At 39.9% G+C, this 144,179-nt stretch overlaps 1 protein-coding gene across 1 annotated transcript; it reads left to right on the forward strand.

Moving 5' to 3' along the window:
* The first annotated feature begins 22,663 nt into the window (after nt 1–22,663).
* On the forward strand, nt 22,664–105,344 carry LOC127634948 (A disintegrin and metalloproteinase with thrombospondin motifs 18-like). Its single transcript, XM_052114756.1, has 23 exons — nt 22,664–22,765; nt 22,872–22,950; nt 23,676–23,995; nt 50,133–50,400; nt 53,408–53,607; nt 54,463–54,546; nt 54,728–54,887; nt 56,352–56,457; nt 57,282–57,419; nt 58,211–58,364; nt 59,662–59,757; nt 61,021–61,169; nt 73,662–73,834; nt 76,884–77,014; nt 77,165–77,288; nt 79,113–79,360; nt 89,336–89,456; nt 90,107–90,233; nt 95,920–96,124; nt 98,061–98,255; nt 100,325–100,570; nt 100,739–100,904; nt 102,352–105,344. The coding sequence occupies exons 1-23, from the start codon at nt 22,664–22,666 to the stop codon at nt 102,468–102,470; spliced, it is 3,711 nt and encodes a 1,236-aa protein (XP_051970716.1). The 3' UTR covers nt 102,471–105,344.
* Nucleotides 105,345–144,179: the final 38,835 nt, after the last annotated feature.

Below are 144,179 nucleotides of genomic sequence, written 5' to 3' on the forward strand. Positions count from 1 at the left end.
AGGACAGACTCAATGACTGCTGAGTAGAACTGTATCAGCAGCGCCTCTGGCAGGTTGAACTTCCTCAGCTTGCGAAGGAAGTACAACCTTTGTTGGGCCTTTTTCACAATGGAGTCAATGTGGGTCTCCCACTTCAGGTCCTGTGAGATGGTAGAGCCCAGGATCCTGAATTACTCCACTGCTGCCAAAGTGCGGTTCAGAATGGTGAGTGGGGTCAATACTGGGGTGTTCCTCATAAAGTCCACTGCCATCTTTTTTTGAGCGTGTTCGGCTCCAGATTGTTTTGACTGCACCAGTGAGCCAGCTGTTCAACCTCCCTTAAGTTTGCAGACTCATCATCATCTTGGATGAGGCCGATGACAGTAGTGTCATCTGCAAACTTCAGGAGCTTGACAGAGGGGTCATTTGCAGTGCAGTTGTTGTTATAGAGGGAGAAGAGTAGTGTGGAAAGCACACATCCCTGGGGGCATCAGTGCTGATTGTACAGGTGATGGAAGTGAATTCCCTAGACTCACTAGCTGCTGCCTGTGCGTCAGATAGCTGGTGATCCACTGACAGATAGATGTGGGAACAGAGAATTTATGTAATTTAGTCCGGAGAATAGCTGGGATGATGGTGTTGAAAGCCTAACTGAAGTCCATAAAAAGGATCCTTGCATATGTCCCTGGTCTGTCCAGATATTGCAGGATATGATGCAATCCCATGTTTACTGCGTCATCCACAGACCTGTTTCCTCAATAAACAAATTGAAGGGGCCAACACCAGTCTCCCAAATGACTTCATGACCACAGATGTCAGAGCAATGGGTGTGCAGTCATTAGGTCCTGTGATTTTTTTTTTTTTTGTTTGAGACAGGAATTATTGAGGAGAGTTTTAAGCAGCAGGTAACTTCACACTGCTCCTGTGATCTGTTGAAGATCTGCGTGAAGATGGGGGCCATCTGGTCAGCACAGGATTTTAGCAAGTGGGATTTTAGCAAAAATATAATCTGGGTCCTGTGCTTTCCATGTTTTTTGTTTCTGGAAGACATGGCACACCTCCTCTTCACAAATAATAAGTGCAGATTGAGTAGCATGAGGGGGGAGGAGGGATGTTCCAGGAGGTGTTGATTTTTGTATTAAGTGAAGGTCAGAGCGGGTGTGGGGTGTGAAACTGGGCCTTTCAAATCTGCAGTAAAACACATTCAAGTCATCAGTCAGTTGTTGGTTCCCTACAGTGTTGGGGAATGGTGTCTTGTTGTTAGAAATGTCTTTCAGGCCTCTCCAAATGTTGGCACCCATTCACTTCCATTGTGAGGACCTACAGAGCTGACATATTCTTTTACAAACTTTTAATTTGTGTTCTGCAGAAGAAATTCATACATGGCTGGGATGTCATGAGGGTGAGTAAATCATGAGAGAATTTTCATTTTTGGGTGAACTGTCCCTTTAACTTGTACCGAAACATTCCAATAATACCCTTTTCCGTTTTTAAGGCACAGCAAACGTGCCTTCCATTTAATATTGGGCTCATCAGTTTGTAAACTATAACTAATGTGCTAAAAATATAGATCACTAAAACATTCTGTAAATCTCCATTTCACAGCCACTGTCTTAGTACAAGTCTTTGTAATATCTTAAGCAACCATGTATTAATTATAATGGGGTTTTTTTGGTTGAGAAAATGCTTAACATGAAATAGTGTAGGCTATTTCTCCTTAGATCACAGTGTTGTAGGTTTGGCAGTATAGTGTTTATCAAAAAGGAAATGTAAGAAAATCACACGAAGTGTTTTTACTAAACATGTTCTGTACTTTTGAATTAAAAGTGCATAATTTGTTCTCACGGTCATTTAGCAGAGTCTCTCTTTCTTGCAGTACAAGCACTTACATAAACAATGCAATGTAATGTCATATCATGAATGTCATGACTTTTTGGAATCACAATGGTGGGAAACAATTATCATGCACTCAAATGCTATTACAGTCAGGACCACTTCCATCAGACTTGAATTCAATGAAGCATCTGTTGGTGTTGGCGGTATGGTTCCGTTCTGCATGGCTGGAGCATGGACAGCAGCAAATAAAACACCCCAGGGGTAACAGAACTGAACCAGTGGAATTTGTACAAAATTGTACCATTTTTCTTCCACATTCTGATAGAGCAACATGGTATGATTGATCATTTGCATAACACAGATTAGATTGACATTTGATAGAATTCCAAATATAAAAAAACTGGTAAATCAAGAACAAGCAGCAAACACATTCAAGATAAGACTTAAAATGGTCAGACTTAAATTACAAAGAGCAACGAATAATAAAACAGATGTTGAGATAACTAAATACAAATCTCTTTTACAAGAAGTGGAGCTGGGGATGGAGCTTAAGAGTGGACTTAAAAAGTCTACTTTCACACATTTAATATACCAAAAACATTCAAAAGGAGATATTTGAGTCAGATAATGCAAAAAAGGTTTTATTCTGGGTTACAGATCGCAAAATTATACTGAACCAATCAGCTATGTGTAAAGTGACATCTCTGATGCAATTATGTCACTCCCCTTTTCAAATTAAAATTAAAGTGAACTTCATAAGGAAATATATATCCATCCATCCATCCATCCATCGTCAACCGCTTATCCTGTGTACAGGGTCACGGGGGGCTGGAGCCTATCCCAGCTAACATTGGGCGAAAGGCGGGGGACACCCTGGACAGGTCGCCAGTCCATCGCAGGGCCACACATAGACAGACACACACTCACACTCACCTCCACATCCACATCCACACCTAGGGCAATTTTTTGGAGACACCAATTAACCTAGCCTGCATGTCTTTTGGATGGTGGGAGGAAGCCGGAGTACCCGGAGAGAACCCACGCAGACACAGGGAGAACATGCAAACTCCACACAGAAAGGCCAGGGCAACCAGGGTTTGAACCCACAACCTTCTTGCTGTGAGGCAACAGTGCTAAACGCTGCACCACCGTGCCGCCCTGGAAATATATATATTAAATGACAGATATTAAGATATTATATTATATTGTAGACTATCACACAGTGACATGGCTTTTATATAAAAGCCTTTACATTTTTACACATTTATTACTGTGCTCTCTGGAATGCTCAATTCTGATTGGTCAATGGTGCCATCCAGCATTCAGATATTGCTATGTAACAACCACACATCTGGGGATTAAGACATATCAGACCGCTCATCCGGGTTCTGCTAGCCATCTCCCCTGTTTCTCGGCTCACTGTGCAATCTATACATAAAATAATTCAACTCAAATCAATGTTTCATGTGCATTTATTTATTTATTAGGCAAGTAATAGGCTGTATTTGTAATAGGCTGAATTTTGAGGAATCAAAATTCCATTTTTACAAAAGTAAACACCAACAGATCTATTTCAATAACTAGCGTTTTCAATATTTTCTGTCCATGTATTTATTTATTTGCTTTAGTAGCTGTGCAATAAGTGGGATAATGGTCAGTCAGCCAGATGTTATTGCAAAATAAACCCCTTCAGGGTGATACAAGATTCATCCTGATCACCCTGTCAGGGTTTATTGGGCGATATAATTAATTTATACATTATTTTCAGTTTTTTCTTTTGCAACAGCAGCTGTGTTTCTTGTGTGAATTTTCAAGTTCTTCATATTTTCATAATGCTCTCTTAAACTTCAGCAGAGACTTAACCACACTGAATTTTCATGAGAAGTAAATCACACCAACTCTCTCCAAGCTTCACATTTACATTTACGCATTTGGCAGACGCTTTTATCCAAAGCGACTTACAGTGCACTTATTACAGGGACAATCCCCCCGGAGCAACCTGGAGTTAAGTGCCTTGCTCAAGGACACAATGGTGGTGGCTGTGGGGATCAAACCAGCAACCTTCTGATTAACAGTTATGTGCTTTAGCCCACTACACCACCACCACTCCTACCACTTCACCACTTCACGCATTGGCTGTTCATGGCAAACATCACTCATTCATGTGTACAAGCTACAGGGTTAACCACGAACTCAGTATCAAACTCAGAGTTGACAGAGAACATTTATAGCAAGCATCTTGAGATTGCCGAACCTGATCTAAACCGGTTTGGCTCTATCTGGTTTTGTCAACCTGATACTTGCTTGGAAATTCTGAATAAGTTCAACTAGCTTTGTGCAATAGGCCACAGGAGGTGGCTGATATAAATGAGATGTTCTTTGTTTCCATCCAGCGTGTCCATGGTGAGAAACAAAAAATTACATTGTGCAAAAGTGGTATTGTTATGTCAATTAACATAAGTGAGGTGTTAAGTGAGGTGTTGATCTTGACACACGTAACATGCCTGAATTGATGCTACACTTAATATTTTTTACCAAATTGTGCTGCTTTTTATGGAAAGAATGACAGAAGACTACCACTGATTATCATTGATCTTACTTGATCCGTCCCCGAGCCACTTCTGTCAAGTGTAGTATCCGCATAAAGCAACAGCTGATATCTCACACAACTCACGCGTACGATGTGTGTATGTGTGAAATGTTCCCAGCAGTATGGGTGTGAGAAAGGGGCAGACTGGCCATAGGGAGAACCGGGACTATTCCTGGTGGGCCAAACACCCAACCCCCCCACCCTCCCACCCAGCTCAAACACTTTTGGGAAACTACCAAACCAAACCCCCTTCCCCCACTTAAATCTTGGGCTGATTTCTCTTCCCAGTCCACCCCTGGTATGAGAGACCAAAATAAAGGACAAAGGAATCCCACGTGGACACAATTTTGTTTGCTTAAATACAGGACGATTCCATATTAAACAGTAAGGTTGGCAACCCTAGTCATGATGGAGGGCAGAACTGGAGGCTGTGTGAGCTGGAGGAACAAGCTCAACTGCTGAGAGAGGCATTACCAACAGTTAATTCTGAATCAGAATGATAATTTTGTGGGGGTAAGTGTCCCATTGTTTATTTGTCCTGTAATTTTAATGGCTAGCTCAGCTCACCTCTCTTAATCTTAAACTCCAGAATGGCTCCCTCAGCAGCCTGCTCAGGCCTGAGATTGGACCAGCCTCCTGGAGTGATCAAAGGCTAGCTTTATCCTCTAGTGTGGTGTAGGTTACAGTGCCATTGACTTTATGGGTGGTCAAAGGGTCAGATGTACATGCAGCCACATAGTAGATAAATCCTTAAGAGCAGCAGGCCCAGAGTCAGCAGATAGGCCGTGATGAATGAGGCGAGTGGGGACGATATCACGTCCACTGCTCTCATGGACCACCATGACTCAGCCACTCAATCCAATGTCTACTTATCTAAACTGAGCATGTGGTGTCCTGAAATTAGAGCTCAGTGATAGAACCCAAAACAAAGTATACAGAAGGTGTAAAGACCCATATACCAGAAGTCAGAAACTGTAGCCACATCCACAATAATGTTTTCGGTAAAAACCATTCATTTGGTATGTTTACAAATCTCGGAATCCATCTTGTTTTTCTCCTCCTAAAATGGAGAAATTTGTAAATGCTCTCAGGTATCGCACACTTTGAAAAACAATGACGTTAAAGGTACACTATGTAATTTTTGGTCCTCTAGCAGTTAAAAAATAAAACTCCATGCATCTTGCGGAAGCACATTATTTTGGTAGTGCCTTGGTGTGGCAGGGTGGAGGGCGGGGCCTGGTCGTGATCCTACGCACCCGGTCCCGTATTAGGCTAATCAAGCCTCCGAGGTATAAAGGTCGAATCCAGGGTGTCGTGAGGGAGAGAGAGATTGTTTACGGACATGTCCGTCATGTGTGTTTATGTTGTCTTTTAAGTTTACCATTAAACTATTATTTATATCGTCAAGCCGGTTCTCACCTCCTCCTTGCCCATCCTTTACACTCGGATTGGATCCTCTGCGTGGATGAATGTGGTTCGATAAACCGGTGTGTTTTTAAATCCTTTCAGATCTCTGAGTTGTCGCCACCTCTGAAAAGCCAAGCCAGTGTTGATTCTGGTTGTATTACAAACTCTGTGACTTTTCCTTTTTGCTTGTAAACTCTGCTCTGTTCAGGGTTTCTTTGTCTTTACAAAGTGATTCCCTGGATGTATGCCATTTGAATGAACCATGGTCAATTTTTCTTGTTCGTTGTGACAACAAACTTTCAGCATTAGCTACTCACACCATACATGCACAACAGCAGCCGGATCTTATTTTCTCTGTGAATGGATATGACAACATGCATGGGCAAATGACATATGTATGAAATTTCCCATGAAATCCGTCCCGACAGCTCTAAAATATTTACAATATAATATCATTATTATAGGCTTATCAAAGTGTATTTGGGTAAAGTAAATACATGGTTTGGAAGATAATTTTTTTGCACTCTCTCATTAATAACATTTTTGTTATTTTTTAACAAAAAAAAAGTTACATAGTGCAGCTTTAAGAAAGCAAAAACGTATTACTGTGGAGTGTGGACTTGGCCTCAATGAGCGTGTTTACATGCACGATCTTACACTGATTATGATTAATAAGTAAATGTAAATGCTTGAAATTGTTTTCTTTAATCAGGGTAAGGTCATGCGTAAATACATCATAAATTTATCAGCAAAAAACAATAGGCATGAGTATATTTTTAGACAGGTAAACAGGTAGAAGATTAAAATCACAATATTGCCCATGCTGAGCAGCACAGCAATATTAGATGTTTTACTATTTAAATCCTCCTGCCTCGTCTTGCCAGACAGCAAAATTATTCCTTACATGTAAGAATCTGTATCAGACTGTACATTACTGTATGTGTGTAGACAAATGCTGATTATTTTCATATTAATATGGACTTTCTCGTGTCTCACCAGGCTGTACAATTACAGTAATTGGAGATCTACGCAACATGTATATATGCTCTGTATGCTGTTCGACACTGGGTAAAATGAGCCGCAGGCACTTTATCTTTATCTAGATTATTGTATTTTGAGTGTCGTGTTGCCACTCCTTAGCCCCAGGCTCTCTCTGCTCATTGTGGTAAGTCAAGGAAGAGGCTTCCGAACAAATTATGGCCTGTTCCTCCAACCTCTCCATTCTTGCAATATTTATATATCTGCACATGGGGGAAAATAACCAAAACAACAATATTTAGGCTGCAATTACGGGAGAGCAAAATTCTATGTCTGACAGTGGATGAAGGATGATTTCATTTGGTCAGACACACCACTCAGATGATTATTCATCCACAGACCACCACACTAAAAATAAAGTGAGCCCGGTCTGTTTGCTCACTGCAAACAAGGACACAATGGAAGCTCACTGTGAGGTCTAGGCTAATGCTCTTAAACTTGCATAAATCAGACGTTAATAGGACGTGAAGTGTTTACTGCTTCAAGAAATTTGAGAGCTTTTTTACAATAAATAAACATTGACTTTTAAAGGAGTGAGTACAGTAACAAAATAAAAAAGAGCTTATAATGTAGATATGCTCAGTAATTCTGTGTTACAGTTTGTTTGTGTGTGTGTGTGTGTGTGTGTGTGTGTGTGTGTGTGTGTGTGTGTGATCAGAGTCAGACTTCCAGGTGCCTCCTCTCTCACAAATGATCTTCCTCTTACTTAAAGCCTGAAGGGCTAAAGCCCACCTGTGGTGATACCTTACACAGGTTCTTTTTTTCAGACAGAAACAGCATGGCATCAAAGTCCTTGTCTCTACATCAAAAACCACAAGATTTCCGTTCTCTCTACATACATTTATCTTTTTCTGTTAATATATTGCATCGTGAATTGGAAGAGAATGGGGGGTTCGCCGATAGAGCCATATACTGTATTTGGAAAAAAAATAAAATAATCAAAACACAAAACAAAGAAAAAACAAGAAACAAAAACAAACAAGCACAAAACAAAACAGGTTATTGCCTCATTAATTGTTCAGACAGGACTAGTTTTACATCAGGACGTACGTGAATTTGGTGTTTCATAGACATAAGCCCTATTCGGACGCAAGTTATTTTACATTGGAACGTGAGGTAATTCAGCATTTACAGGGGGTAGTTAGTGATTTTATTACCATCCGTACCCGTAAAGTCTGTGTTTTTATCCCACCTTCTGCGAGAAAATCCCCGGCCAAACTTACTACTGTTTTTTTTACAAACACCAAGGTAATGTGGTAATTTAATTAGTGTCCGAATCTACATCTCTGAGTTTATAATCCAAAAGCCATTTTGGAAATCTTTTTTGATCACTGCTAAGTGCTGTATGTTCGCTCTGCATGTGGTAACAGCTCTGGCAGTAATGGACAGTTGTAAATAAAATGACGTCTCCGCTCCAAAACAGTGAGTGGGAACTCTTAAGTAGAAGGGAAAGAAAAACGAGAGTCAGATCATGTTAAGTTTTGAAATGGTCCATTATTATGGGAGCAATGTAATAACATTTTTATATATATCACATTTTAATGTAGAAACATTTACATGATCATTTATGCATTTGGCAGACACTTTTATCTAAAGCGACTTTCAGTGCACTTATTACAGGGACAATCCCCCCAGAGCAACCTGGAGTTAAGTGCCTTAACCAAGGACACAATAGTGGTGGCTGTGGGGATCAAACCAGCAACATTCTGCTTACCAGTTCTGTGCTTTAGACCACTACGCCACCACCACTCCTTATGTTTACGAAATACATTTATACATAGGGTTTGCATGACTAATTGTTTATACAGGTTGAGTAGTCCCAGAAAAGTTGCCGGGTTAATGTCTATCTTATTTAATTTAGTTTAATTTCCACCTCCACTTTTTAAACACTGACAGATAATTCCAAATGATGTCTGACATTTTGATAGAAAAAACATGAGATATCTATTTTTACCAAATCTTTACTGTTCTTGATAAGTGTGGCTTCTATCTCTCCTCGCGTGCATTTAGGAGAGAGTGCACAAGCGGCACAACTAAGGTGATGTGGGTGATGAAACATGTGTACCCCCATTGACAGATTTATTTGGCTGCAATGGTGAAAGTCTTGTCCCTACAGATTCTTGATTCGTTTAATTGCTCTTCGCAAGAATTTTGGCTTGCTCCATATGTGAAAATGTTCACTGTAAATGTTTGCAGCATTTTCCAGCACAGTTCCCTCATGCTTTAAAAAGGCTATTTTCACTTTAGCGTAATTCCAAAATTATTTAAATGCAAATACAGAGGGTAGATTTTGGATTGATGAATTTTCCATATAACAAGCGCAACTGAAATCATGTGAAAATTCCAGAGCAAATTACCTACTGTTTTTCCATTAACTCAAGGGTACTCTGAGAAATCTAAACCCTGCATGCGAGTGTCTCGTGTATTTTGACCTACATGATACACAGACTGTGATGACGTGTTTCTGCCTTATTTAGCAGCATAAATCTAGCAATTCTTTTTTTTACATTTTTAGTGTAAGTTGATAACATTATGCTTTGTGTTATATTACCCTGGAATTAGTTTAAAAAAAAAATATTACCACAGCTGTGATGGGGTGTCAATTACAGCTGCTGAGAGAGTGACCGTAAATGTATTAATCTTCTCCCATCTGTCTTAATCCACCGCTCTCAATTATTATTTTTGTTTTCCGGAAAGTCATCCAAATGTAATTTTTCTATTGCTCTTTGCACAAATGGTTAAGTGAAAATAATATTTGCTGTGGTCTCCCATTCACCACTGTTTACCCTGCAATCTTTTTTGCAAAGATTTTTTGCCATCTGTCGAAAAAATAAGACAATAAAATAATTAAGGAGAGTCAAATCACGGAAACTGCTAAGACTGACCACTGTAATATCAGCATCAGGTTGGATACTCACCATAATATCTCATCTTAATTATATATAATTATAAAATCACAAATAAATGTTGTTTTATATCAGTGGGTTTACTTCTATAAAGTTTATTTTAATAGGCTTTTTTTTTAATTAGTCATTTATAATGTATAATTAATACATTCAAATTAATATTTACATAATCATTTAAATGTATTTTAAAAATGATAAGTAATTTTAAATGTAAACAATTAAAAGTTTAAAAGATGCATGAATTTTATTTCCTAAATTAATTCAGTGTGTTCAACCTTCTGTAACACCCACAAATAGAAAACAGACACTTCCTCCCCTGTAATAAACACAGATATTTTAGTCCCGTCTGAATCGGTACATGAAATCACAGATGTAGGGTTATAACTATTGTAACTCAGACATCATTTAGAAAACTAATCCTGTCCGAATAGGGGTTTTGTTGTAAATATTATAATAATGCAAAGCCTGCTTGCTGTCTTTTAGACCACTTTACTGGATGTATTCAGTAAAGCCCATCATGGAAATTAGGCACTTAAGGTATAGGGTCAGGCTTTTAAGAGGGGAGGGAAGAGGGGGTTCAATCCCAGATTAAACAGTCACTAGCAAGTCTTATCTGATGTTGGGGCATTGTTTAATACACACAGTATATGAGTCTTTTTTTCTCATGTCTCTTTGCTAAGTAAACCCTTTGCATCTGCACAGACATACAACTGCACATGCATGCAAGCTTACACTCAGTACACAAAAAAATATGCAAACAGATTACAAAACAGAGTTAGAAATATATAAAAGCACTCATACCAAAACACCGTCTCTATAAACATGTATCAATTATTTGTATTTACATTAATGTATTGAGATGATCATTGCTGATAATATTTGAGATATTCATTTTCTTTGCCCTGAATGTCATGGAGCTTCACTGACAATGTCAAGTAGTTTTTCTAAAACTGGGATGCATTTCAATGTTACCACTATGAAATATGATTAGACAGTTAAATACATTTTGGGTGCAACTGTCACTCAAAGGTGTACTGATTTACTGTACATCATGGATTATGACCTCTCCAGTCAACATCCTTGTCTGGATTCCAAATTAACTGAGTTTGTAAATCAACACACAACGAGCCTGTAACCCGCACACACACACACACACACACACAAGTAGAGACAGTCACAATGACGGATGAAAATTGCTTTATTAAATTAAAGCAGTCCGGGCAAAAGTACAAACAAGGGGTAAATCCGGGAGAGTAGTCGAGGGGAACGAGGGTCAATGTCGGGGTAAACAGGATGAAACAAACACGTAGCAAGAGGGGACTAGAGGGATGGGGAGTTGGCAAGCTAAGAGGTAACAAGTAGGGAGGTCAAAACTAGACGAGACTAGCAGGGGCAAAACTAGACGAGACTAGCAGGGGCATAAACACGGAATCTAAATACATACAATAACCAACACCCGTGAAACGGAAGTGCTGGGTATTTATAGGGGAAGGTGCAGGTGTGAACAATGAAGGTGACGAGAGGAGTGCAGGTGAATCTAATGTGTGGGGATAGGAAGCGCGTGAGTGCAAGTGGTCATAATGTTCAGGCTGGTGCTGCGTGAGAAGCGAGCATGAGTCAGAGGGGAGAGAGTTTACGAGCGAGAGCTCAGTAATAGCAAAAGGAGCGTGAGTGCTCGAGGGAGGAAAAGAGCGCACGCGCTCAAGGGGCGGAGCGAGGGAGCCGGAAGCGAGCATGCTCATGGAGTGTATGGGTGCGTGCTCGAGGAAGCGGAGATGGGGCAGAGGAAAGGGGTTCGTGACAGTACTCCCCTCTGAATAGGACGGCTCCTGACGGCCGCCGGCCGCTGCAGGAGCGCTGAGGGAACAGAACGAGCGTGTGAGCTCGTGGGGACAGAACGAGCGTGAGAGCTCGAGGGGACAGAACGAGCGTGAGAGCTCGAGGGGACAGAACGAGCGTGAGAGCTCGAGGGGAGCAGAACGAGCGTGAGAGCTCGAGGGGGCAGAAGGCACAAAAGGGAGATGAAACAGTCCATGGGGGTCAATGGGCAGTTCAAGGCAAGGTCAAGGGGAACATAGTGGACAGGCGGGTTGTCGGGAGGTCTAGGGGGCAGCCATAGGGCAGAGACTGGGTCAGGAGGTCTGGAAGGCGACTGGAGGACAGGGACTGGGTCCGGGGGTCTGGAAGGTGACCACCGGACAGGAATAGGGTCCGGAGGCCAGGGAAGAGGCCACAGGACAGGTAGAGGAACGGTAACAAGGGGAGCAGGCAAGACCCAGTGAGGAAAGGTTTCAGGGGGCGGAGCCGTGAAAGGCGGAGTCGTGGAGGACTTGGGAGACTGAGCCTTGGAAGGCGGAGCCGCGAGAGACTCGGCAGGCGGGGAATTGAGAGACAGAAGAGGCGGCGCCGAGGGAGGCTCGGGGGGCTCCGGAGGCAGAGCCGAGGAAGGCTCAGGAGATGGAGCCGAGGGAGGTGGAGTCGCAGGAGGCCCCAGGGGCGAGGCCCTGGTGGGCTCTGGAGGTGGAGCCGAAGGAGGCTTTAGGGGCGAAGGCCTGGAAGGCTCAGGAAGTGGAGCCCATGGAGGTGGCGCCGTAGGAGGCTCCAGAGGTGAAGCCCTGGAAGGCTCTGGAGGCAGAGCCGAGGGAGGTGACGCCGTGGGTGGTGGCGCCGTAGAAGGCTCCAGGAGTGAAGCCCTGGTAGGCTCTGGAGGTGGAGTCAAGGGAGGCTTTAGAGGCGGAGCCACAGGAGGCTCCAGAGGCGAATCTCTAGAAGGCTCTGGAGTCTCAGGGAGCAGAGCCGTAGGAGGCTCGGGTGGTGGAGCCGTGGAAGGCTCGAGAGGCGGAGCCCTAGGAAGCTCTGGAGTCTTTGGGAGCAGAGCTGTAGGAGGCTCGGGAGGTGGAGCCGTAGGAGGCTCTGGAGGGGGAGCCGTAGGAGGCTCGGGAGGCAGAGCCATAGGAGCCTCTAGTGGGCCTGGAGTCCTGGGAGGCCTCGGGAGAGGAGGCTTGAGGGGGGAGCCTTGAAGAGACTCGGGAGAGACTGAAGCCCTGAGAGGCTTGAGAGGAGGAGGAGCCCTGAAAGACTCGAGAGGGGGAGCCCTGAGAGGCTTGAGAGGGGAGGAGCCCTGAGAGACTCGAGGGGCGGAGCCCTGAGAGGCGGAGGAGCCCTGAGAGACTCGAGAGGCGAAGCCGTGAGAGGCTTGAGGGGTGGAGCCATGAAAGACTCGAGAGGGGACGCCCTGAGAGGCGGAGGAGCCCTGAGAGACTCGAGAGGCGAAGCCGTGAGAGGCTTGAGGGGTGGAGCCATGAAAGACTCGAGAGGCGAAGCCGTAAGAGGCTTGAGGAGTGGAGCCATGAAAGACTCGAGAGGCGAAGCCGTGAGAGGCTTGAGGGGTGGAGCCATGAAAGACTCGAGGGATGGAGCCATGAAAGACTCGAGAGGCGAAGCCGTGAGAGGCTTGAGGGGTGGAGCCATGAAAGACTCGAGGGATGGAGCCCTGAAAGACTCGAAAGGCGAAGCCGTGAGAGGCTTGAGGGGTGGAGCCATGAAAGACTCGAGGGATGGAGCCCTGAAAGACTCGAGAGGCGAAGCCGTGAGAGGCTTGAAGGGTGGAGCCCTGAGGGACTTGAGGGGTAGAGCTCTGGGAGGCTCGTGAGGAGGAGCCCTAGGAGGCTCGTGAGGGGCCCTTGGAGACTCGTGAGGCGGAGCCCAGGAGGGCTCAGAGGGGCGAGCAGAACCCGGCAGAGCCGTGGGAGACTCTGAGGGCGGAGCAGAGGTCTTGAGCACAAGACGAGACTGGGGAGAAGGGGCCCTCTTCCTTCTCTTACGTCTTCGGCCAACAGGGGACGTGGCCATGGGGACGGTCGAGGCTACAGGCGCTGGCTCAGGGGGGGGGTCGAGGCTACAGGCGCTGGCTCGCTGACCGTGGCAGACATGGGCGCTGGCTCACCGGCCGTGGCAGGCAGGGGCGCTGGCTCGTTAGCCGTGGCGGGCATGGGCGCCGCTCGTTGGCCGTGGCGGGCATGGCGCCGCTCGCTGGTCGTGGCGGGCATGGGCGCCGCTCGTGGCCGTGCGGCATGGGCGCCGGCTCGCTGGCGTGGCGGGCATGGGCGCCGGCTCGCTGGCCGTGGCGGGCATGGGCGCTGGCTCGCTGGCGGGCATGGGCGCTGGCCGTGGCGGCATGGGCTGGCTCGTTGGCGTGGTAGGCTTAGGGACTGGGGCCGTGGTAGGCTTCGAGACGGGGTCTTGGTGTGGAGCGCTGGTTCAGTGTCTGCCTCCCCACAGTGAACGAGGAACCAGAGTACAGTAGGGCGAGGTCAATAAACTGAGCCAGGTTAAGGGGCAGCGACCACCAGGCGTTAATGATGAGGTTGGCTCATTCAGACCACATTGAAAAATGGTCTTCAGAGCCACCTCATTAAAATTCACCTGGTACGCCAGGACACAAAAATCCATAATATAAGCCTCCACGGTTTGGCTCCCTGACGCAAACCCACGAGTTGGGCCGCTGGGTCCATAATGCCGAGGGCGGGGTTATGGGTTACACCACCGCTGCCTCGCGATAAAAACCCCTTGGTCAGCGTCTGAAGAGCCGTGAAACCTCTCGGGGTGGAGAGCTTACGGCGTCAAAAACGCATGGGAAGCATAAACGGGCTTAGGGGCAGACACAGGTGACGCAGGGTGACAAAAATCAAAAATCGCACGTACCTGCTGGCCCTGGCCTGTGAGCGCGCGATCATGCTTCCACACCGTCGCTCCTTGCGCTGAATGTGACGAGTTCCTCCGCTCTAGTGAGCCGCGCGAATCCTCAGCGCGACGCATTGTGACTGTCTTCGGTGATGTTGGTTATTCTGTAACCCGACACACACACACACAAGTAGAGACAGTCACAATGACGGATGAAAACTGCTTTATTAAATTAAAGCAGTCCGGGCAAAAGTACAAACAAGGGGCAAATCCGGAGAGTAGTCGAGGGAACGAGGGTCAATGTCGGGGTAAACAGGATGAAACAAACACGTAGCAAGAGGGGACTAGAGGGATGGGGAGTTGGCAAGCTAAGAGGTAACAAGTAGGGAGGTCAAATCTAGACGAGACTAGCAGGGGCAAAACTAGACGAGACTAGCGGGGGCATAAACACGGGAATCTAAATACATACAATAACCAACACCCGTGAAACGGAAGTGCTGGGTATTTATAGGGGAAGGTGCAGGTGTGAACAATGAAGGTGACGAGAGGAGTGCAGGTGAATCTAATGTGTGGGGATAGGAAGCGCGTGAGTGCAAGTGGCCATAATGTTCAGGCTGGTGCGCGTGAGAAGCGAGCATGAGTCAGAGGGGGGAGAGAGTTTACGAGCGAGAGCTCGTAATAGCAAAAGGAGCGTGAGTGCTCGAGGGAGGAAAAAGAGCGTACGCGCTCAAGGGGGCGGAGCGAGGGAGCGGGAAGCGAGCATGCTCGCGGAGTGTATGGGTGCGTGCTCGAGGAAGCGGAGATGGGGCAGAGGAAAGGGGTTCGTGACAGAGCCATGTTTGTTGCGGAGCAGAATGGAAACATTATGTTGTAAACAGGTCACAAGTTTTATTTTAATTTATCTAAAGATATATACAGTATATACACACACACACACACACACACACACACACTTGAAGACAGAAGTTTACATACACTTAGGTTGAAGTCATTAACACTAATTTTCTAACCAATCCACATATTTCATATTAGAAAACTATAGTTTTGACAAGTCGTTTAGGACATCTACTTTGTGCATGACACAATTTTTCCAACAATTCTTTACAGACAGATTGTTTCACTTTTAATTGACAATATCACAATTCCAGTGGGTCAGAAGTTTATGTACATACACAAGTTACCTGGGCCTTTAAGCAGCTTGGAAAATTCCAGAAAATGATGTCACGCCTTTAGTCAATTAGCCAACAAGGCTAATTGGAGTCAATTGGAGGTGTACCCGTGGATGTATTTTAAGCCTTACCTTAAAACTCTATGACCCTTTGCTTGACATCATGGGAAAATCAAAAGAAATCAGCAAAGACCTCAGAAAATAAATTGTGGACCTCCACAAGTCTGGTTCATCCTTGGGAGCAATTTCCAAATGCCTGAAGGTACCACGTTCGTCTGTACAACACTATGGGACCACGTAGCCATCATACCGCTCAGGATGGAGACGCATTCTGTCTCCTAGAGATGAACATAGTTTGGTGCAAATAGTGCAAATCAATCCCAGAACAACAGCAAAGGACCGTGTGAAGATGCTGGACGAAACAGGTAGACAAGAATCTATATCCACAGTAAATCAAGTCTTATATCCACATAACATGAAAAGCTGCTCAGCAAGGAAGAAGCCACTGCTCCAAAACCTCCATAAAAAAGCCCATGGGGACAAAGATCTTACTTTCTGGAGAAATGTCCTTTGGTCTGATTAAACAGTACTTGAACTGTTTGGCCATAATGACCATCATTATGTTTGGAGGAAAAAGGGTGAGCCTTGCAAGCCAAAGAACACCATCCCAACCATGAAGTATGGGGGTGGCAGCATCATGTTGTGGGGGTGCTTTGCTGCAGGAGGTGCTGGTACACTTCACAAATAGAATGGGCCAAAATTCCAGCAACTTATTGTAAGAAGCTTGTGGAAATATACCCAAAATGTTTGACCCAAGTCAATTTGAAGGCAATGCTACCAAATACTAACAAAGTATGTGTAAACTTCTGACCCACTGGGAATGTCATGAAAGAAAGAAATGCTGAAATAAATAATTCTCTCTTCTATTATTCTGACATTTCACATTCTTAAAATAGTGATCCTAACTGACCCAAGACAGGGAATGTTTTCTATGATTAAATGTCAGAAATTGTGGAAAGACTGAGTTTAAATGTATTTGGCTAAGGTGTTTGTAAACTTCAACTGTATGCACACACACACACAGAGTACATTGCAGATACCCTATTTTATCTGCGATGGCCATTCAGAAAGGAATAACTGGTGGTGTGGCTGGCTCTGTACCTCTGCCACCTTCAGAATGCTGATATTAAGTTGGTTGTGTGCATACACACCCTGATGTTTGTAGAGGCATACTATAGCCATGCATATAAGTAAACCTCTAGACTTTGTTGGTTTTTCTGTTTTTTTCCATTCTCAATTTAGCATACCATATATAAAAACATGTCAGCAAGGTATGCCTTCACGATATGGTGTTGAACTACATGCACACTTCATGAAATGTAGTTAGGCAGTTTTAGCACAGTAGTTTTTGAACCAGAGAGAGAGAGAGATAGCGAGAGCGAGAGAGAGAGAGAGAGAGAAAACTAAAACTCGCAAAAACTAAAATAATGATTTTTCAAAATAGATCCAGGTGTAGGGAAAATAAATACATCTTTAGAGCAGGAAACCAAGTCCTCCAACACACCCACGAATACACATATCTGGGGCTAAAACTGAGTTCGACAGGGAACTTTGAATGAACTGAATGCAAAAGTAATGAGGGTCTTCTACATGATCAAAAATACTATTCGACATGAAATTCCAATTCAAACCTGACTAAAAATCCTACAAGCAATAATTGAACCCATTGCTCTGTATGGCAGCGAGATATGGGGACCTCTAAAAACCCAAGATTTTTCAAAATGGGAAAAAGAGGAAATCGAAACTCTGCATACCCAAATTTGTAAAAGCATCCTAAAAGTAAACAGAGCGACACCAAACATCTCTTGCAGAGCTGAATTAGGACAATACCCCCTATTGATCAATATCCAAAAAAGAGCTGTGAAATTCTACCAGCACCTGAAGCGCAGTGACCCGAGCTCTTACCAGGCCGAAGTCCTGCGGTGTCAGGAGCAGAACCGCCCCGAGCGCACTCTCACAGCTGATGCTCAAACTACAGCCAGACCAGCACAGCACTATCTGGCCCAACCAAATTATAAAATTACAAAAACTAAATTACATTACCTACTGGAAAGATGCTACTAAATCACAAAAAAAGATGGAACTCTATTTAAACCTGAAAAGAGATTATAAACCAGCAGAATACCTGAGCTGTGTAAAAGAGCATAAAGTGAGAAAGACCCTGACCAGATACAGGCTGAGTGCCCACTGTCTGGCTGTAGAGAGAGGACGGCACCGGAAGAGGTGGCAGCCGAGAGAGCAGAGACTGTGTTCTCTGTGCTCTCAGAGAGAGGTGGAGACAGAAGAACACTTCCTCATACACTGTGATCACTATCACAGCATTAGATCGGACTATTTCACTAGATTCCAACAACTAGAACCAAAGTTTATGGCATTACCAAATTCAGATAAATTAAATTATATTTTGGGAGAAAACTCCAGCTTAATCATAACAGCAGCAAAGCATGTAACAGCCTGCCACAAACTACGAGAGTCAGCCAGTGGACAAAACTAAGGTCTGAATGTTGGTTCAAAAGTTTTTTTTTTTATTTATTTTTTTATATATATAAATGTATTCATGCATTTGTTCACTGATTAATTTTATTGATTATTTGTTCATTGCCTATGTAATGGCCAATGCTTTGGCAATACTGTACAAGTCATGCCAATAAAGCTCATTTGAATTTAATTGAATTGAGAGAGAGAGAGAGAGAGAGAGAGAGAGAGAGAGAGAGAGAGAGAGAGAGAGAGAGAGAGAGAAACTGGCACACAAACAAACAGAAAATAACAGCATTGTAGTCAAAGTAAAACCAAGTTGCCCATCTTCCAATTGTGCAAAGGTCGCTGGCACAGTAGGGGTTTGCTTTGGTTGGCTTTGACATGCTGATCCTCCAGCCAACATTGACTAAAACACTCTTTCTGAAGACTTGTTTTTAAATGAGGCTAGAAACTAATGGATTGCAAAGGCACAATTAAACACACTGAATGATTCTATTCACATGGAGACTTTCTTTGACAAAGCAGAGAGGATGGAAAACTTGGCCTCCACTTTTTTTCGATAAACAACAAACAACTGAAAATGAAAAATAAACCAAAAAAACGAAATACATTTTAAATTGCTTTTAATCCACTACAAAAAGCTCTTATGACATCTTGAATTCATGTTTTATGATTTTAACCCTGAATTTTGTGTGTTCAAAAACATTTTAGTCTGAAAGATCAGGTAGTTTTATGAGATAAATAAACCAGCATGCAGGGAAAAGCAGACAAAAAATAATGCTCAAACTGAGTGTTTACATGTACTTTAAAAATTATATTTTAGTCAGACTGAAGCAACAATCCGTATTTAAAAAATGAAATTGTAGGCCTACCAGCAAGTTTTTAGCAAAATCGAACTAACTAACCTAGATAATGCAGTTGTGGCTCAGCTCAGTTCGGAAAGTATACACATCAATCAAACCACAATGGGCCTCAACGTTATGCACATACTCCAAAAAACAGAGGGGCTGTGCAATGTGTATTTGACCTGGAAGTTGAATGCAATACAAAGCAGAGAACAACATCAACAGAGTGGGTGCGTTTCATTCAGAAGTGATAGTTATGTGTAAATTCAGTTAAGCAATGTTAAGCTTGGCTATCATGAATGTTATCCCTTCTAAGTGCCCTATTTATCCTATTTATGTTGAGTTATCCTGTTTATAACTCCGATTCACATAGCAAATGCTTGAAATGTTTATTTTTAGACAGATAACAGCCAGAAACACATTCACACCTGTGACACATTGATGTGCCTCTATTAATTTTTTGTTTGTATTCTGCCCATTGACTAATCCTCTTATATCTCTGGCTTAGTAACACTCATTTCACCCAACACCCATCTTTGCAGTAGCACCAATTGTCTTTCTTTATAAAAACAAGTTAAAAAAAAACGTATGATCTTAAGAGGACTATTATCACAACGCACTACTATGATGCAAAAGGTCAACCGGAAAATGTCTCAACAGTTCCTCAGATATTATCCTTTCTTCAGCTACTCGATTATGCATGGTGTCATGTATACTTGGACAAAGAGATAAAGACTGCAGATCACAACACAAAAACCTGTGGAAGCTCAAATATAACTGCCCATTTAAACGTACACACCTAACAAACAGTAGATAGAGGTCTTCTCTGAATAAATCTTTGGCGTATGGTCACTAACAGCTGTCCTCTCTCTGGTTATCTCATCTGATGGAGGGAGGTCAGGATCTCTTGCCGAGATGGTTTTGAAACAAAAGAGTTAAATGTGTTTGGCTTCTAAATAAATGGAGTAGATAAGCAATTGCATGTTATTTATTAGACACCCTAATAAACAAACTTTTGCACATTTATTATATTGGTGTTTTTTTCAACTTCAGGCAGTTTTAGCACTGTGCACTTCTTGAAAGTAAAGTCTTGTTAAAATATTTTATCCTGCTCTCACTAATTTAATGAATCTGTCTACTAACAATCAACAACAGTGTGTTCATGCATCACAGGAGATTTATGCCTCATTTGCGGTGTTGGGTAAAGGGGTGCCATCACCCCTGTACCCAAAGTAGTATTGCCAATTTGTTTTTCCTTTTTTTGCAAGCAACATAAAATCTTTGAGGGGATTTTTGAAGGGATTATAAAAGTGAATTTGTTTTCACTGTCTGCTGCATTTTGTTTTAAGATGTTTTTAGATTTAATGATTCTATAATCACTTATCTTACTCGTTTTGGACATTTACTTAACTGGTCAAACTCACTGCTGGTTGATTAGATACCAGATGTCTCCTTTTGCTGCTCATATCTGTTTACAAATACACCAGCTACTCATATATGTTACCATCATGGACCCAACATGTTCACTCACTAGATTTAATGATTCTATTATCACTTAACTTACTTGTTTTAGACATTTACTTTCTTACTAAACTGTTTACTAACTTGATGAAACTCTCACTGCTGGTTGGCGAGATACCAGATGTCTCCTTTCCCTGCTCATATCCGTTTACAAAAATACCATTTACTAATTTGGACCACATTTAAATGAAAAATAATGCACAACCAACTAACGGTGGCTACAAATGCACATTCCCTAACAAATGCCAGCACTTTGCATCACCGCGATAGCAAGGATTTGTATATCGATGTAATCGGTATATCGATCATCTCAAGTCACTTAAAATTGTTTCTTCACATTATCTTTTAGCCTCCCACATCCCTTGACAGATCTTTTGAAGAAATAAACTATGCTCTTTTGAGCTGCACGTGCACACTTCATGGCAGCTTTGGAAATGGCTCTCAAAAACCTAGCTAGCTATCATCATCCACTCCTGCATACAAAAAATTGCCAAGCAAACAAACAAATTAAACATACAAGCAATTTACATAACGCTAAATAAGACAATCCACATTTGGTTTATTACAGTTAGCTACTACACTAAGCCATGCTATACACATGTACAGTTAAATGGTAGTCTTTATTTGTTGAAAAATACAATGTTCAAAATGAAATGCTAAAAGTCTAAATCTATGCTATAAACAAATAATGAATATGTTTTACAGATAGCAATTTTATCCTCTCACATTTGTTGCTCACGCTTCTCATCTTGTCGGTGCAGGAAACATGGCTGCTCTGAAGCAGCACATTTGGTTAGCAGGGCAACCAATTGATTTTGACCAATCATAACAATTACAATTACAACCTGAGAGGTAAAGTCAGGACTGGATCAAATATGTGGATTCTATTTTGAACTACCAGAGCTAAAAATGCAGGTTAATGAAGCCGATGGAGAAAATTAGTATTGCAGGGCAAAATGGTTGGGTAAATTATGGAAAACAATGATCTGCTACAAATCACTAATTACATTTCTAAAATTGCAGTAAAATCAGTTTACTTAACTGATTACTTCACTGAAAGATTAATCACATTACTAATCAGGCTAACCTTTACTTTAGAAAGTTGATTCTATAACACTTTCCACAGATTTGAGCTTTTTCCCTCTCAACAAATTTCAATTAATGTCGATATTTCCTAATGTTTTATTGTCGTACCCCAGCTATTACAGACACACAAACAAATCTAAATATTTATTGAAATTTGTATGTGTTCTACATAAATATTTGGAACCCAAGTATTGCATTTGAAAGTCATTTTATTTGATTTAAATCATTTTCACACAATAAATAACTATTTAGTTCACTCGTTGTCTAGATAATAGTTTTAAACATAAAAACAAACAAAAACAAAAATTAAAAAAAACTCTTTTTATAATGGATTTACATAGTTTAATATTGAAAGCCTGGGTCTGGGACAGGGGGGGAAAAACAGTTTAATATTTACCTTAAAGGCATTTAAAAAGTTGAAGAAGCACCCTTCTATGCGTTACTGAACATCTCTTTGCAGAATCAGCTGAGCACATGCTTGAAGATATACTAAGGACAGTAGAGTTTTTACAAGTCCTGACGTGAGAACGCTTATTATACAGTACAGAATACAGTCTCATAAATCATCCCGTTCACAACTCTCCAGTTTCAGACAGAACCGATAAAAAGTTTCGACGGCGTGTGTTTATTGCTCTGATCATTCATTTCGAGAGTGCTGTGAACATGTTTCTCATTTCAATGAACCTTGAAATCTGCGTGCGCTCATTTGTTTGTGGAGCGTCGGACAGTGAGCGCTAATACACTATAAACCGCCCGCAGATACTCGTCACTGATTGGTGAAAATTTGCCCCCCACCCTTTGCCCATCAGCCGGTGCCACTATCCCCGTACAGTGTACACAAACGCACTCGCCGCCTGTCATTGCTCAGCATTCAGCTAGTGCTCTGTGTCGAGACCTTTATTCGCAAACAGAGGCAGCGCGCTTTACCCAAATGGACCTGGTGGACTTTACCTGAGTGGCAGAAACAGGGCGATTTAAGCAATTAGCAATGTCTATCTATTGCATTGCATGGATTTGTGGACTGTTACTTTCCCGGTTTTTGAAGAGGTAACCGTAAAGTGCATGCATGGATTGCCTTTTCCTATTGCTTTGGACTTTACAAGTCCCTCTTGTGAACAGCACATCAGTGAGATTGCTGGCGAGTGTGTCGTTTGGAAACTTTATTAAGGCAGGTGACATGCTGAAAATTCTTCATTTCTTATAGTGGTTTTTACTTAGTCTCATTTGACTATTATTCACAAGTAAATTTTGTTGTTTATATGCGCTTTTTGCAGGCTCTTCAGTTCTGTTGCTTCCACTCTGTGACATCAGCGTCAGTCTCATTTACCGGTGACTCCGGCGGCCTCTATCACGGTCTGTGCCTTTACATACTGCGATGATGGCAGTATTTCTTTTGAATGATGACAAGCCAGTGAATGATGATGATAGTCACATGCGCTCGCGCTCTTAAACCAAATAATGTACTTTAATTTGACAAACTGTGACCATACATGTCCTCCTTTGGGAATACATGCACACAGCCTTAATATATAAATAGCATACGCTTTAGCATTCCACATGTGTACTGTGAATTAAGTGTTTATGTCAGTCTCGTGCACCCTTGGTTGCGCGCTGGCACGCTTACTGTATGTGCGTGCGCATTAAAGGGATTCCCTTAAAATCGCGGTTGCCGCGTGCTACGAAAGCTAGTCAGAGAAAATGTATTCTCTTTTTTAAATTACCATGGTCCTTGGGGTCGAATGTCTGAGAATACTAGTGAATTTTGTTTTACGAATTATTTCCATGTTTAAATGTGAAAACCTCATATAATTAGTGTGGTCTCAGACTTCTGAACCTCAGTGTACATGAACACATGCTCAGTGAGACTTCCACATAACAAGGTGATACAGTTAGTTTTAACATGACCTCACTGACCTAATTCTTGTTTGTGCATTTGAGACAACATCCTGTTACTAAATCTCTACCATTGACTCACATTACATTATGTGAGACTAATGCAGTAATTAACAGAAACCCACTCATGTCAAATATATTTGTGTTAAGTTAGGTGATTTAAACTGTGTTTGTCTACCTCTCAGATTACGTTTTTGCTACACCAGTGGAAGTGGACTCACTCGGAGGCTACATTTCCCACAACGTTTCAAGGCATAGACGGAGTAGGAGGTCACTCTCAGAAACTGGTGGTCTTGTGCACTATCATGTCACTGCATTTGGCAAGGAATTACACCTGGATCTACAGCCGTCCAATGTGCTGGCAGAGGGTTTTACCATACAAACACTGGGTGCAAAAGGCATCAACACAGCAGCCCTTGACCCTGTCATTCATAACTGTCTCTACCAGGGTTCCATACGCAACCATTCTAAATCTTCTGTGGCTATATCCATATGCACTGGTCTGGTAAGTGTCTCCTCTTACACTCTAGCTAAAGGAACTTCATGTACTCACTAAGTAAATTGACATGTTTGAAGAAGCTCTAAATGTTGCCATTATCAGCTAAAGTTATGGAAAATATAATGTGCCTGAAGAGTATGGAAAAGACAGGTTTACTGGAGCACTGAAGTGAACTAAAGTGGAGACATAGCAGAGGGACATGGCTCATGTGGGGTGGAACATTGAGCTTTGCTTGACAAATCTTGGCCTCTCTGTTTTCCTTCAGAGAGGATCACATGTCACACCTTGGATGCTGGATTACTGTAAAACCATATCCAGCATTCTGCAGAGAGTCTCTCCTTTGGCTCCAGGCTCTTTTGTTCCTTGTTTGCCCTGCTTTCCTGTCTCCCTTGTTCTCAACAATTAAAGCCATATTGATGTTTTAAGCGCTTGGCTGCCAGCACTTATCTATGCATTGTCATTTTAATTAGCACTTGCTTCTCCACAATAAAACAGCAGTGATCCATTCTTTTAAAACTGTGTGATACACAATGTGATTTGGGAGCAATTGCTTTTGTATAGACTTTGAGAACTCTTTGATCTACAACCCTACCTCTTTGAAGTTCTATTTTTGCAGCAGTCTATAAAGGTGCCCCTATTTCAGATTTAGAGGGCACCAAACAAGACCTTTGTGTCCCTTCAGATTTTGTGCTTAAATGTAAAGAAGAAAAAGGAAATGTCCAAGTGAACAAGGGGTCTCTCTGTCACTCTCTCTCTTTCACTCTCACTTTCTCTCGCCATTTCTTTGTTGGAATGAGAAAGAATGAGTCACAGAGGACTTTAACCCTTCCATGTCATCTCCTCTTGATGAGGAGCTTTGGATTAAGTACAAATGAGAAACCATTCATCCCTCTGCTGATCCGCAGCAACCCCTTGTGCCCTGAAAGGCTGAGGAGGCAGTTGCTTAGAGAGATAGAGAGAGAGAGGTTTTGTGTGTTGAGAATGCCAGAGCAGAAGTGAAATAACTGCTTCTATGGATGAGAACTCCCACAGCTAGTACATTCAAAGATACAATAGTTCTGTCCATTGGGTTACTGAGTTAATGAAAGCCAGATTTGCTTGTACTAGTCCTCTTGCTCTCTGTTAAACAGTGCATAACATACCAGATGGAGAGGGTATACTGTTGTTAAATGAAGAACATACAGTCTTGGCCTTTAAATCAGGAACAGGGGGATTTAGACTCTCTAAATTCTGTTTCATTTTAAGTTTTAATTACTGTGCACTCTGTGCTCTTAAGTTGCTGCTATCACTTGCTTTAGATGGTTTGTCTAGACTCAGATTTAAGTGCTCGATCAAACAAGGACTTTGTTCCTATTTAATATACAGAGCAGTATTTTTTTGTTGTAGAGCATCTTCTATCCAACCCTGAAACAACACACCTGAAAGTAAAAATATGGGGTGGACTGATATGTTTTTTCAGGGTTGATACTGATTAGGGCTGAAATGATTAGTCAGTGTTATCGACAACAAAAAATATTGACAAAAAGTTTTGTTGTCGAATTCGTTTGATCTAATTTAATGTAACATGAGATCGGTTTAAACTCTAATGATGAGAGCACACTGCAGCTCATACCTGAATTAGGAGAGGAATAATTACATAACTCACAGTGCAGATGCACTCTAAACGTTCCAAAAAGCTTGATGTAGATTGCAAATTATGAGGGAATTGTAATGCAAAAATACAAAGTAAGTAAATACAGAAGCACTATCGTTGTGGAATAAGTGGAGCTGGAGCTGCAGCTCCGCTGAAGCAAAACTTGCATGTAGAGCGCCATTAAAGGAAACACCCCAAAGTTACATTAAAGCTTTATTAAAGTTCAAATAATATGGAAACAAACCAAGTAAATAACTACAAACTCTGAAACTGGCATTTTTCTGTGCAGAGGAAGTGGGAGGCGCTCCTAGCAGCAATTATTTTGAATAATCGACAAGAGCCATACTATTTGCAAAATTATGCCATGCCAAAATCAAATACGTACACAACAAATCTGAGAGCAAACTTAACAAGGCACCATTCTGATGTACATCTAACGGAACAGCAAATGGCTGATGAGTGGATAACTCTCAACTCTCTCTGGTACAAGATCACACACCAAAGTTACCACCAATCTTAACTAATGCAATCAAAATAACCCAGTCAGTATTTATTTCATTTGCAAACATATGCGCCCTCAGTGTTGTAGAGAATGAAGACTTCCGTAATATTGTGAATACAGTTGAGCCTCATTATACAATACTCTCCCGACAAAACATCACTGACATCACTGTGCCCAAGTTGTACAAGGAGTTAAAAATTAAGTTGCTGGAATCTCTCAGTTCAGCTAAGAGTATCGCTTTGACATGCGACACTTGGACATCGAGGGCCACTGAATCATATGTAACCATAACAGCTCATCACATAATGTATGAGTGGAATCTGGGCTCGTATGTTCTACAAACAAGAGTGATGCAGGTCAGCCACACAGGGGAGAACATTGCAGGTTTACTAAAGGTTGCCGTTACTAAATGTAATGAAAGCACTTTTATTTTTTTTCTTTACTGATATCGTCAAATGTTCATTCCTTTACTCAGATTGCACAAAAAGTAGTGCTATGATGTTGGATGTTACAAAGACTGATAAATGCAAATGCAGATCCCACTGTTTTGATTAGATTAAAAAAGTACACTTTTCTTTATACTATGACAGTTTTCCTAAAATTAGATTTAAGAAATCGCAATATATCGCCTTGCTTACAGTATCACAATATACTGAATCTAGACCCCTGTATCGTGATATATATCGTATTGCCAGATTCTTGCCAATACACATCCCTACTAAATAACAGACCAATCATAACAGAATGTTATGTATAAACATGTGATAACAGACAAGAATCAACGTTATTGGAGTTGACACTCTTCATGTAGCTTGCTGGCTAGCCCATTTAGTCAAGTGCTAAAAGGGCAATGGGATTTTATTCACAATTGAGGTGAAAGATTTAACACTAGCTAAGTTGATGTTACGTTCACTAAACCTTTTAACGTTGATTAGCTAGCTACTGCTATCAATGCCATCACCAGCTATAACATGTAAAAACATAAACTTATATGGGCGAGTACTATGTTAAATCAGTCCTTTTGTCTGCCACCCATCTATATTACTGCTCACTGTATTTCTCCGAAATGGTCTACTGTCGTCTGCGATGGACTGGCGACCTATCCAGGTTGTCCCCCGCCTTTCGCCCAATGTTAGCTGGGATAGGCTCCAGCCCCCCGCGACCCTGTACACAGGATAAGCGGTTGACGATGGATGGATGGATGGTCTACTGTCGTTGAATTAACCTCATCTGCAGTTCTACTATACGGCACCTCATGTTGCAGGCCAAGGGAGAGAGGCAATGCCTGCAGAGCTCGAAAGGGCATTAATGAAGCATGTTAATTTGGTGCTACAGAAAAATATTCAAAGACATAGCATGAAATGAGTTTGAATCCAGGGCGTACTGAGTGACTACAGCCAAGTCTCCTAAGCAAACAAATTGGCCCGGTTGCCAGGGAGGGTGAAGTCACATGGGGTAACCCGTGGACTGTGGATCGCGGAGAGTATCATGAGCTTCCAAATACTGTGAGTGTCCGTGGTGTCATGTACAGCGAGCCACGTGTTAAGATGTGCAGATTGACAGAAGCAACTGAGACTTGTCCTCCGTCACCCAGATTGTGGTGAGTAACTGCGCCACCATGAGGACCTACTAAGTAATGGGAATTGGGAATTCCAAATTTGGAGAAAAGTGGATAAAAAAAAACAAAAAAAAACATAGCATTAAAGATCAATGCTATCTACGCCCTGGAGCACTTGCAGTGTACACAGCTCCTTTGTTATGTCACGCTGCTAAACAAAAATTTAGTAACGGTGAGATGGGACAACCATTGTCATGATGTCTCGTGGTCCGGATGGAACAAATCTGGGGTCCGTACCCCTGGACTGATGTTTATTGTAACTTCAGTATCTGCATTCATACTTTTGAAAACAACTTTTCTTTTCAGTGTTTCATCTTTCTCTCACTGCTTTCCTCTTTCCCACCTCTCCCCCACGAATATGGAGTACAGTGTTGATTGGCCATTTACTTGAGACCTATAACCAATCCTATAATACTGTGGGCGGGACATTGAGCCAGACGACAAGAAAAAAACCTTTCAGAGAGAGGCAGTCACAACAGAGCCAATGGAGTGCATTTTAAAATTTATCAGCAGTAAGATCAGACAAAATAATGATTCCGATAATTAGAAAAATTATGTGTATTGGATCCGATTATCATCCAGGCCCCTAGTAGAAATCAGTGCTAGTTGATTTGTTTATTAGTTGAGTTATGTATATTATTTATGTGTTGTTTTAAAAATCTTATAGATGGGATAAATCTAGGATTAATGTGTAATTACCAAGGCCACAGCACAAGCTGTTTAAAAAAAGGATTGAAAGGTTGAGCTTACAAAGACATGCTCTGCTTTTTCCTGTTAAGAAGTCAGAATGGTGGAAATTTTACTGGATCGAAATGCTGGTTTACATGTAGGCATAGAAAAATCCACACCCTCAGGCCTTCCCTGGGTCACCGTTCCATGAGACTGTCAACAGGTTCAAGCAAACCCCCCTTCGAATGGGCCAATCCGGCAACCGTATATTTCAGAACTGCAATGAAAGACTTTTAAGATATTTCATAATACAACATAGGTTATTGATGAATTAGGCTTTTACAACAACCCATCATGTTGCTTCGAAGATTTGTTTGATACATGACAGTGCTGGGCACTCTCTCATGGCTTATTGACTAGCTTTAACTTATTCACAGTCCTGACAGCACATCAAGTAGGAAGTTAAGTAGTAGAATTGGCTTGTTTGTGAATTTAACAGACACCATTATTTGTTTACAATCAGCATGTTAGAAAATGCTGCTAGGTAGGCTTACAAAAGTTTGACTAAATTGCCTTATTATAGGCAATAACTGGTTATAATTGTTGAGATTCTGAGCCAATTGAATTATCTCCGTCAAGCCATGTTGATCTTATTTATTTTTTTTTTTGATGCTCTATGAAGGTGTTTTGCTAGCTCTTTGGTATTCCAAATGGGGAAAAATAAAATAAAATCCCCAGCTTGTTCTTACTGGATGTCAGCAGAGAATTATCAGATTTTCCATCACTCAGTTTATCTAAGTATAATTACTGATCCTTCTAATCTTTTGATTGTTTTTTGAGCATAGATTTGTAGGGTAGAGTGTCCATTAATTAAAATTTCCCTCCACTAAATTTCAGCTTTTCCAAACATGTCCAATCATGCTGAACTCAGACATGACCTTTCCCCAAGTCCTCCAAATGGGCTCTTCTGTTCACGGTCAGATTATAACTTAAATTTTCACCTAGTTACTATTTACATGACAGGACACAGGAAATAAATTCTTATATTCTTATCTTCAAATTCACACCTAAGCACACCTATTTATATGGATCCATTGCTCATATCAAATTAATCGAATGAATGTCAAGCCTAGTGATTGATTAGATTATGTGAGATCATTTTAAAGACATAAATATTGTAAATTCATGTAAACACACACCTTAAGATTCATTATGTAAGCTGTGTAAACAGAGAAAAAAACCTTAATTAAATCAATTATGTACTACACACAGATGTTATGAGGTGTTAGGTGCTTTTGCTGAGCAGGTTTCCCACAGACTTTCTTTGTCTGGCAGAGGCTTTAGGGTTGGGGGAGTGGTTTGGTTCTTTTTGGATGGCAAAGTGCTCTTTTATCTTTTATGGACTTTCATAGTCCAGCCTTATGGGTGCTAGACAGTCTGTGAATGTGTGAGGTGCAGTTAGAGGTGTGTATGTGAATGTGTGTGTGAATTGCCGCTGAAGCACTTCAGCTGTGTTTATTCAGCACCAGCCCTGCTGGTTCAGGCTGATGCGCTAACGTGTGGGATTGCATTTAGGGACAGTAGTGATGCTAATTCACTCTGACTGGAAAGGAGGAACGCTGTCAGTGCACTCAAAGCTTGTCTGGATAAACTGCAGTGAGTGTAGCGCACCAGGCCTTTCAATCGGAATTTACCATATACCTACTTCAAGAACAAATTATGTGGCTTTGGAAATTGCGATAAAAAGGCTTTGGGGTTTCCATCAGGCATGTTTTTTGTTATGATAGCAATCAAACATTGTGATACATTGCAATGTATTGAATAGTAGTTTGTGGCATATGCATTGTGTTGTGTATCGTATTATGATTTATTTAATGAGTAACGATACCAAGTACTACAGGAACATGCGTGATGTGGCGGATATTTATACTTATCTGAGTTTCGGAAGAGCAGACAGACAATTTTAACCAGAGTGAATATAGACTGGGCTCCTTTGAAGTTACAAATGTTCCCCTCTGCCCAGTTCATAATTCACAGGGTGTTATGCCATGTTACCTATTCCCTGGTGGTCTCCGTGGTGACAGTGATATAGAGACTGCTTGGGGATGCCAGAGAAAGAGGTCCGGTGAGAGAGTGAGAGAGAGAAAGCGAGGAGCAAAGGCAGGCTGCTCCCTCGCTGTTCCTGTAATAGTCATTGTCCTCACTCTCTTCAAGACTAATAACTATATAATAACATATAGTGGTGTAGTGGCTGTCACACTTGGGTTGAGAAGCCATACGTATTATAAGTAATCACAGATCTAGTGCCTAGAATGATTTGGTACTGATATTTTAAAATGCTAATTTTCCTTATGGGCCAGTCCTTATGCTCATGCATCTCTGTGATAGTAACAGGGTTATAAAATTACACCCTTTTGACTTAAAAAATAAGCTGTGTGATATCTGAGGCTTGTGCAGCAGCTTCATCTTTTAAACTAATTTCTTGTTTAGTTTTTTAAGAATTAATTAGTTTACTAATTCTGGTCTGAAGTAATGGAGAAATTCTATTTATTTTCTGAAGGGTGATTAATGATAGAAAAACCTAACGATTCACCTTGGTGAATCGTTTATTTTAACTAATTCATGTGCACGAACTGCTCCAGCAACCCAATTCACTTATATGTTTTGGTCTTCTCTGGTCGAATCCAAATAAACTGGTGAATCATTTATTTGAACCAGTTTGTTTACAAGAACTGAAAAGTAAATTTTACATTTCAGTGCAACCTAAGTAAATTAGTGAATCGTTTATTGTAACTGGTTCATTTATATGAACCGCTCCACCGAACCGATTCACTTGAATACTTTGGACTTCTCACTGCCATATATAAGAGAGATGTTGGTTTAGGTGAGTGCATTTGTTTACTATCTCAGCTGTATTGCTTTGTGCAATGTAATATAAGAAAATAAATAAATAAATAAATAAAATAAACAAGCGATGTTTTGTAATGCTACACACTTGTTGGAAAAAGTACTGTAGCATGTTAAAAGTTAAAAGGTGGTGTAAGTGATTTTTTTAATGTATTTATTTTATCAATTGACATGAAGGAGATGTTCCTATTACCCATCAGATAGCCTATCACTGAAGTAGGTGCCATGAAATGTCACACCTGTCTATGTAACAGCCCTTGGCTAGGCAAGCAGCGGCTGAAGAAATATCCGCGGGACGTGGTCAGATCCTTTGTTTAGCCAATCAGAAGATGTTCTGCATGTCAGTCATTTAACGTGTTGACAGAGAAGCCCATAAATGCTTGTATTAGTGCCTGTACTAGGTCCTGCTCCCATTAAATGCTCAAGGGGACACATTACCCTCTATCTGCTCCAACACAACAGTCTCTAATGCGTTATTTGCTCATGTCTTTGGCGTGCAGGATAGTTGGAGGCTTAAAAAAGCACTTATAGTTTACACAAAGAAATGCTAATTATGTCTCATAGATTCACAGAAGCAGGTATTAAATGATTTCCATTACTTGCACTGAAGACATTCGAGTGATGTAGTCACAGAAAGATCATATGGAACCCACATAAAATAGAGTAGTGCTTTTAGAGCCATGGTTTATTAGTTCATTCCGAACATCTGATATTCCTTTGAAAATGTGACGGTACTTTAAATCTCACAGTATCACTGAGGGGAGTATGAGTTAAAAGACCTCTAGTGGTTTTTGCGTTTGCTGTGAAAATGAAACATGTTTATCTGGCTGACGGTGGCCCTCTAATCAACATCTCTTACAAGTGTTTCTTGAAGGAGATAACTGGAAGTCTGACACATGAATGTGAAACCAGAAGAAGAGACTGTGGTTGAATTATTCCCATCTTTCCTTGAATGTAACTGAATTAAATTGTAATTGTAATTAAATTAACTTTTAAGTCAACATTTGGTTTTTGAAGAAGAGGGTATTTGTGTCATTATGTGATGACCTATCATATATTGTTACATAAAAACTGGCTTTCCACTGACAGCATATTTAATCAGTGTGCTGTTGTGCCTGAATTTTGTTTCCTTTTGTAGAATGAAGTTTTGAAATTGTGCTACTTAAAAGCAACACTATTTAGTGGCCCTCTTGCCTATGTCAAATACACAAATTGATGTAGAGATAATAGGATCTCCTGAGTCCAGCAAAAGTTTGTTCTTGTCAGTTAGTTTCCGCTTTCATGTCTGCAGCCAGCTCCTTTCTGTCCTCATCTCCTCAGACATGCTGCAAGAAAAAAAAAAAAGTGGACCTTGGTCCAGATGGAATCCATTTACTCCCATTAACAAAGCAAGGCACCTCCATCTGCTAACTGCTGAGCAAAGTTGTTAGATATTTGACAGTAAAGTTTGGTATGTCTATAAAACAAATTGAGTACATGTGTTATGATTGTGCGAAGTGGACTGCGGACCACTTGCAGTGGCCCTCCAGGATGTTGGTTAAACACAAGCTTGATGGGTGGCTTGTATGGGAAGGGCTTCACTACAGGAAGCTCATCTCGGGTAATGTGCTAACAGGTTTCATTCAGGAAAGGGCCAGTCAGTCAGCCTTATTAATCAGCTGAGGTTGCATTTTGTCTTGCATCCCCACACTTTGATGACACTTTGGATTTGTCACAGTCATGTCAAGGGTTTTTGTCTGTGCACTCCTAAGGAGTAATTAAGTTTTTTCTTCAGGCAACAATAAATATAACAATATAAGCATTGTTATATAACAATATAAGGCAGCAGTAAATCGAACAATAACTTAATGACTAATAGGTAAAGTATTGACAATACTGTATGTACAGTCCACAGGCAATATGTTTACAGTATATATACAGTTGAGACATAAAACAAATGATGAAATATCCCAACATACTTTTACAACAATACAGTGTACTATAGGATATAAGATTGATCATGTTTACCTGAGGGAAAAAGTGGATTATAATGAAGAGAAATGGTTCATTTTATCTGTCAGTGTGTGGTTTCAAATGTAAAGATGTGCACCCACATCACAGTGGTGGGAGTTGTCAAGTTATTTTTGAAAGTAGTGTTTCATCATTTTTGCAGAGCATGCATCAATGCCACTGGTTTTCTGGTTGTAAGTAAAGTCTTAATGCAAAACTACACTGTAATTCCAACATGCTAATAGTAGGGCGATACAGCGCTATTATCATCAAAAAAGAAAGTTAACCCTGTTATTTATAAGTAAATTACATACTACCCTTCTTTGGTAGATTTGTATGTGGCAGACATTAGAATGTGTATAATCTGTAAACATGTGTGTGTTTGTGTGTGTGTGTGTGTGTGTGTGTGTGTGTGTGTGTGTGTGTGTGTGTGTGTGTGTGTGTGTGTGTGTGTGTTTGCTTGTGTGTTCTATGTTCTAAATGCTTCAATGTAGATATATATATATTTTACAGTGGAACACACTATGACTGCTGAATGATTCACAGGGGTGGAAAGAGTACTGAAAAATAATACTCAAGTAAAAGTACTGTTACTTCTTAAAAAATTTAGTTTGAGTAGAGAAAAAGTACCTGTCCTAAAATCTAGACAAGTAAGAGTAAAAGAGTAGCTCAATTAAAAGTACTCATGAGTAGTGAGTATTGAGTACTGAGTTGTGAAAGCTACTCAATGCTCGATGCAAATACCGTAATTTACATTCCCCTTTATGGCTGTGTCCCAGAAAGAATACAAAATATTGGTATTTTATAGGAGTTTGTGACTGACAATTGTAAAAATACATAATTTATCTATGATACTTTATACACTACATGAATCTATGGAAAAAAGAATAATAAAAGGGCAACATGAAAAAATCTAAAAGTTATTTTCAATACAATGATCCCCATTTTATATAATAATATATGAAACAATTACATTAAAATCAGTGTAATGATTTATATGTAATGTCTAAATTTCCTTTAATGCTGACAGAGAGTTACTTTTGAGCATAAAACATGTTCAAAACAGAAAAGAAACACTAAAAGCAGGGTCACTTGGTGCGTCATGTCCTGCACAATAGATGGGGTAGAGTAGTTGTTTGGTAGAGGGGCCACGTCGGGTTTCCAAGGTATAATTCACACAAAAATGAAAATTCTCTCATCATTTAGTCACCCATATGCCATTCTGGATGGGTATGGCTTTCTTTCTTCAGCAGAACACACATTTTCACAAGATTTTGAGAAGAATATTTCAGCTTTGTAGGTCCATGCTATACAAGTGAATGGGTGCCAAAATTTTGAAGCTCCACAAATCACATACGTCAGCATAAAAGTAGCCTAATCTATGTGACTCCAGTGGTTGACTCCAGTGGTTAAATCCATGTCTTCTGAAGAGATATGATAGGTTGGGTGTGAAACAGATCAATATTTAAGTAAATTTTTACTATAAATTCTTCTCCCTGCTCAGTCAATCTCCACTTTAACTTTCACATTCTTCTTCTTTTTGTTTGGTGATTCACATTCTTCATACATATCGACATCTATTGGGCAGGGAGAAGAATTTATAGCAAAGATTTACTTAAATATTGATCTTTATCTCACCCATACCTATCATATTGCATCTGAAGACATGGTTCCCTTTACAAAAAGCTTCACTACGATGTTGCGCTGCTAAGCGCTACGCGGAACAGCTCTAGCTGTGAGCCGAGCTGAATAATGTGTGGAACACGTCAATGAACATTGACCGGAATTTATAGCCTCGGCTGATGTAATCATTAGATGCACCTGAGGCCAGGCTATAAATGGATACGTCACCAGGTGTCGGTAGAAAACTCTTTTTCAGAACGATTCTGTTTCTGTGTGTTTCACACACCCTGTCAAAACTTTCTTTCCTCTGTTAGGAGATAGAATCAGTTAGGCAGTGTGCAGTGAACGTTGTTCTATTTTTCTCTTCTGTTTAGAAAATATTATTTATATATATATTTCTAAAAAAAAAAAAAAAAAAAAGAGAGAATGATTGAAAGCCGCAAACGGTGCGTGTTCCCCTCTTCTCGCTCTATAGCTGAAGACGGCACACATCAGTTTTTGCTGTTTCTTTGGGGGTAAGAGCACGCTGCTCTCGCGTTGCAGAAGGGCGGGTGTGAGCACTGCGATTTGCTTTAACAGGCAGAGTGCTTCGTGCTCGCCTCGCTTGCTTCCGGGAGTCAGCACTCACGAAAAGATCGTTCGTGGGGCTCGTGCATGGATTTGGCTGAGGAGCAAGAGACGGGTTGACCCCTTCTCTCACTCTCTCCCCAAACCCAGCTGGTCCTTCACATGATCTCGGCGCGTTCCGACGCTTCTTCGGATCATGAGGTGGATCGCGATTCTCTTCCCGCCTCCGAGCTTTCCGTCCGCGATAAAAAATCTACGGAGGAATTGCTCAATGTTGTTACTCGTGCGGTTGCCAGATTGGACTGGCCACGCGAAAAAGAGACCCCCAAACGCTCCAAATTAGGGGATAGATTTTATCTTCCAGTCTAAGAAAGGGAGTGCCTCATGGGTCCCTTCCCTTTCTTTGATAAACTCCATGAAGAGCTTTTTCGCTCATGGAGAACCCCTAAAAAAACAAAAAAAACAAATATATATAAAAAATATATATATATTTTCTTCCCGTGTTCACATACCCTCGACGTCATTATATTCGACTATCATTATATTCGACTATCGTGGGTGCTGAGGCACGGGGGTATTCAGTGATGCCGCCGGTCGAAGAGACGCTTGCGGGCTATCTCTCGCCGGGCTCGGCATCGTCACTTAAGAAGCCCTCTCTCCCTCAAAGCCTTGTAGGACAACCTCCACTTTAGTGGGAAGGGCTTATCAAGCAGCAGGTCAGGCTGGTGCTGCTCTGCACACTATGCTGTTTTTCAGGCGTACCAGGCTGACCTCCTGGACGACCTGAGTGTGGGTTCTGCGCTTGACGAGCAAGCCTCAGACCCACCTCGGTCCTGACTGAAGGGAGGCTCAAAAGCAAAGCGTGGCGAGTCGTGCTCCTCCTCCCAGGGATTGGGGACAGTCTCGCCGCCCTCGCCAGCCCCGAAGCAAGACCTCAGGACTATAAATTCTAGTAAGAGAAAACCCTGACGGTCTTGCACCTAGATTAGGGGTAGCTCCCTCGGGACGGGCGCATGCTTCACTTCACCCCTCCCGGTAGCCCCTCGAAGCCCCTCCATTCCCGCCACCTCTTGGTGTTTCGGGTTGCAGAGGCTTCCATCAAAATTGGGTGTTTTCAGCTGTTCCTGCATTTTATTCAGGACGCGAAACACCGACAACCCTCAACAGGAAGTTTTAAAATATAATACCCATCTCAGAGATCCTGGCAGCGTGGAAACTTCTGCCGGATATATTCTTTTCTGTGGGTCTTATAAGGGCGTCAGGATTTAATTCTCTCGCCGCTTTTCCGTGTTTCAACAGCGTGTTCTCACTACCGTAAACCGGATTTCTTTTTTTATAAAAAAAAAACAAAAACAAAACAAAAAACTCAATCTCCTGGTTAAAGGGGCCATGGTATGTGTTCCCCTTCCAGAGAGAGAGTTAGGTTATTACACTAAATACTTCCCGTTTCCCATGGAGGGTGAGGGGTGGCGTCTGGCTTAGATCTTAAAGCTTGAACTACCCGTGGGTGTTCAAGTCCAAGATGATGCCTGTCAAGACGGTCGTGTCTCAAGCCCTACAACTCGTTTGGCTGGTCACCATCGATCTTATGACGCACTTCTATACTTCATTTAGAAGTTCTGCCACAACATGGAAAGTTCCTGAGGTTCACTTCGGGGCTGAAGTCTTCCAGGGTCAGGTTCTTTCACTCAGCCTAGCCCTTTTTACCCGCACATTCACAATGCATGATGTAGCGCTGGCTCCTTGCGACTCCGGGGCATCTGCATTCTGACTTACGTAGACGACTGGCTGATCCTAGTGCAGTTCCAGGAACTGGCAGTTCAGCACAGGGACATCGTCTTAGCTCATCTGTTTCTCTGGGGTTGAGGCTCAATGCCAAGAAAAGCGTCCTCTCTCCCACTCAAAACACTGTCTATCGGGGCATCGTATGGAGTTCAATCACAATGCGGGCACAACTTTCTCCCGCTAGGATTGAGTCCATTCAGATCACCCTGAGCAAAGTCAGGCTAGGTCAAGGTTGCACTGTTATCAGTATCAACGATTTCCAGGTCTCAGAGCGAACGCGTCCACGGTGATCCCTCTGGACCTTCTGCTCATGAGACCGTGTTTGTTGTGGCCAAAAGCCAGGGGATTTCTTCCAAGGGCCAAAACCCCTGGGCTAAATAGGGTTACGCGCCTCAGGCTTCATTCCCTTTCTATGTGGTTCAGACCCCGGTTTTCTGCCTTGGGTCCCACTCTAGGTGCATCTTGTTGTCGCAGACTGCTAACGACAGACGCCTCCCTGGCGGGCGGGGTAGCGGCCTTAAGTGGTCATCCAGCTTAAGGGGATAGGAGGGTCGTCAGCTCGGTTGTCACAGTCACTGTCTCGGGTTGATGGCTATATTTCTGGCCCTGAAATACCTCCTCCTGAGGCTGCCATGTCTTGGTGCGGGTGGACAATACAGCGGTAGCCTCTTACATAAATCTTCAAGGAGACCCACGTTCTTGTCAGCTGTATTTCTGACACGTCGGATTCTCCTTAGGTCCCAGGGTAAGCTCCTGTCACTCAGGTCAGTTATATCCCTGGATACCCGTATACGGGAGCAGATTTATGGTCCAGACAGGAAATACCAACGGGGAGTTAAGAACTCCACCCTAAGGTAGTAGTTGCCCAGAGTTCGCCAGCAAGGGTTTTTGCCTCTTACTGATAGCACCGCGCTGGCCGAACAGGGCTTGGTTCTCGGAGCTAATCTCTTCCCTCGACGACTCGCCTTGGGCGATTCCGAACAGGAAGGATCTTCTATCTCAGGCACAGGGCAATATTTCATCCCTGCCCCGAATTGTGGAATCTTTCATGTTTGGCCCCTAAGGGTACCAACTGAGGGACACAGGGCTTTCTCCTGAGGTTATCGAGACCTTTTTAAATGCCAGGCTTTTTCCACTTGGAACAAGTTTGGGTGAAATCTTAGGGCTCTTCGCCTCTATGGATAGCGCAATGTCTCCTCTACTTCTCCCTGAAATCACCCAGCCCCCTTGGGTCTGGACGTTAAGACACATACATGACCCAGAATGCGTCTGTATGCATTTCTTTCCCCAGTTTCTCTGCTCCCGGGAGTCTTGGCGATGTTCACCAGCAAGGGTCTTGCCTCGTATTAATGGCGCCACGCTGGCCGAACAGGATATGTTTCTCAGAGCTAATTCCTCTCCTCGACGGCTCGCCTTGGGCGATTCTGAACAGGGAGGACCTTCTCATCCTTGGCCCGAATTGTGAAACCTTTCATTCTGGCCCCTAAGGGTACCAAATTGGGTTCACAGGGTTTTCTCTTGGGGTTATCAAGACCATTTCTAGTGCTAGGGCTCCCTCCACTTGGAACTGATCTGGATAGATTTTACAGGGCAGAAGAGGACCTCTTCGCCTCTGTTGATAGCGCAATGTCTCCTCTACTTCTCCCCGAGTCGCCCAGTCCCCCTCGGGAGGGGCTTAACGTAGTAACGCAAATGCGCCTGCATGCGTTTCCATCTACTAAAGTTCTTATTACAGAACCAGCTAACTGCCAGTTTGCTTCAGTTCTGGATTTTCTGTAGAAAGAACTGTCAGCGGGCACTTGCCTCGCCACTGCCAGGTTCTATGTGGCCACTGCGGTTTGCCACGGCTTGGTGGGCGGGGTGCCCTCAAAGAGGCATCCTCATTATTGCCCGGGCCTACGAGGCGCGCGGTCAAGCTTCGCCAGTAGGGTTCAGGGCGCACTCTACCAGAGGGCTCTCCACCTCTAAAACCTTGGCTAGAGGTCTCCCTCTGCAGCAAGTTTGTGATGCGGCAGGTTGTCCTCTCCGCACACATTCGTTAGATTTTTATAGTTTGGATGTTTTGCCACTCCGGCTCTTATGCCCTTGAGTCGACATCTCAAGCTCATGTTTGGACAAGTTTGTGATGCGGCAGGCTGGTCCTCTCCGCTCACATTCATCAGTTTTTATGACAAGTTTGTGTTGCGATAGGGTTCTCTTCGCACACATTAATCGAACTTTATGGGCTAGATGCTTTGCTACTCCGGACTCTTATATCCTTGAGTCGACATCTCAGCCCATGCCTAAACAAGTTTTTGATGCGGCAGGTTATCCTCTCCGCACACATTCATTGGGACTTTTTTAGTTTGGATGTTCTGCACTCCGGGCTCTTATGCCCTTGAGTCGACATCTCAGCTCATACCTGAACAAGTTTGTGATGCGGCAGGCTGGTCCTCTCCGCTCACATTCATCAGTTTTTATGACAAGTTTGTGGTGCGATAGGGTTCTCTTCGCACACATTCATCGAGCTTTATGGGTTAGATGCTTTGCTACTCCGGGCTCTTATGCCCTTGAGTCGACATCTCAGCTCATGCCTGAACAAGTTTGTGATGCGACAGGCTTGTCCTCTCCGCTCACATTCATCAGTTTTTATGACAAGTTTGTGTTGCGATAGGGTTCTCTTCGCACACATTCATCGAACTTTATGGGCTAGATGCTTTGCTACTCCGGGCTCTTATGCCCTTGAGTCGACATCTCAGCTCATGCCTGAACAAGTTTGCGATGCGGCAGGCTGGTCCTCTCCGCACACATTCATCAAAATTGAATGGTTTAGATGTTTATGCTACTCCGGGCTCTTTTGCCCTTGAGTCGACATCTGAAGCTCATGTCTGAGACCTCTCGCGTTTTTGTGAGTACACTGCACAACCGTAGGGGTCCGGACAGCCCCAAGTGCGGCGGCGTGGGTATTGCGTTCCCGGAACGAGATGTTACGCTGCTTTGCTGCACTGCTCTTCAAAAAGAAGTATCTGACGACACCTGGTGACGTATCCATTTATAGCCTGGCCTCAGGTGCATCTAATGATTACATCAGCCGAGGCTATAAATTCCGGTCAATGTTCATTGACGTGTTCCACACATTATTCAGCTCGGCTCACAGCTAGAGCTGTTCCCCGTAGCGCTTAGCAGCGCAACATCTCGTTCCGCTTTTTTTAGGGAACAAGGGTTACACATGTAACCCGAGACGATTTCACTTTTGTGCTGCCATTATGTGCTTTTTGGGGCGTCACAATTTTGGCATCCATTCACTTGTATTGTATGGACCTACAGAGCTGAAATATTCTTCTAAAAATCTTAATTTGCGTTCTGCTGAAGAAAGAAAGTCATAGACCGATGGCATGAGGGTGAGTAAATGATAGTAGCACATGGGGAGCCACATTGTCCTCCTTTTGAGATTCTATATTGATTTCATTCTTGTATCTTTTAAGCCCAGAAATAGTTGTGTCATTGTAATACATGATGCACAATTTTCGGAAGTTTGTGACTGGTGGAATATTCTGCCTGAAGTATTGCTCTACAAAGGTTGATAATATTCTATCAGGCATTAGAAAAAACTTGATAAAGGCTAATAATAATTATAAATAATTTTATCATCTCTACTTTCCTGGTAATTTATTATGCAAATTAACACACTCTCTACATCAGGGGTTGGAATTATAAAAAAAAACAATATTATTAAAAAAATGTCACTGTTTTATTCTATTACATTAATACTTTTAAAGCTGCTCAAGTTATTCAGCCAAAAGTAGAGCGTGGTTTTCTCGTTTCCTTGTTATTGTAGCTTGATTAATAGCCTTTACTGTATATGACATGATATGACCTACAGTACTAGACAGTGCTAAATTAGTTTACATGTTCACTTCAGCTCCATAATTTTGATGCAAAACACTTTTGTCCCACTGTTTAGGTTCACTCTAGACCAAACCGACTGCATTTACATTAATGCCTCATCAAGATGGGCATGGCGGAATTATAAATTGTATTTGATAATTTAGCCGTTTACCTGCGTTAGCGCACAAACATTAGCCTCCTGTCAATCTAATGGCATGCAGCTGCAGATGTCAGGAAATAAAAAGTCAATCTTTTATATTTTATCTAGACCATCCAACCAGTGGTGCTCTTGCTATAACAATTGCTGTGATGCACATTCTGTTCTAGATGTAGAACATAGGTTAAGTATAGAAAATTACTCAAAAGTTTATCATCGATCTCTTCTTCTTTTTTTTTCCCAGATAAACATCAAGATTGTTTTATCACCCAGCCCTATTGATACCATTGTCTTAATCTCTCACATCAACCCAATAATCTCAATAATGATAGCTAATTTTCAGGCAACATTATAGACACACAGAATATGAAATTTACCTTGATATATTTCTTAAAATTAGAGGCAGGTTTAATGCAGATATCTGGCTTGAGCAAGCTAAACTCACTTGTCACAATCAAGCAATCACCCTTTCAGGTGCAGCTGTGATGTTCAGGTGTTGAAATGTGTTTGAGGCATCCTCCACATCCATAACAGTTGGTGCCGATCTGCAACTGCCCTTCAAGTTTTTTACATGTGATTTGATTTGACGGGAGTCACGAGACTCTCCCTAGCCAATCCCGTTGATAGATAAAAATAAAACCAGAACAGGGAAGTAGCGAACACAGACGGTGGGAAAAAATTGCATTAAAAGTACAGTTAAAGCACTTGAAATGTATTCAAGTAAAAGTATAAAAATTTTAACTACTTTAAAGTACAATTCCTGGTAAAAACTACTTAATTACAGTAACACGAGTATTTGTAATTCTTCACTGTACACCCCTGATGAATCACATACACACACAAGCTACACACATACTGTACACACATATAGTGAATGAAAAAAAATGTCCTGAGACAGTCAAATGCATTTTTACATCCAGTATGTTTATGTTTTACTGTGTGTTGCATTTTTCAAATAGTGGTAGCAGGGAGTGGTAGAGAGTTGTACACTGCTTGTGTGTTTGTGCAATTGTGTGCCTTTATTAGGGCTGGGAAATTTAACATGTTAATTTCTTAACGTTTAAAAAAAATAACATAATTAATGCAGTATTCTTAAACTTCCTAAAACTTCACACGATAGGAGAAAGGTGTCCCGAGTTGTTCCTGGCAAGCTACTTATTCTCTCCGACTCTGATTAGGGTGGGGCAAGGATTAGGGCATCTGCTGCCTTCCAGGAACAAACCCAGTCACCCTTGTTCAATGGGCAAAACTTCACTAATGTTTTCCCCAACTCTCTGTGGCTAAAATTGGCATATAAATTATAAGAAGGTACATGCTCAACTCAACTGCATATTCTAGCACAGAAACTGATTGTGTGGAGCAGTGCACGCTTACACACGATGCATGTCCCGGGCATAATAAACACGCAAGCAGATTTACTGTACAGAGAATGGAGACTTTACCCGCAAGTGGTGATCCAGGCATGCGAGAGATACCGTCCGACTGCCGTATCTCTTCACATCGCCTGTAAATGCACAAATACTGTCATCTGAACCAGTGTCAAAAGTGAAATCTTGAAAGAGAGACCCAGTGTGTCCTCGATGGAGAATGAGAAGGACCTGGCCGTTCAGTAAGCTGCAGCCAGGTATACTTGTAGAGACTGAATGGCAACCAGAGGAAATAATTTTGATATTTTAAACTTCAGCAAATTAAACTTCAACATTCAATATGTTTTATATCTGTATGTACAGTGTCTAAAAATCCATTGGCAATGAACACTTAAGTTTCTTAAGTTTCCATTAAAATTTGATATGAATAGAATCTGCCCAAAACTTTACACAGCACAAAGAGCACTACAGAGCACTGGTGCTTCGAGACACATTTTCAAGTTCAAGTTTCAAGTTCTTTTTAACATGTTCTACGTGAACAGCCCCTAATTTTCACATGACTTGCGATACAAAACAGAATTGCAAAAATAACGACTGTTTCCAAAAAGATTTCTCAAACATTCCCATTGCCCCGTGTCTGCTTAATCACAATTGACCTCTCCCTCTTACCTGTGATCAGGGTTGTATGTGCTGGCAAATTATAACATCGTAGCTCAGTTCTCTCAATTTTTCTTTTGACTTCAGTTAGTGGAAAGAAATGCAAGAAAACTGTCTCTTGTTATGATTGTATTACTCAGACTTAGCCCGCTGGATCTTTGAATCAATCAAAGGCAAACATTCTCTTCATTGTCCCCATCCAATTTGAATCAGCAATGTTTGTAACAATAGGCTTTTCTGGAACTTCAAGATCTCCTGGCTTGGGACACTTTTATGCCATAAGAGGAGAGGCCAGCATTGGTCTGGAGAGGCACGAGTGGCCCTGTTGACCTGTGCCTAATGGTGGGAGCAGATGCCCCAGATCATTGTGGCAGCCTGGCATGGTCTACCACAGTTTTCACAGCATGTGCTTTTGTGGGCACCGCCTCAGCCCTGGGAGTGCCCCATGTTTACTTTACCACCTGCGAGGTGGGAGGGGTTGGGGCAGGCAGGATCAAACAGACAGGGGTGTAAAGAACAGAAGGGGGCTACATCAATGACTGAATATACAACTATTCTACAAGGATTTGCCTGTATGTTGAGGATGGGATTAGACAGAAATTCCAAACCCAGACAGAATGTAGGAGGTTCAACAGTCTGGCAGACAGAGGTTAAAGATCTGGTCTTAAAGGGAGAAGATGACCTCAGCTCGGGAAGGAGAGGCCAAGACAGCAGCTCAAGCTAATCAGGAAGGTGCACTGTACCATAACACTCTCAAGTATGGTTTCAAACACCAGAGTTCTCTAAATATTATGTTCAAATTTGTCATGTTGCCAATATTTATGAAAACATAATATTTCTTAATATCAATATTCCACTTCCATGCCAGATTGAAGAGGGGATCAAATGTTTTATTATAATTTGGGGGTCATGCAGGTACTGTAATATATTCCCTTCATTTTAACATCACAATAACCTAGAATGCTAATGTCTACTCATTACAGGGATAGTTTAGACTTGCATTCACTTTCATAGCATCTTTTTTCCTTACTGACTGAGGCTAACATTCTGCATAATATTTCCTTTTGGGATCCACATATGGGGTGAGTAAATTTGTAAAATTTTTAGAACAGAACTTTCATTTTTGCTTGAAATATATTTTTAATATATGCATATCTTTGGCAATAATGGCTCTGCTAAGGTCAGTGTTGTCCTGGCACTGTTGGTTGGTTAATATGACATGTTTTACAGGAAACTGTGCAACACATCCCACTTAGCAAAGCCAGGTCTGTCAGGAGTTACTGATTGTAATCATTGTTGCTAAATTAATGACATTCTTGCATCAACAGTCAGTTAATAAAGCAGTAGTAGGTTTGCAAACATTGAACAGGAAAGAGACAAAAGTCAATCAATCAATAAAGCAGCGCCTATTTTATAATTTACTACACTATAAAACTGTCAGGAAGAGCAGTAAAGCAGCCTGTCTTTGATTCTTTTTAAATAGGTCAATAAACACCTCAATAAACAGGTTTGTGCTCTGTATGCTTATCATGTAAACCTAAAGAACATAATTAACCTAATGTACAATGCAAATAATCATAATGTAAACCTGAAAGACCTAATAGAACTCTAACCTAATGGATAATGCAAATAATCAAAATGTAAAATTAGCAAATGTAAATATAACCTAATATACATTGTAAAAAATAATATTGAAAACCTAAAGAACCTTATGTAAATCTAACCAAATATAGTGTAATTCAAACAATCATAATGCAACTGTAATAAAACAAATGTTAATCTAACCTAAAGTACAATGCAAATAATTACAGTATAATGTAATCCTAAAGAACCTTGTCCAATTCTAACCAATTGTATAATGCTGTCTTAATATAAACCTAAAGGACCTTATGTGAATGTAACCTTATATACATTTCAAACAATTACATTGATAACCTACAAAACATTGTACAATTCTAACATAATGTATAATGCAAAGACTCTTAATACAAACCTTAAGATCCTCATATAAATCTAACCTAGTGTATAATGCAATCAAAAAGAATCTCAATGAAAAAACCTAATGTACAATCCAAAGACTCATCATGTACCCTAAGGAAAGGGCATAACTTGAATGCATGTTTGTCTAACCATGCCAACAACATATTGCTTTTGAATTATAAGACTCAGAATTGCCAGTAAAGTTTGTCCTTAAAATGGGTTAATGCTGAAATGTTGTTACATTTGCTGGAAATGGGGCCCTATTTCTGTTTCTTTCTGTACTTGCAAATTTGAGACTGCATCGTAGAAACACAGACCCAAACCAAATAAATGTGGAAACACATCTGTATGAATTATAATGAAGCTATTAAGGTCTGACAAGTTTTATTAGTAATGGCTAAATGTGCGCATGTGTTGGCTTGCTGCAGATTTTTCCCACGGCACCAATGCTTGTCACTATCATAGAAGACGATAAGGTTTGGGCTCGCCTTTGACCCAGCACCTCATTAATCAACTTCTCATGAATATCTGACCTCCTCTGCTTACCTATCAAACATGCCATCTAATTCTAATTCACACACACACACACACACACACACACACGTTGTGTTTCCATGTTTTATGGGGATGTGGCAGGGCGGGGGGGCGGGGCCGGTCGTGATCCTACACACCCGGTCCCATATTAGGCTAATTAAGCCTCCGTGAGGGATAAAGGGTACGGGAGTGGTAGTGCCGCTGCCAGGGGCGGAGGAACACTTCCCTCCTCCCCTTGCGGACGACGGTCTTGCTCTGACCCCTCCGCGTTCCCATGTTTCGGCACCAGTGTAAAGTGATTAATGGAAAGGAGGAGGCGAGAACCGGCTTGTCAATATAAATAATAGTTTAATATAAAACTTAAACAAAAGACAAACACACATATGACGGACATGTCTGTAAACTATCTCTCTCTCCCGCACGATCCTCTGCTGTCGACCTTTATCCCTCACGGAGGCTTAATTAGCCTAATATGGAACAGGGTGTGTAGGATCACGACCCGGCCCCGCCCTCTGCCCTGCCACAGGGGACTTTCCATAGACATAATGGTTTTTATACTGTACAAACTATATATTCTATCCCCTAACCCTACCCCCAAACCTAACCCTCACAGAAAACATAAATATGTTTCAAATAACATAATTTTGTATGATTTATAAGATGTTTCCCTCATGGGGTCCAACACAATGTCCCCACAAGGTCAAAATTTCAGGTTTTACTATCCTTATGGGTACATTTGGTCCCCACAAATGATAAATACACGCTCGCCACACACACACACACACACACACACACACACACACACATACACATACACACACACGGTACAAACAGAGCAGAGAGCTAGTCAATCATAAGGGACCATAAAATGGACAAGCATACATTACACAACTAATGCTGCTTTTCAGCAGGGTGATATAACTGAATATAAAATGTACAAACGGCTTTTGGAAAGCTGATATAGGGTCCCTCGTTGTTTATCCTCAAAGATAGGGAGTATCCTGCTCAGTTAGGGAGTTAATTAGAGAGTGTTGTTAAGAGTGGATGCAGATATGAGAAGTTCTCCTCACAAGAGTCTCAGAGTCAGTCATACCTGTCATGCCTGGCTTGTCACTATGCCAGGGCTCTACAGTGCGAGTATTTCGAATTTGCCCCTAAAAATAGATATGTGCGAACCGGAAAAATAATTTAGGAGCACAGTGTGCGATTAAAGATTACAAACGTTTTTTGTTTTTTTTTAAGATAATTGTTTAAAAATTACAAGACACACATTCCACAAGCAGCTTGAGCCAACCACAGTAGAGTTTTCTGTGATGACGTGGTCCAGTCAGAGAGAGAAAGGTGAACAATGGAAAAAGTATCGGTATAGGCGACATCGCATTTTATTTTAAGCGAAAATGGAAGAGAATGAGGAATTTGGTGAGGGGGATTCACAAGGTTCAACTAATGAAGTCTCTTCACAAGGTTTACCTGAGACGGCTAACGTTAGGGATGCTGAGAACAACATTAGCGAAGCTACCGTGACCACAGCTGTCACTTCAACATCCACTGTAGCCGGTGAAGGGAGAACACATAGATTCAATGCAAATTGTCTCAAAATGTTCCCATGGCTAGAGTTTGAAAACAACGTCATGTTCTGGGCAGAAACAGGTGGGCATCTCGTCCTTCGTGTCAGGAAACCCGCATCTGAAATAGTGATGGTCATTTGCGAACGAGTCGGCTCTTGTGAACGTTGGGAGCCGGCTCACATATCAGAATCTATTTATACAAATATTTAAAAACAAATTAAGATACGAATAATCAAAAGATTTAAAAATAACGAAAAAACAAATAAAATAATACAGGCCTCAATGCTCAAGCGCACACAATAGTTCTGACTGTCCGCTCAGACTAAAAGCCTCACCTGTTGTTCCTGTCAATCAGACACGCAGTGTCAACAAATGAACCAAAGATGCGTGAGGGAGGGCGTAGCCAATTTATGTTGTTCAGATTGTATTTGAATTGTTACTTTGTTTATAGATTGTATTTTGAAATGCACTTTGTTTATATACAGTGAAAAGTTATACTTTAAATGCACACGTGAAATAACATCCTTTTTTACATGTATTTCAATTTGTGGGATGCTGCAGTTTTGCAAATTATTTATTTTTCTTTGATATGGTGCATTATTCTATTATCAGTACCGCCGCTACCTACATGCATACTACGCAGTTTGCGTAGGGCATCAACTCCCTAGGGGGGCACCATCTTACCCTAGGGTGGCACCAGAAAGTCCACCGGCTGCATTATACGTTATTCAAGGACCCGAAAGCAGTTGTGAAACACAGATGTTCGCTTCACGCTCATATCACGCGTAGGGCATCAATTTGGCCAGCGGTGGCCCTGTCTATATGCTGTTCAGACTGTAATCGTTTTGAATGGTTAGATTTATATGCACTTTGTTTATATACAATAAGTTAGACTTTAAATGCAAATGTTTAATAGCATTATTTTTCATAACAAATCAATGCATTTTTATATACATTGGGGTTAAGGTAGAGTATAATTACATTTAATAATTTAATTCGAATTGTTTTAACACCAATTATGAAAAGAGCCAGAATGCCAGTCGCTGATCTGAAAAGAGATAGTGTAGCGAAACATCTCACAGCGGAGAAACCATCAAGCTCGGTGTCAGCAGCCTTGAGGAGGCAAGTGCTGCAGTATGAGGAGGAGAAGAGGAAGCAGCTGAAAATAAAGATAAACATTGCATACTTCATTGTGAAAGAACAAACTTTCGTCAAATTTGGGCCGCTTATCAGACTCCACCACAAAAACTGAGTTTACATTAATCCCACATACGACAATGTGCGGAGATGATCGGTCAAATTGCTGACATAATGAGAGATCGCTGGCTGACCTCTAAGTATGCCAGACGGTCAACATACAAAAGCAGCTGGACAATTGATATCCTTCGATTTTAGTAGGCATGGGTTCAATGTGTGATTTGGGAGGTATGTGCTGTTCCACAGATGTGTGTCCCTTAGTACACACACACACACACTCATACACGCAGTATAAATATGTATTTAATAAATAGTTTGTTAATAAACTCTGTATTTAATTTTCACTGTGCTCCTAATTTTCTTTGTGTGCTCCTAAATTTTTTCATTTACGAGCACATGTACTCCTTGGGAAAAAAGTTAGCGTAGAGCCCTGTATGCTAGTCGTCACTGTAAAACATGATGATGAAAGCTTATGTAGCATATGACATATTCTCTGCTTTCAGTACTACAACATTTGATAAATGTGGAGCTCCTAAAGAGGCCTTTAGAAGCCCTAGGCTGCTGTACATCCCTGCCATGCCATCATTTGTTTATTGTGTAGTGACAGCTTTAACTATGGTGAGGCCCATTTTTTGTGATTCAGGAACAGCTGTTTTTTAGATGCTGAAGTTTCAGCTGCTGAAGTTTCAGCTGGAGGGACTTCAAATCCCCCACCACTTGGAATTTTAAATAGCTTTGTCTCTGCTCTGATGGTCTTCTGGGGCCTTGTATCCTATGACATCAAACACACCTAAATGCCTGTTTTACTTTTAGAGGGCCATTTCTTGGATTTGATGTATTTTTAGTCCCACATCTGCACACTGGGACTATCTCTAGTCAAGGCTAATGTGTACATTTGATATAGGAATATGCCAGGTAAAATTCTATCAATAGCATTTTGCAGTTTCAGCAATTGCCCCATAATCAACAGTTAAACAACAGTTCACAAAAAAAAAAAATTCTGTCATAATATACTCACTCTTATGTTGTTCTGAACTCATATGCCTTTCTTATGTGGAGCACAAAAGGAGAAGCTTACTGAATATTGCAAGTCAACTTTCAATAAAATGACAGTGGATATTACCTGACTTTAAAGTTTTAAAAAGGACCCAAATGCATAATAAAAGTGTGACTTGTACATCATATCAAATCTCTTGAAGTTATATGATAGGTTTTGGTTAGAAACAACCTGAAATTTGAGTTATTTTTCAGCAATGTCTTTTGCACATTTGTGAGTGCTATGAGAGGAGCTCATTCACAGTGGCTTGCATATTTGTAAACTTGCACTGATTTTAGCGCTAAACAATGGCATTTCTTCCATGACCACTTGAGCCATGATAAACATTTATTTAACATATATTGTAATTTGGCAATATTTCTTTAATCTTTTATATTCAGAATGCATAGTGAATATTTGACTTTCATTTCAACCCCATTTACCCTGTTAAATTACTGATAGTCACCTCTTTCTCTGTACTCTACAGACAGGCCTGATACGGTTTTCCGGAGAGGAGCTTTTCATCACTCCATTACCACAGCATTTGGCTTTAAGACACAACTACAGTGCCCCCTCTGAACATCACCCACATGTCATCTACAAGCGATCAGCTGAACGCAGTGTCCATACAGAGAGTGACTGGACCAGCAGCTTTTCTTCAAACAGCCCCTATGAGGACCATCGTCATCACCGCCACCATGACTACCAGCATGGAAAGCTTCAGAGACAACATTTCTGCGGACGCCGCAAGCAATGTATGTAAGGGAATTACTTTTTAGCTATTTGTAGATGGAAAGTACATTAAGTGCACAGACAGTGAGGCTTCAAATTGAATAAAATCCCTTAAGCAAATTATTGTATAGTTTTTGTATACATACATATATATTCTTATATATTCTACATTCTATAGTTCTGTAATAAATTAGTTGTGTCTCTCAGCTGTGATGAGCCTTAATCCTGAAGTTGTCCGTTTAAAGCTGTTCAAATCTATTTCCTAGTTCTGTTCTATGTAAACAATGACTAACGGATTCACTTTATGTCATTAACTGGATCATATTACAACAAAAAGGATCTTTTGCCACCACCTGCTGGCTAACATATGTAATTTCAAAAATAAAGACAATAACTCCTAACAGATCTACACTGATCTTACGCTTTAGTTTAGAACAGCACGAACACAAGCGGAGTGATACACTCTAAGGATGTGCATCTCCATAACTGAGGCCGATGCGATACGCATCTCGATGCATAGCCAACGATACGATACATTAAAGATACATATGAAGCAGCTACCGATGCGATGCAATACGATTCAAACCTATTATGATGCAGTGCAATCCAATTCTGATTCGATTCAACACCATGCGATTCAATGCAATACGATGCAATGAAAAAAAATATGATGCTATGGAATTCAATGTGGTACATATAGTTCACTTTTATTTATTTGGTTCAGACAGACAGCAAATCAGAAATTAACTTAAGTACCTTCTGACTTCTAATGCTTAGCCCTTTCACAGGCCTTTGCAGTGCAAAAAAATTTTGTTTAAACAAAAACAAGTTATTTCCCTGTTTTGTCTCCAGTTACACATTTAACAGTGAAACAATTTAAGGATGCTCAGGTATAAACAATGAAGACATTTTCTGTAACTTGCCAGGGATAGAGGAGGTATTAGAAGCCCTTGTTCGCTGAATATCTTTACAAATAAAAAAGGAGATTGTGTCGGTTATTGCGTTGGAATGAGCAGAGCTATTAGCCAGCGGGGAGTGAAAAAAGTGTAATCGTTTGCTCACCCTGCGTCCTGCTAGTGGTACCGCAGCGACTAGTAGCTGACTCAGAGTGCGAGGGTGAGCGCGAGGTGTGGGAGGCAGATGTCTATGCACTCACATTGTGTTGGCGCTTTAAGTTTGTTGTTAAATTAGTCGTACTGCCTGTATATTTTATAGCGGCACGACATATTTGACAAATTGCATGGGTTTCATAAAAATTTTCATCTATCTTATAAACCTAAAGTGTTTCCAAACAATGGATATTTTTTATTATTTGGTGGAAGATGCAGCTCTACCTCTGCCATGTTAATCTATATTCAATGTGACTCACAGGACACATCTCGGTCTCCGTAGTGTTGTGATACGTCATATTCACGTTGCAGCAGTGGTGATGAGAGAACATGCTTGAGAAACAGTTTAGAGAGGAGAAATCAGTCTACATATAAAATATTGGTCACAAATATTTGGTCACTTTCTAAATAATAAAAGTATAGCGCATTGTGGCAGGGCAATGCGTGATCATACACACCCGGTCCCTTTATTAGGCTAATTAAGCCTCCGAGAGGGATAAAGGCCGATGACAGACGGTGGTGCGACGAGAGAGAGATAGTTTACAGACATGTCCGTCGTGTGTGTTTGTCTTCTGTTTTAGTTTATTATTAAACTGTTATTTATATTGAAATGCCGGTTCTCGCCTCCTCCTTCCCATTGAACCATCTTTACACGCATCTACTAATAATTATATATAAATAAATAGTTTTTTACCGATGCAAATATGTTGCATCGCAATACAAATGCCAACTTGCATCTGATGCACACTTTTTTAAATCAATATATCGCATCGCTAACTTTTATGCATATGCACTGATGCGAATCGCACACACAGTGAATACACACACAGTGAAGCGTCCGATTGCTGATGGTGTCAGACCATCAGTACTCATGGAATGTCTCTCGTCCAATCAGATAACAGTGGTATATACTGTATATATATATATATATATATATATATATATATATATATATATATATATATATATATATATATTACGGATGATGTTTATTGATGATAATTTTTTTTGAAATAATGAAAACAAATATCGGCAACTATCGATATAGATTTTTGCAGAAAATCGATAGTTCTAAAAAGCAACTATCGGCACAGATTAATCAGGTAAAACCAATATATCTGTCTACCTCTAGTAGTACACTTAGTGGCTGTTCAGACCAAATGCTTTCTTGTTATAAATAAGCAGGACAACACGCAACAAATAGAAAATAACACAGGTGTCTCAGGATTTTTAAAGTTAAATTTTTTTTACTTGACACGGCTTCTAAAAAACGTGTTCCTCCTGCATGAGATGCTGAAAATAACTGAGATATTTCACAGAGGTCAAAGTCGCTTACATAGATAAATGTAACACAGTTAACGATGGGCAAGGAGGAGGCGAGAACCGGCTTGTCAACATAAATCATAATTTAATGAAAACTTAAACCAAAAGTACAAACATAAACACACATGACGGACATGCCCGTAATTCTCTCTCTCTCGAACCATCGTCACCGGCCGCCTTTATCCCTCATGCGCCTCATCAGGCCGATTGGGGACCGGGCGATGATATTCCGACCCGGCCCCGCCCCCCCACGCTCCACAATAAACAATAAAAAAAAGCCAAAATACTGGGGGAAAAATTTCTTCAGTCTTCTTTACTGTAACAGCCAAGCCCTCTGAGATTTAAACTAATTTCAAAAGCAAAACTACAATGTAATTTTCATCTGTTATATTGAATGAGCTGAATGAATACTCGGAAACAGAAAGTGACTGCGAATTTCCTGGTATGTCGACACCTCTCTGGCACTTTTATCAGGGAGCTGGCTTGGAAAAAGGAAAAGCAGTTATTTGAGGCATTTTCCAGTGTGTGTTTCTTTTTCTGACTCTCTTTCATGATCATCCATTCTTTTTTTCTTTCTCTTCCCACCTCCTAACTACAGATACTCCCAAGTATCCTACAGAGGATCACTTTGTTATGCCTGATGAGTTTGAACTGCAAAACCGGGTGAAACGTTCACAGATTACATCTAAAAAAGAGGGGGGCCTGAATGTGGAAACTCTGGTGGTGGCAGACAGGAAGATGATGGAGAAACATGGCAGAGAGAATATCACTACCTATGTCCTTACTGTCATGAACATGGTGAGCAGAGCTTTCAGCAACAGAGGCATAGAGAGGACAATAAATATTTTATTAAAACAAAATTGGAGTTTTGTGGCTTTTAGTCTATTTCTAAAGATCTCAACAGTGCCCATCCACTTTTTCAGCAATCTCGGTTCTGGAAGCATTTTTCTAAAATATTGCCAAAAAATATTCAAATAGTTCGAGAGTGTAGGGAGACTGACTTGATTGCATCATTCACTGTGTGTCATAAAAAGGGCAGTCAGTGCAGAGCTTGTTTGGTGCGTTTTGTTCGCTGCGATTTTCTTATTGGTCATTTGATCATTTCACGTCAGGATCATGGGTAGTGTCTTCACCAGAAGTTCCACTGTTAAACACAATTTGTTTATAAATTGATGATTAAATAACATAAACCGATGGCTTTAATCGAAGCATATGGAGCTATGGAGAAAATGTATGGGATTTTTACTTCCGGAGACAGACTGCTGTGCTCTATTAACTTTGAAGACAGTTAAATGCTTGTGTGCTGCTAAAAGCTGAATAAGCAAACTTTTAACAGATAAGCACTTTTGAAATGTACTGTTTTTGTCTTCAGAGAACACAGACCAAAATGATTGATGACTCATCTCACACTACACAATTTTTTCCCCAATCAAGCACATAGGTTAATGGATGTGGCGTACTGTAACTAAAGTCAATTTGCTGTTAAATATAGGATGAGCCCTTCGATATGCCCAGCTAAAAAGGAAATACATCAACACTAGACACAAATATGTGCTCATCAAGAAAATTAATTTAGGTGATACGTTATTCCAGCATGTAAATGTCAATTTACTTTTTGGTGTAGTCATGTGCAAATTGTGTTGTGTTCAACAGGTCTCCAGTCTTTTCAAAGATGGAACAATTGGAACTGATATCAACATTGTTGTGGTCAGCCTCCTTCTACTTGAGAAAGATCCGGTAAGACACATCAAGCTATAGCATATTTATTGTATTGTACATACATTTCATGTGCCTTATCTCTTTGTTTTGTTTTTTTTTTTTCATAAGTTACAAATGCCTGATCATTCATTTCACTCTTCTCTCTCTCTCACCACCCATTTGAACACTCACAATGCTTGCTCTGTATTGCTGGTGCCAGTTGGGCCTGTCTGTCAACCACCACGCAGACCAATCGCTCAACAGCTTCTGCCAGTGGCAATCAGGCCTGATAGGTAAAAATGGCAAGCGCCATGATCATGCTGTACTGTTGACGGGGCTGGACATCTGCTCCTGGAAGAATGAACCATGTGACACCTTGGGTAAGGCATTTGACACTCACTGTCCAGCCCCAGAGGTGGATAAAGTGTTCTTAGTAATCAAGTTGCAGGAGATTGAATTACACAAGGCCAAGGTTAGATAGAGCTCATGTTTGATGTCCTAGTGTGCCCTTAGGCAGTGAACTTCACCTGAATCAGTCCAAGAAAACTCAAATCCACTTTGCAGTTACTTTGGCAGCTTCTTTTGTCTTTGCTATGCTCTGTATAGAAGTGTCAGCCAAATGTAATGAATTCAGCTCTAAAGCTCCAAACCACAAGTATGCACTTTTTTAATGTATGGCAAATGGGAGAGGACTGTTTTTAAATTGCCTGTGTATGAACTCAAACCAAAGCTTTTTCTTTGTCCATACAGTTAGTAAAAAAGTGTGTCTGAAAGTGTGTTTATGTGTAAAAGGGTCCAGTTTCAAATTCTCTTGCTTGGAAAACATTGTGGTGTGTTTAGTGACAAGTAAATCATCTTTTAATGATTTTATTAAAACAGTGGGGATTTTAAGGTCTCTGTAAGCAATGAATTTGTTTCACGTTCCCAGCATGCATTAGCCCAAATGAAATAAAAATCACAAATTAAATCTGTATATCTCAAATGTTTCTCCTAGACAGCAATGAGATTAAATCAAGAGCAAATGGGGACTTTTGAGTATGCCTCCTGTTTCTCAGATATTTCTCCTGAGAAACAGGCCCTATTAAAGGGCATGGGTTTCAAAAGAGAAATCAACAGTCTTTTAAACTGTGCTCAGATTTTCCAAGATACCAAAGTCTGCAATCAATTGTCAGATACGTCAATAAGAACTTTAAAAAAAAAATTTTTTAAACAAATTCTTCAAAGACCAAATTTTCTTAGTTATGCATCCACATTAATTTGATAACTCTATGCTCGGTAACACTCAATAAGGTTCCATTTGTTAACATTAGTCAATGCATTAGGTATCATGAACAAACAATGAACAATATATATTTTTTATAAAATGTTTAATTCCTAATTTATTTCATTTATGTTAATGAAAATACAATTGCTCATTGTTAGTTCATAGTGCATTAACTTATATTAACAAATACGCTTTAAAAGTCTTGTTCATTGATAGTTCAAGTGAACTAATGTTGCTAACTAATGTTAACAAATGGAAACTTATTGTAAAGTGTTACCCTATACTCTTATTGGATCCCAACAATTGTCTTTGTGTCTATTTGTTTTATTTTTTGTTTATTTCTTTTGCAGTATTTCTCTTATGGAATTTAAAGAGAAACAGATGAGATAAAGTTGATAATTAAGTGACACATAATTGAGGACTCAATGAAGTCTCCTGAGCTATAAAAAAGCAACATCTGAGTAATATAATTTTTCCTGGGAATGTTTCCCCTTTTTGTCACCCATATGTTTTGCCATCCTACCTCCCTTTCTGCTTCTGTCCCACTCTCAATCTGTCCTTTCTGACTTCCTGTCTGCAGGTTTTGCTCCAATTAGTGGGATGTGTAGCAAATACCGTAGCTGCACAATTAATGAAGACACAGGGCTGGGCCTCGCTTTCACCATTGCTCACGAGTCAGGACACAAGTATGTTCACGCCTGCTTTCACATCAACCTCCATTTCAATTTGAGAAACCATATGCTGTGCAATGGGCAAACATTTTGTTTGTGTTTTCTGGTTTCCATCGAGATAAGGGCAAGTTTGTATTGTATGGCTGAAATTTTGGTTTATGACAAAGCTGTATTTTGAGTCCTACAGTTGGCATATTCTCAACATAAACAGGAACAATATTTGCCTTGGAGAAGCACCAGGATGATAATATATTATGGGATTTGTTATTCTCAATGGTTTATTACATTTGGTCAAATGAATAGGACATGTGACCAGAATGTGTGCATTGTTTGGGGCAAAATCTTGCCAAGCCAAGAGCTATTAATCACTAATTTATTGAGGAGTGGTCATTTTGTGAACAAATGGCATATCTCGCCAAGTCTTCTTATGTCTTAACTATGGTATGTGTGTGGTCATTTTGTTTCATTAAATAAGTCGGTTATTGCAGGGGTCACAAAAGTAAGCATCTAAATGTGAATGTCAGTTATGTGATATGTTGTATTCAGTAGTGTACAGAGATTATTAGAGGGTTTTTTGGGATGAAAGCTCAGCTAGGTTATGGAGGAAATGTCCCACCTGAATCAGGGAGTGATCTCTGTCCTGAGGCTATACATTAATAGTCTCACTGTTTAAAACTCAATTTCAATTTATTTTTCTTTCTCTCTCTCTCTCTCTCTCTCTCTCTCTCTCTCTCTCTCTCTCTCTCTCTCTCTCTCTCTCTCTCTCTCTCTCTCTGTCCTTCTTTACATCTCTCCCTTCCACTTTTGCTCCCTCCTTTATTCACTCTGTTTTGCTCCAGTTTTGGAATGATCCATGACGGAGAGGGGAATCCCTGTCGAAAGACTGAAGGGAACATAATGTCTCCCACACTGGCCGGCAATAATGGTGTTTTCTCCTGGTCTGCCTGTAGTCGGCAATACCTCAACCGTTTTTTGGGGTAAATTCTAACCTTTATTTAAACATTATTATTAAATATTTGAAATTATTGCACAACAAGTTAATGTATAGTTCATGAGTCAAATTGTGTCTTTTAGACTATGATCTGTCCTTTGGCAGTGGGTTTGGATTAGCTGTGCTCAGATTCATAGAAAACAGAGTGTAAAATTGCAGTAACTACAACTCTATAACCCTTTCAGTAACTACAACCACATACAAGTAATACAAGTAATTTCGACACCCTGTTTCCTACTTTCTTGTTGATATAGTTAGTGTGTTTGCCTATATTGAGTTCATGATTTCAGTTTTACACCTAATTTAAAGGGATAGTTCATGCAAAAAATAAATAAATACATGAAATGTTTGTTTCAAACCAATATGTTGTTCCAAACCTGTATGACTTTTTTCTTCCTTGGAACAAAGCAGGTGATATTAGGCAAAATGACAGTCTCAGTCACTTTCATTGAATTTCTTTCATATAATTAAATTGAATGGTGACTGAGGTGTAAATACTACATACCATCTACTTTTGTGTTCCACAGAGGAAAGAAAGTCAAGCAGGTTTAAAACAACATGTGGGTGAGTAAATGATGACAGAATTTTCAGTTTTGGGTGAACTATTTATTTAGGTGAGATAAAATAAATTATAACAAAAAATAGATTCTGGCTTGTTTTTTACCTGCATTGCTTAGATTATGTACCATTTATGGACAGCAATATCTTATGTTGAATTACTTTTTAATGCTGGTTTCTTTTTTGATCTACAGTATAATTGCATGCATGTGTTCACAGTTCTGCTCAGGCCTCATGTTTAGTGGATGAGCCCAAACAGATCGGCCAGTACAAGTACCCTGAGCAGCTTCCTGGTCAGCTGTATGATGCAAATATACAGTGCAAATGGCAGTTTGGGTCCAAGGCCAAACTCTGCAGCCTGGACTTTGTTAAGGTAAACAATAGTATTTAAAATTTGTAATTAGGCTTCATATTGGTGCATTTCAATGGATCTTTATGCTAAATGCATTTGAGCACATGTTGGAAATTACTATTGTTTAACAACTTGGCTTCAGTCAAACCTTTGGACAAAATACGATGCAAACAAACTCACAATTAGTCAAAGAGATTTAGTTGCAGGTCTCAGATATTTAAATATATTAAACCTGTAATGTTTGTGTGTGGAGTTGTCATGGTCAACCCAAAAACACATCTGAGCTTTGGAAATGAAACAAACTACCAAGAGAAATCCCATTGACACAAAATCTACTTTAAGGATTCATTCACAGCCCATGAACAAAAGTTCTACATAGATGCACAGGGCCCCCTTTGGCATCCACTATATCCTTTAGAGTGTAACGCACACATTTATATGCAAATATAAAAAGGGTGAAGACTAAGGCCTGGAAGAAAGAGCTTATACTTGGGAAATGAACATTGCAAGAGTCCATCTGTGGGATTAGCTCTCATGCTATGGATTTCCTCTTTGAGAGATTCCTCTTGCCTTTGTGTGCTTCTGAAAACTTCTACATACTCTGAACAGAGTCTTGAACATCGACTTTGATGGAAGGCAGCTGTACATCTTAATTAAGAAGGATTGCAGCGATAATACAGTGTTTTTGTTTTCTGTCCCCCCAAGCAATTCTGTTCTTGCCATAAAGTCGTTGAGGTAATTAGCCGTGGGAGATTGCTGCTGTAGCGAGCAGGCTAGCAGAGTTAGTGTTCTGTTCACACTGAAAGTGTTTTTGTGTCCATCGGCACTGTTGTTTTTATTTTCATGTTAATTGATGCTAGATTGGCATTTTTAACCTTGATTTATGTAGGAGCACCATGTTTTTATGACTCTGTGTCAAATTAAATTAAATCCTATTTTGAACTTGAACTTTGTCTCGTTTTTTGGGGGGGGTAAATTTTTCGTCTAAACAGCCCTTTAGCTGCCCAGTGATCCAGTGTCCTGTGTTACTAGCTTTTGTAAGCCACATCTCTCTCACTGTCTGCCCAACTCCTCATCACCCATTATTATTGCTGTTCTGTGGGACGAAACAAAATGCAAAGATAATGGCATGTTTCTTTTGGGCAGCACAGTGATTGATTTTGACAGGGTATTTTATTTGTTGGTGGAGTTGATTGGCCGTTGCTGTAGAAACAGGGTCAGCGTGGCGAGGTGCAAGCCAGGGAGGTTGAAGGGTTCGCAGTGTGTGTAGGTCCTTCTTTGACTGTGTTTGTTCTGTGTGTGTGTTCGTGCCCACCAGGACATCTGTAAATCATTGTGGTGCCACAGGACAGGGCACCGGTGTGAGACCAAGTTCATGCCTGCTGCCGAGGGCACCGTCTGTGGACCAGACATGGTGAGTGAGTGGTTGTCTGTTCAGAGTTTCTTTATCTGAACTCATTGAACTTATTTTTACTAAGGAATAACTGACGACTTAGGGAAGAAATCTGTTGATAAGACCTGCATCGCCAACATGAGATGCTGTTATCTACCCCAGGATTCCAAGACTTTCTTGGTCAAACATCTTTAACAAAAAATGATCACAGGTCTGCTGCTGCTGGTGATCACAGGGTTCCCAAAGATATGGAAAAATATCTGGGAATTTCCAGGCCCCAGATTTTTTTTTATTATCTTCCATGAAAAGTCATGGAAGATAATAAAACCTTTAAAAGTCACAGAACTTTCATGGAAATTCCAATGTTGTATGTAATTTTTTTTTAGTTTTCTTCATTCTAAAATATATTTAATCAGCTTGAAATTGCTCTTTTCTAGTGCAATCTCTATGAAATTATTACAAATCCTTATCCAATAACTACAAAAAACTGGAAAAGTCATGGAAATTCCTATATGGAATAAAATGTTTCCTCACTATGCTCAGCTCTAAAATATTCAATCAATTCAAAAAAAGAATTTATAAAGTCTTAAAAAAGTCATGGAAATTAATTGATCAAAAGGACTGGGAATCCTTTTATCAGCAATTCCACCACTGCAAAACCAGCACTAACAATCTTAAACCAGCTTGGACCACCATGGAAACTCATGCTGGTCTAAGCAGATCTTTTCCACAGGGAACACAGATTGACATCTAACCACATAAATTCACAGTCACACAAATGTATTTATCTCTCACATCTATCTTTCTTCAAACACACCTGCAGAAATATTCTCTTTTTCCTTTATACCCCTATGTCCGGGGGCGGGGTATGCAAATACTGTCTGCCAACTTCTCATTGGCCTTTTTTTATAGATCAGATGTATATTCGGCGCTCGAGACCCCTAGTGTCGCTACAGACGTATGGGTGTAAAAATGCATCAATTAAACATAAAACAGGGCTAAATAAAGGTTAAATAAAGTATTATAGCAAAAAGAAGTTAAGATCAAGCATGTGCATTAAAAGCATTAAAACATAACACAGGGCTAAAAAAAGTATTTTGGCGAAAAGAAGTTAAGATCACGCATGCGCACCCACCCAGTCCAACTGTGATCACAAACCCCATCCCCTCCCCCATTGATGGACAATTTGGAAGCAACTGCCCACAAAAAAACATCTGTGCACTTCCCTGGCCAGGACCCTAAATTTATGCTCCATGTGGGATTCATTTTCTTTCCATAATGCAGTGGTGCCGGAGAGGACAGTGTGTAAAGTTTGGTGATAATGGACCTAGAGCCGTGCATGGCCAGTGGTCTGGCTGGTCAGAATGGTCTGACTGTTCGCGTACCTGTGGTGGAGGAGTCATGCATCAAGAGCGATCCTGTAACAGCCCAAGGTAACAACTCGCCAACAACTCAACAAGCTCAGAAATTGCATCTCAAGAAACAAGGCTTTAAAGTCAATAGTGCTAAAATATCACGTTATTTTGAAAATAGCTTTTTGAATGAACATTCTGCTATTTAAAAGATATTTACAATCACCTGATCATTATTGCAAAATAAACCTCAGGACTTGTATAACCTGAAAGGGTTTATATTGAAATAAATTTAAGAGAGAGACAACTGAGAACACCAAATTCAACTGCCAGTTTGCACAAAGACTCAATTCAATTCTACATTTAACCAATCAGAATCGAGTATTCCAGAGAGCCACGTAATAATTTGTATAATATAGTGTCACTTAAAATTGAGTGTGTTATGTTTGTGAGAGAGTAAATCCAGATAAACATTGCATTAGTCCCAGGGTTCTCTACATGCCAGTCCATTAAGTATGTTTCTGCTGTCATGAACTGTAAAGCAGCCACAAATTCTTTCCTCCTTATTACAATTTGCCTTCTTCTAATTACAAAATGAGCTCAATTCCACAGCCTTTCTTGACTTTTGTGGTGTGGCTGGATGTTAAATTTTAATTCCCACTGTAATGAAAAATTAATAACACTTTAATTCAGCATATTGTTGCCATGAATGGTAGATTAACCACGAATGGTGGAATTATGTTTTTCCTGACCAACTGACCCACTACCACTCTGCTGCTAGATTACCCCTGAACTTTGACACACTGAGTAATCTTGGATTAAGTGCCTGCTGGTGTGTTAGGTCCCACCTCCCATGCTCTATTGAGAGCACAGAATGCATCAGGTCAGCGACTCTACAGATCTTGGTCAGTTTTTAACATTAGATGCTTCTGAAACACTCCTCTTGAAAAAAAGTGATTGCTGAAGATTTGAGTGTCTGTCAAATTGTAGAAATAGTTTTTATGAATTTAGGTCCAGGTGCTTCCTGTACGTATGCAACAGCTGGTTGATATGAGACTGGGTTTTGTGAGCTGCAGGTGGCTCGACATTTGGTTTAGTTAAGCTGATGGAACATGGGATAGTGCTTCATCAACATTTGGCAGTCTAGAGCATTTTAACATATTTATATTGGAAGAGGAAATACTCATTGTGCCTCAGACAGCTAGACCAACATATTTTTCATGACTAGTTCCAGTAAAGGCGAGGGAAAAAAAAAATGAAAGAAAGAAAGAATAGACTTTAATGTAGAACTTAATTGGAGCCCTGGAAATACTTTTCATTGTCAACTGAAATTATACATGTATTTAAGTAGGGAGATATTTGATTGGGTAAATATGATCTCATAGGATGTGTATTGGCAGATTTCTGCATTTGATTTAGAGCTTCTTTACACAGTTGCACAGAATTTAGGGTGGTGCTACAAATTGATTTCTTTTGTAAAAAGTGTAGATATTTCCTGTGCTTTAGCATGAGAGCTATTTTTAATTCATTCGTGCTGTCTAGATATCTTAATGACCTAAATAAATTACTACAATTCTTCAGTAGTAATTTGAGGGCATGCTGCATAAGTGTTTGCAGCTTGCTAGCCTGTTTAACATAGCTTATTCTTATACGTTCATTGTTTTGTCCTTTGCCATTTTACCATGTGCTTCGGGTTTTCCGCTTTTCTACTGTTTCATCTGTGTGTATTATACCACGCGCCTCCATTTGCGGTAAGACATGGCATCTGCTCATTTTATTTCTTCCTGCATTACATGTTTACTATAGCTTCTTTCATCAGCAGTGAAGGATTTAAATGTCATAAATGTTAGGAATTAGTCAAGCTGATGGAGAAAGTTAATGAGCTAGAGACACACATCCGAACACTTGTGGAGGTCAGTGAAAAAGAGAAGCTGGTAGATACTATTTCGAATGTGGGTAGTACAGCAAGCAACACACACTTTGGTTCTGGCTTTAGAGCCCACACAGCAGGGCGTTTGGGTGATGTCTCAATGGCATACTCGCTCAGCAAAGTGACACCACTCTCCCATTCCTGTTAAGGTTTCCAATCAATAGTGTTTCCAATCGATTCTCCTCACTCAGTGATGCACCCACTGAGATGTTGTAAGAGCCCTAATAATTGGTGATTCTATGGTAAGGAACATGGAAATAGAGACTCCAGTTGCTACTGTTAAATGCATACAGTGTCTGGGGCTTGGGCATCTGACATTTTACATTTATTCATTTGGCAGACGCTTTTATCCAAAGCGACTTACAAAAGAGGAAAACATAAGCGAATCATCTTAAGGAGACATTTGTACAAAAAATTTCATTCTACAAAGTTTCACTAGCATCAGAATAGCATTCAAAACAGATTTAAGTGCAACAAGAATTATTATATATATATATATATATATATATATATATATGTATTTAGTGACTGATTAAGTGCTCTTTTTAGCCGTTTTTTGAATATAGACATCAGATCAAATTTACAAGTGCTGACTAATGCTAAACGTAGGTTTTCTAAAAAATTGTTATTCACGTCGGCACTAATAATGTCTGGCTTTGCCAGTCAGAGATCACTTGAAATAATGTTAAAGAGGTGTGTGAACTTGCAAAAAGATGTCAGACACTGAAATAAGCTCAGGTTCCCTCCCTGCTCATCGTGGTGAAGAGGTTTATAGTAGATTAGTGTCACTGAACAACTGGATGTCTGAGTGGTGTCTGAAGAATAAACTAGGATTTATAGACATTTGGAAGAGTTTTTGGGGTAGACCTGACCTGCTAAAGAGAGCCTTGTCTGAAGGGTCGAGGAGGAGGTGTTGCTACAATTTACAGTTTTTGGTGTTACTCAGAGGACAGGATATAAATGTAAATATTTTTTGTGATCAACCGTTTTTATTGGTTTTATATAAAGAAGGTCAATTACAGATTGCCCAGATTATTCACATGAAAACAACAGAAACAAACCCTCAAGTTTAAGTCTTTTGAACTATTCTTGCTTATTATGTCACCATCAAATATAAATAAAATTGTTTGCCCTTGTTACAGTACTGTATATACTGTAGATCACCTGGGCCTTACTCTGGTTTCCTTAGTGAATTTGACAGTTTTCTTTAGTTAATGTAGATAGAGCTTTAATTGTTGGTGACTTCAAAATTCACATAGATAATGAAAATGACACATTGGGATTAGCATTTATTGATATTCTCTACTCTCTTGGAGTCAGACAAAATATGACAGGACCAACTCATCACCATAATCATATGCTAGATTTAATTCTGGCATATGAAGTTGATGTTTATACTATAGAAATTCTACCGCAGTGCAATGCCATCTCAGATCATTACCCCCTTCTCTTGTTTGTTGCGTTCAGCTAATGTCACTTAATCTACACCACGCTGTCATTCAGGAATAACTATTCTTTCAACCACTAAAGAAAGCTTGACTAATAATCTTCCAGAACTGTCTTACATACTCAGTAAGTCTAGAAGAACTTGATAACAGAAAATAACAAAAAATATAAATACAGTCTTCTCTAGCACTGTTGATAGTGTTGCCCCCTTCGAGTAAAGAAAATAAAAGAAAAAAGCCTTGCACTGTGATACAATGATCACACTCATACTCTCAAGAGAGCAGCTAGGAAAATGGAGTGCAAGTGAAAGAAAACTAAATTAGAGGTATTTCACAGTGCATGGAAGGATAGTGTCTGTAGCTACAGGCCAGCATATTTTAACAAACTCATAAAAAATAACCAAAACAATCCTAGGTGTTTATTCAGTACTGTGGCTAAATTGGTTAGGAATAAAGCATCGACTGAACCAGATATTCCATCACAGCACAATAGTAATGATTTCATGAATTTCTTTACTGATAAAACTGAAATAATCAGAAATAAAATTGGAACTATGCAATCAACTGTCACAGCACCTCAGAAATCAGTGTCTCATAATTCATAATAAAAACTTCAAGCCTGCCTGATACAGCTCTGTTCCTGCTTGGTGTCACACTCCACTGCTATGTGTCACTGAGAGATGATGACAAACTACATCCGGTGCTAGCCAGACATCACTTCAGTTTTTTATTCAGAGGATGAACTGATGCCAACTCTAACTGTAAGACATCAGATATTTCATATGCCACTGCCTGAACCTTGGACTTAGGATGTACCCCACTGAACCTCATTGAATTGACCTGCTGGTTGAACTGCGATGCACCTCATAATTTATCTCTGCCTGCATCGCCTTTGTATATTGTTTTTTCTACACTCATGAAATGAAATACATAGGCTATCATTTAATTAACGGACAATTAATCTATGTGAACTTCTGCAGTTAATACAGAATGGACTTCAAAGACATTAGTCATTAATCTTAAAGTTAATAAAAAAATCCTTTCTTTTTAATTTTAAAACACTGGACCTTAACGCTTAGTTAATTTACACATTTAAAACCATGACTTGCACTGCACATAAATAACTACTATTGGCATTATATTCATGACGTTAGCCAGAGGGGAACTGGTTTCTACAGTGAGCCTGGTTTCTCCCAAGGTTATTTTTCTCCATTAAAGAACATCTTATGGAGTTTTGTGTTCCTTGCCACAGTTGCCTTAAGCTTGCTCAAATGGGATCTAAATACAATTATTATATAATTATTTAATTTCTACTGTCATATTTAATCAAACTACACAATGATGACTGTAATGTCTGATCCACTGAGGGAGGCTTAAGGACAGATATCCTTCTGGAGAAGTTCATTTTCGTTATTTGTTCAGGGGTAAAAACAAACAACGGTATTCTGTTTCCAAACAGTTGGACATTGCCACACCACTGTGGGAGGCTTTTAGAAGTACATTTAAATATGAGGATGCTACATTTAAAAACGTAAAAATGTGTTATCAATGACTTTATGCCTCATTCTCTGAGTAGACTTCACACGAGGTCAGTAAAATAATCAGTTTTAATCTCTCGATGATTTAAAGTAATATATGCAGTATAAAAGGTTTAATTTGTCTTGTTTATGTCCTGAATTCATGATGCTAATGCTAACATGATTTATAATGATGACACTGATAGTATTGCAAAGATAAGTGTATAAAAGTGATAATGTTCAGAATAAAGACAAAAGAATGATCATAGGCATTTCTTACTTTAGACAGATGTGTGAATGGCTTTCGCTGCAGATGGCACAAATGAATGGGCACTTGAGAGTATTTGAGAATATTTGATTCCTTTAGTAGATTAATTAAACAAATATAAATCGCATGATGTGGTCTTTGAAAATATCTTTAAGCGAATGATCGAACAGATGTAGGTAAGTTGTAACAGGTCACTAATAACTCTACATGCCCATGTGTTCCCTTTCAAAAAGCTACATTTTGATGCTGCGCTGATGTAGCGCACCTAAAGTTGTTCCCACAGCGCTAAATCAGCGCAGCATCTCTTTCCGCATTTATCAGGGAACAGGGGTTACTATTAAGTAACCCGAGACGTTCATGTTGACTGATTTTGACTCACTAAACAACATGAACAGAACTTGCTGTCAACATCAAGGTAAATAGAGCTCTAGGTCACACCTACCGATGACATGGACCAATAGCAGTAAGAAGGTGTTTTGCAGTTGAATAGATCTTTCCTAAAAGTTTGCCCCAGCAAACACCTTTTTGGGCAAATTTGTTAGAAATGACGTCAAACCTGTTCGTTCTTCAATTTTGTAGGAAGTATATCGAGGCCTTTATTGTACAGTGGAATCCGTTAGATGGACTTGCTCTTGATGCAGAATTTGCATACAGTATAATTTGAAATTTTTTGGTAAAGATCTCCTCTTTAACCTCTGGGGTCTGTGGGTGTTTTGGGCCCTGGAGATGTTTTGACATGCCTTGACATTTGTGCTTTTTTCAGTTGCTTAAAAACACATTAATGGCTAAAGTCTGATAACACTGTATTCAGCACAAACTGGGCTACAATAATATGTGAGCAACATGTATGTGCATGAAAAAACTAAATTTGTAGTAATTGAAATTAGGCCATATAACACATACTAAATATTTGTCCACAAGACTTCTGAGAACTGGATCCTGTAGCCTAGAGTTTGTGCTACAAAATGATGTGAAAACCATCCTGATCACTATATACTAATTGAACTTTTATAAGACAGTTTTAGTGTTAGAAAGGTAATATGCCAGGAAACGTGAACTGTCATGAATATTGAGGTGATTCACACCTGAGGAGACAAAAGACCCCTCCCCTGGGCCTATCAATGAGGATTGTGACAGAAAGAAAATTAATGTAAGGAGACTTAATGATCAAAATCTAGTTTTTAAGTTAAAAGAAGTAATCTGACTATACCTTTTCTTTACATAAAGACTTTACTTAATTTTATACTTACACTACCGTTTAAAAGTTTTAGAAGTCTCTTCTGCTCACCAAGAATGCATTTATTTGATCCAAAATACAGTAAAAAATTGTGAGAACTCTTTTTTACAATTTAAAAGAACAGTTTTCTATTTGAATATATTGTAAAATGCAATTTGTGATCAAAGCTGAATTCACAGCATCATTACTTCAGTCTTCAGTGTCACATGATCCTTCAGAAATCATTAAAAGATGGTGTTTTCTAATATGGGCATATTTAAAAGTGCATTTTACTCATTTACACCTGAACAAATATTTGCAAGCACAAGCATTGATGATTATGAGGCAGCATAAACACTAGATAAAATATATTCTAAACATTCATATAATTTTATATAATTTTACATATCATATTTATATCATACAGCATATAATTACATACCTGCTTTAGCCGAAACAGCATTTAAATGTAACTAAAACTTGCTTATTAGGACATATTTCAAATGTCAATACTCTGAATCCTGGCTGGCAAGTCTGGAAACAGTCCCACTTGTAAAATATGTACATGTTTATATAAAATAGCATGTCAACTAATGAAAACTAAATGACTTACTTGTCCGAAATTGTATCCTCGTCTGGATCAAGTCTCTCTTCAAAATACAAACGTTCATCGTCCCGCTCTTCTTCTGAGGAAAATGTTAACTATTCCTTACTAGCCAAGAGTTTCCTCGCCTGTGTATAATTACAAACACGCAGTAAAGTGAATGAATTGTGTTTACATCAAACATCACTGTCGGGGGCATTTACCATTTGCAATGATCGCTTCAGGTGGGTGTGATCACATTAGCTATAATGAGCTGAGCCAGGAAAACTGTATATCTCTTTGTTTCATACAGATTACATTGCAGGAGAATATTTTATTTAAATTTGAATTGTTTTATTTAAAAGTAGATATTTTAAGCTTTCTTTAGACATATGTTTCATGTTTGTGTGATAAGTATTCACAGAGTTTCAGTAAATTTTTGTGACATGTTTCAGAATTATGCTCGTGGAGACAGAGACATCTGATAGCTCACCCTTTTTATTTTCTTTATTTTGCAAATGCACAAGGTTTTGTTGTTATTGTGATTGTACACAAATAAAAGTAGACCCTGTATAGTCTCTAATGATGTTTTACACTTACCCGTAAACCCCAAAATTATGGAGTATTTTAAGTTGTTTCCGCTGTAATGACGAAAATATCCAGCAGGACGCGCCGGCACATCCGTCGACACCAGAGGGTTAAGAACTCATCAAATGGTTATTTATATGTATTTATGAGGTGTACATCTTGAACATCTGCCTACATTATGAAAATAAGAGTTGATGTTGATCAGAACATTTGTCTGTATCATTTCACTCTGTATGCCGAAATAAATTTATTTGGCATATTTATTTTACATTTTTTCTATTTTGTCCCATTATTGTTCATAGATAGCATCTGTAGCAAAAAAGGTGTCTCAACACAACTAGAGTTTTCATCTCAGCACAGATTTGGTATGTCCTCTTTTTGTGCATGTGAGATTCAAGGGGAGCCCCCAGATTCAACGGTTCATTCAGTATGAGGTTCTTAGGAACCAGCTATATGAAGCCAGCAGCAAGAGATATAATCTCACTGAAACAATAAATATGATCTGCTGAATATACTCCCTTGACTGTACCATACACAGTGCACAGATTTACAGGCTGAGAAATCTTTGATATGTGCGTTAGAGAAATATATCTCTTGGCAACAGTCTAGTGGAATGCATAAGGAGATATTTGTTTATCGGATAAGCTTTTTATACAGACCTATGAAGTTTGTTTACTGTTCAGTAGATGGTGTTAACTTGCAGAGAATGGTATCATTATATAAATGTACCATTACCACAGGTTAAATTTGAGAGGGTTTGGATCCATGGGCTATGTAATTATGATCGCCCTCAGGACTTTGTTAAATGCCTACCACATAAAAAAAATAAAATTTTGTTGTATTGTTTATTTATATATAGGGGGTTTTAATGGCCTGACTGTAAACAGGATGCCTAATGGCTAAAACCGTGGGCTTGATTAGAGAGGGTGGACTTGATGTATTGAGAGAGTGGGTAGAAAAGTATGTGGGTCATTGGTGGTGGTGGTGGTGGTGGTTGGGGGGGTGGGGGGTCATTTTGTTGGGCTTTTGGAAAGCAGACAGACAGTGTGACCATGTTCTCTATGAAGTTTGGACTCAGTGAATTCCCCAGTGGGACAATGGTGCTTCAAATTCTGCCGATTGAACAGAGTGGAGAAATAATGATCCCTTTGACGACAACTCTTGTGTAAAGTTCACAAGATTAATTTCGCACAGTTATTTTATAAACAACATCTAATGAGAAAAGCTTCTAACTTGTCTTTACCTCTCCTCTCTCTCTGTACTCTGTGTTGTTGTAAGAACTCTACCATATGGACCCATACTACACTGTCCCTAAAGCCCTAATAGGATCAGCCTGAAAACATGATACAAAAACAAAATTAGCCTGGCACAAACAGCCCTCTGCCAGTACTGTTACAATTTTGTTGATGTCATTGACATAAAGTCATAGTTTTAAATTATTTACTCACCCTGATGTTATTTCAAACCTTATGAAGTTATTTTTTCAGTGGAACCCAAAAGGAGAATTATGGTGAATCTTCAGTCCTACTTAGAATTTTCCATAATACAACAGTATATAGTGGCTATGTGCTGTCAAGCTCCAGAAGTACTAAAAAGTAGTCTATGAAAGTAGTCCATCAGACTCATGCACTATATTCAGTATTCAGCTCTCAAATCAAATATGTATGTTGGATGTTGATAAGAATCAAGCATCAGTCAGTTTGTTTACATGCACAGTTATCATTGATCTATAGTCTTCATCTGTCTGTCCAAGTATTAATGACACAATGTGTACTGGAATATTTTCCATGGAGCAATTCCATGACATTTGCATACTTAGTGAAATGTAACTTCTCATCTAAAGTACTTATTACCAGAATATTGCGTTACTGACATAACAAATTAACATGAAAAAAAACAAAAACATCCAAAACACGTTTAAACTTATTTAAACTCAGCCTGCATGACTGAGTAATTAAGACTGAAATTGTGATTACAATGGCAAGGCTATGGTCCAATCAATGTGTATGCTGGCGAAGCCAATCAACAATCCCACTATCTAGGTTTGTTTGTCCGACTAAGAAAAAAATCATGTAAAAATACTGATTGGTTCTTGTGTGTCTCGTTACTAAACGTCATGATGCAAACCTGCACTTTCAAACCTTTCTTTCTTCTGCTCAACACGCAAAGATTTTTAGAAGAACTTCTCAGCTCTGTTGGTCCTCACCATGCATGTGAATAGTGACCAAAAGCACATAAAGGGAATATTAAAAGTAATCCATACAACTTCAGTGGTTAAATCCATGTCTTCGGAAGTGATATGATAGTTGTAGGTGAGAAACAGATAAAAATGTAAGTCCTTTTTTTACTGTAAACCTACACTTGCACATTGTGTATGATGTATTCTTGCCTTAAGTGGAAACATGCAATAAAAAGCTAAAGGCCAGAGACAAAATGAATATGCTCAGGTACACATACACAAATTGACAGAGCCCCAACAAGGCAGGCCCAGAGCGCAGTTGCTTGCTTTGAGGTTAGGCTATAAGAGGGTACCCAAGATTCCTTCACTTTAAAACTTGCAGCCATGCCACAAGCATGCCTCAGCTCTCACAGCCATGGTTAGAGGAGCTGCTGGACTGCTGTTCCCTGAAGAAAGATGGTGACTGTCGGCTTCATGTGGCAATCTGAGGCATTCTTGTGGCATTGGGAGGAGGCTACTGCTCTTCTTCAGCCTCAAACGGCCTCTGTAAAGCCTAAAGTATACTTCGGTTACACAGGAATTCTAAGGTGTGCGTACAGACATGTGACACAAAATTCATCATCAGCAGATTGAACTTGGCTCAATTTTTCTAACGTGTGTTCTAAGAATGCGCAGTATGTGCATGTGCCTGGAATTATTTGCACTAATTAGTGGGTCCACAAGGTGGCACCACTCACAGTGGTGGTGGCGTAGTGGGCTAAAGCACATAACTGTTAATCAGAAGGTCACTGGTTCGATCCCCACGGCCACCATCATTGTGTCCTTGAGCAAGGCACTTAACTCCAGGTTGCTCCGGGGGGATTGTCCCTGTAATAGGTGCACTGTAAGTCGCTTTGGATAAAAGCGTCTGCCAAATGCGTAAATGTAAATGTAAATGTAAAATTACCACAGTTGAGCCTTTGCTAGAGGATGTAATTAATGCTAATCTTCAGGAGCGTGTGTCTGAGGAGGTCAGGATATACCTGCATTTGTGTAACTTGAGTCTGAAGGAATGTAAAGACATCTTCATTGGTCTAAACTCCTGAAGAGAAATAGTCCAGTATCTCATAGAAGTTATAGCACATATGCGCCAACTGCCTATGCACAATCGAATAAAGTATCATTTGAAAGAATAGCGTTTGAATGTACATCTGTGCTAAGCATTTACCGAAGTATACTTTGGCTTAAAGGTGGTCTTTGTATGTAATATTCAGAAACCTTTGTTGTTAATGATACATGTGGCCGTTAAGTGAACTACATCCAGCTACCTGTTGCTCATGCAGACACTCCGCAGGGACTCGAGTGAGCATCTAAAACAATGACATAACATACAAAGAGACTGAACGTGATCCACCGGCATAATGCTGACAGATGAGGTAGCATAATTAAAATTACACAGTTATGATTGTTTTACTACAAACATGGAGACTAAATTAAAACTACTTATCAGCTAACATAGCATACTGATACACACACACAGCTACATACTACCGAACTATACCAGACAGTTTACTGTTATGTTGCACTAATGTATGTTTTGTATGTCATATGTTGTACTACGATCATGAAACCAGTGTATTTGCTTAAATGTATCCTGTATACTTGACTGAAATTATTTGAAAGTTATGAAGCAAGGTAGCTTGCAATTCGTCAGCATTAGCAGGCAAGATCAAGTTAGCTAAAATTACACAGATCAATCCTTAGAGCACTATATTTCACATTCTCACATTCACACTCTAGTTTTCGCTCGACCACAATCTCGTTCCCACTTAGCCAGACTGGATTCAATAAATAAATGTTTTGTTTTTTTTGGCTTACTGAGTTTGTGTCGGAGTCGGTGTTGTGCTGGGAGCCAGACGTTTGCTGTATTCCATCTCTAAGATAATGTTACTTAGTGTTGCACACTGTCTGTTGATGTGGAAGAGAAGCACTAAGGCAAGGCTCTCGGGAGTGAACATAAACGTTATATCCTTTGGATTTTCCAAGCAAAAGTGACCCGCTCCCATGAAAACATTTACATATTGCACATTTAAGGTAGGGGGACTGTTCAAACACACTGCCCAGAACCTGAGAGCTTATCTTTTATGATTTTCAGCCCTGTGGGCCACAGTATGGCAGCAGTAACTTTGGTTTCAAAGACGATTTTGCTTAAGTGCTCTTGTGCAAACATTCATCTGGCTACAATGAGGAACCACTGGTCCCAAGCAGGAGATGCTGGCATACAGGTGTTCCTACCAAGCTTGTTAACTACCTAAACCAGCAAACCTCCCTTGGAAGAGCTTGATCAGAAAGACCATGCTGGTTGACATACATTTTTTTGAACAACATGGCTAGATCAGCACCAAACCTTCATAAACAAGTTGCAAATGGCCTGGATATTCATGCAGGTCTAAACTGGTTTTCTCAGCAGGGACGTCAGCTAAGATAACAATTTGTAAAGCACATCAGCACAGGTGTGTGTTGTCTTATTCTCCCTAAATTTTAATATTAAGAAATCATACCTGTTGGAAACACAGACAAGTCCAAGCCATGAATGGAATTGCATCTCAAACACTTTTACAGCTATCTGTTAGCCTGTGATTCAGTCAGGCATATCACAGATAACACAAAAAGGTATTCTACCTTGGAGTAGATCCTAATGCACATCATATGAAACACATCTCATTTGGCCCCTCTTCCAAAAATGCTGAATGGCTGTCATTCCTTTCGCATGCTGAATGCTTGCTGAGGCACATCTGTTTCTTCTCTTCTTGCTCTCTCTCCCTGCTTCCATGTTAGCTGTGCTAATTGCTGGTTGTTTCACCCAAGCCCACAGCACAATGGCAAGTTCTGCCAAGGCCCCAGTCGACTGCACCAGCTGTGTAACACCAAGCCGTGCCAGCCCAATGGAGTGGACTTCCGAGCTCAGCAGTGCGCAGAGTATAACAGCAAACCCTTCAGGGGATGGTACTACAAATGGAAGCCATACACCAAAGTGGAAGGTATGGTAGATAGTTGTCCCTTAATTCATTAATTGTACACAAGAGCAAATGACAGTTTCATTTTTCATTAACAGTTAGGGTCCTTCGTTTAATGCTTCTTAATTTACTGGATGTGTGTTATTGACTAGTTTTAAAAGGAGGAATGCTGTTTAAATATGTATATTATAAAAAAGATAGTTACAACTCTAAATTCTGATTTGATGAGCCGTGTTCAAAGCCGTTGTAAAATATTTGTTAAACACACAACTGCAATGGCACTCTCTCTATATATCAGGGATATTTTACCCCAAAATTTAAATTCTGTCATTATTTGGGGCGGCTGTGGCTCAGTTGGTAGAGCGGGTTGGCCACTAATCGCAGGATTGGTGATTCGAATCCTGGCCCACATGACTCCATATGCCTAAGTGTCCTTGGGCAAGACGTTGAACACCAAGTTGCTCCCAATGGCAGGCTAGCACCTTGCATGGCAGCTCTGCCGCCATTGGTGTATGAATGTGTGTGTATGAATGGGTGAATGAGTCACAGTGTAAAGCAATTTGAATACCGTTAAGGTTAAAAAGGCTATATAAGTGCAGACCATTTACCATTAACCCTCATGATGTTCCAAGCGTATATTCCTTTCTTCCATGGAACACAAAAAAGATCCTCAGTCACCATTGACTTTCATTGTATGTACAAACAATTCTGTAAAGGTGAATGGTGACTGAGACTAACATTACATCTTGTTTAGAAGAAAGAAAGTCATATGGGTTTTGAGTCAATTATAACAGAATTTTTATTCTTTATTATGCAAGTATTATCCAACTCAGTTGGAATAATTAAATATATTACTTATTATTATAATTAAGAATAAATGGAACCATTTTTTGTACTATTGAACATTTGTTTTTGACTGCATCTAGCCAAATAGAATACCTTTTAACGTTGTAAAATCACTCTAACACACAGCCTTTCGAAGCTTCTTGCTTTAATAACATATTATGTAAATATGATGTCTGAAAAGAACTAACAACAAACCTCTAAAACAGCATTCATCTTTGACATTGTACGCTCACTTTCTATCGTATATGACTCGGCAAGAACAGGTGTGGTTTTGAAAATGTAATCATTCCCATTTGTTTCTGACAAAAAGTACTTTTTAAAGATTGTTACTTAGGCCAAATGTATTCATCTCACATAATATGTGTTGACTGAGGCATGGATGCATTTGCAATGGAAACATGTAGCCACTCGTTTATTGAGTGCAGTACACTGATCAGCCTTGTAGGCAGGTTTATACCTGAATGAGAACCATTGAGACTGTTTATATATGGGCGTTCTTAGTTGAACACTGAGCAGAAGCAATGGAAAAGCATTAGGATAAGAAAGTTTGAGTACCGGCCCATCAGTTTTCTTTATACTGAGAAAGAACAAAGGAGGAGATACTGAGCTGTTTCCTGGGTCTTGGACAAAAAGCCCTTGTCAGTGTACCAAGAGGTGCCAGTTGGGTGAAAGGAGCTGTATGCTCTAATCAGCAGATCATATGTGGCCTCGGGATGCTTTCAGTGTCCAGTACAGATACTGAGAAGCACTTATCCCTGTATGACTGGGCTTTTGGACATCAAATTGGATTAAGCCCTGACATATTCTTTTGTTAAGCTTCACATGCCTTGGCATTACTCAGAAATAAACTTTTGGAATTAAAAATGTTACTATTGTTCAGTTTCCCCTGCAAGCCAATGTGGTTGGTAACATCACATTTCTTGGGAGGTATTTAAATGAAGCATTTTACTTTGAAGTATTTTGACAGTAATTTACTCTAGATTTCAAGTGGTATTAAAATCAAGTGGTATTTAATAACAAGTGTAGCTTTTAAGTGGGTTGTGAATAAACCACACAGAATACAAAAATATATTTTGGTGTTTTATTCCGATGGCTGTTTAACAGTAAAAAAAAATACAAAAAATTAGATTCAGTACAATGAAAGATGGAAATTAAATATGGTTCAATGAAATATAGTAGAGGTTAATGTCAAAAGACATTAATATCAAAAGCATACCCATATGCTTTAGCATACCTCACCTTAATCCATGCTTTCATCATTCACAGCATTTTATGCATTTAGCACATGCTTAAATCACTAAAATCATTTTATGCATTTTTAACCAGGCTTTAAGGACATGTGTAATAGTTTAAAACAATACAATTCTCATTATACATGTTTTCATATATAACACATATTACACTTACACGCAAATGACATGAGCGCATATCGCCAGAGACTAAAAGGCATGCACCGATGTCAAACGACAGATGAGGGGGGCATTTGTGCAAGGGATTGGCCAAAAATAAACAGGCACTAAGACAGAAGCGACCTGGATCACAACCTGGATGTGCAGTGCAAAGCAAGCGCATTGCGAAGCGCGCCTGAGGCCGCGAGAGACAGACACAAACAATTGACACCAGTGCATGCCGCAAGGATTACATATGAGCAATGCACTCTTGCCAATAAACAACAAGACAAGAGAACACATGACAATGCCAAAAGGGTGAGCCATGCATTCTCACACAGACTAAACAAGACACTAAACATGAGTGTCAGAGTTCAGCCACAAAGACAATAAAAACATAATCAACAGAAGTGGCTGAACCCTGACACATGCTTTTAACATGAGAGAGCTTTTAACACGAGATTGCAGGTTTTGCAAAACTATGGTGTCGCAAAATGAAAGGGGCCACGTCCAAATTACAATCCCATGCTCAAGCTTAAACTACCTTTTACCATTTGAAATGCGATGGGTTGGAGTTATCAATAGGATGGGTTTGTGCATGTTTCTCAAATCCATATAATTTAATCAAGATGTTTTTTTTTCCTTTTGACTTAAAAGTCCACATGCATTTTGTCAGAATAAGGTTCGTAAGTTCACAGCACAATATGTCCTCATACAAAAACTCAGTAGGAGCACACTGAGAGTGCAGGTGCACAGTTTCAGAGGATTCTGCTTAAAAATCTTCCAAATAATCGCTCTGGACCTATAACATCTAATGACCCCATTCATCTCCTATCTAGAAGAGGATATCTGCAAGCTGTATTGCATTGCTGAGGACTTTGATTTTTTCTTCGCTATGTCCAGCAAAGTCAAAGATGGGACGTCTTGCTCTGATTTCAAAGGAGGAGTGTGCATTGATGGGATATGTGAGGTATATGAGGATTCTGACATGGTCACATTTGTGGCCTCACATTTTGCATGGAAATTGATTGACAGCCGGTTTGTTACATTTGACAGGCCCGGTGGGCAAAACTGAGCATGTAAGATTGATAAGTTCACTTTACTCAATTTTCCTGTTTAGCTGGTGGGCTGTGACCAGGTGTTAGGTTCAAAGGCCACTCTGGATGCCTGTGGGGTGTGTAAAGGTGACAACTCTACTTGCAAATTCTACACTGGCCAGTACACCCTCCAGCACAGAGCCAATGGTAAGTCCCATTAGGGATGTGCAAAACTATATATTTTCAAAATTCACTAGTTGGTGGGTTTTCTTAAAGACAAGTCAACTAATTAGTTTGAAGAAAGGTATGAATAATCATGAGTTATATAAAAGTTGACCTAGTCTGAAGGGCAGCATCAACACAAACAGCAATCTTGTGGTCAAAAACAGCTAGAGGTCTTGAGACTCAATTTTGAAAATCTCACTACATGACCTCACTATTTGGTTGTTGGATGTCTAGTGTATATTTTTTTACCCTTCCCTACTCGTATACAAAAGGTGTTTGTTGAGGATGTTCTTTTTAAATCTTCTACACTTTTCTTCTCTTAAAGGAATATTCTGTGTGCAATACAAGTTAAGCTGAATTGACAACATTTGTGGCATAATGTTGATTACCACAAAAAAATATTTTGACTTGTCCCTCTTTTTATTTATATACTGTATATTATTGTGGCAGGGCGGAGGGTGGGGCCGGGTCGTGATTCTAAACACCCGGTCCCTTATCAAGCTAATTAAACATCCGAGAGGGATAAAGGCCGACTGCGTAGGATAATGTGGGAGAGAGAGAGATCGTTTACGGACATGTCCGTCATGTGTGTTTGTGTCTTTTTGTTTAAGTTTATAATTAAAATATTATTTATATTGTCAAGCCGGTTCTCGCCTCCTCCTTTCCATTGAACTACGTTACAATTATATACTGTATAAATGAATTTGGGTTACAGCGAGTTACTTACAATGGAAGTGAGTGGGGTCAATCCATAATCATTAAACTACTCACTGTTTCAAAAGTATAGCCACAAGACATTACCAATATGTGTGTTAACATGATTTTAGTGTGAAGAAATAATTTTCTAACCATATATCCAATTTTACAACTTGGTAGCCATGATGAGGCAATGGCATAAATCCCAAAATGACTGTAAAATGTTGATTTAAACAACTTTACAGCTCAAATATTACACAAGTTTTAACTGAAGAATTAATGTAAGTGCTTTTATAAAATTGCAAGGTTTACATTTCTGCCTTTAAACCATGCAAAATTGTCCGCTTTCACTTCCGTTGTAAGCGCCTTACTGTTACATAGATTTTTTTAAAGAAGGGACGAGTCAAAATAATTTTTTATGGTAATAAACATTATGCCACAGATGCTGCTGAATGAGCTCAACTTGTACCTGGAATATTCCTTTAAGAACAGATTCATGAGGAAGAAATCAATTAACAGGCATTGGAAAGAGACGGAAAACAGGATGAAATCATTATAAAATAATAGGAGGATACAAAAACTTCTAAAGCCTATAATAACAGATAATGATAATTTAGGACCATCGAGACTAAAATAATAAAAAATTGACCTGCAGCATTTTTGGCAAGCTTGTAGGGCACTTTCCTTTTTTTTTTTTTGGAGGACTAGCACTGCACTTTTAAGACTCTCCTCTTACTGAAGGAGGTGATATTGCATGAGCTCAAATATGCGATAGATCAACCAACAATGACAAGTCTGTCATCATTATGTCATCTGTAGGAATTTCTTTCTTCTGCAGAACACAAAAGATGTTAAGCAGAATGTTTGCCTCAGTCAACATTGACTTTCATTACTTATTTTTTACATTCATTGAAAGTAAATTGTGAATGAGGCCAATACTCTGCCTAACATCTTTTGTTTTCCATGTAAGAAATAATTCATGTGAGTTTGAACCCTTAACATGAGGGTGAGTAAATTATGACAGAATTTTCACTTGTATGTAAAACTATCCCTTTAATGCAAAAACTGCTAAAATGAGCAGACATGATTGAAAAACTCTTTCTTTTCCAGAGTATTACCCTGTTGTTATGGTTCCTGCTGGAGCAAGGAGCATCAGTGTACAGGAAATGGAGATCTCCACCAGTTACCTGGCTGTCCACAGTCTGAAGCGCGACACCTACTATTTGACAGGAGATTGGACAGTGGACTGGCCGGGCAAGTTCCAGTTTGCTGGCACCACCTTCAACTATCAGCGCTCTTTCAATCGGCCTGAGAGTCTATATGCCGCCGGTCCCACTAATGAGACCCTGCTCTTTGAAGTGAGTCACCCCACCCCTGTCTGGCCTTACACCTGTTAGGGAATTAGCCAAGACATGGCCTTAGCAAGAGTGCTGTGGCCATTCAGTCAGATAAAAACAAGGCTGAGAGAGAGTGAGTGGGCTATAGAGATGATAAACAAATGAGGGAAAGAGAGAGAGAGAGAGACAGAAGAGAATGAAGACAAATGAGTTGAATGGCCAAACTAACGCCTCCATTTGGGATTAATTTCAGGCCAGAACCAACATTGTCAGACTTTCATCTCTAGTATGTAGGCTAGAGATTAAATATCAAACAGAGCGACAATGTGAATGGCACTGAGAATTGATCTCTCTGCACTGCATACTCTTGTTAATGTTCATCTTATATGATGAAACTCCCACTGTAGGGTGATGAGGGTAGGGTCAGATGACCTTTGAGTTTAAGGCATACTATGTGCACTTCATATACACTCACCTAAAGGATTATTAGGAACACCTGTTCAATTTCTCATTAATGCAATTATCTAATCAACCAATCACATGGCAGTTGCTTCAATGAATTTAGGGGTGTGGTCCTGGTCAAGACAATCTCCTGAACTCCAAACTGAATGTCAGAATGGGAAAGAAAGGTGATTTAAGCAATTTTGAGCGTGGCATGGTTGTTGGTGCCAAACGGGCTGGTCTGAGTATTTCACAATCTGCTCAGTTACTGGGATTTTCACGCACAACCATTTCTAGGGTTTACAAAGAATGGTGTGAAAAGGGAAAAACATCCAGTATGCGGCAGTCCTGTGGGCGAAAATGCCTTGTTGATGCTAGAGGTCAGAGGAGAATGGGCCGAATGATTCAAGCTGATAGAAGAGCAACTTTGCCTGAAATAATCACTCATTACAACCGAGGTATGCAGCAAAGCATTTGTGAAGCCACAACACGCACAACCTTGAGGCGGATGGGCTACAACAGCAGAAGACCCCACCGGGTACCACTCATCTCCACTACAAATAGGAAAAAGAGGCAAAATTGGACAGTTGAAGACTGGAAAAATGTTGCCTGGTCTGATGAGTCTCGATTTCTGTTGAGACATTCAGATGGTAGAGTCAGAATTTGGCGTAAACAGAATGAGAACATCGATCCATCATGCCTTGTTACCACTGTGCAGGCTGGTGGTGGTGGTGTAATGGTGTGGGGGATGTTTTCTTGGCACATTTTAGGCCCCTTAGTGCCAATTGGGCATCGTTTATATGCCACGGCCTACCTGAGCATTGTTTCTGACCATGTCCATCCCTTTATGGCCACCATGTACCCATCCTCTGATGGCTACTTCCAGCAGGATAATGCACCATGTCACAAAGCTTGAATCATTTCAAATTGGTTTCTTGAACATGACAATGAGTTCACTGTACTAAAATGGCCCCCACAGTCACCAGATCTCAACCCAATAGAGCATCTTTGGGATGTGGTGGAACGGGAGCTTCGTGCCCTGGATGTGCATCCCACAAATCTCCATCAACTGCAAGATGCTATCCTATCAATATGGGCCAACATTTCTAAAGAATGCTTTCAGCACCTTGTTGAATCAATGCCACGTAGAATTAAGGCAGTTCTGAAGGCGAAAGGGGGTCAAAAACAGTATTAGTATGGTGTTCCTAATAATCCTTTAGGTGAGTGTATATGGATACATCTAAAGAGCTTAAAAGAAAGGGAGATAATCAGATTTGAGAAGAAACACAAACTTTTAGAGAATTTTCACATACAGATTGGTTCTAGTGATAGTTATACAATAATCTGCATGTTCCTGGAAAGAGAGATCTGCAGTAATTTTGTTGTTTAAGCCTATTGTAGACTCCTCACTTTTATCAGCACCTAAAGCTGTTATAAATACCCTATATCCATTTGGCCATGAAACTATTGTGTTTTTCATTGTGTAAGTTGTATTAATATTTGCCATGCTTCATTTCACACTCTTTCATTTTGATCTTATTTACTGGCCTTTGATCTGCACTGCTTTCAACCTGTGCATTACATTCATGCAACATTCCTCTTCAGCCCATGTACTGTGGACGTGGGCTGGCCTCCCTCTGTTCATTATGTTTTCCCCAGGGTGGGCAGTTGTAGCAGAGGTCTGATTTGCAGATGAGTTGGCATTAATCTCTTTAAGTATGCTCTGTAATTTCAAAAAGAAGAGGAGGGTAGAGAGAGATTAAAAGATTAAGATTTCTGTACTTGAACTCAATAGATCGTAGAGGCTTGGAGTCATGATTTGAAGGAAGGGAGGAAAGCAGCTGGTCAATTAAGCTTGGCTGGATCTCTTAGTCTTCCCTGCTGTGGAAAATGGATACTCATGCTTCAAGACCCTTACTGTGCTAGAAAAACCTAGGAAAATAAATTTTCAGGAATGTGAGGGTACATTTTGATGTGGTTCTAGAGGGTTGTAATCTGCTCAGAAAGGTGGACTGAGAGACACTAGATCAGACAAAACAGAAGAGTTCCCTTCAACTTGATGTGGATCTGTTTGAAACACTAGAGCAAATTAAATTGGTTATTGATATTCTTGTGGCATGATTCAATGGGGTCATGCCAGTCCAGAGTGATGGATTGGGCTTTTGCGCTGTGTGGTTATGTGGTATCTGCGCTCTCATTCATAAGACTTGTCAGTCTTTCATTTTCTCGTTTCTTCATGTCGGTGCTCGGGAGGTACAACTACCCTTCTAACCAGGGCACAGATGGATTTTTATGTTGTAACATTAGACCTAGTGCTTGATAATGAATCTGTTCTAGCATTATTATTGGGCCTGCTCCTGTTCAACAGAGTTCGGTAATTACCCCAGATTTTCCATCATCATTCAGATTTGCAGGGGTGGAAGACAGTGAGAGGCCATCTAGAGCGAGACTAAAGCCTGTAACATACTCTACACAAGTACATGAATGCAGATGCTTCTAGATATTCAAGCTCGATTTTGTAAATTTTTGTGTTTCCAAAATATGTGCAATTTATAATACAAATGTTTCCATCCATATTGCAAATTTAATTTATGCAAAAAAAATCTGGTGTCTGATGAACCAAATGTGTCAATAATCTGCTCTTGTGCACAGTTTAAGTTTGTATTTGACTAATTTGCTCTGCAGACTCTACACAGGCTTTGGCTCCTGAATATCAGAATGACCAGACAACATTTGAGAAGCTATGTTGATATCGGTCTGCTATTTAGTCCAGTCATGAACAAATTATTCAATAACATGACTTGTTGCAGCTAAATCACTTTTTTTTATCCACATACGTATTACTATAAACATTTTATAGTTTAATCGTTAAATGTGTTTCATTTCATCATATTTAATAAAATGTATTAACCTCAAGCAAGTGCATTTTGAAGAAAAATCATTGGTTTGCATTCTCACCATTGCGCAAGCAGCACTTAAGCTAACATTAGTGTATACTGTCTGCTTTCCATGCCAAGTTTCTTCTTTTAAATCAACTACTGTCATGGCAGATCAACAGTTTGAAGTCAATATTGCTGAGCAAGTAATTTAGACAATACATTTATAGCTACTTATCTGAATAATAACACAGGCGGTTTTATGGCACAAACCTTTGAAGGCAACTGTTGTCCCCCCTCGAGTACTGAGGTTTGTTACTGCCACAGTAATGCAAGAACATATGTTAAGCATGCTGAAGCTGACCACACACATAATAAAGTATGTGTTTGGCCTAAAGCTGGTTTAGAAGCACATAATATAAAGCAATTATTGCAACATAATCAACAAAGGAACACACAGAAGCATCAAAATTATTGCATTTGCAGTAGTTGGGTGGGAAAGGATGTTTTGCATGTTGATAAATGTTAAGACATTTTGGTGGGAAAGGATGTTTTGCATGTTGATAAATGTTAAGACATTTTTCAGCATTTTGATTTTTACTATGTCAAAACACAAGCATGGTGGTGTTTTGTGTCCGTAGTCAGATGGCTAGCAGGATCAGAGATGGATTGGGAAACTCCTCCTGAGCCAGATTCTGGGATAGTTGCTCCACATTCAGTGCCAGCTGTAAATCTGGAGCAGCTTTGAACAGGCTAGCGTGCGGGGTCTCATGGATCCCTTCCAGGACAATAGATTCAGCTTGGATGCTTTGAGGAGTGTGAGCCAAGATATGGTAAAAACTTTGCTAACTTGCAACTGTTTCTCACTGCACTTTCCAAATTAATTTCTTGTTTTACTTCCTTTGGAAAACACATTGATTAATCCTCTTTGATGCCCCTCAAGTGTTTTCTTTCACTGAAGATGGAGACATTAGAAAACTCACTCTCGTAATGGGTACTTTGGTAATGGAGACTGAAACAGAGTTTTCAGTTAAAACTGATTTGTGTTGGTGTGGCAAAAAAAAGAGACATGAGTTGTTTTAGGGTTGGCCATTCAGTCTAGCCTTGGTTTGGCTAGTGAAAGCATTGATATATTTTGGCTAACCTGCTATTCTGACAGAGTGTCTTGATTGGTTGAGGGGTCTTTAGTGGGTCTGTTGTGACTGATTTATGGATAATCTGCCAACATCAGCAAAAGTCTGATACACACTTTATTTTTTAAATGTTAATCCCTAAATTCGAACGGCAAATCCATAGTTATTAGAGCATGGGTAGAGTATACATAATCCACTACTTCAGTTTGCTGTCTGACCAGAAATTATGGCTACCCTGCAATTACTGTTGTCTTGTGTATAAGTACTGCTTAAACTCTCCAGTAAGTGTGATGACCCTTAGGATTCAATCCCTGTTTAGCTGATAGTGGTTTCAGCTGATGCAGAACTGTCCCTGTTATTTATACTGTATATAGATAGTTTGGTGGTTTACCATTTCCAGTGAATTTTGAGCCATCCTCAAGCAGTGGCACATATTTAGTGAGGAGCTGGCTGAACATCCTCTGTGGTTTAGTCTCAGATTAATGACTATACAACCTTGTTCAGGACCAGCCACCAAAACTACAGCATACAGCCTTACAGAAACATAAACATCAGTGATACAAACACAATCAATAATGTAAAAGAAACTGGAAAAAGACCAATTCTACAATGTATACCACAAAAGGAAAACCGGATTCACACAAACCACAACTCTGTCCATTTGTTTCAGCTTTAAGCTTCAGTTCAGAATGGGGCTGCAACTAACGATTATTTTGATAATTGATTAATCTAACAATTATTAGAATGATCATTTGACTATTCTGCGATTATTGTAAAGATTAATCGTTAGCTCTAAATGTCATTCACTGAATTAAAGGGGATAAATACTTTTTATTACGTTTAATTCAGTAAAGAAATTCACTGCAAAAAATCCTATTTTTATTAAGTTGTTTTGTATTGTTTTCCATTTCAAATGTTCTAAAAATCCTTAAAACAGGATACATTTACTTGAGAAGCAAAATGCATCTTTTTAAAAGGATTTTTAAATATTTTTAAATATTTGTAATTTTATTTACAACTCTAACAGACACCCAGACTCACAGATAGTGTAGATACCGGAGGTGGTGTTTATTGAAAATAAAACAAACATAACAAAGGCAGAGATGTACTTGGGGAATCTTCAAAGGAGCGATGGAGCGGGAACCAGGATGAGAGAGCAAGGGTATGTCTTCAGGGAGTAATCAGCTGTAGCAGGTAAGTTAGTCTGTATTCTTTGTTGAGACCAGATGAAGAGTGAAAGGAAGATCAGGCTTTTATATCGTGGAGCTGATTGATGCAGTGACGAGGGACAGGTGCAGATGAGCAGTACTCAGGGGAAAGGGATGGAACAGTATTAGTGCTGGGAGTGTCCAGTAGATCTGTGACTACATTCTCAGATAACAATTTTTTCTTCTGCAGTATAGCTGCTAAAGACAATGTAGATTGTTTTAAAGGAGTTTTAGATATTTATATAGAAAAACAAGCCAAAACAAAAACAAATCAAGGTAACACTTTATTTTACGTAGTCCTTGATACAGAGTAATTACTTAGTTAATTACTTAGTAATAAACGTTGTAATTACATGTACCAAAATGTAATTAACATGTAACTAAGTTATGTTACAGTCTGTACTTACAGATTGTAATTACACACATGTAATAGGCAGCTACTGTTACACATATGTAACAAGCCGAGTCTGTTACATACGTGTTACAAACTTGGTACACTGTAATTATGTAAGGAAGTACTTAGTACCACACAATGTAACAAGAAGTACTTAAATATATTAGGCTACTAAGGTCTGCAGTTACACATGGCAAATGTGTAAGTTTTGTAGCATTACATGTATGTAACATAAAATAAAGTGTATCAAGATTGTACTTGAGTGCAATTCATGTGTATCTACATACCTTATCCATCTTAAATAACCCACTAGTTCACTTATAAAATACATGCATTAGCTTCTTTATTACATTAAAATTACAGAAAATTACACAGGTATAAGCTACGTAAATAAAGTGTATCAAGACTGTACTTAAGTGGACTTCATGTGTATCTACATACCTTGTCCATATGTACCTTAGTTTGAATTAACTCACTAGTTTACAGCTTAAATACATGCATTAGCTTCCTAATTACATTGCAACTACAGAATATTACACCGGTATAAGCTACGTAAAATAAAGTGTATCAAGACTGTACTTAAGTGGACTTCATGTGTATCTACATACCTTGTCCATATGTACCTTAGTTTGAATTAACTCACTAGTTTACAGCTTAAATACATGCATTAGCTTTAGGGCTGGGACAACGCGATGACGTCGGCGCAAAAAATACGTCGACGCAAAATATGCGCGTCGATTCGTCAGACCCAAAACAAAGATGGCGGCGCCGGAGCGTAGTAGCAACACGAGTAGCTCCTCAGACTATCAGAAGTGCAAGGCGGCACGCACTCGCTCCTCAAAAGTATGGGAATTCTTTCATTTAAAAGTAAACAATTCCGTGATATGTCGTCTTTGCAAAATGGAGATGGCCTTCCATTCTAGCACCACGGCAATGCACCAGCACCTGAAGAGCGCGCGCACGCACGCACGCACGCACACACACACACACACACACACTATTCTTAAGGTGAAAGGAAAGTGTAAGTTGTTATTTGCATGTGATGCTTTTTTTCAGTAAGCTAGGCCCATAAATGTTGAATTCTGAATGTTTATTTTCATTATTTATTTTTTGTTGGAAAAGCACTTTCTGTATTAGCTTAAAGCCCTCAAGTTTACATTGGTTACTGTATTCTTTCAATTGCTCTAAACAAGTATTTTGGGTGACCTTTATTTTTTTATTGAATGCTAGACATTAAGTTGTTATTTTAATCTGAAAGAAGAATTACAAGATGCACTTTTTCAGTAAGCTAGGCCTATGTGTTTTCAAGGCTTCAAGGTTTTATTGAATGCTAACTCTGACTAAGAATGCATTACTTTGCACTTGTATAGTCTTTATTTTGGAATTTTAAGAGCAATAAACATATATTGCAATGTTAAGGAATTAATGTTTTTTTCATTCAGATATGTAAATCAACATGTATAAATTGCTATTAGTCAATTCATGGGTAGATAATCGAATCGAAATCGAATCGGACTGGAAAAATGAATCGTTAGATTAATCGATGCATCGGAAAAATAATCGCTAGATTAATCGTTTAAAAAATAATCGTTTATCCCAGCCCTAATTAGCTTCTTTATTACATTAAAATTACAGAAAATTACACAGGTATAAGCTACGTAAAATAAAGTGTATCAAGACTGTACTTAAGTGGACTTCATGTGTATCTACATACCTTGTCCATATGTACCTTAGTTTGAATTAACTCACTAGTTCACAGCTTAAATACATGCATTAGCTTCCTAATTACATTGCTAATTATATGTTGTATTTGAAGGGGAAAAATACATTTACAATTTGACTTGTCATTTTGATAATGTCACCTTTTGTGTGCAGGCAGGTGGATGGAAAGGGTAACCACATCAATTCAACTCTACACTATTGAGTTAAAATACAGTATTCTGTAATTGTAATGTAGTTGGGAAGCTACTGCTTGTATTTATGCTGTGAACTAGTGAGTTTACCCAAACTAAGGTACATATGGACAAGGTATGTAGATACACATGAAGTCCACTTAAGTACAGTCTTGATACACTTTATTTTACGTAGCTTATGCCTGTGTAATATTCTGTAGTTGCAATGTAATTAAGAAGCTAATGCATGTATTTATGCTGTGAACTAGTGAGTTTACCCAAACTAAGGCACATATGAATAAGGTAAGATAGAAATGAAGTCCACTTAAGTACAGTCTTGATACACTTTATTTTACGTAGCTTATACCTGTGTAATATTCTGTAGTTGCAATGTAATTAGGAAGCTAATGCATGTATTTAAGCTGTAAACTAGTGAGTTAATTCAAACTAAGGTACATATGGACAAGGTATGTAGATACACATGAAGTCCACTTAAGTACAGTCTTGATACACTTTATTTTACGTAGCTTATACCTGTGTAATTTTCTGTAATTTTAATGTAATAAAGAAGCTAATGCATGTATTTTAGCAGTGAACTAGTGGGTTATTTAAGATGGATAAGGTATGTAGATACACATGAAGTCCACTTAAGTACAATCTTGATTCACTTTATTTTATGTTACATACATGTAATGCTACAAAACGTACACATTTGCCATATGTAACTGCAGACCTTAGTAGCCTAATATATTTAAGTACTTCTTGTTACATTGTGTGGTACTAAGTACTTTCTTACATAATTACAGTGTACCAAGTTTGTAACACGTATGTAACAGACTCGGCTTGTTACATATGTGTAACAGTAGCTGCCTATTACATGTGTGTAATTACAATCTGTAAGTACAGGCTGTACCATAACTTAGTTACATGTTAATTACATTTTGGTACATGTAATTACAATGTTTATTACTAAGTAATTTAACTAAGTAATTACTCTGTATCAAGGACTACGTAAAATAAAGTGTTACCCAAATGGTAAATGTATTTTGTTGCAGTGTATAATGGGGCAACTTTTCTCTCAACTTACCTTTCTGTTCAGTTCAATTCATCTTTATCTCACAAAAAAAACTCTCTCTTATTAAAAAAGGTGCGTATTGCAAATTTCCACACGATAAGAAATGCACAGTGACTCATATTATGATTCAATAAATCGCGAGCCATCATGTTATAATCTAGCTGCAGCAAGCATGCAGGCTCAAGGGACGAGTGTCCCCGCAGCAGAGTGCATCAGCCGGGTGCAGTTTCAGTCTCTCCCCCTTAGATCGGGAAATTTGCCCAACTCAGACAAGAACCGCTGACCACACAGAGAAATGCCAGTTTCTGAGTTTGTAGTTATTTAAATGATCTGATTCCATATTATTTGAACTTTAATAAAGATATAACACATTAAATATAACTTAATTTAAGATGTAACGCCAGGGTGCTTCCTTTAAAGAGCTCCGGCTCTGCTTATTCCACAACTATAATTCCCTCATACTTTGCGATCTACATCACCTGAAGCTGTTTGGAAAGTTTAAAGTGCATCTGGACTGCGAGTTGTGTAATTATTCCTCTCCTCAGTCAGAACTGCGGTGCTGCTCTCACACGTCGTCATTAGAGTTTAATGTGATCTCATGTTACGTTAAATGAGATCAAATGACTATTCGACAACAAAAAATTTGTCAACAATTTTTATTGTTAACATTGTCGATAACGTCTACTAATCGTTTCAGCCCTAGTTCAGACACATACACAATCTAATTCAAACATCTCTCAATAGGAGCGGTCCAGCCTTAGTTGACAGTGCTGTATGTAGAGGCATTGTGGTGTCATCTCTCAGTCCCAACAGAACTATAGCCTCAAAATTGGCCACAGATGCTCTGGCACCTTCTCCCTCAGTGGAAAATGGGAGTTTTTGCAAGTGTTATAAATGTTGTTTTGACTGACCCATGGCTCCTTTGTCTCTCTCTTTTCCTCTGTCCTGCTCGCTTGATCTCCTTGCCTCCTCTGTAGATTCTTCTTCAGGGCAAGAATCCTGGTGTATCATGGGAATATACTCTACCGTATCCAGAGAAAAAGCACAACTACACCTGGTCTGTGGTGCGTTCTGACTGTTCGGCACCTTGTGCTGGGGGTGAGTATATGTATACATCCGCATGCTCTATGCAAATGTTTGCATATGACAGTTACACTTGTGTGTAGGTCAGCAAGATAAAGAGTATATGATTTCTGTGCTTGTGTGTGTAAGGAAGGAACAGTGTTTCTAGTGTGTGTAAGTTTGTGGCCAGGGCCATCAAAATCACCTTTGTGAACGAGAGAAAGAAACAAGTGTGCACCCCTCCTCCCCACCCCAATCTCATTCACTCATCTGTGTGGTAGTGGCTCCTCCATTCACAGTCAGTTGTCTGAGTGTTAGTGGCAGGCACACAGCACTATGACATGTCCAGAGCATAGATCTCTATCTGCGCTTCATCCTTTTCTTTAGAGCAGACCTGTTGGCAGCCCTTTCTGGCCTCTCACACTAACGGAGGCCCAGCTTTGTTTGCCACAACAGAATCCACACTACAGTACTGCCATTCATCCTGAGCTCCCATAATCCCCAGAAAGACCATTCATAGACAGTATGCTCCAAGTTCTCCTTTTCAAAAGATTGCTCAGAGGATGCATTAGTTAACCAAATCATAAAGAAGTATGATAGGCCATTTTTGAAGAGAACACTTCCAGAGAGAGTACATGTGAAGTGTTTGTCCTCACTATCTCTACATCTGTCTGACTCTCTCTCAGGTCGGGTCTCAACGAAGGTGATTTGTCTGCAGGATCAGCAAATGCAGGTCAACTCTTCTCTTTGCAACCCCCAGACCAGACCTGTGGTGGGCTCCCACCTGTGTAACACACAGCCCTGCCCTGCCTAGTAAGAGTCTCTCTGTGTATGTGTGTGTTTGTGTGTACACATGTTCGCTGTTAAAAGACTATTGTTGCTGGTAACAACCATATGGTTTGGATGGTAGTCTCCAGCATAGAATGTTTGTGCTGGTGTCCCCATCAGGCTTCTTAAAGTAATAGTTTCACCCAAAAATAAAAATATGTCATAATTTAATCACACTCATGTTGTTCCAAACCCATATGACTTTCTTTTTTATATACTGAACCTAAAATATGTTTGAATGTATATCACAATTCATCTTTTCATTACAAGAGCTCACTTTAAAAAGGACCCAAATGTATCATAAAAGTAGTCTGCGATATATGTGAGTATATTTATCATGCCTTCAGAAGACTTGGAATATGACCAGGACTTGACATTAACTTTTTGGCTCACCTACAACTGTGACTAGTAGGATTCCAAATTCACTAGCATTTTCACTTGCCAAAATCCCCTGCACCTCAAAAAATTATAAAAGTAACTGGAGACTGTAGCTGCATGCATTTGTTTAGACATTTTATTAGAAGAAGAATGATATTCAGAATGAGTTCAGCAGGACACAGTCCTCATGATTTAAGTCAACTTCTAAATATGTGAAGGCAAACATGACCAGTTAGAACATGAGTAGGATAGAACAAGAGAAAAACTGTCAATAATTTGTCCATTTGTCCATGGAAGTCCAATTTTGAATCCCTTTAACCATTCTAAATTTTAGTTGCCTTCATGAAAGTTTACCATTGTTCTCCCATTTTTTAACTGTGACATTTGTAATGATAATGCCTTAAGCACAGCTTAGACCATGAATGGCTCCACAATGCTGTGGTTTGGCTAACGTAAATAGTCTTTCTTAAAAACAAACTAGAGTATTTATCATGAAAAAACGAATAGCCTAAACACATTTAGAAATCTTTAACTACAACTTTCACAGTTAATAAATCCAGTACAAAAGGAGATGTTAGGAAGATTAAACTTAGTCATCACTCACTTTGATTGCACCTTTTTTTATAAATGGAAAAATATGTTAATCTTTTTCCAGTCATGTTTGAAAGAAATTCCTATTGGTTTGGATCAAGATAAAGATAAGTGAATGATAACAGAAGAAGTAATTGTAATATAAATTAAGTAATATTTTTGTGAGTGCGCAATGACCGTGTGCTATGTTTTATTAATGTTTTTTTGTTCCAGTGCAAACTGCAAGTGAGTGTGGGTGGGAATGTTAGTGCTATCTGTGGGTGTATTGTATGTTAATGATTGGTTAATGGTTAATTTGGGTTAATATAGGAGAAATAGGTCATTGCGTTAAGACGTTTTAATACCACCTCTTTTTCAGCTCAAAGTCCAAATTCAGTTCCTACATTTTCCACCAGCAGGTGGTAATAAAGTTAATGTTCAAACTAAAAATATAGTGGAATATCAAATTATCTCCCTGATTAAGGTTTGTGGTCAAAATAGACATTTTTGTTACTTGCTCGCTTCTCTTCAGCGCTATTGGTGTTACACAGTGCCCTGGTATGGCTGTCTGAAATCAGCTGTGGTGGCTTCAGTGTGGGCACGTTCTTCCTCAAGTTCTACTCTCTCCTCAATTCCTTAAAGAAAGCATGATTAACATAGCTTCCAGACAGGAACTGACTGCACCCTTACTGCCCAAACTCCAAGACACACGTGTGTGTGTTTGTTTGCATATGCATGCAATTGCAGATATTTTTTTGTTTAGTGTAATATATTTAAATATGTTGTGCAGCTTCTTCAGGACATTACTAAATAATTAAAAACACATTTGTATATTTTAATAAAAACTAACATTTACAGATTTCTGTTGACTTCAGAAAAGTGTAAACTTGTGTAAGGGTTGTGTAAATCAGAACAGCTCTACATGCACTCACAATCAGTCTCAAACACACAAAGACATAGGAGGTCTGCCACTCGTTCTGTCTTGTCTCTGTTGACTAAAAGGGAGACATGTTGAAGGACAGAGTGAATTACTATACAAATATTTCAGGACTTGGAGCCATATTTATTGAAGACTCCCACATATATTTACAGTGAAGGGTATGAAAGGAAAAGGATAAATGTTATTCTTGGAAATGAGCTGGATAAATGAAATAAACTCTGGTTTTAGACTATGAAATGAGGTGCTGAAAACAGTCGGTCTATCCTCATCTCGAGAGTCTTACTGCCATTCCTACATCAGTATTTACAGCCTCAGGTTTACTTAAACTCAGCTACATACCTAGTGTCCCTCACTTACCATGGTGAAAGTTAGTGACACTCTATTCTGGCACTCAGATAACAAATGTCTCCTTTACCCCTTCACTGTATTCCCTCCCTCTTTCCTTCCCTCCCTTTCTCTGTGGACTTAAATTTTAGGTCTACGTGTGAAATGCTGGCTGTGACCAATTGTAATGTGCAGGCAATAGCGAGGCGATGCTAAAAGGGAAATCAGGACCATATGATCATTTTCTTACAGCAACATGAAGCTCTAACCGATTTGGCTTGTCCCATTCAAAGTCTGACAAATAGTCCAATAACTGAGAGTAATTGAAAACAACAGCGGGGTTGATGGGAGAGCAGCATGACTGCTGTTGTGCTGGATGTGCAATCACAGACTTCACAGGTTCCTTTCACTCACAACTGATATGGGCCTGTAACCCTATAACACTTTAACGTTCACTGTGCTGTAGTGAGCAGAGGGGGCTATGATTACCAGTAGAGATTACCAGTAATCCCAGTCTGCCTCCAGTTGACGTCACACCTCAATGACATAAGCATCCTGCCTACTGCTGGCTCACACATTAGAGTTAGTAAAGGGCTTTCTTTCTTCCACAAAAAACAAAAGGAGATGGTAGGCAGAATGTTAAGGACTGACAGCCTCAAACACCATTTACTTTCACTGAACTTTTTTTCCCCCGTAGAGTGAAAGTGAATGGTGACTGAGGCTAAGATATGCCTTAGATCACCTATTGTGTGGAAGAAAGAGTTTGGAACAGTGTGAGAGTAGGTAAATAATGACCGAATTTCCATTTTGGAGTGAAATATCCCTTTAAATGTCTAATTTTTACTTCAGACTCCTGAAACATTGTTGTTTGAGGCATTAAGTGCTTTAATTTATGAATGCCAAGGAAAACTGAAAAAATAGCTTCAGGAAAAATTCTAAGGGAAAATAAATAGTCCTTTAGAAACACTTCCAGAAAATGTATGGACATGTGTTCAAGTGAGAAGAGAAAGAGAGAGAAAAAGCTTCTGCTTATCTTTCCAGCAAATATCTGGTGTTGAGTGGCCTGTCCATAGTTTATTATGGAGCCAGAGAGACTGCATCCCCATGGGGATTGAGCGCATCTAGCCAGCCAGGAATCAAGCGCTAGCTCAGGGCTACAGCCTGCAGTCTCAGATTCAGTCTTCCGAAAAACTCCCATCTGCAAAGGTTACACTACTGCTTCTGTGGTGCTTGAAGTGCGGTCACTTCAAACACAGGCCAAGTTGGTTTGTTCTCCTAAAATTTCACTTGAAAAGATAAATGCCTTAAATACCTCTGCAGTGCCCTCAGCATTCCCCTGGTCCCTTTATTTCTTGACAGTGTCACATGGTTATATGTTTAATTTTGTTAAACAAAGTGCAGACTGCTTAAGAGTTGCTTACCAGACTTTCGTAGAATCAGCTCTGCATTCCTTCAGATACACACCACAAATACGTTGTAATGAATCATAATAAAGACAATTTCTTATATCTTAAAAAAACAAATGTAGCTACAAAAAACATAATACCTTACAGTCGTGTGGTTAATGTACATGCTTTGGACGATTTCAACTGATATTTATAGCAAGAAAATGCAAAAAGCCAAGTGGCTTTAGGAAAATAGATGGCTCTTTCTGTGCACTTAAACTGACAAAAGGTTCCAAACCAAAACCATTTCCCAGAGAGCACAAGAAATTCTGCCTTTTTCCGCCATACAACCAACGGTAGCTTAAATATCATAGAGAGATTTGGCATCTAAGATGCAATATTTTGGGCAGACAATGCCAGCGAAATGAGACAGTATCTGGAAATGTGTGGCAGTCCACGGTTGCGTCCCCAAAGATATTTCTCATTTAATTGCATGGCTTGAAATATGCAAGTTATTGAAAGACTCCAGAACGACAAAATTAAAACAAGAGCCAGCAGTGGTTTGCAGTGAGGCAAGGCAAGTTTGCACTCTGACCAATGACACATTGTCATTTATGTGGCAGGGAGAGCAAAAAGGGGATTGAAAAGGCACATTGTGCAATGGATTGTGTTTCTCCCCTCAAAGAAAATTGTAGTTTAGCCTTCTCCCTCCAGTTTGTCAAATGGTTGGAGAGAAAATAAAAGGATTTTTCTCAGCTCCATGGCACAAGTCTGTGTGCAGGGCCTAAGGAGTGGCTGGGTGGAACCGGGTCTTCTAAGAACTCGACCCGGGGCGTCTGTCTGGTGTGGCGGCCACAGCTCTCGTCAGAGCTGTCATTTGCACTAATCTCTCCCTGGCTTGCCCAGCTCTATTTTAAAGCCTCTTTTCATGTATGGCCAAGAGAAGCAGGAACAGCACTGCTATCTGAGCACTGGAGGACAGCACTGCACTTTCACAGCTTGGACTTTTGCAGGAAGTCAGTGATTTTTGTGAATGATTGGCCAAAGTGGGCACTATTACACTAAATATCACAAATGTGTTACGTGTCCTGGGTAGCTTATCTAGTAAAGATGCTGACTGCCACCCCTGGAGTCACAAGTTTGAATCCAGGGCGTGCTGAGTGACTCCAGCCAGGTCTCCTAAGCAACCAAATTGGCCCGGTTGCTCTTGAGGGTAGAGTCACATGGGGTAACCTCCTCGTGGTCACAATAATGTGGTTCGCTATTGGTGGGGCGCGTGGTGAGTTGTGCGTGGATGCCGCGGTAAATAGTGTGAAGCCTCCACATGCGCTATGTCTCCGTGGTAAGGTGCTAAACAAGATGCACGGATTGATGTCTCAGATGCGGAAAAACCACCCAGATTGAGTCACTACACTACCACGAGGAGCGCATTGGGAACTGCGTATTTCAAATTGGGGAGAAAAGGGGAGAAAAAAGTGCCCAAAGCCGTATATGACATATTGTGAGTATTCAGAAGGAAGCTGTTTATTCATTCCAGCTGTTGTTAATCATATTGCTGCAGTGAAACCTATTGTTACAGAATTTACAGAATCTATTGCTCACAGTTGCCTGATATACTTGCCTTAAGTTTTGAAATATTTTACAATGTGTAGATTGCAGAGGTTTTTTTTATTGACTTGTGTTTCACTGTGTTTCCAGCTTTTGATAATGTTACAATATTTAGGCTAGAAACATGAACTTGTAAAGATTAGGTGAAAATGAGTGTGTGCCCATCAAAGAACACAGATAAAAGGGTGGGGTGGATGCAGATAGATGTATGTGCTCTCTTGATTAGTTCTTTCTGTCATGTGGCTTACAGGCTAATTAGGTTGGTCGGTAGGTAGGTAGATTGAATGATCATCATATTAAGTAAATTACGTTTAAATAATGCTTTTCTGTGTGTATATGAGTAGGCACCTCACATGTCTGTGCTATATAGTGTGTAAAGGGTCCTCTTCCATGTTAAAGTTTGCTCAAATGTTCAAACCTTTTGAAAAAGGTTCTCCACTGAAGGTCACATCTTTTGTCATGACAGCTGGACAACAGGTAAATGGGGAGTGTGCAGTAGAACATGTGGAGGTGGGCAGCAGACACGAAACATCCGCTGCATGAGGAAAGTGACATACCAGCGTGATGAGGTGGCGGCTCACTCCTTATGTCCGGTAATCGCTCCGGCCCAGCTCCAGCCCTGCAACACTCAGCCATGTCCTCCAGAGTGGAACACTGGCTCCTGGTCACAGGTATGTCTAGATGAACTTGCAGCCTACTAAACACTCTCTCCATCTTTGAAATTTTAAATTTCTGTCATCATATACTCTCATTTACCCTGATGCATTTTAAACCCATAAGTAGAACTACTGAAACTAACATAGTGCCTAAAATTGTCAGTAAAAGTTTTAAGAAGCCCATATTTATAATGAATTGTAAAGTCATTATAATGCATTAGTAATGTATCATAATACTCCTTATAATAGGTTATAACTTCTCATAAATAATTGTAACCACAATTATAATAAAATATAATACATATTCATTGTTATAGCTTAGAGTATAATGCATTAAAACACCAGCAACATCCCATTTTTATCTGCATATGTATTATGGATTTGTAATATACTGTATATAATAGAAATGCTTTATTTATAGTGACAAAAAGACATTACAACTCATGCTGGAAATGATATACATTACACAAACACAAAATACAAAATAACACCCATTCAATGTACATTTTGAGATATTACAAAAACATTTATAAAGCTACAAGGTTAAAGTATATCAGAAAATCTCTCTCTCCCTGTGATCAATGTATGTACCCAATCTTTTTGGGTGTAAACACATCTATTTAATAAACTTTAATGTTTGTGATTCTTATTTGGAGAATTATTTTATAAATAACTTTCATTGTATAAGTTTGAATTGTAATGTATTGCATGTTACAAGTTTATGTTATGGCTGTTTCTAAGAAGATTTTACAAAATTACTTTTGTAAATGTACTTAAAGCAGGCAAAGCCCACTTCATGTCATAAAGCCTTTTGACAGTTTACCAGCTTCTGCTGCATTAAAATTGGATGTTGCTTGTGTTTTAATGCATTGTACTCTTAAGTGTAACTATGAGTAGAGGAAGTCTTATAATGAATAATAAGTGTAGACAGTTATAATTGTTTATGAGAAGTTATAACTTATTATAAGGTGTATTATGAGACATTATGAATGCAGTTTCATCCATATATAATGCCTTTACAAGGCATTATAAATATGGGCTTCATAAAAAGTGTTACCAAATTTTATTTTAGGTTCTTAAGAAAAAAGTAATATGGGTTTGAAACAACATCAGGTTGAGTAACTGATGACAGAATTTTCATTTGTGGGTAAACTGTCACTTTAAGTGTAATTTGCTTATGATAGAATTTATTTCAAAACTGTATTCAATTTAGTTTAAAGTATTTACTAAACAAGTATTTAACTTGTCATTTATAAGGAGATGATTTTAGCTGCTGAGTACAACATAACTGAAAAAATATTCAGTATGATGCTACTGCCCCCTGCTGTTGTAGGACATGAATGGCACATTGTATTCCATCCGTCTTGCTCTTTCATTTATTGATTTACTCAAGGTTATTTTCTCCATATCTTGTATCTAGTGTTTTATACTGTTGTTCTGCTTGAGTGTATATATTTGTGTGAATGCTCTGTGTAATTGGATTGCTTGTGGCAGTATAATCCATCTTTATCTTTCCATTTACCAAAAGCCCCAGAGAGTGTTAAAGCAAATCGCCAGATTTCATTTCAGACATTCTTGTATTAAGATCTCCCCTTCAAAATTCATGCAAGCTGGAGGCCAAATTGATTAGTTAAGTAAATGAGAAAAAGAGCAATCATTATCAACAATGTAGAATACTTTTTTGATCTGATCATAATATGATAAATCATAAATCTGTGTTTTGTGTGAATAGTGTGAGATCTTTCAGAAGATTTGGCTGTAGTAGTTAATATTGACTTAATTCCTCATAAAGGTCAGGGTGAGTTCGCTCTCTGAGCATTCATATAAACTGTTGGAGGTGAACGGCATGCCACGCTGACCTTTACTATGTTTAAACGAACATCACTCAGAGGCAACTCTCTTTTTTATGTTCATTCTCATTTTTGAGTTTTTCTCCCCCCCTCCCCCCCAGTGCTCTAAGACCTGTGGGCGTGGGCTGAAGAAGCGCAGTGTTTTCTGCAGGAGCACTGCTCCAGGTGCCAGGACTGTAGTGGTGCCTGACAGCATGTGTAAATTACACCTGAAGCCCAAAGCCCAGGAGACCTGTGTGCTCAGCCGCTGCCCCAAGAATGAGCATCTTCTGTGGAGAGCTAGTGCCTGGGGAGAGGTAGGTCCCCTCATAGTAATATTAAACATTACCTTGAACTACACACACAAATGGTATCATGTATCATGCTCACAAACACTTTCACCAACCCTTATGCAGAATTATTCATGTTTACAAATATACACTGTTATGCAAATCTCACAATGGCAAGTAGCATATCAAGTCAGCATATATGTCATTGTTTCTTGACATTTCATATTGCTTGTGAGATGCACATATTATTATGGATGCACATGGTTGGAGCAACATCTGTGCATGAAGCTCTCCAGTGCACTTTGATTACAGACACTCATGCAGATAAGTGGCAAAGCTGTGCAGTTTCCTCTCTTAGCTCTCTTCCCATTCTGTATTTATACGTCAATTTCTTACAGCTCTCATACAGTCATGAGTTAAACTGAATTTGCCGCATCTTACATTGATTTTGATTTGAAATGACAAGAAGAGAAACTGATTGAACTGCAATTCAGAGAACGTAAATAACAGGGTAATTTTAAAGGTGCAAGAATAGACAACTAGCCATCCAGATGTTTGGCTCCATTTTAAAGGCTTTATGTAATTAGTTAATAAAATTTACACATTCAGTAAAATGCTTATCAATTAAAGGCAAATTACAGTAGGTGGCATTTCCAACATTGATTATTAATATAATTTAATATTTCTAGAAATATTGAAACATTGTGTGTACAATAACTTGTTTATGGGTAAAAAATTTCCACTAACGGCACTGCCATGCAAAAGGCAAAATGCAGCAACTACACATTTTGTCAAACTTGAGTGAAATCAAGATTCTTGGGCAATAAACTGTAGGGATGGGCGGTTCGATACTAAAGTATCGATACTTCCGTTACTGATGTGGTATCAAGAATATTGATCTTCACGTAAAAATATTAATTTAGATTTTTTTTTTTAACAAGTGATCCTATTATTTAGATTACATGAATATTAATGCATCTCATAAGCTTCAGAGTGGAAAAAAATATTTAATTGTTGCATGGCACCAGAACAATTTTTTCTTCCGCTCATCTTGATGGGCAGAAATGCTAAAGTACACTAGCAGTCAGACAGCGCTCATCCTTTCAGTCATTGCATCTGTTCAAAGAGGGAGCAGTGCTTTTCTGAGGTAATAACAGATAAACATCATCTGGAGTTATTCACACTATGTAACCTAGATGTGACGTATTATAATGGGCTTGCTAGACAATTTTTACAGGTTTATTTAAATTCAGAGTTGTTAAAGCAGTGATAACGATCTTTAATCCTTGTCAGTAATAAATTATACCCTTATGAAAACTTACCATGGATTTTCTGTAGTAATATTTTATTAGCCATGACTAGTAATCATGACTGTAGTAACCATGTTTTTTTTGTTTTTTTGGCAGTAACCAAGGTTATGATACAAGTAACCATGGTTTTACTACAGCATTACTGTAGTATCCATATTGTAACTTGGTTTTAGTAATAGTAACCATATAATAATAAGTATCTATGGTTAATTTTGATATTTATATGTGGCTTATACTAATTAATTTTTAAAGGGTAAACAAAACAGCCTAATATTTTTTTGTTTAGGACCATAAATACATAAATAATTTAAGTAATAATAAAGTTACTCATTTTATCCAAAGATTTGTAAAAATTAAATTTAATAGAGGTATCGGTATTGATATCGGCGATATTGGCCTAAAAGAATTTGGTATCAAATTGAAAAGTAAATTAGTATTATCGCCCATACTTAATACTCTGTCCTTTGACAGATGACTTTGCCCAGATGTGATGTGAAAACTGCAGTAAATGGAAAATCCACTCTAAAACCAAGTACATTTTAAGTAATTTTTGCCATAGTTACTGCGTTTTGTCTTTTTATGAATTTTTTAGAATTTTCATTCTACTTTAATTCTACTTCCTTAAATTCTGCATCTGCATGTTATTTACCTCAATTCTCATTAATTCTAAATTCAGGAATTAAATAATAATACAATTATTTAGAATTCTCTATTCAATTTCGAATGGTTTCACCCTCTGTATGTACATTATTATTTAATTTCACTTCCATTGGATGTTTTACACAGTGTTCGACATCTTGTGGGGCAGGAGTAAGGAGAAGGGAGCTGCGCTGTGTGGAAAAAGACTCCCAAGGAGGCTATACAGAATTCCCCATGAGGAGGTGCAGGAACCTACGCAAACCCCAAACAGACCTTGAGCAAGCTTGTACTAACAGCCCATGCCCAGAGCCCACATTGCAGCTTCTCCAGCCTAGCTCAGACAAGAGCAGCTCCTCTGTGACCCTGGGTTGGTACTCATCTCCTTGGCAGCAGGTATACACCACCAATAAGTGTCACACAGTTTTGACTGTACACATTCAGATCTGTTCTGGGTCTGGTTTCCAGTCTCTCCATCTGCCAATGACTGAAAATGCCTGATAACTGTATTAGTTGATAAGCTGACAGACCGTAATCTTCCTGTCTTGTCTCTCTGCTTTTCAGTGCACGGTATCCTGTGGTGGCGGGGTGCAGACACGTAGTGTTCAGTGTCTGAGGCAAGGGCGTCCGTCAGTAGGCTGTTTACCTCATCAGAAACCCATAAGCTCACAAGCCTGCTATACACACTTCTGTCCTGCTCCAGCCCCTCCTCTTCCACCCACACTTAAAGGTACAAGCTTGCTTTTTGCATTTACTCTCCTTAATAGTTCCCTCCCTTTTTTATATTTTAGAATATTGGAAACTGGGGTCGATGGAATTAATTTCAATGAATTGCACATGATGTCACCATAGAACAGCACCGTGAATATATTAAAGGAACAAAGTTAAGTAGGTGCGTCCCAAACCGCACACTTCTGCAATATTTTATGCCATTTTGTAGTGTAAGTAGTGCGAGTAGTATGTTAACGCAGAAAATGCAGCAAAAAGAAGTGTACTTTGAGTACCCTGATAATGTACATTTTCAACTGTCAAAACGGAGTGTGGAATGTTGGACACTTCATGAACTCAGTGCACATGGCTTGCCATACATAGCGGAAGGGGCGGAGTTATCTGTCTGTGCTGCTGTGCTGACAAAACAGTTGTAAATAATGAAGAATGTTGCAATAGATTCAGCACCTAATAAATGTGAGTTGAATGCTTTACCATCACCCTAAGCTGTGTGAATATGTATGATGTTTAAGATACAAGTGTTGAACTGAAGTTGGCTAACCTGCTAAAACTAGTGGCAACACATCACGTGTGCTTTCCCGTCAGCTGTTAAATGGTAAACTCTTCTGTGTAATAAAAAACATTTAAGTGTTCCATTTGGGATGATAGTACTTTTTGAAAATTCATACACTACATGGCTGAGTGCATAGTATATTTTGTAGGTGCATAGTGTATAGTGTGTCATTTGGAACACAGCTAAGTGTCTTGCACTAGGGCACATTGGCTTACTAGAATCGAACCAGCAACCTTCTGGGTTACCAGTCCTGAGCATCTTTCACAGTGTATATTTGTTATTGTTGCTCTGATTACACAACAATAACATTCACTCACAATTTCAATTAAATCCTAAATTAAAAAATAATAAAAATAAATAAATAAACATTCCTTGTCTGTTTCTTTCTCCTGTGCTAGCTTCTCTACTACTCCAGCTACTCTGATAACTTGTCAGTGTGATACTGCATATATTGTTGACTTTTGTGTGACAAATTGCTTGCTATGTTCCTTATATGTAAGTTGCTTAAGATAAAAGCATCTCCTAAATGACTAAATGCAAATGTATCATATACACAATTATCAAGCTTGATAAATAACAGTGGTGTTTATAGCATATTGATCAAGTACAATGACAATTAAAACATTGTAAATATATCTTTCTGTGGTAAAACATATCCCATACCACAGTGATCATAAGTGTGCAAAGTTGTTTATGTTGTTAAGGGAATAACTCAATGTGGGGGAATTCAGAGACCTGGTCTGTTCAGGTTTATAATGGTTTACAACACATAACCTCTGAAAAGTGACATTGTGTTGTAAGTATAAACAGTACTAAAACAATAGCATTGAGTGTTAGTGTGCACATGTATTGAGGCTTAAATTCATAATAGTCATGTGCTGCTTTCCACCAACAGAAGACCAGCCTTGCATTGACTTCTTCAGCTGGTGTCATCTGGTGCCTCAGCATGGTGTTTGCAATCACAAATTTTATGGTCAACAATGCTGCAAGTCCTGTTCCACGAAAAGACAATAAAGCAGAAGATCTTCACTTCCCATGAGCCTCCTGACTGACACTGAGGTTTGTACTTATAATGATAAAGATGACCACTATGGACAAAATAGATTTTTTTGCGAGACGTGGCCAAAAAAAAAAAAAGAGCCATTCAACAGGACCGTGTCCCTAGACTGATGAGATGTTAAAAATTATGAGAGACTGGCATCAGAAGAACCCGCAATCTGTAAACTGGAAAGCTACATCTGATTCTGGATTCATCAGTGGCATATCAGAAGTGGAACTGCACAATATTCATATTGTAAATATCTTTTAGTTCTCACCTTTTTTCTTTTTGAGATGCAACTTTCAGTCTAAGCCATTAAGAGCATTCCATGTCTTTGTCATCAATTCATTTATTTGTGTTTCTTAGAAGAGTGCCAGATTAACATTGGAGTAACTGTGGTTCATGTTTCAAGTGTAACTTTTCACATCTGAAGTAGCCTACTGTAGAATTTGTGTTTTCTCTTTGAGTGCCTGACAAACCCATGAAACTGTATTTGTTTACCCATAGATCTAGACATTTGTGAGAGCATAAAACTGAAACACCACATCCTCAACTTGTAATAAGTAAAAGGGATAGTTCACCCAAAAATGAAAATGGTCATAATTTACTCAACCTCATGTTGTTCCAAACTCATATGACTTTATTTCTTCTGTGTTATATTCTTAAATGTAGAGCATTATCCTTGACCACTATTCACTTTCTTAGCTTAACTTTCTTTTTTTTTTCCATTTAAAGAAAGTGAATAGTAACTGGGACTAATATTCTGCCTAATATCTCCATTTGTGTTTCAAAGAAGAAAGTAGATTGTGCAAGTCTGGAACAACATGAGAGTGAGTAAATTATGACAGAATTTTGGTGAAAAACGATTTAATCTAATACTACCATGACTAAATCAGTGAATCTATCTGTGTTTTTGGTGCAACAATAACTGCAGAGCACATTCTCATTCCATACTGATCATTGGTGTGACCTTGTGTTTCTCTCCAGACCACTTACTAGACCACACAATCTTACATATTTAGAGCTGTCTTCAGTATTCTTGTATGAAACCATGGTTTACTGTCACCATTGGCTGAAAAAATCCACATGGCGAGCATTGTTTCAACATCTCCACCAGGCTACTGATTTTAACAGACATTAAGATGCTCATTTTATCTCAGTTGAACAACCTGGTATACTCTATTGTAAGGTTGTGTCACTACCCCATCTGATCATCATAGAGGACTAAAACAGATAAGATGGATTTATCATTAATAAAAATCAGGGTTTCTGCTGAAATATATATAGTGGAGCCATTGGAGGAGGAACCATGTTTGTGTGTGTAATTTGTGTGCAGTTCATGCAGTGCTTTCTCACAGGTGGTGCGCTCGTCCCAGATGTGTGTCAGAAAGAGTCATGTAGGTTGCTCTCACTCACTTTGGGGGGACCAATTAGTGTGCAGAAGTGAGTGTCATGCTTAGAATGAGGAGCAGCTAACAAACCCAAACCTCTCAGGACTTGGGACCTCATCTCAGTTTACTTTGTTAGTGGTCTCTGTCTCATTCTTTCACTCTGTCTTTTTCTCCCTCTTTCCCTCTGCTATTTTGTACGTGCCCAGTGTGTGTGCTTGGCAGAAAAGTAGAGCTACACTTACTGATGCTTTACCTTTGTAAGCTTTGCACAAGGCTCAGATAGGTTGGGTCAGAACTCTTATCAGACTAGGAGTGCTCTAATATTAAACATTTGAGCAGTTGGCACATGAATACATGGGCACTGAGATCAACCATCTCCTTTCCTTCACACAGCATGCAGAATGGAGTCTACAAAATGGCCCAACACTGCATGTTTCTCCTGAGGAGGATGAAAGGTTTTGATGCTAGATGGGATTTTTTAACAGTAGTATACTGGTCACTCATCAAATCAGTCCTCACATTCAATATTACATCCTGGTATAACTTTCTGACAGTGAAAAGTAAGGAAAAACTCATCATCAAGCAGGCAACTAAAATTACTGGCACAATTCAAATCCAACTTTCAGACCTTCACAGTCATGCAGTAAAAAGAAAGGCAGACTCAATCACTACGGACCCTTCACATCCCCTTCATCACTTCTTTCAGCCACCACCATGAGGCAGCCATTTCAGAGAGCCTCTGGCCAAAAAGAGAATTTATAAAAACTCTTTCATTCCCTCTGCAATATCCATTTTAAATAAGGCCAAATAGACTGTCACAATTTTTCTTTATGCAGACTTGCACACTTGCTCTTATTTATTTATGGAATTGTTTGAGTTTTAATGTAATTTTCTGTGAGTCTTTTTATGTTTGGATGTTGTTTGTGAGCCCCTAACCCAAGACAATTTTCTATCATCATGTGATAGACAATAAAGTTTTAAATGAATTGAAATATAGCACCAGTTCTAACACTATCCTTGTTTCATTCCACACACTTCATTACCAATCCGGATCCCTTAGGGGGCTGTTTGCATATAATAATGAGTGCAAAAGGTCACTTATAAAAGTAGATGTTGCACTGCAGGGTGCTCTATCCTTCTTTTACCTGCAACATTTTAAAGAGTACTTTAAAGTTTATTTCTAGTTGTATAACTTTGTTAAAACCTCTGGATCTCCACAAATGAACTCTTGGTCTCCTATATTACCCATGTTCCATACTCAAGTTCGAAAGTGTTCCTAATCATGAAAAAAAAAATTAAACATAATTTAGCCGTGACTGCATACTGTATATGTTGTACAAATGCATCATTTTGCAATGTCTTCCATCGCTGTCTGAATTGAAAAAGTGTGTAATTTATTACTATATGTCACAATAGTTCATGGGCTAGAGTTTTGTTTTGAGGGGAGCTGCCTGTATAATAGCACACTATAAGTGTAATATTTAATATTTTCACTGAAAGTTTTTAAATAAAAAAGTATTTGATTTACTGTAGTCCTTTAGTGGTGCTTTTGGAGATATTTTGACAATTAAAAAAGCTGTTGAATCATGGAAAAGCTTCAATATTTAAGGAATGAAAACTGATATGCTGTTATCACAACAACAGAAACTGTGAAATTACTTTGTACATCAAGCCAGGAGCACAATGGATTTCAATGGATTTCAGCTAATATTTCATTGGAGGTTAAAATCTTATCGAGAATGCCCTGTCTTGTGCATTCTCGATAAGCACTCTTCACCCAAACTAGTGTCATTCAACCTTACCTCGGATGATGCTACTGCTGCTTCAGCATCATGCATTTACTTTGTTGAGTGATGGAGGCTTCTTATTTTCGCTATCAATACTTCATTCAAGGAAAGCTCAAAGTACACTTAATTTAAGATGCTCAACAGTTGCATACAGTCGGATGTTCACTTTTCAAATTATACATTCGAGTGTGATCGCATACACAGGTGGTTGGTGCAATGCTACTTCTCTTCATGAGTTTAGACCCATAAAGATATCTTTATAGATCTTCAGACTCAATTTATAGAAATGCAGGCATCTCCTGACCTTCTTACATGCGCTCTTAACGTGCACATCCTCTGTTGTTGTTTCCACCTTTGTCTCCTGATATTTACCAGCGATTACATCTTCTAGCACTTCTTCATGACAGCAAAGGCTCAACTGTGAATGCTACCACCTTGCACGCACATTTTGTATGTTCAGAGTACGAACGGTTAGAAAAATCTGGCTGCATGTGTTCAGTGCACGAGCACTCTGCTTGTAGTGGCTTCCTTTTAAATTTTAGCTACTTCTATGTGTAGGAAAGAGCATTTGACACTACTCGAAAAAGATCAGAGAAAAACACTTTGTATATATTGTCTCCCCTCCAACTCTCCCACATCACTTCCTGTTTAAAATGGTTGCCTACAGGAAAAGCAAAAACACATGCTCTACATACTATCTACCAAAGTAGGAGCACAGAAAACTAAGTTAAACAAACAATATAATAAAGAAATTGATACATTATCATTCTCCCACTATATATAACTTTATGGCTCTTATATCCCAGCCCCTTCATTGTCCATAATGGCAATTAAATACATGAACAAACATCATTGAGGAGCCATGAAAAATATAAAGTCCAATGTCCCTTAAGATCATTAAAAATACATAATCCACAGGAAAATAGTCCATTAACATAATGTAAACTGAAGAGTTTGAATGTAATCCACAGAAAAATATTGAAAAACTGCAGAAATTGTAGATAGAGTTCATTAACTCCATAAAAGACTCAGGTTACTGTGTAAATTTTGAAGAAGACACAGCTTATTGATCTGTCTCTCCAGGATTTTGGAAATTTTTTTGACAAGAATGCGATGAACATGCCAGCTGCTGACAGGTAAGGTCTCTATGACCATCCAATAGGCCAGGAGTTTCTTGGTGAGGTGTCGTCTATGACAAGAACCATATCTCTCGGCTTAAGATTTCCTCTAACTTTATGCCATTTCTGCCTTTCTTGCATTAATGGTAGGTATTCTCTTGTCCACCTCTTTCAAAAGAGATCACAGATATGCTGGTCTTGTCTCCATCTCCCTCTTGAAATGGTGTCCTCTTGTTGGAATAGTCCAGGTGCAGAATAGGATTTCCTTTCAGCTGTAGAAGATGATTAGGTGTGAGAGGCTCAGTATTATTGGCGTAATAAGAAATGCTAGTAATAGGAAGATCGTCCTACATAGCCTCTACTTCACAGAGTGCTGTCTTTAGTCCCTCTTCATCTAAAGCCTGTAGCTATAGGACAGAATACAGAGCCTTTTTAACGGTACATATAAGCCTTTCCCATGCTCCTCCATGATGAGCTCCTGAGGGAGGATTGAAACTCCATTTGTTTCCTTCATTCATCATTACATGCTTAAGCTTACCGTGATTCAGGTGAGCAAGACACTCCCTTCATTCTCGCTCTGCTCCCACATAATTTGTTCCAATGTCTGATATAATCTCTCGAACTTGACCTCTTCTGCATATGAACCTTCGCAGGCCTTGAATACAGAAATTGGTGTCCAATAAATAGGCCATTTCAAGATGGATAGCTCTGCTTACCAGACAAGTGAACAGCACACCATATCTCTTTACCAAACCCCCGGCCCCTCTTTACCTGTGTAGGACCAAAGTAATCAGTATCTTCACATGTAAACAGAGTTGAGACACAGTACAGACAACATAGAGGTAGATCTGCCATGTTCTGCTCCATCACTGGGGCATTCCAGCATCTGCAAAGTGGGCAGTTCCTTACAATCTTCTGAGCAGCAGAATTGGCATGAACTCTCCATTATCTCTGGGAAAGTTTTGAGAGTATTTCTTTTTTTTTTACAGTGACCAATTATCTAAATATTATGAAATTTGATGAGATTTGAAAGATCTATGAATGCCAAAGTTGTGTGGTTTGTCCAAGCCTTTGAGCCATTCCTCCCAAGATTTTGCAACCCCATTCTGTTTGAATCCACAGGTTACACAATCAGCTCTTAAATCTTTAATTAAGGCAATGGCTGCCTCCTCACTGGTAATGGATGTCAGGCAGTCATCAACATAAACGTTCTTTTGAATGGAGAAAATGACTTCTTCACCAGTTTTTCCCTCATTGTCCTTCACCAGTTTTTCCCTCATTGTCCTTCACCAGTTTTCTTAAAGGGGGTAGTTCACACAGCTTGGTGTGGAGACAGCATCAAAAATATGTACCAACATCCCGTACTCTGCCAGTGGTTGACTAATGTCGCCACTGGGCCACCATATGAATCGCAAGAAGTCAAAATCCTCTGGTAGAACTTTAACTTGATGAAACTTTCCTTCAATAACTGCCATGACTGCTACAGTTTGTAAAATAAGTAATCTCTTTGGAATCTCTTCATGAGGTTAATGACTTGCTGTTCTGCCAACTTTCCATTGTTATGGAGCTGGTTGTGCATGCAGCGAGCTGCGAGTCACACACTGTTCCTCCCATCTCTGAATATGATTGCTGTGCCACACACTTCCAAACTTCCTGTCAGCTGATTCTTCGAACACTGATTCTGTTGGATCTATGGTACATATCAGCAGCTTTCTCCCTTCTCTGCACGGCAGTGCAGCTTTGCCCCCGAGCGCTTCAACAGCGCAGTAAAAGAGTTTATTTCTCTAAAATAGTTATTTTCTCTAAAAGAGCATATACACAGCTGGCGTTGAACATCCTTTTCAGGAGACGTCTTTATAAAAATGCCCTTATGCCCCTGTGTAGTTCCTGGATGCGGTAGAGGGCTCTCCACTCCTGACAGCCACAGGCACTGTCTCGTGTGTCTGGGCAGCGATCACACTGAGGCAGCGTTTGTGAATGGCTCATGTTCTCAGTTCGAGAACATGACCATGGCAACGTTGCAGTCACAGCTTTCCTTCCTCAGAAGGAACGTCACTCCAGCCACCCCCTGCATCGCTCCTTCTTCCCACAGGATTGAGGATGACCCGGCTGGCAATGGAGGCGATTTGGTGATGGCAGCAGGCACGGTTTCGCTGGGTACGTCCCCACGAACCACTCACCCCCGACACGCTCGTTGACTTCCATCTGGGGTTGATGCAATAGCGGCGCGGCTCGCCTCACGGCCAGCCTTGGCTGCATCGGAGAGTGGTCAGGAGTGTGACGCGGATGATTAGACTGGGCTCCGCCTTCGACAGGCTTTGGAGAGTCGCGACATGCTTGCCCGGGCCGTCGTCAGCGTGGGGTTGGACTGGAACCCTCTGTCCTCCCCACAGCCTTCGCAGCTGGATGATTGGTTCCTCGGGTCTGCGCGTTGCTCCCAGTTCCTTTCTTCCCGGAATTGTGTGATGAGCTGACGAGTTCGTGGAGGACACCCTTCTCCACCCGTCACCGTGCCTCTCGCTCATCCGCTCTAACTACCCTCGACGGCAGAGCGGCCCATGGGTACAGCCTCAAATATAATGCATACACATTAAGGTCATTTCCATCATCAGCCTTGATGTTACCCCAAATTAGGGTCTTCTCCATATACGCACTGGTGATCTTCACTTCATCACCAAAATGAAGTTTCAGCAGCCTCTTGGCTTCAGCATAACCCCGTCTAGCATCCATGCTCAAACAACTTCAGACAAGTTCTGTAGATTGGCCAGAAATAAATTTTTCTAGATAATAAATTATATCTCTATTATTGTCTGTTTTATATTCTATGCCAGTGGTTCCCAACCTGGGGTCTGCAACCCCCTTTGGGGGTGCCAGAGTTTACAGGGGGAGCGTGGAACCTTGCGCACTTTGATGTGGTCAAAGATCGAAAAAATTTGCAATACCAGTAAGACAGCATGTCATCTTCCTTGTCTAACTCAACTTGATAAGCAATATCTCAATATAAAATTTTTACAAAGTCTTGACACCCTGGAGACTGTAGCAAAACTTAATGAAATGTCACTCAAACAACCTCTTTACAAAACTGCACAAGGACCAAACAGTGAGAGATGATATATGATTCAAAAACTCTGCTTCCCTTAGTTATTGATGTCTTCAAGTATTCCTGTCTGCATTTGTTTTCCCAGAAAACATGGAGAAGCAATCGCACAAGTAAATTACCTCAGCAATTATTATATAACACATTTGTCAACTGCTATGTATGTTTAGTCAGCAGTCAGCTACTCCAAACCCTTCAGTGTCAGGTATCCATTGTATCAACAGGCAGCAATATGAAAATAAGCATCATGTATCATGCTTATATCTTTGAACAGAGCCATAATTCTCAATATAAACAGCAGCTCATAGAAGTATATTTCCCAGTGGTTACTCACAAATTGGATGAGTTTCAGAATCTTTTAAGAGCAGTCAATGAATTCCACTTGGCTTGTTCAAAAGTAGGCCATGCTTGTCTTTATTGGGAGTTTTATGTAGTGTCTTCCTTTTAGATTTTAGCCACATCCGTATGTGGGAAAGAGCATTTGACACTGCTCGAAAAAGATCAGAGAAAAACACTTTGTATTTATTGGATTACAGAAAATAACTAGTAAAAATAAATCATTGTGAAGAGGTAGTTGCAAGTGTAGGACAAAAAACTCTCCCTTTGCCATATCACTTCCTGTTTAAAATGGTTGACTACATGTAACAGGGACAAAAAGTGTACTGTTAAAACATATGTATTGTTTATTATAATTCACACAAAATGGTTTATTTTCATATATATCTGGTATACTTGCCTGAAGAATGAGCGTTTTCCCCCTTTAATTGCTGTGATGTCATCATGAGCCTACACAATTTCCTGATTTGTCTCCTCCTCTTCCTCTTGGCATTGTTAATGCACTGAAGAGGGGAGTTATTTGTGGCTCCTGTTAATCGGAATTTATCTTTATTTTAATTGTTGCGTTTGTGTCAATATCTTCACTGCAAGTTATGTGTATTATGTTATTTTAATTATCTGTGTGGTTATTTTGATCATTTTACCCTAATTAAGTTATATTTTTGACTATGGCCTAGATGAAAGCACATGTTGATTATATATACATCACATTTGTTTTCTAGAGCGATATAAGGGCGATTTACTCAGACGCTGCTCTTGTATGTTTTGTATCCTATGTTTTCTCTGTATTTTCTTCCTCTTGTCATTGTTAATGCACTGAAGAGAGCAATATAAGGGTGATTCACTACACCACCAACTGGAGTGGTGGTGGTGTAGTGGCTAAAGCACAGGGCTGTTAATCAGAAGGTCACAGGTTCTAACCCCATGGCCACCACCATTGTGTCCTTGAGCAAGGCACTTAACTCCAGATTGCTCCGGGGGAATTGTCCCTGTAATAAGTGCACTGTAAGTCGCTTTGGATAAAAGCGTCTGCCAAATGCATAAATGTAAATGTAATGTACTCAGACGCTGCTCTTGTATTTTTTGTATACCAGTAAACCCAGTGAAACTGCCGCCTGTTGTCCCGTGTCTGTCTCCATGACGCTTCACAACGCAGACAAGTGTTTTCATAACTGGTGTCGTGAGCCACCTGTTACACGTGGTGCCATAACCCTTCGGATGAACGGCTGCTTACCGATCGCCGGAGTTGCTGCTTCAACAGACGACGGTGTGCTGTGATGGATCGCTGGAGGAGTGTTTCGCTGATCGCGGAGGTCGCAGCTCGTTTCATCTCGTCATCAGCGTTCAACTATCTGCTGCTCATATCACGTAGGATGATATAGGTTGAACACTTACTTGCCTTTTATGAGGTATGATGAAAAACTGTTTTGGTTTTTATTAATGACTATTCGCCATATATGCGCTTTGATGTGGTTTTTTGCACTGCTGCACGCTCATCAATGATGGGATGTATTTGTGATCATCAAATGAGGAACTTTTTGATTTGTTTTTCTCCGAGTAACGCTGTATTGGACTGTTCTTTGCGCTGCTGCACGCTCAATGACAGAGTTTTGTGATTGTCACATAATAATTTTTTTGTTTTTTTTTTTCCTCCGTGATTTGTCACACTGAACTGTTTTGAGAGAGTCTACATCAGTATTTCTGCAAAGTACATTTATCTGCATACCAGTTAAGTGATTTTAGTGTTTTTATTTCTTTTTTCTGAATCTTTCTACATTTCTCTTTGTGTTTTCTATTCAAACTGAGTCATGTTTGACGACACTGTCAGTCAGAATAATTTTAGCCCTGTACAAAGGCCTAGTGCCATGTTCCCAGTAGGCAGGAGTAGTGGGGCTGTACTTAATCATCCTTACAATATGTCTGGAGTTTCATCTCAATGTTTTGGAAGAGGGAGGGCACCCTTTAATACAGAAATTGACCATGTGCATGCATCAGATTCAGCTATTGGTACATCAGGGGGCCCGGCTGCTTGCTCTACCCCTTTTACATGCCCAAATGCTGATCACGTCATTACCCCTGAGTCTCTAGGAGGTATTATTTCTGATTTGGCACAGAAAATTGGTGAGAGCATTTCAGTCAGTCTCAGTCTAACGCAACATCCCAGCCCAGTGCAGCCCAAGTCAAATCTGCAGCATTCAAGCGAATGTTGATGCTTCTAATTTGAAAGTCATTGTCCAACATGATGTTACACCTCCACCATTATTTAGAGGTGATTAATTTACTGTGCATGAATGGGAAGACATGATGTGCAGTTATATGAACAGAAAGAAATGCACTGATGAAACTGACTCTGATCTCATTTTGAGCAGGTTAGCTGGGAAAGCGAGGGATGTAGTCAAAGTGTCCTTGCACAGCTTCCCAGGGCCGACGGCTGCAGTGCTCCCCACCACAGTGTTTGACATACTGAAGCAAAATTTCAGTGAGTTGATGTATTCAAACATGCCTATGGCTGACTTTTATAACACCCTGCCTAGGGCAGACGAGAGCCCAATGGACTACTGGATAAGACTGAACAAGGCGATTGATGTGGCTGATGAGTGTTTGCGTAGGCGCAACAAATGTGTTGAGGACCCTGTTACTGAAGCTGTTATGATGTTTATCTCCCACTGTCCAGATCCTGGCCTTGCTTTGTCTTTTCAGTTCAAGCCTGCTGAACAGTGGAGTGCTGCTGAAGTTCAAGAGCGACTGGATAGTCATCACAGGAACCTGAAGAGAGCTCTTGCTAGACCTTCACGCTCCTTGCCTGTGTCAGCTTGCCATCAGAACACTGACTGTCTGTGATGATTCTGTACCCAGTTCTCCTAAACAGCCTGAACTCTCCTCAAGTCAGTTATCATGTTTAACTGGTCAGCTGAACCCCAACACTGCTCCTTTTACTCCTGATGCTATTATGCAGCAGTTGGTTGGCATGATGGATAAAGTTTTATCTCTCTGCAATGCCTCACTGTCCTCATCCAAACCAAACTGTCCTGTCAGAACTTCAGACCCCAAGCCCATTTTGAGCTCAGCATGTAGAGTATGTCAATCTAAAGAGCACACTACACATACTCATTGTATGCGCCAGAGGCTTTATCGTAACTGCTTCAAACCTGGACACTTTAAGAGCGATTGTCCTACGACGACGGGCCTTGAGCTGCCTTCTCCAGCCATCCAGTTAAACTGAGTAGCCCATGTGCTGAGGGGGACAACATGGGCGGTGGCGTTTTTCCCCTAAAAATATGAGTCAGACCCACAAGAGATTTTTGTAAAAAGTTGCACATTTTTGCCACCCGACAAAACCGTGCTGTATGTGGGGTCTCAAAAAATTGATGGAGCTAGTGAACTGTTTTATGCTCCTGTAACTGTCGTTGGCCAGTCTGCACTGAGTGGTTTGCTGGATTCTGGGAGTATGGCTTGTACCCTGAGCATGGAAGGTGAATCCAAGTTGTGTGCTGACGGAGTTCTCCCTCAACCCTCAGTGATTCCTGGTAACGTGGTCCTGGTGGGCTGTGGCGGTCTTACTACTCAGCCTAAGTGTGCGTATGACCTAGAAATCGAAGTCTATGGGTTCAAGTTCATTGTACCAACCTTAGTAGTGCCTGAACAGAAGGATGAGTTCATTATCGGCAGTAACGTCATCAAATGTGTGCTTCAGAAGATGAAAGCCGAAAAGAAGTACTGCCGAAACAGCAACTCTAAGTGTGAAGAATTTCTTGAGCTTTTGAGCGGCGTTTCTCGTTGGTCTAGTCCTCAAAAGCCCGATAAGCTCGGCACAGTTAGGCTTTGTCAGGCGGTTACTTTACTTCCAAGATGTGAGCACCTTGTCTGGGGAAAACTACCAGTTAACACCAATGTCTCCCCAGGAAGCTCCTTCATCGTCGAGCCCACTACGTCACATTCAGCACCACGGCATATTCTTGTTGGACGTGTATGTAACCAAGGTTACCAGAGAGTAACAGAAAAAAATTATTGTCATTAATGTAAGAATGTAATAATGGGAGAATTATTGAAAATTATTCAAATGAAGAAACTTTATAAAAGAAAATATTAAATTCATACGAACGTATATTTTCATTTGGGTATTAGTGTGACCAATGGTTATGAGTTTTGAACTTGAGATGAGCCAATGCGAGCGCAGAATGTGGCGCAGCGGAAAAATTGATTTCCGGGTTTCGCACGAGGTTTATGCGTGAAGTTAGAGGCAGCTCTCTCTCTCGTGCACGGATAGCTGATGAGCGCGGTGTCACGACGCTCCGGGAAACAAAGAAAGAAAATAATCTTCTAGATGAATTCTGTCGATGGATTGATGTGAGTGAAATGACGCGTTTTATTTCCTATTAAGTTATGAGTGATGTTGGTATTGTTATGAGAGTGAAACGGACATTCAGCTTGTTAATATAAGTGTATAGTGATATACATATACTTCAGTAGCATCAGAGTATTGCTGAAGTGTTTATGGAGTGTATTTTTGATTAAAAAGGGTAGAGAGAGGGATTTAAAGTGGACGTGCTGTACCTGCACCATTCTGGAATTTTCTGTGAGTTGACGATCTCCTTGGTAAGTCAAATTGCTTTTGTAATTGTTACAAATCAGACTGTTATTGTTGTATAAGAGGAAAAGCAAGCAAGCAAGCAAGCAAGATAAATTAAATCTGTGAGTGATTTATGTGTATAAACAGAGTGTAATGGTAAATAACAGCTAACTTGAATAGGTGACAGAAAAGTGATTAATAATATATTAATGAATGCATTATGTTGGGAAAATAGTCACAAACCATACATATGTAAGAGAAATATTCTTTATTTGAAAAATGCATATGTTCAAATTCTGTGTAAAATGTACAATGGTTTATTTACTTTCAAGCCTTAAAAAACTTTATTGTATGTTGTTACAATGAACAAGTCTATTTTTTCCAAGTCCGATTGATGTCCTCATATCTGAGGTGATGATGTTCTGGTCCCTGTATTCTGGATTTGTCCTGGCCTTCCAGTGGTTCTGAGGAGGGTTTGGACTGGCGAGCCTCCCTTGAGTCTATTCTTGGATTTTTCAGTTGAGGAAAGACAAGTCTTAGCACTGATTTGAACTGCGAATGGTAGGGAAAGGAATAACTTTCATCTTTTGTTTTTTTCCTGGGATGGAGACCTTTTTTCCTCATCAACAGATAAGGGAAAATTAACTTTCTACGGACTTCTCAAAGAACAATATTCAGAAAAGACTGAATGTTTTGAATATATTTAATTGAACAAATGTTGTTGTTCAATTAGGTGTCATTGTTTATTTGGGGTTTTGATAATTGATACTGATTGATTACCAAAGAGACAAGTGTGTACAAGTACAACGAGTGAGTACATTTAACCTCAATAGAGTTGAGGGAACACTGCAGTAACCGTAGTGAGCTGACTTTACCTTGTTGAAACCCAAAGAGAAAAATTGAGACCTAGAGAAACAAAGGAAACAACAGCAAGATTTGGGAAGCTGTATTCTTGTTGAGAAAAGAAATACACATTTATATATTTTTTTTTATTTTATTTGTTTATCAATTATTTTGAAAATTTTGAAAATACACATTGTGGGTTCAAACGAGTGTTCACTGTTGTTGTGGCATCTTTCTCAGCAGCGAGTCTATTTCTTCTGGAACGCTGGTCCATAGATTGACATATAACTAGTTATTTATTAGCCTAATCTACCTACAGGTTAATAGCCAGAGAGTAAGCGCTACATGTAGTAACTCCTATGTGGGGTGATCGATGGGTGCCGATGAAGATCTTGAATCACACCCAGTCTCCAATAACTCTTCGACGTAACACTAAGCTGGCTGATGTGTCTCCTTGTTTGGCAGTGGAGGATGTTACAGTTTCACAAGATGTGTGCAGACCTCAAGTTTCTGATGCAGCTTTTCCCACGTCTATTCCACCTGTTGACCCTGTGTGGTTACTGCATGAGTATGGTGTAGAGGACATTGATATTGAAGGGTGTGAGGTCTCCAAGTCATGGAAGGAGGAGTTGGCAAGTCTTGTAGTGTCCTATCGTGATGTTTTCTCCAGAGACAGACTCGATTGTGGAGAGGTGAAAGACATTGTACACCGAATTCATCTGAGCGATGAGCGTCCGTTTCGCCTGACCTATCGCCGAACCCCTCCCGCCCACTACCAAAAGTTGAGAGAGGTACTTTCTGAAATGGAAGAGAACGGCATCATTAGCAAATCCGTCAGCGAGTATGCGTCTCCTTTGGTAATGGTATGGAAGAAGGATGGATCTCTCAGAGTCTGTACGGACTTTTGCTGGCTTAATGCAAAGACGATCAAGGATGCTCATCCTTTGCCCCATCAGGCAGATTGCCTGGCTGCTCTAGGTGGCAATCTTCTTTTCAGCTCTGTGGATTTGACATCAGGATTTTACAACGTCCCGCTCCATGTATCTGATTGTCATTACACAGCATTTACAATGCCCATGGGCTTGTACGAATACAACCGTCTTCCCCAGGGCCTGTGTAACAGTCCAGCATCATTCATGCGCATGGTGCTCAGCGTATTTGGGGATCTCAACTTTTCCAGCCTCCTTTGTTATCTTGATGATTTGCTGGTTTTCGTCCGCTCGGAGCAGGAGGCCTTGAAACGCTTGGAAGTGGTGTTTTCATGGTTGAGAGCTAGTAATTTGAAGTTTAGGGCTGAAGTGTCACTTTCTCAGGCGCTCCATCAAATTTCTGGGCCATGTGATCAGCGGATCTGGAGTTTCCGTAGATGAGGGCAAGGTAGCAGTCATTTCAGCCTTTCAGAAGAACGACTTGATGAAAGAAGATCGCATCACACCTTCGCCAAAGAAACTAAGATCATTTCTGGGCATGGTTCTTTACTACCAGAGCTTCATCCCTGGCTGTACACGTATCGCGAAGCCATTGTTCAATTTGATAGCCAGTCAAAAACGTTTAATGAAAGGCAAAGGTAGCCGTAACAGATCTGGCACTTTCCGGGAGTTGTCTCCCCAGGACTGGACTCCTGCTTGTGATGTCGCCTTCGAGGAGTTAAAGAGAGCCCTTGTTGAGAGCGTGGTCTTGGCACACCCTGACTTTGAGCGTCCCTTTATTCTCTGCACTGACGCATCGTTGGATGGCCTAGGTGCAGTGCTTTCTCAAGTTCCCAGTGGCGAGGACAAAGCACGTCCTATAGCCTTCGCTAGCAAGTCTTTGAGCCACAGCCAAGCCAACTACCCTGCACACAGATTAGAATTCTTGGCCCTGAAGTGGGCAGTGTGTGACAAGTTCAGTCACTGGCTTAAAGTTCATGAGTTTACCGTGTGGACGGATAATAATCCACTCACGTACATCTTGACAAAACCTAAATTGGATGCATGTGAGCAGCGCTTGGTTTCAAAACTTGCCCCGTACAACTTTTAAGATCAAGTACGTTCCTGGAAGATTGAATGTCATGGCGGATGCGCTCAGTCGTGACCCGTTCAACCCAGTGAGTCAGCGACTTCTGTCCGAGCCTTACTCTGAACTGTTGAAGTATGTATACAGTGTGGAAGATGATTCTGTACAGAAGACATTCCGTCTCACGTGCCAGCCACAGACACTTGACACTGAACTCAATCTAAGCTCTGAGATAAACTTTTCCATGACTGCTGAGTATGTCGTCTAGCTTGTCTTTTTGTGATGACTGGGATTCAGGAGCTGTATCCAGAGCAACATCCCTGGCTGCTCATTTGACTTCTTTGATTCCCGACTGTCAAGACGTAATCCATGCCTTTTCATTGTCTGAACTGCAGTGTCAGCAGCACAAGGACGCAGTTATTTCGAAGGTGGCTTTGTATGTCAGCAGGAAGCGCAGACCTACCAGGCGTGAGCGTAGGAATGAGAATTTGTTAGTTTTAAGGATTTTGAGGCAGTGGGAAAAACTATTTTTGCTTCATGGCATCCTGTATAGAGCTGTCAAAAATCCGCTCACTAAGCATAAAAAGTTTCAGTTCGTCTTGCCTGGCTCCCTGAAACAGCAAGCACTCTCTGGTGTTCATGATTTGGCCGGTCACCAAGGTCAGCCACGTACTCTGTCTTTAGCATGCCAGAGGTTCTATTGACCTGGGATGGAACGTGATGTGCGTGATTACGTTAAGACTTGTACCCGTTGTGTCCTGAGTAAGACTCCAGAGCCAGCAGCAAGAGTGCCCTTGGCGAGCATCAAGACCACTGCCCCATTGGAGCTTGTCTGTATTGATTTCTGGTCTGTTGAAGATAGGCACAATAAATCTGTGGATGTCTTGGTAATTACAGATCATTTCACCAAGTTAGCTCACGCTTTTCCTTGCCGTAATCAATGTGCTAAAAGTGTCAATAAGAAATTGTGGGATGGCTTCTTTTGTATCTATGGATTTCCCCAGCATATCCATTCGGACCAAGGAGCAAATTTTGAGAGTGAGCTGATAGCAGAGCTTCTTGATATTGCCGGTATTGACAAGTCACAGACTTCCCCGTACCACCCAATGGGGAATGGTGGAACTGAAAGTTTCAACAGAACGTTAGGTAACATGCTGAGATCGCTTCCACCCAGATCTAAGCAAAAGTGGCTCAGTTGGTACAAACGATGACATTCACGTATAACTGCACTGCCCATGAAACAACTGGGTTTGCCCCTTTTTACCTGATGTTCGGGAGGGTGCCGAGATTACCTGTTGACATTATGTTTCTAAGCGTATTTCGTGATGAGTCAATCTGTGATTACAGTGACTATGTTCAATCTCTTGTCCGTGATCTACAGTATGCTATAGGATCTGCTATAAGATGATCCAATAGATTATAATACAATTAGCGCTGGCTCAAAAGAACTCTACTGCAGAACAAAAACATCAGTCTGATCAGTACAATAAGAGAGTCAAAGGATTGCCTCTGTCGGTTGGGGATCATGTTCTCATCAACGAAGGCTGTAGAGGTAAATGGAAGCTTGCAGATAAATGGGAACCCACCATGTATTCCGTTGTTGCCTCCAAACCTTCTGTGCACATTTATATATCCGTAACAAATCTGATCATGAGAAAGTGGTACATCGGAATCTATTGTTGCCAGTTAACTTTCTCCCTTTGCCCTCAACTGATTTTTCTGTTGGTGAAAGTGCTAGTGGTGGCCCTTGTTCCACACCATCTCAATCTATATGTGATGTGACTGAGTCAACATTATCTGTCACTGATGATTTGTCACATACAGAGTCTCTGTCTGTCATTTCAGTGTTTTCATAACTGGTTTCGCGAGCCACCGGTTACATACAGGAAAAGCAAAAGCAGGTGCACTGCATCCTATCTGCCACTGGGGGAGCACATAAAACTAATATAAACAAATCATATAATAAAGAAATGGATCCCTCTATATATAAATGTATGGCTCCTACTCTGCTGATGACGGAATTTGAGTCACGCATCCTGTACGTGGACACTCTGAGCAAAGTATACATTGGGTTTAAGACAGGTTTAATTTTATTAATCAAGAGAAATAAAATGGTTAAATATAAAACAGGTCTGAACCGTTACCACAATTGCTGACAGGTTACAAATTGCTATTGTTAGAGACAATTCCTGCATTACTGACATGGCACTTGCAGTGAAAATGTGAAGGTGTACTTCACATATAAAGTATTCTTTGCCAGTGTATCGAGCCATTTATATGGATAATCATAAAACCCTGCACATACAGTCTAGACATAAGAAAATGTTCAGTCTAAACAAGTTTTTTTTTTTCATGTTCATTTCGGGAAATTAACTTGTGTTACAGAAGAATTTAAAATGGACTCTTTGAAAAAGTGTTTTTAGGAGCCGTTTTTCCCCGCACCCCTGAGGGAAGGAACGTAGTGTCCCTCCTGCCACAGCACTAGGCCTACCACTGTAAACGGCCGTACCTTATTTTCGGCTCCTGACTGGAATCCTGACTGGTACTCGCTGTCCCGCATCCCTTTATACCCGTATGTCCGGGGCGGGGCATGCAAATTCTGTCTGCCAACTTGACATTGGTCTTTTCTCAGGTTCAGAGTAACGTTTGGTGTCCCAGAAAGACACCTTGTGTCACATTCGACACAACGTCTCGTTCCTTCCCTCGGGGAAAGGAGGTTACAACAGTAACCATGACGTTTTAAAACATAGCCTGCATTGAGCACTACAGTCAGCACTGCTTGATCTTGGTACACACTGAGCAGTGCATCAATATAAGATGATCCAATAGATTATAATACAATTAAAATTGTGAAACTTTTCAAAGTGATCCCTTCCCAAATGTTGGCTATAGATTTAATAAATTCTGCACTCTGTGTGGTTTTGTGCTGATCAACAATTGCTATGTGTTTGTCAAGAATATAATTTATAAAATATGTAATGTATGTAGATATTGTGTCTGTAATTTTTATGAATCTGGTAGAGTGGTGTGTGTGTGTGTGTGTGTGTGTGTGTGTGTGTGTGTGTGTGTGTGTGTGTGTGTGTGTGTGTGTGTGTGTGTGTGAGCGTGTATTTATCACTTTGTGGGGACCAAATGTCCCCATAAGGATAGTAAAATCCGAAATTTTTGACCTTGTGGGGACATTTTGTCGGTCCCCATGAGGAAAACAGCTTATAAATCATACTAAATTATGTTTTTTGAAAATGTAAAAATGCAGAAAGTTTTCTGTGAGGGTTAGGTTTAGGGGTAGGGTTAGGTTTAGGGGATAGAATATAAAGTTTGTACAGTATAAAAACCATTATGTCTATGGAAAGTCCCCATAAAACATGGAAACACAACATGTGTGTGTGTGTGTGTGTGTGTGTGTGTGTGTGTGTGTGTGTGTGTGTGTCTGTGTCAATGGTTCAGAAACAGCAATTTAGTTATTTGTGCCAGGAGTACAAATGAAAACATGCAATATCAAAACGGGACTTAATACATTTGTTATGAAAAAGCGATCACCAGATGAATCAAGTTTGCCACACTTGGGTCAATTGTCCATGACAAGCATTCATTGAAAAACATCCAATAGCACTTTTTGTCCATAAAAGTGATCAATCTGAGAAATGTTGATATATTCTCCATTGTTTACATGAGATCTCACCTGAAAGAATTACCCTTCGTCGTCGTTCTTCAACAAACTATGCAATCTGAGCAGCATTCATGTTGTAAAACTATATATGATCTTATATATTAGAGTCTCGTATACAAAACAAGCCTGTCTCCAATTCTATTTTTTAAAATGCGGCATAGTTTTCTTGAAAGGCGGAGTCTTGATTTTACTCTGTACACCGCCTGCGATTTTACAGAGAAAAAAGCTTGCAGGAACCTCGTTTTTTGTTAGATCATCTTCAAATTTGAAACATAACTTCTTTAGACTTGTGGCATTGAGAATATTGTATGTCTGGGTTGTCTTGGCACTTTTATTATTGTTTTTTTTTTATTATTATAAAAACTTGTTCAGCACAAAATATTTCCATTACTATAAACTTCACCTCCTCTAAATTAAAAAAAAATAACCACATATATTAATTCTGAAACTTAGGAAATAAAGCCCAAAGTGTCTTCTTTCAAAAGATAATACAACTGTCCATACTCCAAAGGGTCCAGTAAATGCAACCATTTAAGTTCAGGTATGTAATTGTCCTGGTTTGTGCTCAAAAAGGGGGTAAGTGTCAACAGGTTAAGAATAGTCATGTTTGAGTGAAATACAGTATTTTTTAAATATCAGTAGATTTAAAGTCAAACATTTTTGGCTAGTGGGAACCACTTCAAATGTCCTAACTAGTTGGTTTTCGACATGTTTTACTATATAATTGAGGGCATCAAATATTTGCTCCTTTCAAGTATAGCAAAACCTACACACATACACAGTCTCTTCACTCTCTAAAATTCACTGTCACTTCAGCCCTAGCAGTATAGTACTTCTTTAGAGTACCCCTCATCTATGACAGACTTTCTAATTGCATCTTAACAGGGCGCTGGCCTTGAACACTCTCTCTTTCACTCTGACTTTCTCTCTTGTCCTGCCCTCAGATGAAGTGAGAGTTGTCATCTCTTGCAGACATATCGCCAATCATTAGCTAAGGGGTCTCATCCAGCACTCAATCAGTGCCCTTGCAGACAATATATCACTCTGCTACACAGAATGGATGCATTCTTCATGACAGGATCATACAGAATCACAATGACATACATGAACGAGCCATGTTTACACAAGCATTCTTAAGTTTATACACTCGCCTAAAGGATTATTAGGAACACCATACTAATACTGTGTTTGACCCCCTTTCGCCTTCAGAACTGCCTTAATTCTACGTGGCATTGATTCAACAAGGTGCTGAAAGCATTATTTAGAAATGTTGGCCCATATTGATAGGATAGCATCTTGCAGTTGATGGAGATTTGTGGGATGCACATCCAGGGCACGAAGCTCCTGTTCCACCACATCCCAAAGATGCTCTATTGGGTTGAGATCTGGGGACTGTGGGGGCCATTTTAGTACAGTGAACTCATTGTCATGTTCAAGAAACCAATTTGAAATGATTCGAGCTTTGTGACATGGTGCATTATCCTGCTGGAAGTAGCCATCAGAGGATGGGTACATGGTGGCCATAAAGGGATGGACATGGTCAGAAACAATGCTCAGGTAGGCTGTGGCATTTAAACGATGCCCAATTGGCACTAAGGGGCCTAAAGTGTGCCAAGAAAACATCCCTCACACCATTACACCACCACCACCAGCCTGCACAGTGGTAACAAGGCATGATGGATCCATGTTCTCATTCTGTTTACGCCAAATTCTGACTCTACCATCTGAATGTCTCAACAGAAATCGAGACTCATCAGACCAGGCAACATTTTTCCAGTCTTCAACTGTCCAATTTTGGTGAGCTCTTGCAAATTGTAGCCTCTTTTTCCTATTTGTAGTGGAGATGAGTGGTACCCGGTGGGGTCTTCTGCTGTTGTAGCCCATCCGCCTCAAGGTTGTGCGTGTTGTGGCTTTACAAATGCTTTGCTGCATACCTCGGTTGTAACGAGTGGTTATTTCAGGCAAAGTTGCTCTTCTATCAGCTTGAATCAGTCGGCCCATTCTCCTCTGACCTCTAGCATCAACAAGGCATTTTCGCCCACAGGACTGCCGCATACTGGATGTTTTTCCCTTTTCACACCATTCTTTGTAAACCCTAGAAATGGTTGTGCGTGAAAATCCCAGTAACTGAGCAGATTGTGAAATACTCAGACTGGCCCGTCTGGCACCAACTGCCATGTGATTGGTTGATTAGATAATTGCATTAATGAGAAATTGAACAGGTGTTCCTAATAATCCTTTAGGTGAGTGTATGTCTGCCCCACTTTCTCTACACATTTATAAAATTTTACAAAAACACAAACGCACACACTCACCCTTTCTCATTGCCTCTGTGGGAGAATTTCAGTGTAGGTTATTTTGGGAGGATTAAAACTTCACTGTGGGTTTAGATGGCTGTGATTGTGGGCTCAGGAGCGGGGCTCATTTGTAGCTGTCAGCCGGCATTGGCCTTTTCTCAGTAATGTAAAGTCTCCGTGGCCCCATTTGTCGTGCCAAGAGCGATCTCGCAGATTATCATCTCAAAGGGACTGATAGCGTCTCACGCCACCTTTGCGCTGCTGCCTTTCCAGCTGAGTGGAAGACCCCCGACCCCCCCATCCTTGACGTCTGGAAGCTCTGTGACTTTGAAAGGTTTTACTGGTGCCATTAAATCCCTGTCAGAAAGTCTGTATAGGGAAGATCTGTGAAATGCCACCCACATTTTACAGGCTTTTGGAGGAAAATGGAGCTGTATTATGGAACTTTTTTGGAGTGTGTTGCACAACACAGGCAGAAGAACCTGAGGAAGACTCATAATTTGCACAGAAAGAGATTGTATTGTCACTTTATCAAGCTCATAAAGCACTAGGATCAGTCACACTGACTGAAATGAAAATTACCTCATTTGTGTAACCGTCTATCAGCTTTGCTTTTAGCTCTTTACTAACACAGCATGATGACAATTAAATTATTATTAATTGTTATTAAATGTATTCCTCTCTATGTCCTTGAGTTATTTCAGTGTTTAATATCAGTAGACAAAACAGCTGTCTGTGCTTTAGAGCCACCAATTGCGCAACACTGGCAACAGCAGCATCTCCTGACACATGATCCAAAGCTGAAATTTGATTGATCAGGTCATTTAATTGACGATTGAGGAAAAAAAAAAAAAGACAAATCACGTAAGTCAGAGTATGGACTGCATTTGATGAAGATACACTTCTTGTCCAGATAATACAGTAAGTTCTTTAGGTAAGCAGGTGAGTAATATGAATACATTCCAGACACACTTTTTACAAGAACGTGGACATTATCCTGTGACCCGAATATATGATGTAATAAAAACAACCAAGAAAATATTTACTAACAAGTGTAAAAAAAAAACACTTGAGGGGTGCAAGTGCAGCGCAAATAAGCTGTTGTTGGAACTCCCATAGCGGTTCACGTTAGAGGTCCAGTAGTTTTTCTAGTAGGATTTTGTGTTCGGGTTAGTAATTTATGAAAAAATATACAGTCCTTCCGAACCATCCACGCGCTCTCACTGACATGCGTGCGAAAGGATGTGTTGAGAGCCAATCACATCGAATGTATTTTTGCGTGCATCTGCTCTGTTTTACCATTGTTTTCCTTTGTAAACATGCACTGGACGAATGTCAATACCTGCTGCACCAACACACTCTCACGGCAAAATCGTCATGATTCGTATGACTTTCACTGCAGCCAATGACATCGCTGGACATCGTTTCCATCTAATATGCGACAGTTACATCTTCTGTCACACACAACAGCTTCCTATCATGTTTACACACTCTACTGATTGGTTACGTTTAGATAAGGGGTTTTGGTAAGGGCATAATATAATAAGTATGCCCTTAACGCCTCGTGCGTGGAACTTGTGCTTACTGTACTTCCACATTAGCCATCCGAGAAATTGCACGTGATAAAGTCGTATAGGCGAGTAACATCGCGCGAGATCATACAAAATAGCCAACTCATAAATTATGTAAGAATTTTCATGAGATCGGATTGACTGCACCACGTCTCGCTATTTCTTCAGTGTCTGCAGAACTGGCATATTTTTAGACTCTTTGTCAAGTTAGCTTCAGGTCTCAAAAATGCATGTCGAGACACCTGCGTTCTGTTTCATTTGTTGTGCCGCATCTTGATAGTTTTTAGTGCAGGAGTCCCAAAGCTGTAATGTTGTGAACAAGTTCAGGTTGTAAAGAGGTGACTGTTACAATGTTTAACATTATTCCAGCTTGTTCTGCTCCAAGCAAATTTCAGCACTTGATAAATGGCAGTGTTTCCCCCCCTTCTGCTCTAGTGTGCTAATGGGCCACCGTGCCTTGTATGTTTACTGTAATAAAACTGCTAAGAATGGTGCCTACGATGCTTCCATCGAATACACTGCAGCCAAAAGGTGAAAAAGTAAATAAGACAGAAATGTATAACTATTGTATACATCAAATACTCATAATGTTATACTGACTAACTGGACAACAATAAATAATTGTTGGGTTATAATAATAAAATGACAGCTGAATTCCTAAATATTAGTGAGGGAAGTAGAAGGTTTTGTACACACTGTTCATTAAAAAAATAAAAATGTTTTGTAAAAATGTATGCATTGCTTTTTTATTGTGGAAAAACTGGAAAACATGTATTAATTATATTTAACTAGATTTGTATTTCATTAACATTTTGAATGTACTTGGCTACAATGGTTATTTGGATGAATTTAAAATTCAAAAAACATTTTATGTAATTCTTTAAGCAAATATTTTAGAATTGGTGTACCAGGCTTATTGGTTGCTTGGGGCCTCAGAAATCGTAAACACGCCCCTGACTATATAGTAAAGAAATATCCATATCCGCAAAAAAAAAAAAAAAACAACCTTGCTTTGTTGGTGTGCAAATGTTAGATTGTGGTGTAAATTCAAGTTTAGACCACATCAACTCTAATCTGTTCAATTCTGAAAACTCCATTTTCAGTTTCCTAATGTTATCTTTTTTCAAAGTATGCAGTTATGGTATGCGTTTAAGAACGTTTCTGTATTTGGTGGATTAAATGGCGTTTAGGGTGAATGAGATGTGTAAATGTAATGAAATGTATGCGCTGTCAAAAAAAAAAGTATTAGTGTGGGCTTGGCTTTAATCTCTCTATTTTACATCTGTACATACAAACAAACAAACAAACACACACACAGATGAATAGTGAGGGTTATGAAACATAAATATTGACACTTCGAAGTCTACAAACATCCTCTTTCCTCCCTTTTCTGAATAATTTTCAAATTGGTTAAGGGCACATTTACTGCAGCATGCCTCTGTACACCTCCTCTGCAGATCATTGATTAAAACTATAATTTATTGCATTTCTTTTGTATGCTATGAATATTATTGATCTGTGTGTTTGTGGCAATGCTCTCTCATCCATCTTATTTTGAGCGACTTGTTCAGATTTTGCTCCTCTTGAAATGTAAGAATTGATTACAGTTCCTATACCGGCAGACAGTCTCAGCCGCCTCTTCAGTCCTGCTGACCTTGGCAGAGAGGAAAAGACACTAGTGCACAACTAGAGAAGCTTTCTTTCTTTCTTTCTTTCTTTCTTTCTTTCTTTCTTTCTTTCTCTCTCTCTCTCTCTCTCTCTCTCTCTCTCTCTCTGTCTCTCTCTCCACTTTAACCTCTCCATTTCAAGGCTCTTGCGATGCATTTTATGACTCATAACTGTCCTAATGTATATTACCTTAAAGACCACCAGAAATCTGAAGTCCTTCTTTTTGACACTCTGTATTATTTATTGTCAGTGTATTTCAAGGCACATATTGTAAAACAGCATCACACCTGCACACACACACACACACACACACACACTCACGTTGGTCTACCTATCATTATGATGACTTTCCATAGACATAATGATTTTTATACAGGTACAAACTATAGATTCTGTCCCCTAAACCTAACCCTCACAGAAAACCTTCTGCATTTTTACATTTTCAATAAAACATCATTTTTAAGCTATTTAAATTATGGGAACACTAGAAATGTCCTCATAAACCACATTTATAGAATAATACCCTTGTAATTACCAGTTTATAACCTAAAAATGTATCCTCATAAACCACATAAACATGCTCACACACACACACACTTACCCACCCCCTTCTCTCTTCTCTCCTCCCTAGAGACGTTGTGTGTTGGAGGACATCGATTTATTTTACATAGTAATACAAACAGTGGGAGGGAACAGGTCACCACAGCTATTGCCACCTGTGCGTCAGTATGAAGCACATGGCACAGTTCAGTGAATCCCTTTCTGCTTGAGTGGCTGCTGCATATTTCAGTACGCATGAAGAATGCCAGCTGTCCTCTTAAAAAAGGCACACTGAGGAGTGAAGAAGGCTAATATAATTCGAGTGAAAGCGGTGTTTGTCATGCAGAAACAGAACCCAGCACTGTTCCACTTAACTCCAGTAGAGGGGGGTGCGTACCTGCTGTTGAGCTGCAGGTTTTGTAGTGGCTTTGTCTGAGGACAGTAACCTCCGGAGTTGAGCATTTAGGGAAACAGATCAGAAGCTTTTAAGGAGGATCTGTACATTGAAATGTATAGATGCAGTTTAATGAAAGCAAGCACTAATTGGTAACATCAAAAGTTTAACAATTCCTTTAGGATTTATATCAGAATTGGCCACAGGAGCATTTTTGGAGGATCTGCCCAATGAAATGAGTAGTTGTAGTTTAATGAAAAGCAAGCACTATGCATCTTTTTATTTTATTATTATTGTGTATTGTTTTAATTGTTATGTTTGCTTTTGTTACCAGATCTGTGGAATTAAGTTTCACAATTTAATTACTATGGTTGCTTTTTTATTTCTATAAATCCATTTTACATCAGATCTTGATGTTCTCATGGTTTTATTTAAGACCATAGTTAATAAACACTGCTTTACTCTTTGAGCATCCAGACCAGCCTGACATATGCTGCCCTCCTACAACTGAGTTCGGCATTTGTTATTATGATGACATGTCATGCATTCAAGTCCAAAATAAATTTCATAAGGGGTCAAACTAAAAAAAAATACACAATAAACGATGGCAAAAGATCATTTTTCAGTTGTACTAGTGGATAAACTAAAGTGACTAAAGTGACTTTTACACAACATATAGGGTTTAATAATGCATAGTATCTAACAAATGATTTAGTAATTTCCATAAAACAATCCACAAAATTTGAGTCATTAGCTTTACGATAGTTGACAGTAATATCGGTCTTAATATTATTTAAATAATTTTGGAAAATCATTGCTTTCCATCATCTTTCATGTCAAAACACCTCTTCCAAACTCACAACTCTTCTCTTGGCCATTCATGTGCTAGGAACTCTTAATTGCGATATGTCTGACTCCACTTAAAGGCCACAAAATCAACATTGGCTTAACCAATGGCAAATGGGGAAATGCTCAGGAAACCTGTTTAAATACAGAGATTATTTTTTGCAGTTCCATTTGCATAAAGCTGGTGTCACAGAAATGATACCCTTGACCTTTAAAACACAACATTTTATAACATGACATTTAATCTTTTCAGCACGTACATAGACTTCCATTACTTCAGTTTGTGGCTACTGCTGTGTATCTTTGTTAAATGTCTGTTTGCTAGAGCTGACATTGTGCATAGTTTTAAAAAAAAAAAATAAAGAATTTGATGGAGATGCTGTTCGGCACTCTAAAGGTGAGCTATTTTTACACGGCTGTCTCTAAAGATCCCTCTAAAAGACAAGTGACAGGCAGGTATAACTCAAAACTGGCCTGCCATCTCCGAAGATAATGGCACTATCTCAGCTATCTGGAACTGTTTTGCTTCTGAGCTGTCAAATTTGTCAGCAGGAGACAGGGGAGTGTCAGTGACAGTTACAGCTTACACTTAAGTACATTTTTTACTCGTTGCCTCTGGTAAAGTGAGCATGAAAGTGGTAAGTTGTGGCAACAAGCTGTCACTGAAAGTCAAGCCATGCTACTGACTGGCTCAAGAGCCTTTGCGTGAGACTGTGAAAAGCAAAACAAATAAAGCGTGCATGCCTCTAATAACCTTTGAATAAATAAATCATATTTACAAATCGCTCCATTATTAAGGGGAGCGAAAACGAGCACCATGGAGCGCACTCGCCTTCTCGGCTGCCGCCCAAAGCCCAAGGCACAGCTGTCAAACATGGTAACAATTACAATAGATATCACAGCAAATGAAGCAAAACAATCACCCCCACCAACCACCTTCGAAATGAAAGAATAAACACTCATTAACATTCTCCGGTGCCAATAAGGACTGTTTTGCTCTGGGAGGCTCACATTCACATTTGGGAGAGGGGGATGAGAGCAGTCCCATAACCCCTTGCTGTGGGAAGTTTACTCTGCTCTCTGCAGTCTGCCATGTTCCCACATAAGAGCCTACCATCTACCTGTTCACATTTTTGGCACACCAATTAGCACAGATGTAAAGAATCCTTTCAGCGCAACCTATTCAGGGGGTTGGGCGGCTTAATTAGCCCAGAAAGGCACATGCTGTTGGGGAAGTGATTACCAGACCAACCCTCAGAAAAGAGATGTGAAGAGTCGTTTTGGAAAACAGCAGGACACAACGATTAGTTTCAACACAAATGCAACAAGAGAAGAAACAGAGACAGTTGTTTTGACTCTTTAATACCTTCCCACTGTTCCAGGCTGGAGCTGGAACAAGGCACACTCAGTAAAGAGCACTTTTCCTGTCAAGTGTGTACCACAAGAATTGCTATCAGGACACACAATTTTCAAGCGCAAAAAATATCACAGTTTATTACACTCAAAAAAATATTTTAGCCCATTTTTAAGATGTTTCCATTTCAATTTAATAACAAAATTCCATCTAACTGAATTGCCTAATCTTTAACCAAATAAAATGTATAAAAATGTTTTTATTAATTCCATTTTCTTCAAGACTATTCAATTAAATTAGATGAAAATTTGTTATTAAATTGAAATGGATACATCTTAAAATTAGGCTCAAATATTGTTTTGAGTGTACCGTACTATCTTGTAATGTAATCTGTGTACTGTTGTAATGTCTGTCTGTTGCTCTGTTTGTCAATCTAAGACAACTGGCAAATCTGTCTATTTATTTATCTATCTGTAATATTAACTAATATGTGACTGTCTTTGTCTAATATATGATTTACTTTGTCCCTTTTTCCAATAAGTAATAAACCAAAAAATAATAATAAAACAGCCTTTATATAAATTTTTATCTACTATTTTAAGTAGTATTAAAGGAAATATTAAGAGTGGAAACAGGAAATCAGATGGGAAAAAGAGTGGCACAAAAGTCAGATTTGAACCGTGGTCCCAAGAACAACACTCTTTACACAACATCTTTATACCCCACGCGACTGCAGAGACACTTAATTTTTAGTTTGTCGTATATTTATGTTTCACCAGACTATTGCCATGAAAATAGATTTACTGTGTGGCTGTACTGTTTACACTGGGGTGCAAATAGACACTCTGAAAAATAAAGTGGCTCCAGTATACAACACATAGTTAAGTCAACTTCATCAGAATTTTTAGAGTACTGTGAAAACAGGAAAACACATTTAGAAAGCAATACATAAATTTTTACAAAACACAAAAAAAAAAAGAAAAAAAGAACAGGCTGTGCAAAACCTTCTACTTCCCTCACTAACATTTTGGAATTCAGTTGTCATTTGTTATTATAACCCAACATTTATTTATTGTTGTCCAGTTAGTCAGGATAATATGATACAGTATTAATGTTATAACTTTGAGGATTTGTTGTATGCAACAGTAATTTCTGTCTTATTTACTTTTTCACCTGGAGGCTACAGTGTATTGTTCAACATGTTGCAAAAGGCAGTATTTTATGTAAGCATCGTAGGCAACATTCATAGCTGTATTGTAACAGTAAACATACAAGGCATGGCAGGTGCAGCAGGTATGGACGTTCGTCCTGTGCATGTTTACAAAGGAAAACAATGGAAAAACAGAGCAGACAGGTGCAAAAACACATTCTTGTGAACAGCCCCTAACACACATCCGTTCACGCATATGTCAGACATGAGAGAGTGTGGGCGAAACAAGTTTGGAAGAACTGTGTATTTTTTTTTAAATTACAAACCCGAACACAAAACCCTATACTTGAAAAACAGACTTAAACCCGGCAGAACTCTAATGTGAACTGCTGTGAGAGTACTGAGAACAGCGTATTCGTGCCACATGTGTACCCAAAACAAAATGTCATCCATCAAGCATTTTTTGCTGAGCTTTGATGTCCGAGGCCCCACGCAATTGTGTGGTTTGCGTGGTGGTTAAAACTGCTACTGTCTACAAAAATATCCACTTCAAATTAATTTAGTATTAAAAAAATTAAGACTAAGATTTAAAACATGATTTGTCCCTTAGTGTTGAGTTATCTCATTATAAGGATGTTTTAGATATTTTTAATTGACAACCAGACAAAAACTCTGTTTTGAAGAGGGATGAAAATGTAGCTGTATTCGTCCTGCTCTTCAGAGCACAAGCAAACCCAAAGCACAACTCAGCTTATTTTCAGCCCCAATTTTAGCTTGGAAGCGCTGAATATTAGCACAGAGTGTCTGCTGCCTGAATACCCGAGAGCGTCTGTGGCCACTGCAGTCCTCTCACCCAGCATTATTTATGTCTTTGCTGCGAGAGGGTCAGTGCACAACATGGGCCAAAGCTGTGCAAGAGGATAGAGCCCAGAGATGGGGATGTTGGTATAGCCAGAAATACAAGCCTTCGCAGTCCCTACTGACTGGTGAGATGACAGGTTAGGCTGATTTCTGCAGAGGGGTTTAATTTGTCAAAGAAATCGCACTGATATCTCAGCTGTGCGTGTTTGTGTATGCAGCGTGTGCAGGTGAGGAGGGTGCATTTTGAATAGAAATATGCATCCTTGTCCAAATATATCTTGGCATATTTAGTCTCAGGTGCACAGGGATACACAAACTCTCACAGTATGTTGGTTTGCAGGATGAGCGTGTGCACATACTCAGGAACATGTATGCTTACATATGAACACCCACCAAACAAACAAAAATAGGCATGGAAGTGAACACAAATGTGCACACACATATTCCCATAAACACAGAGGGGGATTCTTAGAGGGTTGCAGTATATCAAAGCCAGTCTGATCCATCTCCAGCTGTCTGTTTCTTGGCAGCCTAGGGATGACATTCCCTGTTCTATTTCTACACTATTATGCTCTGATATTGCAGTAAATGTGTAGCTATGGAATTAATCACAAGTTCCATTAAATCTCTCGCTTCTCCTCTCCTTCTGTCTTTCTCTTGTTTTTTTAACACTTCCTTCATATGCCTACATGTACCCATGCGAGGGAGTATTCCTCACCTCACCAAATTATGGAAAAGCTCCACAGCAGGTAGCTGGAAAGGCATCTAATGGGGGTGTAGAGAGAGACAGAAAATGAGTGCAGGAGCAGTTTTGTGCTTGTGATGTGGTTTTATGGCTTCAGGGGTCTGGTGACCTGCTATAGTTGTGTATTCCATGTACTTTGTGTCCCTGTCTCCTAGACCGCCCTCCCTCTGGCCCTGTGGGATTTGGAAAAGCACTATGTAAAGGACTCATCAGCTGGCTGGCATTTGATCAATTCAGAGGTCCCTTTGTGCAGGTAACCCACAAATAAAAGACATTGTTATCTGCAGAGGATCGGAGGCAGATAACAGGGACTGAGAGAAAGAAAAGGAGAGAATGGAAGAGAGAGGCGGTGGGGGCGTAGTTGGAGACAGAGAGGGACAAGGAGAGATGAGGATAATAAAAGAAGGATGATGGGGGAGTGACAGATTGGAGGTCAACACCTTGATATGAGCCTTTACAGGCTGTCAGAGGAAAAAAGACTGAAAGATAATGCTTCAGTGGGGTAGAAATTGGTTAAGTGGTCAAATAATTGTTGTATGGAGAAACTAATCATTAACATATAATGGTTTGAAACAATTTCTTTCTTTTTGACTTTTGTTTGACAAAACTTTTTTTTACACCACATATTATGAAGAATTTTAAATTAGGCTAAACATCTTTCCTCACTGCTCATTTGAAACCCCTGCATTCTGCTCTAATAACACACTCAAAAGTGTTCATGAAAGATTGCCCTCAGTTTAATTAAGAATGAATCACTCTAATATAATTTCACAGCTCTTTCCATTTAAAATAAAAAGCAACTTTTTAGAAAATGTAAAAAAATAAAAAAATAAACAAATGACAATAAAAAAAATGTCATGCACTGATGTTGCAAAAAAATAGGATCAGTTCCACAGAGAGATGCACAAAGACCAGAGCTGAAGGAAAATAATAAGTCTATGACAAACAGCATAATGACATGATATACAGCATTGCTTCATTTGATGTGCATTACTCGGTATGTCAAAGAAAACAGAAGGACACAAGAAGCGTGAGAACAAGCTGTAAAACATTAAACAACGTCAACCACAAAAGAAGAAAATACACTCCCAGTTTTGTGAGTTATAACTACATTCTCACTTTTTACCTTGAACTGTTTTGAAAGGACTAGGGTCAATTTTGAAGCTTTTGTACAAGAAAATAATACTCTTAAGCTGAAAAAAAAAAGTACAAATAACATTTCTAATTAACAGCTCGTTTTCCTTAAAATTTGTCATCTTTTAAGTCAGTGCAAAAACATTTGTAGCTTAAGCCCTGGTAGCCCTCCCCTAGCACTGCCCATGGTTCACACTTGGGATAGGCATGAGTAGCAGGCCTACTTGGAAGTGACCACAATGATCGATCATGGAAACAATGATCGATAATGATCATGCTTGCCATGATTTTTTTTTTTTAAATTCTAAACTAAATTTACTAATTCTAGAGAACTGTACACACACCATGTGAGTTCTTCTTTTAAAACAGGTAGATAAACAGAATGCAAGGTCTTCTAAACTATTTTAGATTTACAGTAACACAGCGTATTAAAAACATGATGGCTATTGTGTCTCTAGTCAAGCCAATCACGGTTTAAAAATGGCACATGCTATTTGCACCCTGGAGCAAATAATGTTAAATGCTATTTACACCCTGGTTCAAATAGTGTCAGATACTATTTGCACCCATATTTAAATAATAACATATACTATAGGCATCACTGCAGTGTGTTTATTGTGTTATTTAGAGTGTCACAGACACACTACATTACAGTATGTACTAGATATACCAGATTTACACCAAAATGTTACTTTTAGTGGCATAAATATTAATTTGATGTCAACATGAAATTAAATTTTAGTGGTAGTGATGTTCATCAACGTTAATAGGGCAACCAGAACAGCGACTGGGGATCATGCATTTACATCACTGGTGGTGTGAATAGGGTTTTGTGCAGAACAGGCAATAGCCTATAGAATGCTTCCATTTTGCTACATTACAACCGGAATCTGGCAGTGATTATGGATGAAAATGGCAGCTGATATGAGAGAATAAGAGAGAGACAAAGGCACAGAAGCCTCCAAGCAGGGAGTGGTGGCCCAGGCAGTTGAACTCTAATTGGATACATGCTTTTTGCCTTTTTCATCATTGCTGAATCCCCAATAAGCCCCACAGCCAAAATTCACTATTAGCTGAGTCCCCAGGTAAAATGCAGCTATTAGTGGGAGACTTTCTTTCTTTCTTACTTTCTTTATTTCTTTCCCTCATTTTTGTATCTGTGCTTACATTGAAATCTATGCTTAAATTAAATTGTGTGTAGTTCGTCTGTGAGACTATTCAGGGCACAGTGACAAGGCCATCAGCTGAGCAGGACACATTCTGATTAGCAGGAGTCCTCCACACAGTCAAAACTCTTACCCTTGAACTTTTAATGTAGCAGAGACTTTCTCTCCCAACTTCCTCCCCCCACCATTGCCTAAAACAAGCACACACACACACACACACACACACACACACACACACATGTTGTGTTTCCATGTTTAATGGGGACTTTCCATAGACATAATGGTTTTTATACTGTACAAACTTTATATTCTATCCCCTAAACCTAACCCTACCCCTAAACCTAACCCTCACAGAAAACATTCTGCATTTTTACATTTTCAAAAAACATAATTTAGTATGATTTATAAGCTGTTTTCCTCATGGGGACCGACAAAACGTCCCCACAAGGTCAAAAATTTCGGGTTTTACTATCCTTATGGGGACATTTGGTCCCCACAAAGTGATAAATACACGCTCACACATACACACACACACACACACACACACACACACACACACACACACAAGCAACAGAGACACAAAGACATGTAAGCTCACACTGCCTAAGGGCTGTGTTCAGATTCACCATATATCAACTGCAAAGCAATGTTCAGGATTGCTTTTATGGCCAGAGGAGTTGCTGGTTTATCAGGCTAACCAGCTGTTGGTTATCAAAAGCTCAGTGCAGGTGGAGACTCTGAATGGAAATGGCCGGACAGCTCTAGATACATTTCTCATCAGCACTGAAAGTTGGGAAAAGTGAGTTTATCACCCCCAGCCCAGCCCACACCCACCACACACTGGCTGTGTGACACCACCTGTCACAGCACTGTCCATCAAATGGGACCCACCGCCCGTGCAAGTCACTGATTCCCCATCACAGGAGGTTCAGAGGCAAAATATCTTCTGGAGGATATATATCACTTCTACCACCCTGTCCCCTCCGGCGACACAAACCTTTATTTAACCCCACACATTTTGCTCTGCCTCCTTTTTTTGTAGCGCACTCAGATTTTCAGCTGCAGCGAATTCATGTTTCCAGCAGGACAGCATTGTTTGTGATATATATATATATATATATATATATATATATATATATATATATATATATATATATATATATATATATATATATATATCCTGGCTTCACACAGTGATCATGGTGCACTCTCTTGTTTTATCTCCCTGGATAAAATTTATAATCATAGCCCTGTTTCAGTATTAGCACACCATCCTGTGCTTCTCTGTCATCTGTTCTCCCTTGACCCTCTTCACAGAAAGAGAACCAACTAATTTTGTCTGAAGTGCACTGTGTTGTTGTTTAGTTGTGCATATTGTGGGCTGTCATTGTGCTGGAGAATCATGTCTAGAGGCTGCATTAAATAACTGTATGTGGATGCAGGATGGCCATTGCTGTAAAGTAATGTTTACATATGTGGAAGAGAGTGAGATGAACAATTGGTATTGAGAGTTTAGGGCTTAGAAGGTTGCCTTTGGCATAACCTTTTCAATGTGCTAAGATCAATTACAAGAAACACTGGAAAAGACTACGTTTTTGTTCAATTGCTTTCTGAGATGGTGACATATAAGGACACTGGCATGTTTGTAAGCACATATGCATGCATGTTCTGAATAAAATAGGAAGTACAAGAGTTAAAGACATATATCTTATGAACAGTATGCATTGACAAACATTCTCGAACATATTAAACTGCTGTTCAAAAACATGTGCACACACACATTTTCCTAATCTCCTTGCTAGCTACCCACTGTGATTTCCCCTGTGACCACTTGTCAAGTAATTTTAAAAGTTTTTATTTGTATACCGCTTTTCATGACACACATTGTTTCAAGACAGCTTTGCAGAAAAACTCACTCTAAGAGAAAATTACGCTGTCATTTTCTAGCTCTAAACTTCCAACTCAGCTCCTCTATGCTCCCAAACCTGGATCTAATACCCATAACCCACCACTAACAACATTAAGCAACATATATGATAGATTTTTTTAGTGAGTGTGACTTCAGTCTCCATAAAACATAATCTGTAGTACACTGTAAAAAGTAATCACTGAATCGATTTAATAAAAGATTGTAAACCTTACTAATTCTGGCAAATTTGATGACTTTACTTGATTAAACTGTGTTATTTCAACGATCGGCTAAATGCAATAGTTAAACTGAACAACTTAAGTAAACCATACTGAAGAGCATCAAGTGGGTTGGACTAAAAGCCGGTTCACACTGTAACAAGTATCCGGAGCAAAAACTTGGCACAAAGAACATAACAGAGGTACACAAAAGGGGTAATTCAGTGCACCGCGGGCGCGGGGAGACAATGAACTTCACTTCTCTCACATCATGTCTCACAACTGCTACATGTGGCAACGCCATTAGGTATGTTGGTGACCTAATTATACACTACTCGCAGTGCATTTGTTCTTTGTATAAACCCAAATCGAAATAATTTGTTTTGCTCATTGTAGGGAGAAAGGGAAATGAAAATGGAAAGACTTTAATCAAGAGTATTACTGGCTAACCATCAGTTGAGAGCATTTGCTTACTAGATACTTTTCAAACATCTATTTAACATCTATAAAAAAAATCTATTTTTGTTCACGTTTTTTTGTTAACGATATGTAACATGCTGCGTGCACAGTGAAAAAGTTCTATCTAACATGGAGTGTAAGTGTATTTTCTTGTCTCACCTAAAAAATTATGAAATGGTGCATTTGTACATTTAATTTCCAAAGTGATTCCCTAATTTCACTTTGTCTTTTTTTTTTCTATTAGATTCTGGTAGAGTTTGACCGTATATCTGGCAAAAACCTGCAAACCGAATATTTTCAAGAACTGGACAGATTCACTCCATGCTTCGTTGATATTTTCAAGGCAAAAGATGGAGACACTGGCTGTAAACTTAAGAGGATACTGCAACAAATTATAAATGTAAGCGTGTCAGACACACACCAAATAATTTTTATTTTTGTGTGTTTGTGATTTTATTTTAGTAAAATAACCATTGCTTTTGCTGTTGTTTGCTCTCTGTTGTGTTTGCTATGAGTATATATATACAGTATTTTTAGGCAAGTGAAGTAATTTTTCAAGCATTTACTTTTTATTTTAAGGGCAAATAGATTTGTTTTAGAAATTAGACATTTAGAAATTAGACATTTTGACTAGACATAAGAAGTATTTGGTAAGAGTTAGATTTTTTTGGGTAACACTTTACAATAAGGTTCATTAGTTAACTACATTAATTAACATTAACTAATAATGAACTGCACTTATACAGCATTTGTTCATCTTTGTTAATGTTAATTTCCACATTTAGTAATACTTTATTAAATCTTGTTAATATTAGTTAATGCACTGTGAACTAACATGAACAAACAATGAACAGCTTTATTTCTATTAAATAACATTTACAAAGATTAATAAATACTGTAACAAATGTATTACTCATTGCAAGTTCATGTTAGTTAATACATAATGTTTCATAAATTAACCTTTTTGTAAAGTGTTACCTTTTTTTTTGCAGTGAACATATGAATTGTGTTAAAATATTCAACAGCACTTAATGTTCTGCTTTATTGTCAGGAAATGTAGTGGAGTTAGAGGATTTAGATGAGAGTAGACCTGAGAAAGAAGGTAATGACGTAGTTGAAAATGTGCCCATAAAACAGAAGAAAGGTGGTGTTGCATCAAGGAGAACAACGTCCCTATTTTACCACCTGCAACAGGCAGATAGATGTAAACTACCTGTGTGTAAGAATCTTTTCTGTTCAACACTTGGCATCGCCCCCAGAACCATCGGATCATGGTTAACTGTGGACATGAAATCCAAAACTGATCCGTGTAAACCCAAGAACAACAAGACTGGCCCACATGTGCCCATATCAGATGTTGACCAGACCTTCCTGAAAGAATGGCTCTCTGGATTGCCTACAGTCCCATCCCATTACTGCCGTCAGGTTCCCTCCTATCAGGAAAAGAAGTTCCTGGAGCCAGGAACAGTTGTACGTGATCTTCACAAGGAATATCATAAAGCTGCTGGTGAAAATGGAGCACGTGCTGTGAGTGAGACATATTTTAGAAAAGTGTTCAGTGAGCAGAATTACTCTGTGTTCATACCAAAAAAAGACCAGTGTGATGTATGTGTCAGCGCCAAGGTAGGAAATACAGATCAGGATACCCTTACTACTCACTTGAAATTAAAGGCTCAGGCTCAAGCTGAAAAAGCTAAGGATAAAAAGGAGTCCAGTGACAAACTTTCAGTGTGGACAATGGACCTTCAATGCGTTCTTTTGTGCCCCCAGACGAAAGTGAGTACCATGTATAACAAAACTAAATTACAGATGCACAACTTTACTTGCTTCAGCATGAACAACAAAGATGGATATTGTTACGCTTGGGAAGAGCATGAAGGCTCCCTTAGCAGTGAGGTTTTTGCCCATCTGCAGTCCAAACACTTTGAATCAATCCTAGAGGCCAACGGAAACGTTGAGAAAGTCATTGTCTGGAGTGATGGCTGTGGGTATCAAAATCGGTGTGGTGCCATCAGCAACACCTACCTTCATCTGGCCATGAAGCATGGTGTCACCATAGAGCAGAAGTTTCTGGTTGCTGGACACACACAAATGGAGTGTGACTCCATGCATAGCCTCATTGAGCGGCGCATCGTCAAAGAAATTCACACTCCACGTGATTACATTGTCATCTTTGAGACTGCACGAATGCATCCATCCCCATACAAGGTGACTCAACTATACCACAATGCCTTCATGAAGTTATCTGGGGCCTATGTCACCAATATTCGACCAGGTAAAAAGGTTGGTGACCCCACAGTCCATGGCCTCCGGGCTCTCCAGTACTTGGCTGATGGTCAAATCCGGTACAAGTTGGAATTTGAGTCTGAATGGGAGGACCTGCCTCAGCGAATCAACATCCCCAAAGAACCATTCCACTGGGTCCCACTCTTTCCTGCCCAATTGCCAATTACTCTCAGGAAATTCAATGACTTGCAGGCAATGAAACCAGTACTACCAAGAGTGGCCCACCAGTACTATGACAACCTCCCTCATCAATAGACAGTGTGAAAATGAGTGTGCACAGCACCTGAGTAGAACTTGGTGGGAAAGGAAAAGTGGTTAAGGTTAGACATTAAGAAACAACTTGGTTAGGATTAAGTTACACATCTTGGTTATATTTAGGAGAATAAAAAAACTATGGTTATGTTATGTTTGCACAGCACCTGAGTGGAACTTCGATTAAGGGTGGAGAAGGAAAACAGTAGTTACGGTTAGACATTAAGAAACAACTTGGTTAAGGTTGGCAAGTTACACATCTTGGTTATATTTAGGAGAGAAAAACAACTTTTGTTATGTTATGTTTGCATTTATATGTAAGAGAAAAAGTCACTTTTATTTGTTAGGCAATTGGTGATGGATCTTTTTCTTTTTGCATACTTGTTCACACATCTGGTTGAATGTACTGTTATAATATCAATAAAAAATCACAACGTGATTTCTAAATATTGTGTTTTTTCGTGTTTTCCAAAAACGTTGAAATATGACTTAGGCAATTATGCTATGAGGCTAACGATATATATATATATATATATATATATATATATATATATATATATATATATATATATATATATATATTCACGATTTTACATTTACACTTAGAAGAGAGAAAAGAATTAAGAGAGAAAGAGAAAGGACATGTAAGAATAGAAAGAACAGAGTTAGAAAAAATAAATTAGTTGAGACATGGAGGAGTAAGAACAAATATTGGAAAGACAACAGAAGTGAGGTAATAAAGATAGAAAGAATGTAAGAAAACTAAAGATGATGAAAGAACAAGGGAAAGACCAAAAAAGGAGGAAAGAAAGAAGAGTCAGAAAAGACAGGGAGAACAGAAAGGCAAAAAAGTGAAAGAAAAAGACAGATGGGTATAAAGGAGGTTAGAAAGAAATAGATAAAAACAAATACGTGAGTGATTGGTGGTCGAAAATAATGCAATATGCCCCATGATGCCGTGGTTTACAGTGAATTTAGAACAGCTAAGGGGCGTTGTTATGCATGACGCCGAGCGAAGTAAAACTCCTTTAGCTGTTCTAAATTCACTGTAAATCACCTCTTCATTTGACTTATTGCTTTTATAAAACGTTTAGTCCATAAAAATATTTTTATATTTATTTTATTCATAAAATAAACACACAGCAACAAAAAATATAATGATATTGATAACAAATGTATTCTTCCGCCAAGCAATGTAGTTCTTCAGGAATTGTGATTATTAACATTTATTTGGATATCGGAATTCATTTAGCAAAGGTGTTCTTCAAATTTACATTGTTTTGGTCCTTGATTCTGACTGGTTGAGCCGCGTTAAAATTTAAATTTGACTGATGTAAATTACATCAGTATTATTGCACAACTGCATCTGTATGTAATTTACATCAGTCAAATGTAAATTTGAATGCGGCTCAACCAGTCAGAATCAAGGACCAAAACTATCCATTTTATAACCATTAATTTATGACATGACCTGTTTGAGTGCTCTGGTACTGGTTTTCTGATCAGTCTTTTGAAATCACACAGAACAAAATATATTAGTCAGTATTTAATAATTTTTCACAAAAATGCTTTCATATGCCACTCCTGTTTTTAGGAAAGGGAAGACGATAAAGAGAAATCAAGCATTTCAATCTGTATACTGACAGTTATTCCTGAGGACTCTCAAACTGTACCATACTCACTGCACCTTGACGCCACATCCACGGCAATCATTTTAGAAGGTACCATTGTAATGGATAACCTGGACAATCTTACCCAAGCCATGTGTCTGTTCTTTGGGCTCATGTATGCCCTGAATTTAGAGAATCCTCCAGTACTGAAGAACACCTTTGATTATGTTCAAAGAGTGATTTTGGCACTTGGGCACAAGTCTATCAAACCTAAAATACAATCTCTAAAAAAATCATCTGATGCAGTAGCATTATTGTGTTATAATGGAGCTTATTCAGTGTAAGTGTCTGAGTGACTGTGTTAACCACTGCAGGCGGTAGACCAGTTAGGTCTTCCACGTTCTGTCCAGGGACCAGACATGGAGATTCCAGAGGTATGGGCGTGGGTGCCAGACGGTGCCCTATCCCTGAGAGAGAAGGTCTTTCCTCAGGGGAATTTGCCAGGGAGGTGCTGCCACGAGGAGCATGAGGTCCATGAACCAGGTCTGTGTGGGCCAATAAGGAGCCACGAGAATGACCTACTCCTCGTCTTCCCTGACCTTGCTCAGAACCTGTGCATGTAGGCTCACAGTGGAAAACGCGTATTTGTGTAGCCCCCAGGGCCAGCTGTGTGCCAGCACATCAGGGCATACTAGAGTGGGCAATGGGAGGATTCCCGGGAGGCGAACAGGTCTACCTGTGCCTTGCCAAATAGACTCCATATCAGCTGGACCACCTGGGGGTGGAGTCTCTACTCTCCCCTGAGCGTCACCTGCAGCAACAGAGTATCTGCTGTGATGTTGAGGTTGCCAGGGATATGAGCGACCTGAGCCGCCGCTGACTCCAGAGGAGGAGATGACGGGTGAGTTTATATAAACCAACACATGCTTGCCCTGGATCAACGCCAATAGCCTCTGCAGGGCGAGCAGTACTGCCAGCAACTCGAGGCAGTTGATGTACCAATGCAGGCAAGGTCCTGTCCAGGAGCCAGCGGATGCATGCCCATTGCACATGGTGCCCCAGACGGTCTAGGAGGCGTCCGTCGTAACCACGACTTGCCTGGACACTTGCTGTATGGGGACACCAGTCCGCAGGAATGCAAGGTCTGTCGAAGGGCTGAAAAGGCAGTGGCAGGCGGGTGTGAGAGCCACGCGATGTTAGCTGTTGCGCCATGCATACCTTGTGACCTGGGTTTGGAGCCAGTGCTGCAGTGAGCCGCGTGACCGCCGCTGAGGATGCCATATGCCACAGGAGCCTCTGAAAGTACGGAAGTCTGTACAAGGCCCGTTCAGGACTCGCAGGTCCAAGATTGGCCGCAACCCACCACCCTTCTTGGAACGATGAAGTAAGCGCAGTAAAACCCCTGTCTTACCTCGGCTGGAGGGACAGGCTCTATCGTGCCCTTCCGTAGTAGGAGCTTGTAGGATGGCAGCGCTCTCATCCTTCACTAACGTGAAGAGAACATCGCGGAACTGGGCGGGTGCCTGGCAAATTGAAATGCATTACCGAGTCAGATGGTTCTGCGATGGGTTGTAGGGCGACAGCCTCGAGTCCAAACATCGGGCTAGGGGCACACGGGGTGTGCACACTAAGCTGCGCCGGGGCAAGATGTGCTGGATGGCCTCCGTCTGCTGTTTCACTGCCGGAAACAGCCTGGTCAAGTCCTCGATGGTGTTGCCGAAGAGGCCCACCAGGGAGATGGGTGCATTAAGAAACCATGCCTTATCCACATCCCTCATCTTGACCAGGTTCAGCCACAGGTGGCGCTCCTTGACCACACGTTTGGACATCGTCTACCCGAGTGCACGCGCTGTGACCTTAGTCACACGGAGGGCGAGGTCAGTCTCCGAGCGCAGCTCTTGTAGCACACCGGATCAGAACTACCCTTGTGCAGCTCTTTCAAAGCCTTGGCCTGGTGGAGCTGTAAGAGGGCCATGGCATGCAGGGCGGAAGCAGCCTGACCGGCAGCACTGCAGGCTTAGTCACCAGAGACGACGTCGTCCTACAGGCTCGGGAAGCGTGTGCCGCGCGATCGCCTTATCCCCCTGGGGTATCGCAGCATAACCCTCGGCTGCCCCATAGTCGAGAGTAGTGAGATCGGATGAGCAGAAGGATCGCATTCGGTCAGAGAAAGGTGCTCTCCATGATCGAGTCATCTCGTCATGCACCTCATGGAAAAAGGGGACTGGAGGGGGGCGTGGCCGAGAGCAGCACACCGAACCCAGATACCATTCATCAAGCCGCGAGTGCTCAGGTGTGTGTGGAGGGTTTCACTCAAACCCATTGGTCGGTCAGCTCTTTATCGGCCTCAGACTGGGCTGCCAGACCCGAAGGCAACAGCCCAGTCAAGTCCTCGGCGTCTGACATAACCAAGGCGC

This window comes from Xyrauchen texanus, chromosome 1 (assembly GCF_025860055.1).
Source record: "Xyrauchen texanus isolate HMW12.3.18 chromosome 1, RBS_HiC_50CHRs, whole genome shotgun sequence".
Taxonomy (NCBI): Eukaryota; Metazoa; Chordata; class Actinopteri; order Cypriniformes; family Catostomidae; genus Xyrauchen; species Xyrauchen texanus.

Coding starts and splice junctions, on each gene's coding strand:
- LOC127634948 (XM_052114756.1), top strand. CDS start 22,664: ATGGATTGCCTTTTCCTATTGCTTTGGACTTTACAAGTCCCTCTTGTG. Junction 77,289..79,112: donor CCTCCAGCACAGAGCCAATG/GTAAGTCCCATT, acceptor TTTCTTTTCCAG/AGTATTACCCTGTTGTTATG. Junction 89,457..90,106: donor TTCGGCACCTTGTGCTGGGG/GTGAGTATATGT, acceptor ACTCTCTCTCAG/GTCGGGTCTCAACGAAGGTG.